The sequence below is a fragment of the Theobroma cacao genome, chromosome 2 (assembly GCF_053813885.1).
Source record: "Theobroma cacao isolate CCN51 chromosome 2, ASM5381388v1, whole genome shotgun sequence".
Classification (NCBI taxonomy): domain Eukaryota; kingdom Viridiplantae; phylum Streptophyta; class Magnoliopsida; order Malvales; family Malvaceae; genus Theobroma; species Theobroma cacao.
Window position 1 is genome coordinate 8,570,972 of NC_142640.1, and position 110,677 is coordinate 8,681,648.

A 110,677-nucleotide genomic window follows, 5' to 3' on the forward strand; every position below is an offset into this window, starting at 1 on the left:
GGATGGAACTTGTATGAAAGAGTAAACTGAACTGTCTGGTTGAGAAATGAAAAGTAAGATACACAAGATATCCATATGGAAGAGAAAACCTTCAAGTCCAATGGTCGGGTCGTTGGAACTAGTTGGCAAACAATAGAGGTCGAAAACAACTGAACATGGGACTTGAGGGTTTTCTCTTCCATATGGACATCTTGTGTATCTTACTTTTCATTCCCAACCAGACAGTTTAGTTTGCTTTTTCATACAAGTTCCATCCACTTTCAAAGCAACTATTGATATATTCATAAGCTATCGATACTCATGCAGGTCCAGAACAACTGAACGTTTATTGAAACAGAAGGATGGGAAGAAGACGAAGAAGAAGCTGTCGGAAGTGAGGAGAAAGTGCTGGGAAAAATTTGATATTTATCTTATAGTTGACTACAGGTCCCTTTATGTACAAAAATGCCATTGCGTAGTTGGATCATAAAATTCCAATTAGAGTACTTAGCCCATTTGTTGGATCATCAAATTCATTGTACTCTTTCATAATTTGTTTTTCTTTGTAAACCATTAAATAAAGCACAAAATATTTAATAATATTTACGTGATTGATTTTGGCATCCTGCTTCATATTTTTGCCTAGAAAATGGTGTATAATAATAGTAATAGTTATTCTTAATATTGATCGTTGTAATCAAAAAACATAAAGGGTATAAGACAGCTTCCAATCGTTTCTTTCATATTGTAGTTTTCCCGTTGAGTTATGGTTTGATATTGTCGATGATAATTGGCTTACCCTTATTTGAAGAACATGACACAAAATAGGTGAGTCACGCGATGCAAGCGCAACTAGTCACGCAATCCCATATCATCTAGTCACGCGATTCAATAAGAATTCGTAACGTCACTCCATATATACTACTCACGCGAATCGATATCAACTAGTAACGCAATTCCATAATAGCCAGTCATGCAAATCAATTTTTCTACTCACGCGATTTTATAATAAATATTCACGCCATTCCATAATAACTAGTAACACAACCCACATATATTACTCACGTAAGTCAATATAAACTAGTGACGCGATTCCACAAAAAAGTCATGTCACGCGCTTTCATATTAACTAGTAACGACACTCCATATTTATTACTAACCAAAGTAAATATCAAACACTCACGCGATTTTAAATCTTAACAGTTCACGTGATCCATATTTACTACTCACACGATTCCAAGTAGATTAGTGACGTGATTCCATACTAACAACTGACGTGATTCAAAATTTAGTACTCGCGTGACTCCATAACAAATACTCTCACGAATCAATATCAACTGGTGACGCGATTCCATCCACACCATTCACGCAATTCAATAGCAACTGCTTACAACCCTATGTCACGCAATGCAATTCAACATGTCATATAGGCTATAAAGTAAATAAGCAAAAGGGGGCTGGCATATGCAAACGAATGAACGCTGTCATGTAAATTGTGTAAAATACTAACAGACTTTATGATATGAATAAGAAAAAAATAATGTTGTTCTTATTGGACCCGTATGCGTATCACATGAATGAATACAAAGAATAATATGTAAATGATACAACAAAGAATAATATGAAAATGATATAGAATAATGTTAATGTTAATTACAAAATGAAAAAGAATAAACAAATTCAAAAATTTAACAACTTGAGCTATTGGCAAAAATCTCAAGGGCAAACTTTGTTCGAATGCCCTCTATGGCGTTTGCCTTCAGTGTCTGATCCTCCGAGCCGATCAACCACTGTAACGAGGCTATAACCCAATCCCCATAACTGTGTGAATTTTGCTGTATCGGGGTCTTCTCATTTAACCTGTATTTCATCCGCGTCAAACCTCATTTTTGACGACCTGAGCTGACAAAGTACCCTGCCCGGTGGCATATAATGGGAAACAATGATGTTAGTGGACTCATCTGCTTATCACGCAAGCCAAAATTCAGTGCTTCTTTTTGACCGTACGATGAGTCCACTAACATCATAGTCCATTTCAGAAAGTTAACGTGCACTACCACCTAGTGGCCGTTGAAAAAGCACGGTACGAGAATTGCGTCAACCTCATGATATGGCAAACCCCACGAAGGTCTCCCACCCCTTGCATACTCAAGCAGATCGTCTGGCATAACCACCTCACTCGGCTTGAATGTCTTCTCGGTGGGGGAAGGCTGCATTTTTTCACTTAGTTGGAGCAAAATAAGTTGTCAATTACGCTATGCATAATAGTTAGATGCAATTAAGTAACCCTAAATCTCATACATTTGAATAATTATAACTCAGTTAAATATAATATACTTACATAGAATGTGGTGTCAACGATCAATATTCTTTGCTTGTAGTGTTGTGGATGGTGCTCGCACACCCACTTACACAACACACTAATGCATGCATCAATTTGTTGGGTGTCCATCAACTCTGTCGGCATCTCTAATCGTCGAAAAAAATCAGGGCCCTCTTACCCTTCGATGCCCAGAATGTTAACCCTGCAAATTTAAAATAGAGTTATATTAAAATTATAGTATTGCAGACTGTTTAATAAATATCCTAGAATCGTTAACCCTAATATAGTCTACTGTTTTCATTTTACCTGGCTTGGTCATTTTTCAGGAATGACTCATATCTGTCTTTCAAATTGTCATTCGCTTTGCGCTGGACTAATAGCGGGTTAACGTACTGGCTTCGAAGGCATTTGCTAGCCAAGATCACATGTGCATCTTCGAGCTCAGGTCGAGGTGGAGCCTCAGCAGAAGGTTCGATCTCACCATAAGGGGGGGCCTCTGCTAGAGTTGGGACAGGAGCAGGACGTGGGGAAGTTGTAGTTCCACTACTCGCAAGATGAGGTACCTCTTCGACCTCATACGGAGAAGGTGGAGCCTAGGGAGAAGGTATGGGCTTAAAATGCTGGGCTGCCTCTACCGGAGATGGAATACCCGCAGGATGATGTTCAATCGGGTTACCAGGAGGTGACCTTCGTCCCTAAACGATTAAAAAAAACAAACACATTAGAACAGTGTATACATTGTACATGTTATAACTCACGCGATGAATAACATAAAACCTCATACCTCAAAATGGTCGATCAGTCGACAGACAATCCGATCCTCCAGCCCTTGCAGTGAGTGCTAGATATGCTCATGCAGTGACTACGTCTACATTTGCATCGCCCGCTAGATCTCCAACTACATTGACTGCATCTGCATCGCCCACTGGATCTCCAACTGTATTGACTACATCTGCATTTGCATATTCGTCTGTAATGACTAAAGGTCTTTCTTCCACTGTGTCTGTATCTTTTGCAGCTTTCGCTTAATGTTCGTAGTCATTTACGAGCGTAACGCCCGGTTATGCGACTCAACATGGGGGACAGCACCTGAAGCAAGAGGAGGGGTAGCAGCAGAAGCAGGAGGAGCAGCAGCAAGAGAAGCACCATGAATAGTTACAGGAAGAAAATGAGGTGCCTCAGCAGCACCGAAATCGGAATGGACCTCTTCATTCGTGATGCGTCTCCGCTTAACGGCTCCTCGTACTAGACTTTTCTCATTTGCGGTCCATTATTTTCCTCCTTTGTTGGGGACCTAATTCTGGGCAACCCTCCAACTTCCATAATAAAATGTATTGCTGCCCTTCGGAGATATTGACCTCAATGTCTACCCAGTTTGCGATCAACATCTCTTTTGCCGTTGGCTCTAACGTCTTCATTGCCCACAACTACACCAAAACATACATTGCCAGTAGGTATAACCCTCGCTACCTTATGACAATAAAAATAAAATTTAATCAAATAAAAAAAATATGGTTTCTTTACTCACCTTGCCCTCTCTCTCAAAACTTGTAATATTGACGTGGAACCTTGTAGGCCTCTTGTCACAATGTCATTTAAGCATTCTTGGCCAAACCTATCTGGACTACCGCTGCCTTCCGAACAAACTTCTAATTACAGGTATTGCTTCCAACGCCCAAAACTGCACATCAATTGTGTAACATTTTTAGTCACCTCATAAATTCTTATGCGAAAACAATAATGACAATGATAAACATTAGGCTATGGCAGACTACTTGAAAAGCCCATATCAATCCGTATAGGTGGTAGCGCTTCTTATCTACTTTGCTTACAGTAGGAGGTTCGAAACCCCTCAGCAAGTAATCCACGGTCAGACTCCAAACGTATGTGCCCCATGGGAATGCATTCCACTCGTCGATGTTCTCAACTAGAGACAACAACCATGGAACGATATATCGTCTGTAGTCTTGACCGAATAAAACGTTAGTCTCGATCAAGACGAGGGCCATCTTGCTCGCGTCTCCCTTTTGCTGAAACTGCCCTCCCTTGAACGTGTCTAAAACTTATTGGATCTTCACCTCATTCCCAAGTCTCCAATATCGTAGGTAAATTCCTCCAAAGAGGGCCTCGTAGGGATTGACAATGAAGGCCGATAGAGGACCAAACTTTAGTCTTGTCACCAGACAGAACTCCCTCTTTGAAAAGCAGGCCTTCATTTTCCCTATTGCGAACCATAACTCTGCCTCTGTGGCGTCAGGTTCGTTGATTCTGTGCAGCATTAGATTGTACACGAGACTGGCACAAAATGAACTCTTGTTTGCTTCGACGTCCATCATGTGCCCGAAGCATGTTCTCTTAAAGCTTTCCAGCTCATTCACTTGACACAGCATCTGACGTATCACGTGCAGATGCGACCACTTACAGTGGATGTTAATGCCTACATTGAACCCCCACCGGTGCCTCGGCACAAGAGCAAGTACTCCGCGTTTTCCTACTCTGTTCCTGTGCTGGCCATCTGCAACATAAAACAGATAACATTCCCATTTTAATCATGTCAATACCATCATTGTAGATTAACAAAAAAACTACAGGAATTTCTTAGAAATAGCCCTCCTCATAAGCTCACTCAAAAAATAACCCTAACAATATTTTTAACTGTTTTTAGACAACCCTGAAACAGAATAATTAATCCAAGTGTGGAGCATGGATTATTAAGTAAATCAACATATACACATTAAAACATTACAGTTGACCCAAAATAATACAGAATGAACCCATGCAGATAAATTTCATGCAGTTATGACACTCGTGCAATTTCCTACAACAATAGTCACGCAATGCCTAATCAATTAGTCACACAATTACTAACAATAAATCACACAATGATTTATAAACAAGTCACGCAATTCTAAGAACAACTAATCGAATCACGCACACACAAACTGATGCTATGCCTGAACAATATTCGCGCAATAACATTGAAACCAGTCACGCAATGACTTAAAAACCAGTCACGCAAAGTTAAACCTTTTTGCAATCACGCAAACCCTACGTGACCCCATGCCAAAATCCACTGACACAAAAGGTGCCAACCACATAAGCACGCCCCCACTCATGCAATATCTAACAAAGGGTCATAACAAAGGGTCACCTTTCTACCCCAACAACACCAACAATACCACCTTCATGTTTATATTCAAAAATTTCAAACAACAACAATATCAATATGAACAAGTAATATGTATAGGTTTATGCTCAAAAACCTTAACCCTAAACATGAACAATAACCGTCCTGTCAAAAACCTCCACATGGTTCAAAATGAAATAAAAAATTCATAAAAAAATTTTATACCTTTCTCAGAGTTATGTCAACTTCTTCACACTGCTCAATATGTGAACTACCTTTATCAGAATAATAACCACTCCAAAAGGCTCCTACCACTGCCAAAATGCTCAGAAGTTGAACTGTCAAGGAATGCTTTTGACAGACTTGCTTCTGCGGATATGTAAGGTCTCTCGATGAAAACCGAAGAGTTGTGGTCCATATAAAGGACATACTTGACCCGTTAATAGGTTTTTGGTTTAGGCGCGGAGCCTAGCGAATGGGTCAGTTTCATTAAGGACAATTTTGTCTAATTTTTTTTTCTCTTGGCTAAAAACAGATAAAATTATACGGAGGACAATTTTCAAAAACACCTTATGCCTGAGGCCCATTTAAGAAAAGTTTTTTTTTTCTTATCATTTTCCATTAATCTGCCTCCTTCTATGAGTTTGAGAGGATTTACACGTACAATATGAGAAAACAATTTTGATACATTGTAGTCGCATAAAATATCAATTTCTGTGAATTTTCAGGGCAAACATACCTTGCTTCAATAAAATTGTTGTTTGGTATAAAAAAACAGCAAAAAGTATATAATCAATAGAAAAAAAGGCAAAAATTAAACAAAAAAAACTCTTGAAATTTTTATTTCTCAGTCCTTTGATGGTAACAGTATCCAGGGACGACGCCATTATAAACAATATTTTCTACTTATTGATGGTAACAATACTATATCTACTAAAGTAACACTGCTGTTTATCAGGAAAAGATAAACTCTACTTTTTCAAAGCAACATCTGGGGCAAGGAAGTAGAGTGCCTAAGTTAAACAAGAAAAACTTCGACCCTGGGAGCTAGCTGGCAATGAAGCATCAAAGATGACGAGAAAATCTACTGAGATGACGCAAACAAGCCAAAAGCTGGATTGATAGTGGTAAAACCTCCGTCCACTGCAAGATTGTGCCCACTCACATACTTGGACTCGTCAGAACCCAGGTACAGTGCAGCCTCAGCCACATCTACTTGTTGAAGAACGACCCCTTTCAGGTTAGAATAAACACGAGGGCGTTCATCTCCATCCAGCTTGAAGAAATTCATAGCCGTCCGTGTTGCAATGAAGTAGGAAGATAAGCAGTTCACTCGAATCCCAAACCTCCCGAGCTCTGCTGCCACGTTCTTGGTGAGTCCTAAAATGGCATGCTTTGAACTTGTGTATGCATGAGAAGCAACCCCACCGACACTAGATGAAACGCTACCCAGTGAAATTATGCTGCCTTTTCTTGCAGGAATCATTACTCGAGCCGCATGCTTAGTTCCCAAGAAAACGCCTGTCAAGTTAACGCTAATGACACGCTCAAAATCAGCCACATTATTCTCTACGATGCTTGGTTTGGCGTCGTCAATGACGGCAGCATTGTTTACCATTATATCAAGCTTTCCATGTAAGGAAATTACGGTGTTAACTGCAATTTCGACATCAGATTCTTTGACTATGTCGCAATGCACGAAGGATGCAACTGCAAGACCAATATCTTTGCATACGGATTGGCCTAATTCATCTTGAATGTCAGCAATGATAACTTTAGCTCCGTGCTCGCAAAAGAGTCTTGCAATGCACTCACCAATGCCGCTAGCACCTCCTGTGATCAATGCCACCTTGCCTTCTAGCCTAAGAACAATTCTCAATAAAAAAAAAAACCATGTAATTATCAATAAAACTAGCATTATTAATTAAAATTTTTAAAAAAACTAACACTATTAATAGAAATAAGTTACAATTTTATGTGTTAAGGAAATACTTAAATATTGAATTAATAGTTAAAACCTGTAAGTTCAACTCAAAAACATTGGATTGAGAGTGAGATGTTCTATGTGTGGTGTTGAATCTGACTACTGCATGACCTCCCAGGCTTTCCTATGGATTTATTTTATTTCTCACTTGAAAAGCTGTGCATGATTTGGTGTCAAGCATGCTATGCTTCTGGTGACTCTTCGGTTGTTTCTGTGTCGCATGTTTGTTCTGTTCCTGTGACTCACGGGTTGATGCTGTGTTGCATACTTGTGGTGGTGACGTTGCTTTATACTTCCTGATGATATTGTGCTATTCTGTGTAAATATTTTCCGGTGTAAGACGCTGTTTTCCATTAGGCGCATTTGTACGGACAGAACCTCGTTGGGTTACTGTCTGTTTGGTCTCTTAGGCCACACCCTTGGCTTTTGCCAAAGTATCGTATTAATTTTGTGATAATAAAATATCAGATTTGATTAAAAAAATAATATAAAATATATTTAGCCTTGGAAAGAAAAATAAGGGTTCAGATCCGATTTATTATTTTTTGTTATTAATGTCTAATATATTCTTTATTGATGACATTAGTGTTTTTGATAAATAATTAGAAATTTATGAACTATTTGAACAAGTTAATGATTACTATAAGTTTACTGAATAATATTATTAATAAAAAAAAGAAATAGATAAACTGAATATGACGGTTGATACAATAACAAAGATACCTCCTTTTTAACTAAAACTTAATATAGATATGTAAAAAATAACAATAAATGTGGGAACACAAATTGATTGATCAGTAATATATATGAGCTAATGAAATATATATACCTTCTTGCAGCAGGTGGAAGTAGGGAAGCACATGCCATTTTTGACCTTCTGGCTGGAGATTTGTTAATCTCTTTAGATTTCTAGGCAAATTATATTGTATGTCCTCCCTCTCCAGAGAGAAGCCCAACATCCTTTTATATAGAGATAGTTAACCGTGTAACAGATAAAAAGTTGATGGAATGCATCCAACATAGAGTTTCTTAATTAATTACCAACGCTAATCCTAAATCAAAATTTTATATTAATTACTTGCAGCATACCAACATTAATAATATTACGGTTAAAACAAACAAACGAAACAAACGTGAATAGTGTTTGATAATAAAAAACTATAAACAAGCTTTAATTATTAAGAAAAGACATTTAACTAATTAATTATTAAGTCATGTTATAAACAGGAATTCATGCACTATTCATAATTTATAAAAAGCATGTGAGCTCCTTTATCATCACAGTACAATGCATTTAATCAGTCATACCAACATTAATAATATTACGGTTAAAACAAACAAACAAAACAAACGTGAATAGTGTTTGATAATAAAAAACTATAAACAAGCTTTAATTATTAAGAAAAGACAATTACCTAATTAATTATTAAGTCATGTTATAAACAGGAATTCATTCACTATTAATAACATTAATAATATTACGGTTAAAACAAACAAACAAAACAAACGTGAATAGTGTTTGATAATAAAAAACTATAAACAAGCTTTAATTATTAAGAAAAGACATTTAACTAATTAATTATTAAGTCATGTTATAAACAGGAATTTATTCACTATTAATAATTTATAAAACGCATGTGAGCTCCTTTATCATCACTGTACAATGCATTTAATCATTCATACCAACATTAATAATATTAGGGTTAAAACAAACAAACAAAACAAATGTGAATAGTGTTTGATAATAAAAAACTATAAACAAGCTTTAATTATTAAGAAAAGACAATTACCTAATTAATTATTAAGTCATGTTATAAACAGGAATTCATTCACTATTAATAACATTAATAATATTACGGTTAAAACAAACAAACAAAACAAACGTGGATGGTGTTTGATCATAAAAAAGAAACAAACAAACAACATTAACGGTATTGTTATAATCTTTAGATTTCTAGGCAAATTATATTGTATGTCGTCTATCTCCAGAGAGAAGCCCAACATCCTTTTATATAGAGACAGTTAACCATGTAACAGATACAAACTGCATCCAACATAGAGTTTTTTAATTAATTACCAACGCTTATCCTAAATCAAAATTTTATATTAATTACTTGCAGCATTGACTTTAAATAAAAAAAAAAAATCCTACGTCCAGCATTTTCAAAATTGGTGGCCAACTTAATTAGGGGTGTATAAATATTTACTTTGCTGATGTGTTAAGTGAATGATGTGTGGAACTATGTATGCGTACGAAACTGCAACAATAAGGTTCTTTTTGAAAATTTTCAACTGAAACTAATAGTTTTTATACAATTGCACCATTCAAATTCACACAGCCAAAGAACAAATTTACTGAACTGGAAAAACAAAAATGGGAAAATTTTCCGTCACGTTTATCTGATCTGGACAATGCTAAGTGACCAGCTTTTGAATCTTGTTCATCACCATAGGATTCTTCATAAATTCTGTTTGATTTAAAAACAGCATTTTTTAAATTTGAGATTTAAAAACAGCTTTTGATATATATATATATATATATATATATATATATATATTCATATGACTTTTCAAAAAAAAAACACAAATAAAACAAATGTGGATACTGTTTGGTTAAAAAAGAAACAAAGAAATAAAATGTGTGTGCTGGAGTTTTCTCCTTCTTATTCTTAATGGGTTAATTTGGTTTAGTTTTTTTTATTCTATCTTTTAAAATTTTATATTACGTGGGTTGGTCGGAGGGATCTATTAAGATAATTAGACAAACTATTTAGTTAGAGTTTTTTTATATATAATATTTAAAAAAACTATAAACTATTCAAAAAAATTTACATAAGTATTTATATTTTTATTACATTTTAATGAAATATTTATATTTTTATTTTGAGTCAAATAAATTTTATAATTTTATTTTGAATCAAATAAATCTTTGTATTTTTTTTTGAATTAAACAAGCTCTTAAGACTAATTATTGATTTAGCGAAAATATCATTTATCATTTTATATCGCGTGGTGCTTAAGTAATAGACTAATGTATCATAATTGATGATTATATAACATGTCAATATATCATAATTGATTATAAAGTAATATATTAATTTACTATGATAATATAATCGTATGACATATTATTACTATGAAAAAAAATTTAGAAAAAAGGAGAATGGTTTTGGCAATGACTGTCATCTCTAAAACTATAATCCAAGCTAAGATTGAGGAATTTAGGAGAAATTTTAATATTAAAGGATATTTATTTATTTCAAAATGATAAAAAAATAAATTTGAAATAAACATGTAAAATAAGTTTAACATAAATAAATAAATGAGTAAAAAAAATTCTCCGATAAAGAAATTTCAAGAATGTTATCAAGGATAATTTTCTTAAAAATTTTTGGGTGAGAAATTTTTCTTGAATTCTACCATAAGTATGAGAGTATTCAAGAGACATTTCAATATCAAGAGATTTTTATTTATTTGAAGAAACATATAAATATAAATATAAATTAAATAAATAAGATAAGTCAAGGACTGAATAAAAATTCTCTGAGTATGAAATTTCGATAAGGTTAAAAGTAATAACTTCGAGAAAATTTCTAGGTGAGAAATTCTTTTGAATTCTACTATAAGTATTGGAGTATTCAAAAGACATTTCAATATCAAAGGATTTTTCTTTGTTGTAAAAATGATAAAATAAAATAATAAAATATAAAAAAAATAAAACTAGATATCGAATTTAAAATTGATTTATTAAGGCTAAAAGGATAACATATAATTAATTAGGTACCATGTTAAGTGGACATTGTGAAGGTACTAACACCTTCTTCACACGTAGCTATACTTCCGAACCTAGCTTGTTTCATAGACAAGAACCTATCCTCTTAAATGAACTTAAGTCAAGCTTAGGATTTCATTAAAAAGTATAGATTCATCTAAGTAACCAATCACACCTAAACAGAAAAAAAATTGGTGGTGACTCTTCTTTCAAGTCAAACGGTTGAGTTTATAAACTTACACATTATGACAGCTTGGTGACTCCACTGGGGAATTTGTAAGTTAAGCTTATAATTAATTATGTGATATCCTAAAGCCTTAACTAATTCGATATTCTGTTTTATTTTCCTTAGTTTTGATTTTGGTCACTTTGTTTGTGCATATACTTGTTGTTTTGAGATTTGTATGTCCCTTTGCACACACTAAACTTTTTCATGCAAGCAGGAGTCCTATACCCAGGCTCTATCCTATTAAGAGGAAGTAGAGTACTACTCTCGTGAGGTGATAACCTCTGTGTGGGAATGCAAAACACTTCCACTCAAATTGAATCTTTTTCATTGGTAGCTTGTAATAAGTGAAGATTTAGGCGCTTTACTAGTCTAGAGGGGATGTCAGTAAGGAACAATTTAAGAACCTTTAGCTTTGTGTGAAACCTTTCCCAACATATAGTAAGCTATAAGAAGCCAAATCTAAGTAGAGCCTTACCAACCCATTGCATAGAAGAGCAAACAAAGTTTGGTATACATGATAAATACCTTGAAATGCATTCATTCACCATTATTCATAAACAGATGCATATTCATTTTGTGTTTGTAAATAGATCAATAATTGTAAAAAATGCAATCATCATTTTATGGCGTAAGCACATTCTAATCCATGTTTATGGCAATAAGAAGGTTAAAGAACAGTTCAACCACTGAAAACCCCGAGGGAGCCTATTCATTATTTGTATCAAACCAAGTCTTAGAATAAGATCATGGTGTCGTAATGTGCGGGTCCGAGAGCCCGACCACTAGACGTGGGATAATTTAAGGAGTCGCCACCAATCCTTTTTTACGTAGGTGTGATTGGCCACTTAATAAATTTGTTCTATTCAACGAAATTCTAAATTAATTTTAGGTTCGTCGAAAGAACGATAACTGATCTACGTATTTTATTTAAAGTTAGGTTCGAGAGTATGGTTATGCACAAGGAAGGATTAGCACCCTATGACGCCCGTTCCACGAACAGTACCATTTAATCATATATTATCCTAACCCATTAATTTTATTTTTATGTTTCTTTAATTTTATTTATTTAATTAATCTTTTATTCTATTAACAAGTTAAAATGTTTTATTTGGTTTTACAGGTTTGACGTACACGTGATGCAATCATGAAATGCATGACAAAAAATCTGAGTAATGCCAAACGAAACCTTTATTGAGGATAGTTTTCGAATCTGCCCATCACATTGGTGTGATTCAAAAATATTCCATCACTTAGGGAATTATTAGAAAAACTCGCTTTTTCAAGTTTAATGAGTAAATCCCATTATCGAGGTAGTCATTTGCAAGTAAAAATGATATTTTTTGTGAATGCAAACCTATTACGAGCGGAAGCCTTTTTATTAAAGATATTCTCCGAGCCCTTCCCATCATTCTAGTGGGACTCAGAGGTATTTTTCACTTATGAAATTTTTTTGAAGAAACTCACCTTCGCAAGTTCTCTCGAAAAGTCCCATCATTAGGGTAGTTGGTTGCAAGCAAAAATGATATTTTTTTGTGAATGCAAACCTATTAGAGCGGAAGCCTTTTTATTAAAGAAATTCTTCGAGCCTTCCTATCGTACTGGTGGGACTTGGAGGTATCTTTTCACCTAGAAAATTTTTCAAAGAAACTCACCTTCGCAAGCTCTCTCGGACAGTCCCATCATCGGGGCTTATACTCGTATACAAAATATATCTATATGCCATGACATTTAACAATGTAACAATGGTACGTGATGCACTCATAATTTTAATGTTTGTTCTTTATTTTATTATTTCTCTGTGTGAGCATATTTACCATGAATAAATATTTTATATTTACTTATTGTTCCATTTTTTATTTCGTTATGTATTTTGTTATGTAAGTACTTATTTAGTTTACTATATGAATTTTCCAAAATCATGTTTTTTAGACCAAGTATTATTATTATTTTTTTATTTCATAATTATTGTTTATTTATATGTATTTTATCTATTCTTTTTTGTATTATTATTATGATTACCAAATTTATTGTTACCATTAATTCCTTATTTCTTTTGTTTGTATATTTTGATTATTTGGTAATTAAGTAAATATAGACTTTTTATTTATTTAAAATTAAGAATATCGGAATCCCGAATTAAGACCCTTCTATCGTAACTGGTGGAAGTCTTAATCAAAATCCCTAACCTAAAAAAATTCATTCAAAATTGTGACTTCTCGCGTTTCGAATGAACATCTCATCATCGACAACTCATATGGTTAGATATTCTCTCAATTAGTAATATTATGTATATTTTTATATTTAATAATTTCGTATTGAATCCCATTCTTTTATTTAGTTATTTTTTTATATGTACACCTATATATATTTAAATATTCCATTTCTACTACCTACCTAACCAATTTTCATTCATGATTAAATATATTTTATTTTATCTTATGTTTTCTTTCATTTGTAAAAGTCTATTTCTTTATAATTAGGCATTTTACCATTTTTTCTATTTAAATCTCTCTTCACTAAACATTTATTTATTATTTATTTTTTTAGTTTACGTTACTAATCCTATAACCGTGAATATACTTTTTATGTAAACATTTATTTTCTACTTATACATATATGGATAAATTCTACTTATCTAATCCTAATTTTCTTTAACTAAAAAACTCATTTATATAATTTTTTATGACTAACCATATTGCCTATTTTATTTTTAAAAAATATTATTTATATATTATTATTTGTATGGTTTTCTGTTTATTATAATTTCTTAAATATAATTTCTCTTATTTATTATTTTATAAATATATTTATAACCTTGTAAAACTATATTAAATACTAATAAAATTAATACTAACAATAACATGCATGCCCAAATAGCCAAAGATCTAAAACTTACCCAAAATTGTAAGCCCAATGAAGTTCAAAGGAACTCAATCCACAAGAGCCCATAAGCTTTTCTTCTCTTCCTCATCCTTTCTTTTTTTTTTGGCCGGCTTTCCTACTCTTTTTTTTTTCTTTCATTTCCTTCTTTCTCTTTCTTTTTTTCTCCTTTTCCTTCTCTTCCTCTCCTTTTGGTCGGCATCTTCCCTTCTCTCTTTCCTTGGCTTTCCTTTCTTTCCCTCTTTTTTTTTCTTTTTTCTCTTCCTTTCTTTCTCTCTCTCTATTTTTCTTTTCCTTTCTTCTCCCTCTTCTCGACTTTCCTTTCTCCCCCTCTTTCTTTTTCTTTTTTTTTTCTATTCTTTCCATCTCTCTTTCTTCCTCATTAGCGTCTTTTCTACCTTTAGCCGGCTTTGTCACCAGCCTCCCCTTTTGATTCAGACCCAACCCATCAAAAATAAAATCTGCTCCGCTCCTCTCTCATTACCCAAACCCATTGGCTTTTTCTCTTTTTTTTAATGCCTTTTTTTGTTGTGATTTTTTTTATTGTGACTAGGATAGTTGGCTGATAGAATTTAGGATTTTTTTTTCTGATTTGCAGGTTTTTGTTGTTTGAAGAAAATGAGAATTTTTTGTTGTTGTTGGATTTGGTTTTTTTTTTTGTTTCAAAATCCTCCCCTCTTGTTTGTTTGAGAACCCCTTTTTAAAAGCTAGATTGTCTAAATTCTTGGACAATCCAAATGTGAAATCATGGTCTTCTGACCATGATTTCACAAGGTCTGGCACTAGGAGGGTTGGTAGCCGGAGATGACCCATTCTCCCCAAATCTAACTACCTCTCAGGGGCATTAAATACATTGCAATGATTGACTGGAGAGAGAAGCTGAGCATACGCTCAATCCTTTCCCTTCTCTGTTCTTTTTTTATTATTATTATTATATTATATTATTATTTATTTTTATTTTTGGTTGATTTTTTTGGAAATAGGTGTCTACACATGGCAAATGAAAAGTTGAGTCAAATAAAAATGGTTGAGAAAACTCAAGAAGTGATAATGGAAGAGATGGTAAGATTGATGGAAAATATGACCACTATAAAGGGAAAAGGTAAACTAAAGAACCTTTTGCTTTAAGTGATGACAAAAGGGAGCCTTAGATGCATGTTCCTCAGGGCTACCAATTGAGGCATACCAATTCCAACCACTTATGGATCAAACATCAACCTAAGGACACATTGTGCCAGCTTTAAGTGTCAATGCTTGTAACCTAATCCCTATGTCTTATTTGGACAATCCTAAAGATCAGAAAAAGTTAAAAGGAGTTTTAGGGACACAAAAAAAGTATGACCATTTGGAGGAACATCTTAGAACTATTGAAGGTTTGGATAGTTATACTATCATTAATGCTGCAGAGTTATGTCTAGTGCTTGGTGTGGTGATCCCACCTAAATTTAAGATCCTAGATTTTGAAAAGTATGATGGGACAAATGTCTAATGGTTCACATCATTATGTATTGTCGATGAATGACTACTTATACAAAAAAAATGATTAACTCTTGGTTCATTACTTCTAAAATAATTTTACAGGGTCTGTAGTTGGATGGTATGTCAAATTGGACAGAAATAGAATCCAATCTTGGAAGGATCTCGCTAGAGCTTTTATATCTCAATATAGGCACGTCATAGTCATAGCCACAGATAGATTTTCTTTGCAGAGCATGAAAAACAAAATCACAGAAAGTTTTAAAGAGTATGCTCAAGGAAGGAGAAATATGGCTGTGCAAGTCCAACCACCTTTCAATAACAAGAAGACAACGATCTTGTTTATCAATATTTTGCATACTCCATACTATGAAAGGCTAATTGGCAATGCCACCAAAATTTCACCGACACGGTGATTTCATGAGAAATTATGAAAGTGCTATCAAGTAAAGCCATTCATTCTGAACTTTTTGTACACATGTTGGGTAATGAACAATTGAAGAATGGTTAGGAGATTGCATTGGTAAATCTAGGACCCCCTAGCTTGAAGTAGAATAATTAGAGGGTCATGGAGTTATTTGTCACTCTTGAGTCTCTTGCAAAGTAATTGACTTAACTCCTTAATGCTTATGCTTAAGAGTTTAGGGAAAGTTTTTCTGAACAATGGGCTTTAATTCCATATCATTTAAATAAAAATGACACATATGATGCATTCTCATAATTGTTCTTCCATTGTCATTTCTTTATTTACATATCTCTTCAATTTAAGTTGTCATATCCCTACATCCCTCTAATTTTACCTATCTCCAAGTTTCCAAGTATTGAATATGAGGCTAGTATTTATAAAAATTCTGGATTTGATTTTGAAAAAAATACATGTGTTGATGAGCATGATAACAAAAAGAATATTGATAATTGTCTCTTGTCTCATGATTTGCTAAGGTTGGTCGAGCAAAAAGAAAACAAATATAACCTTACAATGAATTGAAAAATGTAAGGAAGGAAAAAAGAGAAAGAGAGAGAGAAAAGAACAAAAAAAAAAAACGATGGAAAAAAGAAAAAAATCATCCTTTGTTTCATATTTATCTCCTCTAGAGTTTGCTTTTCGATGGAAGTAATCATGTTTGAGATGAGAAATGACCATCTTTCATTTTTTCTTCATAAATGAGAAATTATCAATTTTTTACCCTTTTAAGCTTATTGAATTTTTTTTTATAATATACCTTATCTAAAGATTACCTTCTATATTATGAGGCAATTACAAAAGAAAACCTTCAAGAGGCATGAATCTAATCTTACTTCAAGGACAAAGAAAGAATGCCTTTTATTAAAAGGGTAAAAGTGGAGTAATTTGAGTTCTACAAAAACAAAAAATCTTGAACTCAACCCATCAAAATAGGAAGATGTGACATAAAAAAAAAGAAAGAAATAAGATGGATTGATGAAAGCAAACTAAGATTGCACTGAAATGGACCTTGATGAAAGCAAATTGCACTCCAACCAAGCTATGGTGCCAACACAAAGCTATAATCCAAACAAGCAACCAAACTATGGTGTCAATTGATTATTATTTTCTTATTATGATTTAAACGGTATCATTTAATACCTTCACTATATAAACCCAAAATAAAACACTAACTCCATTGTTACACAAGCTTTTCTCTCTCTAATGCACAACACCTTTTCTCTCTTCTTTCCCCTTCATCAAATGGAAACCCTTGAATTTTTCCAAAACTAATCTCTTTCTCTCACCACTAAAAGCAAAGTTTTCTGCTTACTGAAAGCTTTTCTTTCTCTATTTTTCCCTTTCCCAGATTTTTGGCTAGTATTTATGGCCATTTTTGTTTTAATCTTAACTTGGATTGGGATTTTCTTTTTCAAAAATTGAATTTGAAAATGGGTAGATTAGGATTGCTTTCATTCAAACTTTTTTTTCTTTTCTTTTATCTTTATTATTATCTTTTTTTAATTTTTTTAATATTTTACTTATCTTTATTTTTGTTAGTGAGACACCTTGGACAAAATAGGGTGTCTACAAAGACTATCTAACCATCTTTTACTAATCTTTTTTTCATCTTCCATCTTCTAGTATCCAACCATTTCTTTTTTTGAAGGGCTCAAGAAATTGTTGAGAAGGTGCAATGCTGACTAGAATTTAAGGGTAATGAGAACGATGGAGATCAACGAGAATTAGAGGAGAAAAAGACTCCCAAACTAGTGTTTTGTCTACAATCTTTCTATGGTTTTTCATGGTTAGATGATGCTAAAGGAAAGGTTGTTGGTATATTTTGTGTTTGGTGTCAATGATCCAACGATGTATGTATTTATAGGGCTTCAAAGGGATTGTAAGGGACGAATATGGTGTTTGTGAAAGAATATTTGTCACTAGATATATATCTCATCAGGTTTGATATGGGGCAACTTGTAAGGTACATCGAGTGTTTGTTAGGTGTTACAAACAACTGTAAATATCTAACCCTTTGATTATTAATAAAATGAATTGGTTTATCAAAAAATAAAAAGTATATAATCAATAAAAAAACTCTCAAAATTTTCATTTTGTAGTCCTTTGACCCTTGTAAATAGTCTAATATCCAAGGAAGACCCATTATAAACAATACTTTTTACTTTTTGATGCTAACAATACTATATTAACTAAAATAACAAAGAATAAGGAACAATTTATCTAATAAGGGTAAATTATTATAGAGAAAATTGTGAGAAATAACCTTCTTTACAAGCCTAATTTAAAAATAGTCCTCATAATAATGTCAACTATTTTTACCCAATTTTTGGCATGACTTGATAACAATGCCCTTTAAACAATTTCAAACAAAGTAAATGGTCCCGTTTATCCTTATCTCAGCATCTAGAAAAAAAATTCTAAAATTATTATTTATCTAGCCATCTAGTTCTCTCTTGGCATCCCATTTCTGTCACTTACAAAATGCTATTTATCTTACCATCTGGCTCTCAATTCGCCGTCCCAAAGAGCAGAGATGACATCAAGGTCTGTGTTTTGGGTTGTTGGGTTTATTGGTTTATATTCACAGAATAAAGTCCTAAAGTCGAGGGGTTAAAATTGATTAAACATGTATGTAAATTAGAGATCTATGTGACCTTGGCAACTTAAACCTGGCTACTGAAAGTAAGCAAATCAATTAGTTATTAAGCATTACGTTATTGGTTTTTAAGCGTTGAGTCATTAGTTTCTAGGCATAGGAGAAATAAAGGTTTTTAGGCATTGCGTTACTGGTTTATAGGCATTACGAGATTGGTATTTAAGCATTATGTCACTAGTTTGTCAGCATTGCAAGACTGGTATTTAGGCATTACGTGACTTAGGCATTTCGAGACAATCTTTTAGGCATTACGAGACTAAGTAGTAGGTATTGCGTGATTGGTTTTTAGGCATTGTGTGACTGAGTTGTAGGGATTGTGGGACTGATTTTTAGGCATTATGTGACTGGGTTGTAGGGATTGATTTTTAATGTGTGGGGAATTGATTTTATGGGTCCATTCATTACATCATTCAATAATGAATACATTTTGATTGCTGTTGATTATGTCTCTAAATGGGTTGAAGCTGTTGCATTGCCAAGGAACGACTCTAAAGTAGTGATAAACTTCTTGCAAAGGAATATCTTCACACATTTTTGGTACATTTAGAGCCATAATTAGTGATGAAGGATTTCACTTCTGCAACAAAAATTTTGAGGCATTCTTGGCCAAACATGGAGTAAAACACAAAATAGTTACTACTTATCATTCTCAAACAAGTGGCCAAGCTAAAGTTTCAAATCGAGAGATTAAAAGAATTTAGGAGAAGATTGTATGTCCTTCCAAAAAAGATTGGTCCAAAAAGTTGGATAATACTTTATGGGCTTATAGAATAACATGTAAAACTCCAATTAGGATGTCTCCTTATAGATTGGTGTTTGGAAAAGCTTGTCATTTTCCCATCGAGGTTGAACACAAGGCATATTGGGTAATTAAGAAACTTAATTTTAATCTTCAAGCAGCCAGAGAAAAATGTCTTTTGCAACTCAATGAGATGGATGAATTTCGTCAAGAAGCAATGAGAGTGCAAGAATCTACAAAGAAAAGACAAAATGATGGCATGACAAAAAAATCATAAGGAGAAGTATTGAGCCTGGCCAACATGTTCTCCTATACAATTCTTGTTTAAGATTATATCTTGGAAAGTTGAAATCTTGTTGATCTGGACTTTTCACTGTGATGAAAGTATATCCCCATGGAGCAGTGGAGGTAATTGATGATAAATCAACCTTCAAGGTGAATGGGCAACGATTAAAGCATTATTAGGTGGCGATTTCGATTGTCAAAGGTCCTCAATCACGCTTATCGATGCAATTTAAATCAGAGAAAGTCAAACCAAAGATAATAAATCAAGTGATTCTTGGGAGGCAACTCAAGCATTCTAACTTACATTTTTATTTTCTTTTAATTATTTATTTACTTAATTATTAAATTATTAACACTTTATTTTTATTTTGCAGGTACATATATAAAAAAAATCAAAAAATAAAAAATTTTAAGGAAAAGGGGTAGGCCGCGACTTCCCCAAGAGGAGGCTACGGCCCAACAAGACCCAACAACGTAGGCCGCGATGCCCCTAAAGGGTTGGTCGCGACCCCGTTAAAAAAAAAAAAAACCCATTAAGGCCTCGTTGCTCCGAAAACAAGACCTCTGCCTCGTGGCTTTTTATAACATGAACCATGGCTCCCACGAAGGGTAGGCCATGACCCCCACTATTATGGGCTGCCATTGAAGGGTAACCCACTACCCAGAAACCACCCCCCATTTATTAACCCCCTCTCTATTGGGGGCTACCAACAATGGACAACCCACAACACATACATGCCCCTTATATGAACCCCTCCCCCTTTACTTTAGCGCCCCTACCCTTCTTCCCTTAGTGCAATTTTCTACACTTTTCACATTTCTTTCCCACCAATTCTTCTCCGTCTCTCCTCTACTCATCCCCCTACCCTTATTTCCCTTTCATCTTTCTTTCTCCATACCTATTACCCACATCAATCTCTTCCTTTCACACTTATTTTGGAACAAATTTGCTCTAACTTTTAAGTAAGTTTCCATATTTTTTCTCATATTTATATATTTATATCTATTTTTTTATTTTTAAGAAATATTGTTGACTTATTTTCCATTATTTATTTTGTTGGAAATTTGTGATGAGTATTGATGATTCTTGAGACAATGTGCTTAGTTATTTTATGTGTATGGTAGATTGTTTAGATTTGTGCTTCACATTTATAGGGTATGTTGAAATTGGGAATATGGGTGAGTTTCTTGATTTTCAATTATTTTTTCCTATGCGTAGTAGTTTAGAAATATTATAATTGTTGGATTTTTACTTGATACTACAAGCATTATTTTATTATGATGAGAAGACATATGGGCTAATATCGTTGGTGGTCTATTGTGTTTTGTTGGTATTTTTCTTTTTTTTTGGTTGAGAATTAATTATAGGAAATTTGTGAATGGCACCCAAACGATTAAGACAAAATTCTAATGGTTTGTTTGATTATACTAGATTTGTGTCAGCTAATGCTATGGCTAGACACCAATTCTTTTGCTAACAAAATTACAATACTTGAACGAGAATTGAATCAAGGGTTGATTACACACATTGACCTTCAACCAATGATTGAGAGCCACTACTAACAAAAATTTTGTGCCTTGCTAGCAGCTGCGAGTATCCCTCTAGTAAGAGAATTTTACGCTAACGTTGTTGAAGCTATTAGTGATTTTCTTTCTATGCGAGGTAATTAGTTCCATTCTAGAGCCATGTCATCAATAAATTTTATGAAGCTCCTAATATTGACAACGATGGCTATGGGCAATTTTTGTCTGAGCATGAAGATTGGGATGATATCATTCATATACTTTGTGAGGTGGGTGCTCAATGGTAATTTTTTAATAATGAACCTGTTTCATTCAAAAGGAATGTGATGAAACCAACTTCTAAAATATGGTTGTATTTTGTGGCTTCCAAATTACTTGCTACCACACGTACCAGTAACGTCACAAAAGATTGAGCCATTCTTATTCATTCCATCATGATTGGATGCACAATTGATATTGGTCGCGTAATTTACAAAGCCATGACTCACACTGCACAATCAAAGTATGAAGGCTTGTGGTTCCTTTCTTTGATTACAGCTTTGTGCAAACAAGCTGGTGTAACTTGGGATGCTAGTGGGAAGTTGCTGCACCCTAAACATCTAATTGATCTCAATCTTATCCTTAGACAACCTCAAACTTCTACTAAGGGTAGTTTTTCTTTTACACACCATCCACGCCCCCTTTCGACCAAGACACCAACAATTGTCAATGACTTAAAAAATTGAAAACCTAGAGCACTTAGTTTCATCATGGGTTACTTTCATCTTGGGATGTTTCAGAGAGTTTGGCTTGGTGGCTTAAATGTAGAGAGTTAAGAGGTCCTCATGTTAACTTTTTCTTGAAGTACATATGTTTCACCCTCCTACCTTGTTCTTATGTACCTTTTCACATACGCCTTCTTCTTTTATACATGTTCATATACTCTTTTTTCTCTAAACTTGTTCTCATATAGCTTTTTTCATCTACCTTTTCTCTAATACCTTCTACTTGAGAACAAGGCTTATCGCATCAAATTACTTCAACGGTCACTCATATTATATGCCATAAAATCACCACTTTAATGTCCATATAATGTGTTACATTAACAGTTATTCCCATTAAAGTTCTTCATAATAATGACATTCATTAGGCGTATTAAAGCCTATTCTTTAGTAACCACCTTTTTTGGCACTATATATAGAGCCTCACAATTCATTTATGGGGGTTTCTCTTTTGGCTCAGAGCTAACACATTCTTCTTTAGAGCTTCTCTTTTTAATTATCTTCTACTTCATAATTCTCTTTCACCTGCCACAATACTTAGAACTACAGGAACTACTCCGATTTTTCTCTTTACCTCATCTGGCACATCTTTTTACTAGTTTGCAATGCTTCTTCTTCTTATTAGAAGAACCCCTTTTACATTTTGGTGACTCTACTAGGGATGAGTGATTGCATTAGGAAAAAGCTTACTAGAAAAAAGAAACTATCTTACAGGAAAAGATGAACAGTTCCACCATCACTTGTTGAATGTAGAGGCTTGCGTAGAATATTCCACAAGAAGATGTAAGCAGGAGAATTACTGATTAAGAATAATAGGGTCCACAACAACTCGCTTCTCACTCATGTATGATATTTTTATGATTTTGACTTTTCATTTCTTTATAAATTGCAATTTGACATTAAAAAAAATCAAATTCAGCTGCTAGCATTATCGCTTATATTTTGACTATAATTATATTATATTATTGATCGCAAGCTTTATCGCTCATTCTTTAATCATAGATCATCACTCTTACTTCAATCACAAGCTTTACTTCTCATTCTTTGACCATAATTTATCATTCATATTCCAACCACTAGCTTTATCGCTTATAATTTTTCTGTAATGATGTTACACTATTGGCCACAAGCTTTATCGCTCAATTTTTGGTCTTAGCTTATTACTCACAAATTGGCCACAACTTTCACTTTTATTTATTTAAAAGGGTGAATTAATCTCCTTCACTTCAGGTTAGAGTTAATCTCCTTAATGTAAAGTTGGGAGTTCCCCTTTGACCGCATACAATGTGAAATGTGAATAAGTACGCAACAAGCGTTTAACATTATTATTATTGCAAAAAGAAAAAGAAATACGATATACCAATAGCAAAGCACTAGCTCAAATGAGCTTTCAAAAGACTAGTTAATTACATATTCCATAAAAAAGAGCTATTATTGATAAAGATATCTAATTGTTCTCGTACTTCAGCTTCACGCTTTCTCAGTGAAGCTATCTTTGTTACAATATCTTCTAACTCTTTTTCTAAAGAATATTTGTTGAGAAAAGCATGGCTTTAGATCTACAATTATTGAGGCATTCAAGTTTGGTGAGTATTTATTAACAGAGCATGAGAAATCATTAAAGCTTTACCCAACACCTTCATCATTAAACAAATGACATCCACGTTTTTTAAAAAAGAGGTACTCCAAAATTCTCCCTTTATACTGAAAATATGTTCCAAGTATTCCACGTACTTTGATTAAATTTGAAAACTATGGAAGTCAATTTTCCTGCCACTCTATTCAATACATGCTATTTAAGCACCCAAAACACTATTGCCATCTTTGTGTGCTGGCACTAGGGAGAAAATTACGGTGTTAACTACAATTTCGACATCAGATTCTCTGACTATGTTGCAATGCACGATGGATGCAATTGCAAGACCAATATCTTTGCATAAGGATTGGCCTAATTCACCTTGAATGTTAGCAATGATAACTTTAGCTCTGTGCTTGCAAAAGAGTCTTGTGATGCACTCCCCAATACCGCTAGCACCTCCTGTGATCAATGCCACCTGGCCTTCTAGCCTTAGAACAATTCTCAATAAAAAAAAAGACCATGTAATTGTCGATAATCAGTAACTAGCATTATTAATAGAACTAAGTTACAATTTTATGTGTCTGGCTGCATGCGTACAATTTCTTAGAGATAAAATATTGATTGACAATTGTTGCAGAAATACTTAAAAATATTTCATTAATGGTTACAATTAATTAGTTATAAAATATTTTTAAACCTTAGGATCTCTTGTATCATTTTCTGTTATTATTATCTAATTTATTGTTTATTGATGATATTTGTGTTTTTGAGAATTAGTTAAGAAATTATAAACTACCTCAGTAAGCGTACGATTATTATAAATCTATTAAATAATATTATGAGAAAATTATGAAAGATAACTTTTCTCACAAATTCAATTCAAAAATATCTTTTATTATAATTTTAATTATTTTTAATCAATTTTTAACATAATTTAATAACAACATTTTTTAAAATAATTTTAGATAAATTAAAAAAAATTAATTTTTTTTATCCTACCATCTATATAAAAGTTTTAAAATTAAATCTCTATTTGTCTCACCGTTCATTTCTTTCTCAGTATCTTAAAAGAGCAGAGGTGATATCATGATATATGTGTCTTAGGGTCTTGGATGCAGAGGTTGCCCATACACTAGCTGTTTCAGCTGCCGCTCGTGGTTCGGTTCCTAGGGAGAAGAGGCCTGATCCACCGATTTTGGGATTAGAAGTTTGAGGAAGGAAGTTCTCAAACCCTATAGGTCTTTCTGCTGGCTTTGATAAAAATGCAGAAGCTGTTGAAGGCTTACTTGGTATGGGTTTTGGCTTTGTGGAAGTTGGTTCGGTAACCCCTGTTCCACAGTAGGGTAACCCAATGCCACGCATCTTTAGATTGCGACAAGAAGGGTGAGAATGCCTAATCTCCCTTTCTACAATTTTTTTAATTATGATCTTGCTTGTTTGGTGGCATTGGATTGGAGCAGGCAATAATTTAATGTGGTTTTTCTGAGAGATTTGATTGCTTGAACTCATGTTGTTTGGAGTTTAAGATTTTCTATTTTATCTAACTCGATTTATTCGTCAGTGCTATCATCAATCGGTGTGGGTTCAACAGTGAAGGAATTGTTGCTGTTGCAAGGCGATTGGGTGCCCAGCATGGTAAGAGGAAGTTGGAGACTTCAAGCTCTTCATCACCCTCCAGTGATGAAGCCAACCATGGGGGCAAAGCTGGTCCTGGAATTCTAGGGTTCAATCTTGGAAAGAATAAGACAAGTGATGCTGCTGCTGCTGATTATGTTCAAGGAGTTCACACATTATCCCAGTATGCCGATTACTTGGTAGTTCTATATTCTTTATTTTGGTTAATTCATTCCTCTCCATGTTTTTTATGAGTACAAAATCTTCACACAAGATAAATGATAGAATTGGTAACTTGTATTATCTAAAAATGTTGCTTAGCATGACTTGCTCCCTTGAAATTTCCTATGCTTACCTCTTTAAGGAGGGAGGTGGATACATATTTTTCAAAATATTAATATGTTTTCTGATATAACCTCGCGGGGGGGAGGGGGTTTGTAATATTACTACAAGAAGTTTTCCTTGAGTTTTTCTTTGTTTAAAACAGCCGTACAATTCAATTGTTTAAATGCCATAATATTGACCTCCTTTTGCACTACTTTCTAAGGTTATTAATGTTTCGTCACCAAACACTCCTAGATTGCGTATGCTTCAGGGAAGGAAACAGTTGAAGGATCTTGTTAAGAAGGTATAGATCTCTGGCTCTGAACTTAATCTTCCTTTTCTGATATATTACAGCAGAAGTTTGATCTTCTCAACTTTGCTTTGCATTTTCGTCAAAGGTTCAAGCTGCTCGTGATGAAATGCAATGGGGAGAGGAGGGTCCTCCTCCATTGCTTGTTAAAATTGCTCCAGACTTGTCTAAAGAAGACTAGAGGATATAGCAGCCGTATGTCCTATTTGCATTTAGATACTACTTCATCGCTTGCCTATATAATGTTCTTATTCTTCTTTTTCTTTGATCTTAGGTTGCTCTTGCCCTCCGCTTGGATGGATTGGTAATTTTCTTCCCCTTTAAAATTTTCTATATTTCTTGTCCATGTCTTGTGCGATTAGACTTTTCTCACTTGATGGTGCATTTCAGTCATATCTCTAACTCATATGCTTTTATAGTTTGTATTCATATATGACCTTTTTGTTTTTTCACTAACATTTTGGACAAATGGAACAAGTTTTACTCTAGTCCTTACATTAATCTGTAAAGAAAGTTGCATTTTCTTAAAGAATAATATTCCCAATGAATTATTTCTTCTAAATGCAATGAAAGAGCATTGCTCAGTAGTAGTCTAAATGTTAATAATGGTGTGATTTAAGAAGCTGTGATGTCATAGTTTCTTTTTTGTTTACTTCATTTTTTCTATATAAGGTTCAGAGTGAATAGTATCAGTGTGCATTAATTTTTTGTTTCTCTTCCTTTTAGTGTTCTTCCCTGACATGCTACTTTCTCTGTTTTCTAGATTATATCAAACACAACCATTTCAAGACCAGATCCCATAAATAAAAATCCAGTCTCTGCAGAATCTGGTGGCTTAAGCTTGAAGCCTCTCTTTAATTTGTCAACCAATGTCTTAATTTGCCTAGAGAAGGATGGTTTCAAGTCTATCCATGATGCTGTTGGTGCTGATTGCAGATAGTATTAATACAATCGATCAAATTATGTTGCATGTTATTTATCTCTAGAGAGAAGTCCAACATCCCTTTATAGAGTTAGTTAACCATTTAGACTGCTAACATATAGAGTTCTGAATTAATTACCAACATTAACCTTAAAAATGAAATACTGCGTCTAGCATTTTCTACCATGTATGGCAACTCAATTGGGAGTTGTGCTGACGTGACTTGTGAGATGATTTGTGGAACCATACATGCATAGCATCAGCAAAAGATGCAGAGCGGATGCTTTACAATTAGAGCAACGTAATACAAATATAAGGTGATTCACGCTGCTGTCTGCATCTAGACTGTATGCATCAACTGACTAATCAATAAGATAGGAAATGCATGTATCAGTACAACACTTAGAATATGAAAATTACTGTATAATTTTTCTCATTGTCTCTTGTAAACCTATTGTTACATATGATTTTTGGTATGATGAATCTTTAATTTGATGCTACACGAGTAAAGAAGATGAAGAAAATTTCAAAGATAAGACGACTTTATGATTGTGTTTAACTTATCAACAAGAAGAATAAAGCAAAATAAGGTTTGGGTTCTCCTTAGTCTTAGCCTTAGTACATAAGAAAGGAAAAACTCGGGTTTTAATTTTAACAATCCAGGCCAGGCCATGGTTGTATCCAGAGTTTTTATATTTTCATCATTTTAATTTAACTTTGTTCAATTAAACCCATTTCTATTTTTGTTGTATTAACAAATTGTTAAGATAAACAAGCTTTACATCATCAATTATTTACATGTCAACCGGTCAACCAAAAACAAAGAAAACATGTTTAACAAAAAAATAATAATAATAAAAGAAAACAAACAAAGAAAAGGAAAACGTGAACGGTGTTCGGCCAAAAAAAAAAAAAAAAGAAACAAACAAAGAAAGCCAACCAAGTTATCAAGGCTATGGAGGATAGAAAACTTGAAAACGATTATAATAACTAACAATCCACGCCATGGTTGTATCCAAGGTTTTTATATTTTCACCATTTTAATTTTGTTTAATTAAACTCATTTCAACTTTTACTGTATTAACAAATCGTTAAGATAAACAAGCTCTACATCATCAATTGTTTACATGTCAGCTGATCAACAATTCTTTTGATCCGTTTTGACTCTCTTTAACAAAACAAATATTTAAGTATTACTATAAGCAAGCTTTAATTGCCTGAATTATAGCTTAACTACATGAACAAGCTATAGAAAGGAATCCATTCACCATTAATAATCTTACCAAACACGTCAACTACTTTCTCATCAATATCCATTGCTTTAAGTTGTTCGTACATCAACTACTTTCTCATCAATATCCATTGCTTTTAATTGTTCGTTCTCACATGAAAAAAAAAACAAAACGTGTTTGGGTAAAAAAAAAAAAAGAAACAAACAAAGAAAACGAGAATGGTGTTTGGCCAATTAAAAAAACAAATAATGAAAACGTGAATATTGTTTAGAAAAAATAAACCGAAAAACAAAATACAAAGAAAGTCAATCAAGTCATCAAGGCCACGAAAGATAGAAAACTTGGAAAGGATTGTAATCAATAACAATCATATTTCCACGAAGGATAGAAAACTTGGAAATGTATATTCTAACAAGGGTATGTTGTCTATTTTAATAAAAAGTTCTCATAAAGTAATGGAGCTTTTGGCTTTAATGGTCCTATCTTCTATTTCTAAACATCTGTGTGATTTAGTGTCTTGAAATGGTCATATCTTTTAACTTATAAGTTTGATATGCATTCTTTTTTTCCAAGGAAAGATCCTATTAATAGGTTGTGGTGGTATTAGCAGGTAAAGTCAGGATACTGAATGATCATTACCTTCATCTTATTATATAGATGATGTCACTATTATCATAATCGTCATCACCATTGCTGCTATTGTTATTATTTTCATCTCCACCATTAATTTGATTTATGCATTCAATATAGTGGTGAGGATGCATGCAATAAAATAAGGGCTGGAGTAACTCTTGTTCAGCTTTATACTGCATTTGCATATGGAGGCCCTGCCTTAATTCCTCAAATGAAGGTATTCTCCTTTAATTTTATGAGTTCTATATTTATTTATTTTCTTTCTCCTTTACATCCTAAAGGGTATAAAACATTATACACTGACAAAAAATGTGTCGTCTTCTCTGATGGCATATCTGTCACCAGTTTGTTATTTGGAACTGCAACTTTTTTGGGACTTGGTGAAATATCATAATCTTGTAAATGCTCATGTCTTTATCCTAGTTCAGGTTTCATCAGTGTCATTTTAAGAAAGAAGTTAAGGATATTTCTTGAGTCCTGGATTTTGCATTCAATTTGTATGCTTTTGGGGTATCTTTCGACTTTTGGAGGGCTGATGTTGGGTTGGGATCATTAAGTTGTCGGGAATGGCCAATTGCTCAAATGGATGAATTATTGTTTTTGTTAAATATTTTGTTTGGCTTATTGTGATTGTGCTGTTTTTGCAGGCTGAACTTGCTGAGTGCCTAGAGAGGGATGGTTTCAAGTCTGTCCATGAAGCTGTTGGTGCTGATTGCATATGGTATTAGTACTTACCTTGCACCAAGAACTTCCTCACAAAATAGCTGTATTGTAATCTTTTGTCCTGTGCTTATCCTACATTATCACTTTTGCTTGGCTCTAATTTTTTTTAGAGGAAATTGTGGGAAATGACCTTCATAGTAAGGTCACTTCAAAAATGATTGTCTCTATAATTTTAACTATTTCTAGCCATTTTTTGGCATGACTTAACAAGAATACCTTTTAATCCAATTAATCCAAATGAAAGCGCGTCTCAGTTTCTTTTTTTCTGCTCTCCCGTCATTCAGCTTAAAATTTCAAAATTAAATCTCGATTTAGATTTAGCTATCCCTCCATCCAGCTCTCCAAAGCCATCGAGGTCTATATCGACAACCAACTTTCTCATGATCCTAAAGTGCAGAGATGACATCAAGGTATTTGTTATGGGTTCTTGCATTTATTTAGGGTTATTCATAGAAGGAAAAAGTTGATGGATAAATTATATGAGTTTGGAAACTTAAATCTGGGTGGGGGTAGCAAAATCAATCAGTTTATAGGCGATGCGTGAATATTTGTTAGGCATTGAGTCATTGGATATTAGGGTGTGTGACTGGATTTTAGGAATCGTTACCTATTTATTTGGCATTAGGTGCTTGAATATTTGTTGAGCATTGCGTGGGTTCTTTATAGGCATTACGTGACTGAATATTTGTTAGAGGTGCGTGACAAGCGTTACGTGACTGAATATTTGTTGAGCATTGCGTGACCTATTTGTAGGCATTGCGTGACTTTAGCTACTTAATGCTGAAGGTGATTCTCTACTGATTATCTTCAATAACCTAATAAGCTCTAATGTAATTAATGAAGTTTATATTTAATTTCAGACTTGTATAGTAGCAATAGTATTAGATTTTGGTTGGTCTACCATAATGCCTAAATTAAAAAAAAAAAAGAGAAAAGAGGAAACGATAACGAATTTCTTGGAAAAGAGAAAAGATATAACATTAAAATCCTTTTTCATTAGTGAAAAAGAGAGAAAATCTTTAAGCTGCTTTTTATTAAGAATTTCTTGAAAAATGATGTTTGGCCTAGCTTTCACTTTTAAGAGGTAGCTAAGATGAAAGGGCAGGCTAAACAGGTACTTAATAACCAATTCAGCCCCCCTTCATTGCATTGATATGGCTGTAGAAAACGAAGAGTCAGCTTTCATACCTATAAATAAAGGGAACCATTAACCATTTGAATCAAATTCAATTATCTTAATCAATCTCAGATAATTGAAAAATGACCTCCAAAGATCTAAGAGTCGAGAAGGGGAAAGAGGCAACCTCTAAAGAGGAGGAGGTGCCTTTGAGTGTGAGGGACCAGTTGCACATATTCTTGAGTGTGAGGGACTAGTTGCACATATTCTAGCAGGAGATGCAAGTCCTCATCGACAACCTGATGCAAAGGACTTTTGACCTAGAAGTTGCCATCTTGAGCAACGAAAAGATTCTTGTCGAGATAGAGTTCAAAGTAGATGAACTTATGAAGAAATGAACTACGGTTCATTTTTTTTGTATCATTTTCTTGTATTTTCGGAGGGGTCTTTTTAATAAAATTTGAATAAAATTTATAGCAATTTTTATTTTCATTGAGCACATATTTTGTTGAGTTATTTTCTTCGTTTAAGTTATATTATACTGAAAAACTTCGTGAGTGGATGTTAGGCATTGGGTGACCTATTATTAGGTATTAGGAGAGTGGGTTATACGCGGTGCGTGAATTGTGCAATACATATCTTCTATTGAGACATTGCATGAGTAGTTTGTATGTATATGGAATAGAGTACCTATGGTGACATGTTGTTATGTATTGCGTGACGTTGGGCCAGTACGTGATTGTTTAAGTTAGCATAACGTGAGTGGATATTAGGCATCGATTGAATTATTATTAGGTATTGCGAGACTAGTGGTGCGCAATTCACCTCTTGTTTAGAGGCTTATTATTCATTGAGTGACTTATTCTTAGTTGTGGCGAGCCTGACGGTGTGTGACTGACTTGTGCAATTCATGTGTTGTTTTGAAGTTTTTGTTCAATAGTTTTTTAGGCAGTGCGTGACTGGTTTTTATATATTGCGTTACCTGTTGTAGCGAGAGTGGTGGCACGTGACTTGTGCAATTCATATGTTGTTTTGAGGGTTTTGTTCAGTAGTTTTTTAGGCTTGCGTGACTGGTTTTTATATATTGCGTTACCTATTGTAGCGAAAGTGGTGGCTTGTGACTTGTGCAATTCATGTATTGTTTTGATGCTTTTGTTCAGTAGTTTTTTAGGCTTGCGTGACTGGTTTTTATATATTGCGTTACCTGTTGTAGCGTGAGTGGTGGCACGTGACTTGTGCAATTCATGTGTTGTTTAAAGGCTTTTGTTCAGTAGTTTTTTAGGGTTGTGAGATTGTTTTTTATATATTGTGTGACCTGTTGTTATGTATTACGAGAGTGGTGGCACGTGACTTGTGTAATTCATATGTTGTTTTGAGGTTTTTGTTCAGTAGTTTTTTAGGATTGCGTTACTGGTTTTTATATATTATGTGACTTGTTGTTATATATTGCGAGAGCGGTGGCGCATGACTTGTGCAATTCGCCTCTTGTTTAAGGGCATTTGTTCACTAGTTATTAGGCATTGCATTAATATGTATTAGACATTGCGACACTTAATTTCTGTAAAATTTTTGCGGTTGGCCAAATGTGACTTAGGCATTGCATAAGTAGTTTCTATGCATTGAGGGGCTATTTTTGATAAATTGACTGATCGTGATACTTATTTTCTATTAAATTTCAGCGACCTGCCAAATGTGAAGCTTATGATTACATACGGTGGTCATTGGGTCGATGACACTTACAAGGGTGGTGAGACACGAGTGAGGGGTGTTGGGAGTGATTTGTCATTTTCGAGACTAGTGAAGCTGGTTAAAGAGGTTGTTGGGTCAACTCACATAATAATGAAATCGAGCTACATACATCGTTCAGCCATGCCTCAGGGGTTTCGTGCGCAGTTATCAGGGATGATGAAGATGTAGCGAGTATTTTGTGAGATGAAAGGACAGTTGTTGTGTTTGTGACAATTAAGGCAGGAAATGCAAACAATATTTCACATGAGCATGGTATCCAGCATAGTAATCAACAAGAACATAATGTTAATTATTTTGACATACCACACCATGCATTTCCTAACAAACAACCATGGCAATCACGTTTAATGTATCCTCATGAATTTCAGCAGCCCGACGCACACATGAGGTGTCTGCAAATGATGTCTGCACAATTTCGACCGGAATGTGCATAGAACGAAATACTCGGTACTTTGTAACAAACACAACTATCGCTCGAAAATGCATTGGGTCCATTGTCATTAGCAAACGACACTGTGATGGTTGTGAGTGATGACGATGCATCGATCAGATTGAAGATGATGTTGAAGAGGACGACACGACGGATCGGAACAATGAGTTGTGTTATGACTGTGAAGATGATTTTGTTTGCAAACATAAAGACCGTTCAGAGGACAACAGGGTTGAGCAGACCGACATTCCTGATTGCAATTATGCAGATGGCGGTACAGGTCATACCATAACTGTTGTGTTAGAAGAGGTTGAGTTGGACGACCATGGTAGAACCGTTGAATTAGAAGATGTTGAGGGTGCGGACCCTATTTACGATAACACCATCGCACTTGAGAACGACATTTGTTCGCCTGATGACACTGATCAAGAGAGGGTAAATACAGGGGGATCTCGTTAATGGATTATTCTCGGGCTAGATATGATATCTTTCCAAACAGTTGGGAGTGAGGAATCCAAATCAATGGACGATTACTTATATCGCGAAAAAGTGTTTTTATCGAAGGCTGAATTGAAACGAACTTTGAGCATGTTGGCACTAAAAGAGCATTTTGAGTTTAGAGTTAAAAAGTCATGTCACGTTCATTTTGAGGTTGGTTGTAAAGATAAGACATGCAAGTTTGCTTTGCAAGCAACGAAGTTGCCTGAGGGAGAATATTGACAACTTCCAACATTGCAGAAGGTACACACGTGTACTGTCGATGGTTTGCACTGTAGGTACCGAACTGCGAGCGCGAGGGTAATTGGTGAGCTTATCTCCAGCAGGGTGCAAGGAAATTGTGTAACCTCATTGAGACTAAAGGAAATAATAGAAGAGATGAATCGCAAGTGGGGATTGCAATGCCTATATGGTAAGGCCTGGCAAGCGAAGGAGTACGTAGAGAGTCTTATGTTCAGTCTGCAGGAAGAGTCATTCCAACTATTTCCCTCCTATTTTCATATGTTGGAATGTGAAAATCCAGGTACTATCATGTTTGTCGCTACTGATGGGGAACAATGATTCAAATATTGTTTCTGGGCATTTGAGTCATGTATTCGAGGGTTCAGTGCTGTAATGCGGCTTGTAGTCACTATCGATGCCACACATTTGAAAGGCAGATTCAAGGGTATTCTGTTTGTGGCGATATGCAAATATGCGAATGAGCAGATATATCCACTTGCATTTGGCATTGGCCATGTCGAAGACGAAGAGTCTTGATCGTGGTTTCTTAACCAATAGCATCGTGCAATTGGTTGTCTGAAAATTCAATGTTCATTTCTGATCAGCATCTTGGCATTAAGAATGCAGTTGAGAAAATGTACAAGGACGCTCATCACTGTCTATGCAATTACCACTTAGAGTAAAACGTTAAAACAGGTTCAAGCGCGAAGATGTTGTAGCGATTTTCACCATGGCCGCCAACTGTTATAGGGTCACCGATTTTGACAAACATATGAATCAGCTGAAACAGCTTTGCAAACTTGCTTATGAAAGCCTTATGAGATTAGGCCCTGAGATGGGCGCGTGCACGGTCACCAGTAAGGTGATACAAGCTAATGACATCCAACACTGCGGAGTGTATTAACTCTTACCTAAGGCATACAAGAAAAATGCTAATAACGGTGTTGATCGAGTACATCAGAGGCATGTTTCAACGTTAGTTCTATGACTGGCACAATAAGGCATTGAATTTGACCACACCCCTTAGCCCTCGGGCTACCGATCTTTTGAACAGACAATTCAATGAAGTATGTCACTTTTCCATACAAGCAATCGATCGGGTGGAGTTTCAAGTTATAGGCGGGAGTAAAGACAGAGTCGTGAACCTCTCCACCAAGTAGTGTTCATGCGGTGAGTTCCAATCCGATCTACTCCCCTGCACGCATGCCATGGTGGCAATAAGGTATGAGTAATCATGTTTTGTTATATTGTGCATGATGAATTGAATTTTTACATTGTTCACCAACTGTGATTTCATTATCTTGGCAGTAAGTGCAAACGTGCAGCTATTGAATTATGCTCGGACTATTACAAGACTTGATCTTGGGCAGAGGGATATACAGTTCCCATTCGCCCGATTTGGCATCTTAGTGAGTGGGACATCCCCGATGACGTTCAACAAATTATCGTTTTGCCACCAAGTTGGCAAGGTCAAGCGGGAAGACCTAAGAGGAAAAGGAATCCATCAGTTGGGGAAGGCAGCGGACAACGTAGATGTTCACAATGCAAGAGCTATGGTCATAATAGAAAAAATTATCAGACTTTGTTTGCATCTCAATCGACAAAAAGGGAAACATCATTTGCTCAGTCGACGGCTCGACGACATCGACCCAAGGCATGTGCAATTTACAAACAACCCGAGCACACGCGAAATCGCTATCCAATGCGGACTACAAACTCTAATAACGTTATAGGTGTCGTACCTGAAGATAGTGGCCCTTCAAACGTCAGTTATTAGGGATTGTTTCGAAGTGGCCATTGATATTTGCATTGAATAATACTATTTCAACTTAAGTTTGACAAAGTTTGAATGAAAAGTAAGATACACAATATGTCCATATGGAAGAGAAAGACCTTATGCTAGTTATGGAGGTTTGAAAAAGTGTACCAAAGCATGAGAATTGAAGTTACTTTGAGAAAGTTATTGATGTTTCAAGGGATGGCTTCCATGCAATATGGAAAACGTTTATTGAGGAAGAAGGAAAGGAAGAAGAAGAAGAAGAAGTTGCTAGAAGTGAGGAGAAAGTGCTGAAAAAAAAATAGATATTAATCTTGTAATTGACTACAGTTTTCATTATTTACGAAAATACCATTGCATAGTTGGATCATCAAATTCCAATTACAGTACTTAGCCCATTTGTCGAATCATCAAAGTCAGATTAACGAATACAAGAAGAAGATAAAAAAAAAAAGAAAGAAAAAGAAGAATGGGAGATTTCAACCCATAATTTAAGATGATGAAAAAGTAGAGCTAGAAGAAGGAAGAGCAACTTTAGCAAAATGGAAAAGAAGCAGCAGACCCTCAACCCCAAAAACGATGCTTTGCTTCGAATTGTGAGTAATTTTTTTAAAATATGATGGGTAAAAATGTCCTTAAAGACATTGCAGAGTGTAATGTAATGTGATTGCATTGGTTTTGGACTGCAATCACATTACATCCATTGGCTGCAATGTGATTACATTGCAATTTTCCATTGCAGTGGTCTGTTACAAAACAAACACTGTAATATAATTTAATTAGGCACATTGCAGGGAATGTGACTTTACATCCCTTATACCAAACGCACCCTTAATGTCGACTATTGTAATCAGAAAACATAAAGGGCATAAGATAACTTCCAACTGTTTTTTTCATATTCCAGTCTTCCCAATATCTATTGATAGCTGCCTTTTCATCTTCCAACCGTTCCAAACTTAGTTTAACGATAAAAGGAAGTTGAACCACTAAAGCTGAACCATCCTACACTATCTTAAGCAATGGCCGCATCTTCGAGCAGACCCAATGTCCATGACAATGGCGACCAAAGTATGGGTGATGATGAATACTCTAGCCTACAATCAAGGAAGAAATGGAAACTAGATCTTTAATTGCCTGTCGCACCAATTGGTTTTTCAATTGAACCAAGTAATGATCCATGCTCTCCCTTACGGTTTAGAAACATCTCACATGGTGGTAGGTATTGGGTAATAGAGAATGCCATGATATTGTAAGGGAAAGTGGTAGATTAGGAAAGCTTAAAGGAAAACATATACCTTGAGGGTGACATATCTTCGTTTTTCGACATGGGTAAACTTGAGGGTCTAAATACCTTTTCATATTTTGATTATAGCTCGACTCTTGTTAGGGAATTTTACTCCAGCATTCACCGGAGTGAAAATGAATTTGAAAATCCTAGAGATTTTGACCTATTTGTTTTGAACGTGTTTTTGGGAGGAATAGAGTTTACAGTGACTCCCTTTGATATTAGGAAGCTTTTGAAAACGAATATATAGACATGGACAATACAGACCTCCACCATCATATGACGCGTCTCGTATGTGGGCCCAAGTGACAGGCAGAAGAGAACCATACACCACAGAGTCATATTCTGTTCGTCATTTGAATTCTGTACTAGATAGGTTGGTACATAATTTTTTGGCATCCACATTACAGGGAAGGATCAGTCATTTAAGACATGTTAGCGCTAAGGATTTGTGGATGATGGAAAAAATTAAAAGGCAGTTTGGCATGAATATTGCAAAATATATGATCATGAGAATAAGACAAGTTGCCATACGGGAAGAGACGACCCTTCCATACGAGAACATCATATCGGCTCTAGTTAAGAAAAAATGGATATGGAGCAATAAGTATCTAGCTGATTGGACCAGTCACAGGCCTTATAATCTCTCGTTTCCATGGCTTGTGAAAAGGGGATATGACTTTAGTCTTGATGAGCCATTAAACTCTGTCGAAGGTAACCCAGTTCATCCTGCCTATGATACTCCATTCAAACAACTGTCTAGAGTTCTTGTTTCCAATGATGTGATGTATAATATGCTTATGAGGATTGATGAGAAACTCAGTAATCAAATTGCTAGAATACAGGCATTAGAATTGAGGATACAGAATGTTGAGAATCTTCTAATACAAAGAATAGATACAGTTGTTCGGGCAGTAAAAGTGAGGTAGAATTGACTGTCCTCAAATGAGTTTCTCCGACATTAACCTCAGAGAAAAAAGAAGTCAGTTGTCATTGGTTCTGGCTGAGTCAACCATACTAGATGAACATTCATATTTGAGAGTTGTGGGTTAACTGGATTATGGATACTGTAGTTTGTATTACATAATTCACTTATGGTATTTTGTTTTCTTTAACTCGATATTTTGTTATGATGGTGCTTGGGGTTGAGTTATGGTTTGATATTGTTCGTGGTAATTGGCTTACCCTTATTCGAAGAACATGACATAAAATAGGTGAGTCACGCAATGCAAGATCAACTAGTCACGCAATGCAAGATCAACTAGTCATGCGATCCCATATCATCGAGTCACGCAATTCAATAAGAATTCGTAACACCACTCCATATATACTACTCACGCGGCTTCATATCAACTAGTAATGTAATTCCATAATATCCAATCACGCGACTCTATTTTTCTACTCACGTGATTTTATAATAAATACTCACACCATTCCATAATAACTAGTAACACCACTCAATATATATTACTCATGCGAGTCAATATCAACTAGTCACGCGATTCTACAAAAAAGTCATGTCACGCGCTTCCATATTAACTAGTAACGTCATTCCATATTTACTACTAACGGGAGTCAATATCAAATACTCACGCGATTCTAAATCTTAACAGTTCACGCGAACCATATTTACTACTCACACGATTCCAAATGGATTAGTGACGCGATTCCATATTAACAACTAACGTGATTCAAAATTTAGTACTCCCGTGACTCCATAACAAATACTCCTGTGAATCAATATCAACTGGTGACGCGATTCCATCCATACCATTCACGCCATTCAATAGCAACTTCTTACAACCCTATGTCACGTAATGCAATTCAACATGTCATATAGGCTATAAAGTAAAGAAGCAAAGGGGGGTTAGCATATGCAAACGAATGATGTTTGGCCTAGCTTTTGCTTTTAAGAGGTAGATAAGATGAAAGGGATGGTCGAACTAGTACTTAATAACCAATTCAGCCCCCCTTCATTGCATTGATATGGGTGTAGAAAACGAAAAGTCAGCATTCATGCCTATAAATAAAAGGAACCATTAACCATTTGAATCAAATTCAATCATCTTAATCAATATCAGATAATTGGAAAAATGACCTCTAGAGATTCAAGAGTCGAGAAGGGGAAAGAGGCAGCCTCTGAAGATGATGAGGTGCCTTTGAGTTTGAGGGACTAGTTGCACATATTCTAGCAAAAAAGCAAATCTAAAACACAAAATGTCTCTCTAAAAGTGGATGGAACTTGTATGAAAGAGTAAACTGAACTGTCTGGTTGAGAAATGAAAAGTAAGATACACAAGATATCCATATGGAAGAGAAAACCTTCAAGTCCAATGGTCGGGTCGTTGGAACTAGTTGGCAAACAATAGAGGTCGAAAACAACTGAACATGGGACTTGAGGGTTTTCTCTTCCATATGGACATCTTGTGTATCTTACTTTTCATTCCCAACCAGACAGTTTAGTTTGCTTTTTCATACAAGTTCCATCCACTTTCAAAGCAACTATTGATATATTCATAAGCTATCGATACTCATGCAGGTCCAGAACAACTGAACGTTTATTGAAACAGAAGGATGGGAAGAAGACGAAGAAGAAGCTGTCGGAAGTGAGGAGAAAGTGCTGGGAAAAATTTGATATTTATCTTATAGTTGACTACAGGTCCCTTTATGTACAAAAATGCCATTGCGTAGTTGGATCATAAAATTCCAATTAGAGTACTTAGCCCATTTGTTGGATCATCAAATTCATTGTACTCTTTCATAATTTGTTTTTCTTTGTAAACCATTAAATAAAGCACAAAATATTTAATAATATTTACGTGATTGATTTTGGCATCCTGCTTCATATTTTTGCCTAGAAAATGGTGTATAATAATAGTAATAGTTATTCTTAATATTGATCGTTGTAATCAAAAAACATAAAGGGTATAAGACAGCTTCCAATCGTTTCTTTCATATTGTAGTTTTCCCGTTGAGTTATGGTTTGATATTGTCGATGATAATTGGCTTACCCTTATTTGAAGAACATGACACAAAATAGGTGAGTCACGCGATGCAAGCGCAACTAGTCACGCAATCCCATATCATCTAGTCACGCGATTCAATAAGAATTCGTAACGTCACTCCATATATACTACTCACGCGAATCGATATCAACTAGTAACGCAATTCCATAATAGCCAGTCATGCAAATCAATTTTTCTACTCACGCGATTTTATAATAAATATTCACGCCATTCCATAATAACTAGTAACACAACCCACATATATTACTCACGTAAGTCAATATAAACTAGTGACGCGATTCCACAAAAAAGTCATGTCACGCGCTTTCATATTAACTAGTAACGACACTCCATATTTATTACTAACCAAAGTAAATATCAAACACTCACGCGATTTTAAATCTTAACAGTTCACGTGATCCATATTTACTACTCACACGATTCCAAGTAGATTAGTGACGTGATTCCATACTAACAACTGACGTGATTCAAAATTTAGTACTCGCGTGACTCCATAACAAATACTCTCACGAATCAATATCAACTGGTGACGCGATTCCATCCACACCATTCACGCAATTCAATAGCAACTGCTTACAACCCTATGTCACGCAATGCAATTCAACATGTCATATAGGCTATAAAGTAAATAAGCAAAAGGGGGCTGGCATATGCAAACGAATGAACGCTGTCATGTAAATTGTGTAAAATACTAACAGACTTTATGATATGAATAAGAAAAAAATAATGTTGTTCTTATTGGACCCGTATGCGTATCACATGAATGAATACAAAGAATAATATGTAAATGATACAACAAAGAATAATATGAAAATGATATAGAATAATGTTAATGTTAATTACAAAATGAAAAAGAATAAACAAATTCAAAAATTTAACAACTTGAGCTATTGGCAAAAATCTCAAGGGCAAACTTTGTTCGAATGCCCTCTATGGCGTTTGCCTTCAGTGTCTGATCCTCCGAGCCGATCAACCACTGCAACGAGGCTATAACCCAATCCCCATAACTGTGTGAATTTTGCTGTATCGGGGTCTTCTCATTTAACCTGTATTTCATCCGCATCAAACCTCATTTTTGACGACCTGAGCTGACAAAGTACCCTGCCCGGTGGCATATAATGGGAAACAATGATGTTAGTGGACTCATCTGCTTATCACGCAAGCCAAAATTCAGTGCTTCTTTTTGACCGTACGATGAGTCCACTAACATCATAGTCCATTTCAGAAAGTTAACGTGCACTACCACCTAGTGGCCGTTGAAAAAGCATGGCACGAGAATTGCGTTAACCTCATGATATGGCAAACCCCACGAAGGTCTCCCACCCCTTGCATACTCAAGCAAATCGTTTGGCATAACCACCTCACTCGGCTTGAATGTCTTCTCGGTGGGGGAAGGCTGCATTTTTTCACTTAGTTGGAGCAAAATAAGTTGTCAATTACGCTATGCATAATAGTTAGATGCAATTAAGTAACCCTAAATCTCATACATTTGAATAATTATAACTCAGTTAAATATAATATACTTACATAGAATGTGGTGTCAACGATCAATATTCTTTGCTTGTAGTGTTGTGGATGGTGCTCGCACACCCACTTACACAACACACTAATGCATGCATCAATTTGTTGGGTGTCCATCAACTCTGTCGGCATCTCTAATCGTCGAAAAAAATCAGGGCCCTCTTACCCTTCGATGCCCAGAATGTTAACCCTGTAAATTTAAAATAGAGTTATATTAAAATTATAGTATTGCAGACTGTTTAATAAATATCCTAGAATCGTTAACCCTAATATAGTCTACTGTTTTCATTTTACCTGGCTTGGTCATTTTTCAGGAATGACTCATATCTGTCTTTCAAATTGTCATTCGCTTTGCGCTGGACTAATAGCGGGTTAACGTACTGGCTTCGAAGGCATTTGCTAGCCAAGATCACATGTGCATCTTCGAGCTCAGGTCGAGGTGGAGCCTCAGCAGAAGGTTCGATCTCACCATAAGGGGGGGCCTCTGCTAGAGTTGGGACAGGAGCAGGACGTGGGGAAGTTGTAGTTCCACTACTCGCAAGATGAGGTACCTCTTCAACCTCATACGGAGAAGGTGGAGCCTAGGGAGAAGGTATGGGCTTAAAATGCTGGGCTGCCTCTACCGGAGATGGAATACCCGCAAGATGATGTTCAATCGGGTTACCAGGAGGTGACCTTCGTCCCTAAACGATTAAAAAAAACAAACACATTAGAACAGTGTATACATTGTACATGTTATAACTCACGCGATGAATAACATAAAACCTCATACCTCAAAATGGTCGATCAGTCGACAGACAATCCGATCCTCCAGCCCTTGCAGTGAGTGCTAGATATGCTCATGCAGTGACTACGTCTACATTTGCATCGCCCGCTAGATCTCCAACTACATTGACTGCATCTGCATCGCCCACTGGATCTCCAACTGTATTGACTACATCTGCATCTGCATATTCGTCTGTAATGACTAAAGGTCTTTCTTCCACTGTGTCTGTATCTTTTGCAGCTTTCGCTTAATGTTCGTAGTCATTTACGAGCGTAACGCCCGGTTATGCGACTCAACATGGGGGACAGCACCTGAAGCAAGAGGAGGGGTAGCAGCAGAAGCAGGAGGAGCAGCAGCAAGAGAAGCACCATGAATAGTTACAAGAAGAAAATGAGGTGCCTCAGCAGCACCGAAATCGGAATGGACCTCTTCATTCGCGATGCGTCTCCGCTTAACGGCTCCTCGTACTAGACTTTTCCCATTTGCGGTCCATTATTTTCCTCCTTTGTTGGGGACCTAATTCTGGGCAACCCTCCAACTTCCATAATAAAATGTATTGCTGCCCCTCGGAGATATTGACCTCAATGTCGACCCAGTTTGCGATCAACATCTCTTTTGCCGTTGGCTCTAACGTCTTCATTGCCCACAACTACACCAAAACATACATTGCCAGTAGGTATAACCCTCGCTACCCTATGACAATAAAAATAAAATTTAATCAAATAAAAAAAATATGGTTTCTTTACTCACCTTGCCCTCTCTCTCAAAACTTGTAATATTGACGTGGAACCTTGTAGGCCTCTTGTCACAATGTCATTTAAGCATTCTTGGCCAAACCTATCTGGACTACCGCTGCCTTCCGAACAAACTTCTAATTACAGGTATTGCTTCCAACGCCCAAAACTGCACATCAATTGTGTAACATTTTTAGTCACCTCATAAATTCTTATGCGAAAACAATAATGACAATGATAAACATTAGGCTATGGCAGACTACTTGAAAAGCCCATATCAATCCGTATAGGTGGTAGCGCTTCTTATCTACTTTGCTTACAGTAGGAGGTTCGAAACCCCTCAGCAAGTAATCCACGGTCAGACTCCAAACGTATGTGCCCCATGGGAATGCATTCCACTCGTCGATGTTCTCAACTAGAGACAACAACCATGGAACGATAGATCGTCTGTAGTCTTGACCGAATAAAACGTTAGTCTCGATCAAGACGAGGGCCATCTTGCTCGCGTCTCCCTTTTGCTGAAACTGCCCTCCCTTGAACGTGTCTAAAACTTATTGGATCTTCACCTCCTTCCCAAGTCTCCAATATCGTAGGTAAATTCCTCCAAAGAGGGCCTCGTAGGGATTGACAATGAAGGCCGATAGAGGACCAAACTTTAGTCTTGTCACCAGACAGAACTCCCTCTTTGAAAAACAGGCCTTCATTTTCCCTATTGCGAACCATAACTCTGCCTCTGTGGCGTCAGGTTCGTTGATTCTGTGCAGCATTAGATTGTACACGAGACTGGCACAAAATGAACTCTTGTTTGCTTCGACGTCCATCATGTGCCCGAAGCATGTTCTCTTAAAGCTTTCCAGCTCATTCACTTGACACAGCATCTGACGTATCACGTGCAGATGCGACCACTTACAGTGGATGTTAATGCCTACATTGAACCCCCACCGGTGCCTCGGCACAAGAGCAAGTACTCCGCGTTTTCCTACTCTGTTCCTGTGCTGGCCATCTGCAACATAAAACAGATAACATTCCCATTTTAATCATGTCAATACCATCATTGTAGATTAACAAAAAAACTACAGGAATTTCTTAGAAATAGCCCTCCTCATAAGCTCACTCAAAAAATAACCCTAACAATATTTTTAACTGTTTTTAGACAACCCTGAAACAGAATAATTAATCCAAGTGTGGAGCATGGATTATTAAGTAAATCAACATATACACATTAAAACATTACAGTTGACCCAAAATAATACAGAATGAACCCATGCAGATAAATTTCATGCAGTTATGACACTCGTGCAATTTCCTACAACAATAGTCACGCAATGCCTAATCAATTAGTCACACAATTACTAACAATAAATCACACAATGATTTATAAACAAGTCACGCAATTCTAAGAACAACTAATCGAATCACGCACACACAAACTGATGCTATGCCTGAACAATATTCGCGCAATAACATTGAAACCAGTCACGCAATGGCCTAGAAACCAGTCACGCAATGACTTAAAAACCAGTCACGCAAAGTTAAACCTTTTTGCAATCACGCAAACCCTACGTGACCCCATGCCAAAATCCACTGACACAAAAGGTGCCAACCACATAAGCACGCCCCCACTCATGCAATATCTAACAAAGGGTCATAACAAAGGGTCACCTTTCTACCCCAACAACACCAACAATACCACCTTCATGTTTATATTCAAAAATTTCAAACAACAACAATATCAATATGAACAAGTAATATGTATAGGTTTATGCTCAAAAACCTTAACCCTAAACATGAACAATAACCGTCCTGTCAAAAACCTCCACATGGTTCAAAATGAAATAAAAAATTCATAAAAAAATTTTATACCTTTCTCAGAGTTATGTCAACTTCTTCACACTGCTCAATATGTGAACTACCTTTATCAGAATAATAACCACTCCAAAAGGCTCCTACCACTGCCAAAATGCTCAGAAGTTGAACTGTCAAGGAATGCTTTTGACAGACTTGCTTCTGCGGATATGTAAGGTCTCTCGATGAAAACCGAAGAGTTGTGGTCCATATAAAGGACATACTTGACCAGTTAATAGGTTTTTGGTTTAGGCGCGGAGCCTAGCGAATGGGTCAGTTTCATTAAGGACAATTTTGTCTAATTTTTTTTTCTCTTGGCTAAAAACAGATAAAATTATACGGAGGACAATTTTCAAAAACACCTTATGCCTGAGGCCCATTTAAGAAAAGTTTTTTTTTTCTTATCATTTTCCATTAATCTGCCTCCTTCTATGAGTTTGAGAGGATTTACACGTACAATATGAGAAAACAATTTTGATACATTGTAGTCGCATAAAATATCAATTTCTGTGAATTTTCAGGGCAAACATACCTTGCTTCAATAAAATTGTTGTTTGGTATAAAAAAACAGCAAAAAGTATATAATCAATAGAAAAAAAGGCAAAAATTAAACAAAAAAAACTCTTGAAATTTTTATTTCTCAGTCCTTTGATGGTAACAGTATCCAGGGACGACGCCATTATAAACAATATTTTCTACTTATTGATGGTAACAATACTATATCTACTAAAGTAACACTGCTGTTTATCAGGAAAAGATAAACTCTACTTTTTCAAAGCAACATCTGGGGCAAGGAAGTAGAGTGCCTAAGTTAAACAAGAAAAACTTCGACCCTGGGAGCTAGCTGGCAATGAAGCATCAAAGATGACGAGAAAATCTACTGAGATGACGCAAACAAGCCAAAAGCTGGATTGATAGTGGTAAAACCTCCGTCCACTGCAAGATTGTGCCCACTCACATACTTGGACTCGTCAGAACCCAGGTACAGTGCAGCCTCAGCCACATCTACTTGTTGAAGAACGACCCCTTTCAGGTTAGAATAAACACGAGGGCGTTCATCTCCATCCAGCTTGAAGAAATTCATAGCCGTCCGTGTTGCAATGAAGTAGGAAGATAAGCAGTTCACTCGAATCCCAAACCTCCCGAGCTCTGCTGCCACGTTCTTGGTGAGTCCTAAAATGGCATGCTTTGAACTTGTGTATGCATGAGAAGCAACCCCACCGACACTAGATGAAACGCTACCCAGTGAAATTATGCTGCCTTTTCTTGCAGGAATCATTACTCGAGCCGCATGCTTAGTTCCCAAGAAAACGCCTGTCAAGTTAACGCTAATGACACGCTCAAAATCAGCCACATTATTCTCTACGATGCTTGGTTTGGCGTCGTCAATGACGGCAGCATTGTTTACCATTATATCAAGCTTTCCATGTAAGGAAATTACGGTGTTAACTGCAATTTCGACATCAGATTCTTTGACTATGTCGCAATGCACGAAGGATGCAACTGCAAGACCAATATCTTTGCATACGGATTGGCCTAATTCATCTTGAATGTCAGCAATGATAACTTTAGCTCCGTGCTCGCAAAAGAGTCTTGCAATGCACTCACCAATGCCGCTAGCACCTCCTGTGATCAATGCCACCTTGCCTTCTAGCCTAAGAACAATTCTTAATAAAAAAAAAAACCATGTAATTATCAATAAAACTAGCATTATTAATTAAAATTTTTAAAAAAACTAACACTATTAATAGAAATAAGTTACAATTTTATGTGTTAAGGAAATACTTAAATATTGAATTAATAGTTAAAACCTGTAAGTTCAACTCAAAAACATTGGATTGAGAGTGAGATGTTCTATGTGTGGTGTTGAATCTGACTACTGCATGACCTCCCAGGCTTTCCTATGGATTTATTTTATTTCTCACTTGAAAAGCTGTGCATGATTTGGTGTCAAGCATGCTATGCTTCTGGTGACTCTTCGGTTGTTTCTGTGTCGCATGTTTGTTCTGTTCCTGTGACTCACGGGTTGATGCTGTGTTGCATACTTGTGGTGGTGACGTTGCTTTATACTTCCTGATGATATTGTGCTATTCTGTGTAAATATTTTCCGGTGTAAGACGCTGTTTTCCATTAGGCGCATTTGTACGGACAGAACCTCGTTGGGTTACTGTCTGTTTGGTCTCTTAGGCCACACCCTTGGCTTTTGCCAAAGTATCGTATTAATTTTGTGATAATAAAATATCAGATTTGATTAAAAAAATAATATAAAATATATTTTAGCCTTGGAAAGAAAAATAAGGGTTCAGATCCGATTTATTATTTTTTGTTATTAATGTCTAATATATTCTTTATTGATGACATTAGTGTTTTTGATAAATAATTAGAAATTTATGAACTATTTGAACAAGTTAATGATTACTATAAGTTTACTGAATAATATTATTAATAAAAAAAAGAAATAGATAAACTGAATATGACGGTTGATACAATAACAAAGATACCTCCTTTTTAACTAAAACTTAATATAGATATGTAAAAAATAACAATAAATGTGGGAACACAAATTGATTGATCAGTAATATATATGAGCTAATGAAATATATATACCTTCTTGCAGCAGGTGGAAGTAGGGAAGCACATGCCATTTTGACCTTCTGGCTGGAGATTTGTTAATCTCTTTAGATTTCTAGGCAAATTATATTGTATGTCCTCCCTCTCCAGAGAGAAGCCCAACATCCTTTTATATAGAGATAGTTAACCGTGTAACAGATAAAAAGTTGATGGAATGCATCCAACATAGAGTTTCTTAATTAATTACCAACGCTAATCCTAAATCAAAATTTTATATTAATTACTTGCAGCATACCAACATTAATAATATTACGGTTAAAACAAACAAACGAAACAAACGTGAATAGTGTTTGATAATAAAAAACTATAAACAAGCTTTAATTATTAAGAAAAGACATTTAACTAATTAATTATTAAGTCATGTTATAAACAGGAATTCATGCACTATTCATAATTTATAAAAAGCATGTGAGCTCCTTTATCATCACAGTACAATGCATTTAATCAGTCATACCAACATTAATAATATTACGGTTAAAACAAACAAACAAAACAAACGTGAATAGTGTTTGATAATAAAAAACTATAAACAAGCTTTAATTATTAAGAAAAGACAATTACCTAATTAATTATTAAGTCATGTTATAAACAGGAATTCATTCACTATTAATAACATTAATAATATTACGGTTAAAACAAACAAACAAAACAAACGTGAATAGTGTTTGATAATAAAAAACTATAAACAAGCTTTAATTATTAAGAAAAGACATTTAACTAATTAATTATTAAGTCATGTTATAAACAGGAATTTATTCACTATTAATAATTTATAAAACGCATGTGAGCTCCTTTATCATCACTGTACAATGCATTTAATCATTCATACCAACATTAATAATATTAGGGTTAAAACAAACAAACAAAACAAATGTGAATAGTGTTTGATAATAAAAAACTATAAACAAGCTTTAATTATTAAGAAAAGACAATTACCTAATTAATTATTAAGTCATGTTATAAACAGGAATTCATTCACTATTAATAACATTAATAATATTACGGTTAAAACAAACAAACAAAACAAACGTGGATGGTGTTTGATCATAAAAAAGAAACAAACAAACAACATTAACGGTATTGTTATAATCTTTAGATTTCTAGGCAAATTATATTGTATGTCGTCTATCTCCAGAGAGAAGCCCAACATCCTTTTATATAGAGACAGTTAACCATGTAACAGATACAAACTGCATCCAACATAGAGTTTTTTAATTAATTACCAACGCTTATCCTAAATCAAAATTTTATATTAATTACTTGCAGCATTGACTTTAAATAAAAAAAAAAAATCCTACGTCCAGCATTTTCAAAATTGGTGGCCAACTTAATTAGGGGTGTATAAATATTTACTTTGCTGATGTGTAAAGTGAATGATGTGTGGAACTATGTATGCGTACGAAACTGCAACAATAAGGTTCTTTTTGAAAATTTTCAACTGAAACTAATAGTTTTTATACAATTGCACCATTCAAATTCACACAGCCAAAGAACAAATTTACTGAACTGGAAAAACAAAAATGGGAAAATTTTCCGTCACGTTTATCTGATCTGGACAATGCTAAGTGACCAGCTTTTGAATCTTGTTCATCACCATAGGATTCTTCATAAATTCTGTTTGATTTAAAAACAGCATTTTTTAAATTTGAGATTTAAAAACAGCTTTTGATATATATATATATATATATATATATATATATATATATATATATATATATATTCATATGACTTTTCAAAAAAAAAACACAAATAAAACAAATGTGGATACTGTTTGGTTAAAAAAGAAACAAAGAAATAAAATGTGTGTGCTGGAGTTTTCTCCTTCTTATTCTTAATGGGTTAATTTGGTTTAGTTTTTTTTATTCTATCTTTTAAAATTTTATATTACGTGGGTTGGTCGGAGGGATCTATTAAGATAATTAGACAAACTATTTAGTTAGAGTTTTTTTATATATAATATTTAAAAAAACTATAAACTATTCAAAAAAATTTACATAAGTATTTATATTTTTATTACATTTTAATGAAATATTTATATTTTTATTTTGAGTCAAATAAATTTTATAATTTTATTTTGAATCAAATAAATCTTTGTATTTTTTTTTGAATTAAACAAGCTCTTAAGACTAATTATTGATTTAGCGAAAATATCATTTATCATTTTATATCGCGTGGTGCTTAAGTAATAGACTAATGTATCATAATTGATGATTATATAACATGTCAATATATCATAATTGATTATAAAGTAATATATTAATTTACTATGATAATATAATCGTATGACATATTATTGAAAGTTATTTTTGAAATAAGTTTATGAGGTTGGTTATTTTTTATAATTTTTTCACAAATAATTGTTTCAAATAATATTAGTAATGCATTCAAATATTTGATTCAATAAATAATGTGTGTGTATATACATATATTAAAAAAATTATATTCAAATTCCATTTCCAAAAAAAAAATTAATATCCTTTTTAATATTTTCCTTTAATTGGACTTGACAACGAAGAGACAAAGGAAGCCATAGACTTGGTACTTCAAAATTCACGACAACAAAGTAGGCAACAACAAAATCGTGACTAGCACATCCCACTTGCAGAGATGACGTGGCAAATTAAAATATTATAACCAAATTAATCAACGATTAATATTTTGGGCTTGGGAATCTATTCTCAAGCTTTGAGTACTCTATATATATGGAATACCTGCTTGATCTGTTGTCTACCCTTTCTAAGTTGGAAATTAGAACACAAAAAATCATCATGGCCCTCGCTTTCACCTTGGAAAGAGAGCACAATCAGGTTACAATATGCTTGTTCTTTTTCCTTTCTCACATTTTCTTTCTATTTATCTATGATTTTTAATTAGCCTTTTAACATCATTTCTTTTCGGTGGTGCCATAAACCCTTTTAAAAATGGGCAATAAACTAATAACTGACGAGCTAAGTTTGTATCCTTAACATTAAATATCCTCCAATATGTTTTATTTCTTATGATTCTTCTAAATTAAATGGTTAATAAATTAAGTAAACTCAAACATTTAGTTTATTAATTAGTACATGATTTCTCTGTCTAAAGAGTTGAGAGTTTGAATCCCCCTTCTCCATGTATATATTTTCAAACTGGTTTAACGACTTCAAAATTCAACAAATTTCAGTATTGCTATCTGCAGGTACTATTCGAGGGAGATTCATCAGCCAAGAAAGTGATTTTGAACAGACCAAAGAAGCTAAATGTTCTCAGTTATGAAATGGTAAGTTCGACTTAATTACTTATTATATATAATATCCACTAAATTTTTATACTATTCATTTGATAAAAATATCAAAATGTTAAAAAATCTAAATCAGCATTAAACTTTTTGTTCTTTTTTACATGCAATTTCAAAGTAAAATGAAACTTATATATGCTTGGCATTATTGTTGAACTCTAATTTGCAGATCTGTCAAATGCTAACCAACTTCCAAGCATATGAGCAAGATTCTACAACAAATTTCGTGATTTTGAAGGTAGTTAATCGTCAGAATCCAAAAACATATGAAAAATGATCTTTTAATTTGTTTTAGACTAGTCAATGGGTTGCTTCACTTTCCAGGAATCCAAGCAATTCTTTCTTTTATATGGATAGATTAATACTTGGTAAACTTACAATGTTTCTCTAAATATTCGACATTCTTTCCTTATGATTGATTAATAACGATCATTGTAAACAACTTTCACCATATTTTTCACTGAGAAATTTACTTTATGAAGCCTTTTGGTCCACTTTATACCACCACCACTTCATTAATAAAGTAATATTCTACACACCATAGTCCATTTCACCTACGCTAATTAATTTCCTTTCATTCTTATATTAATAAAGCCATATTAATATTCATGGATACATTAATATTATTACTATTGACCAAAAGTTTCTCTTGCAGAGCAATGGAAGAGCATTTTGCGCCGGGGGTGATGTTGTGGCCATACTTAGTGCTATGATAATAGGTTAGTGTCTTCCTTATTCGAAAATTTTTTCTACTTTTAGTGCACTTTAATCATTTTCTGTTTTAATATATTGAGCTAGTGGCTGCTTTGGCCTTTCACTAATAAAACAACAAATTGTTTATTAAACAGAATTAAATCTATAATTATAGATTTTTACTTCATTCTTTTTATTCTCTTTTTAACTTATTTATAATAAATATATTCATATTATCACTTATGTCTTGTTCATACATAATTTAAGATTCTAGATGATCAATGAATGATCAGGTCATTGGAGTTTTGGAGCAAATTTTTACCAAAAGCAATATCCTTTAGATTACTTACTTGCAACATATAAGAAGCCCTTGGTAAGTTGGATTTAGGACTACTCTTTTAATTCTCTCATAATCCCTCTAACTCTTCTGATTAATTCTTTTAATTCTGATTACTGAAGATTTCCCTTATCAACGGTGTTGTTATGGGAGGTGGTGCTGGCTTATCTATGCATGCAAAGTTTAGAATTGTTACGGAGAATGCTGTAAGTTTTCTTCTTTTTGTTTTATATGTATGTATATTGAACTAGTTTGAGAAAGAAATAAATTAACATTAATCTATGTAAATCCCAACTTTGAACAGGTGTTTGCCATGCCGGAAGCGTCAATAGGCCTTTTCCCCGATGTTGGAGCGTCCTATTTTCTTTCTAGACTTCCAGGCTATTTCGGTAATAGATTCTTTCCCGACCCGAACACATAACTGAATAAAGCTCTAAGAATGTAACAAATTAATTTGGAAAACTCTTCAGATGGGCATGAACCTAATACAGGAGAAATATTAAAATTTTTGTTCAATTGATGTCAAATATTGAAGGAGAATATTTGGGACTAACTGGAGCAAGGTTGGATGGAATGGAAATGCTTGCATGTGGACTTGCAACTCATTTCGTTTTGTCCAAGGTAAATTTTATTGAACGGATTTACATTTTCTTTTCGCAATGGTATGCATAAAATTTTCATAAATAAAAAACATGATATGTTTTACATGTGTTAGGACCTAGTTTTGCTCGAAAATGAGCTTGATAAAGTGGGAACGTCAGACACAACAGAGATTGCCAGACAAATTGAGAGATTCTCATGTGCAGCACCTATTAAACGAGAGAGTGCTTATGCAAGGTTATATGATAATTGTTGATAATTCCTTCTTCTGTCGTAACCCTTCTATATTTGATTCTTATCCTACCTTTGAGTTGCGTTAATAAATCAGATTGGACACTATAAACAAATGTTTCTCGAAGAATACGGTTGAAGACATATTATTAGCGCTTGTAAGTGTATCTTAACACCTTATTTTTACAAATATATATATATATATTAAACAATTATATTACAAAAATAAAATAATTTTTGTATGCAGGAGAAGGAAATGAAATATAAAGCAGAAAAGTGGATAATCAAGGCAATAAAGTCTATGGAAGCTGCTAGTCCCACTAGCCTTAAAATCTTTTTGAGATCAGTATGTTATTGTTCATATTCTAAATAGTGAAAAATCACTTAATTTGCTGTTATTGTTCATATTTTATTCAAATAGTAATAATAAAGAGGTTTGAAATTGATAATATATTTTTTTTAAATCTTTGATCAGATCAGGAAAGGGCGAGAACAAACACTTGAACAATGTCTTAGTTTTGAGTATATAGTCGTATGTAACATTCTACGAGGATCTATTAGCAAAGATTTTTGGGAGGTAAGGACGAAGGATTGATGATGCCTTGGTTAATTTCAAGATTAAATTTATTACTAAATTGATGATGCTTGCAGGGTGGAAGAGCGAAGCTAATTGAAAAAGACAATAAACCCAAGGTACTCTTGCCATTATGTGAAGATCTATTTGCAATGATTTTTTAACACTTAATTGAATACAATTGCAACTATACATTCAATTCATTTCTGAAATCCTACTTTCGTTGGAACATATAAAATATTCCAAGACAAGACAATAGAGGGAAAACGGGTATCAGTACATGGAACTTTAGATGTTAATAACAGAGTTGTGCAAGCCCTCTCTTTCTTGAAGAAATGTCTGAAATAAAGTATACTTGACACAAACCAAAGAATGATTTCCTGCTGCTTTTCTGATACTAGGTGTTTCAGTTTCAAGTAATAAACAATCAACATATATTCTAAGATTTTTTTTTGTTTTTGAAATAAAAAATCATGATTGTCAAAGTTTCACCTCAAGCATCTTCCTACAGAATAGCAAATTGATTAGTACAAATTTGTTAGATTTTTCTGAAGCAAAGTTTGCAAGATATTACAGGACAAACAGTGTCGTATTTCATAAGTAAGACTTAATGGGTTGGGTTAGATTCTAAGCACAATGATGTTCATCACCTTTCAGTAATAAAATGCTGCTATTCAAAAAAGAAAAAGATTCTAAGCACAATGCTTACTCCATTCATTTGATTTTTGTTTCTTTTTGAATATATATGACAGTGGGCGCCTTCAAATTTGCAGTCAGTTAGCGAAGAAACAGTAAATCGCTATTTTACTGAGGTTGATGATCCTCACTGGGAAATTCTACGTCTTCCTGATCGACCCAACTTGGTTGATGCTCTGAAATCCAAGATGTGAGCAATTTGGCTGACAGACCACAAACAAAGATTTGGAGTATTGCAACATCTTTTAGTTTAATTCCACAACTTTGTACCTGTACAAGTAGATTTTAGTAGGAAACATCTGCAACATATGTAGTGCCTCGTATGGAAGACCAAAGTGAACAAGCAAGGAATAAAAGTCAGCTCCAGCCTTTGCCCAGCAGGTACTGGGTAGTGAGCTCCTTTTGACTGTGTACTCGTAGGTTGCTCCTGTCCGATCTTGCCATGTCAAGAAAAGGGACCCCACCCTTGTGGAAACCTTCCAAACCTTTCTATTTTTAAAATAAATTTTATGGTGAAACTGTGCTAGAACAGAGAATCTGTTCTTAATTCTAAGCCATTTGTTTGCTTCAGAATCTGAAGTTGATCTGGTAAGGTAAGTCTTCTCTCTTTTGGTCATCCATTTCCTTTTTGCGATCGAATATGAATTGATCGTTATGCCCACCATACAAGTTTATTCCTTTGTTATCATTTACATTTTCCGTGTAATATATTGCTTTTTGCATTTCTTTATAATTCCTCTGTTAGATTTCTCATAAAAGACCAGAAAAGTAAAGCGAAGCTATAATCTGGAATTCTGGATATCATTTTCTTGTTCCAGTTTTCTCAATCTCGACGTATATTTTGTTGTCCTTTAGTATCTGATATATAGAAAGAAAACAAGGATTATTTTCGTGCTGAAATCTTGATTCGACCTTTTTTCGTCACCTGGATGGAACCTCACGAAGCATGATTCTTTAGAAAGCTTATATTAATGCTAAAATATTCTGAACAGAATGTATGCCTTTTTGATGGCAGGAGAAAATGTCCTTTCTTCTTGAATTCTTGAAATGCGCTCTGTGTTGTGAAGACGAGCACGTTGATGGTAGTTGTGAGGATGAGTGCAGTGATGTTAGTGACAATGAAACCTCCTTCAGCAATATTTATAGTACAACTAGGATTTATAACACATTTTCTAGCTGGGTCTCCACTCCTAGTTCCTCCATAGACGAATCATCTTCAGTAACCAGAACTCGCAATTACCCACAGCATTACTTAAATTCATCTCTCAGTTCATCGCTCTTGAACCCAACCAGAAAAGAGTCAACATGGCAGTCCAGGCCAAGTGATGTACCTGTTGAATACAGGGTAGTTCTAGGTTCAGAGACAAATAATCCTAGTTCAATTGGATCATTGTATCTTAAGTCTGTGGACAGAATTTATCAAGTGCCTCAGAATCCTAGGAGTTCTGGTACATACAACATTCATTCATCTCCAACTCCCACGAAACCACCTCAGTCTTCAACTAAGCTGATTCTCGCTCCTTGTAGTCCATCGCCATCATCCCTTAAACCCCCAACATCTTCTCCTAAACCCCCCGCATCTTCAAAACCATCTCCATCATCTCCTAAACCTCCAACGCCTTCTAAACCGTCTATGTGGTCTCCCAAACCCTCTTCATCATCTTCTAAACCAAGTTCATCCTCCTCCATGCCATCTTCATCTTCTTCTAACCCCCTTCCATCCCTTAAGCCAACTCTATCCCCTGTACCTTCTTATTTTATCGACCAGCAAGGGAAAGGAAAGTATACTTGGGCTGATCCAAAGGATACATTACCTATTTACAAGATTCCCAAGGACATTGAGGACTTAATCAAGAGAGATATTGTGCCTGAAGTTCTGGTTAAAGCCTTGTCTCCTTCAACTTACCAGGATTATTTTGCAGCTCTTCTCTATGCTGAGGACTACTACATAGAGGTAAAGAAAACAATTGCCTTTCATGAAAAGTTCAATAATCCAATTCTAACTTTTCTATTTGTCTCTTTCTTTTAACCTTAGAGACTTCATCAAAATTTGTTTTGTGTAATTTATGTCACTGATTTATTCATGTTGAATGTTTTGGTGTGGGATTTAGCTGGGCTGAATCTACTTATAAGACTATTGTCCTTAATTAAGCTATGATCTATGATAAACAAGTACTCAACATAACAAGTAATGATTGAAAGCTTGCAATGGGCTTCTTGTAGCTTGAGTTGTAACCAGTCTTTTGACTAATTTAGAATTGCCAACCTTAAACTCCAATCTTTTTGTATCAGAGCAACTAGTGAGGACTGAAAAGTAGTATTACCATGAGACGCCAGAGTTGTGAAGTGTGAATGAAAAAAAAAATACAAAGCAGTAAAACTATCTCCACAAACTATCCAAGTTGAATGCATTAGAGTTTAGTATGAGGGCTCATAGGCATATTGATTGATTGGGCTAAATATTCTGAAAATTACTTGTTAGGCGCTTTACTTAATGTAAAACAATTCTTCCAAAAGGGTAATGACCACGCAAAAAAAAAAAACAAAATTTAGAAAAAAGAAGAATGGTTTTGGCAATGACTGTCATCTGTAAAACTCTGAACATTGCTCACAGATAAAACTTGCTTTAGGTTACAGTCCTTGGCTAGAGCTGATAGAAAGTAAATCAAATTATTAGAATTGCTTTGTTTAATGAGAATTGTTTTTGCCAAAAGAACTATGTTAAAACAAAAATAGTTGAATTTGTTTCTCTTGTATATAATGCAAGGATATCACCTTATAAGGTTGGTTTCCTAGTTTTGTTGCTTAATTTTCTCCTCCACAGGACCCTACTGGACCACTTTTATCGGATATAGGATGTACATTGGGCTGTACACTACCAATAGATCCCAAAGAGACTAATTTGAATAATACATGAATAATAAGTGCAAAATGCTATTGCACCTCAATCTTTAACTTTTGCACTTCAGAACTTTCTTATGTATGACATAGTTTCATGCTTCTCTGTATGAAGTGATGGAAACATTTTCTGTTCAGTCTCATGGAACAGTGTTTTTGCATCACAATTCAAGATTTTCAAGAAACTAATGAAATGAATGCTTTTGTCTGAAACAGAAATGGAGCAATTTTGAGTTGATGAATGTGTCTCTGGAGTTGCATCCAGCGTCAATCTATCAGAAGTCAGGCCAGAATAAGTATTCAAATGCAAGTAATGAGATGGATAATAAAACTTTTGTAGTATTTAAGGTTGATTCTCTTTCTAAGAAGCGGCCATTTCTTCTGTCAAGGGACTTTGTCTTTGCACAACCTTCCGGCAAAAAAATTGAGCCATTTCAGGTTTTGCCTCCTATTCTTGCATTATTCTGTACCATAATATATCTGACTTTGATAGATTAAGAACTATTTGATTCCAGTTCAAAAACCAAGTACTAATCGTTAAGCTTCCAAATTACCTATTGTTCTTTTAATGTCTGGATTAATCAATGTTTAGCAGAATGCATTGGGATAAGCATCTCACATACAATGGCATGATGCATATGGACTCAAGCCGACAGTGTGTTTACTACTAAATTTTGCACCTTAGCTAACTTGTCTATCAAGTCATAATTGGGGGAACCTTGGCATCTTGCCTTTGTTGCATAGTCTAGATATTGATAATATTCAGGTGGATGTCTTCATGAACAAGAGCATCATGCTATGCAACCCAATTTCTTTTGCACCTTTCTGAGAAATCCTAATGACAATATAATTTTACGTTCATCTTTTATATTGATGATGTGCTGGTGAAGTCAATCTTTTCTGCTTCATTTAACCAATGATTATGCTTGGTTGATTCCGTCACATATGCGAAGCTCCACATAGAACTGAGAAAGACCAACCCTTGTCTTTCTTCTGTATTAATGTTCTTAAGTGCTTGCAGGGTGTTATATATCGGGTGGTGAAGAGCACAACTATACTAGTTGAATTTGAAGTGAAATTTCATTCTCAGCATGATCCAACCTGCAGATATAACATTAGGTTCTCGTTCAACAGAGTCTGCTTAAAAAGGGCTCACCAAGCAATTGCAGCTGCATCTACACCTGCTCCCTTATTCCAAAAGTTCCTCTTCCCTAATTCTGTCTCCCAAAATCTCATGCCTACCTCAACATCTTTTCATCTTTATAACCACAAACTTGGTCAGAATGAAAAGTCAGCAGTTCGTCGTATTTTGAATTTTCGAGGCCCTCCACCTTTTCTAGTAAAGGGCCCTCTCTGCGCAACTTGCAATGATGGTTCTAAATCCTTTTCAAAGCAACTTTCAAGAACTGGACTGGTTATTAAAGAAGCAGTGCTCCAAATTTATCAACGCCATCAAGGGTCTAAAATTCTTGTCTGTGCACCTATTAATAGCACATGTGACATGATAATGAGAAGCTTGAATTTGGAAATTCCAGTGTCAGATATGTTCAGAGCCAATGCTGCATTCCGGGAGAGGGAGGGGGTACCTATTGACATCCTCCCCTCTTGTCTTTATGAAGAAGAAACTGATTGTTTTACTTGTCCTTCACTTACGGAGCTAAGGAACTTCCGAGTGATATTGTCAACTTTCATTAGTAGCTATCGCCTGTATGATGCAGGCATAACTGCTGGACATTTTAGCTATATCTTTTTGGTGGATGCTTCGTCAGCTACTGAGCCAGAGACAATGGTGGCTTTGGCTAACTTGGCTGACGAGTGTACAACCGTTATAGTTACTGGTGCACCCGGAAATCGTTCAACCTGTGTCCGCTCAGATATTGCTAGGCAGAAGGGATTGAGAAGATCGTACTTTGAAAGACTTTGTGAGTTGGGTCCGTACAAAAACGATAATCCAATGTTCACAGCGCAGCTGGCAAAATCAGTCTCCTGAACATTTCCAGGCAGCTCTTTCACAAGTGGCTACTTAATACAGTGAGTGCATAGTGAATTATCTCATGTAAATTGATACCTTCTTTACTCTTTAACATTTGATGTTAACTTAGATATAGAAATTTTGCAAGCAAGTGATGTTGGTTTGGGGTTAAATAAATTAGTTTTTTGCCATGAAACTTTTGGAATGAAACAATGGTTTGAGCTGCGCCTCTCTCAAATTCAAAATTGCCTCTCCCTCTTAGCAAATATTACAATACAACAGAATACCCACTTCTTGCTTACTCTTTTACATGGCACACAAACGACCTGTCTAATACCAGCAACCTCCATCGTGAAGCATGGTGATAACATTGATAACAGAACAATGAAAAATTCATCCCTCATTCAGAATAAAACATGAATGACAGATGAGTAACCATAATATTTAAGTCAAAAAGTTCATAAATTTGCTGCCTAACCTAATGAGCCCAAAAAAGAAGCAAGACTACACATATTTCCCTCTGTATTTTGGCTTTGATTCTTTACTGACTTTCAAATCACCCGATTCAACATCTGCTGGACTGAAAACGGAAGAGTGAAGATTACCATTTTCTAACCACTTGGTATGATTCTCCTTGAACTCCAAATGTTTTATCCTAGCTGCCAAAGCAAGTTCCTCAGTGTATGAGGATGTCTTTACCATGGAGAGTAAAACTCGACCGTATCGTGAGCTGAGTATCTGTTCAGAAGTGGCAACCAACTTGAAACATGGATGCTCTGGGAAATGGTCTTCTACAGAATCATCTTCTCTCAACACAGGATAGAAGAAAACAAGTCTGCCACCCATTACAAGCATCCTAGCAGCAAGGTCGAGCAAATCATGCACACACTCAAGTAAGCTATAAGGTGCAGTTGATGGTATGTGGTCTGCCCTTTTGTCATCAGGAACAGTGTAAGGGCCCACAACCCCCTTAAGCAATTTTCGGCCACCAGACTTGCGTCCACCCGCCCGAACTCCATATGGAGGATCACAAATTATTGCATCAAACACCTATGTAAAAGCAAGAAAGAAGACTTAAAAATCATAACTGACTCATTATGATGACTATAGAAAATTAAGCAAAGATACCAGCTACATGCAATGTATGTGTGTGTATTTCAATCAAATCAATACCGTGAGGACAGAGATAAGGAATCATAACAGTAAAACAAATTTAGAAGAAGAAAAAAAGCTAATCAAAGACGACCTACCAAATTCAAAACAATTAAAAACACACTAACATATTCAACAGGAAGCAATTTTACAAGAAATTACCTCCTTCAATCCATGACGCCAAGGAGGAAGATTGTTATCTGCCCTCAACAAAGCAATTGGCATTGGCAATCCATACTACAAAAAATGCAGGAGCAAATAAGCATATAATCTCATGAAGATCTATTGCAGGTAGATGAATGAAAAAAATAACAAAAATTGCTGATATGTTGCACATTCACCTGCTTGAAGTTGCTCCAGACATTACAGTCAGGGCCACGCCCGTCGCGCACTACTCTGATGTCAATATCTGCACCCTGAACAAATTCAAGCTGTTGTCATTACACAAAAGTTACTGCACATAGGTTGCTCATACGATTTCCAAGAGAAGACCATCAGGTAAAGAATAATTCAGAATATAGCAAGAAAATACAAAACCATTGTCATTGCTCCAAAGTGAGCTGCAGAAACAAGAATGCTCCCCGTGCCAACAAAAGGGTCATATACAAGTTTCCCAGGTGCAGCCTGTGCTTGATTGGCCATTAAGAAAGCCATTTCTGCATCCATTGCTGTTGGGCCCAGATAAGTTCGGCTTTTCAATTGGTAAGTGGGTATAAGCTTCCTGTCTGCTCCACCAACTTCCCTACCAAAAAATATCCGCCTTTGTACAACCGGTGGAAGCCCATTATTAGTTGCATTGTCATCAGTTTCCATGAGCCAGAAATTGTGATCTGGATTCTTTAAATTAACTCGACCCTGCAATTATGTTGATTAGGATTTGCCATTAGCAGAAATAATAATTAATAAAGAACCAACAGAAACTAATTTGCCTAATTTTGCAAAACAAGCTTGTCCAATTCTCCTTCTTTTTATTTCCAACAATAATCTTTTTCCTATTCTTACACGCCCCAATTATGACTTTACTGATCCAAATACAATCAAACTTCATGATCAATAAAATCAAATTCAGAAACAAACCTTGAAAGGTATATATGAGAGTCCCCAAATTCGTTCTTTCTGTTCATGAAGACTCATAACCTTCCCAAAGCTATCAACAGTAATCTTAAACGTACTTTCAGACTCCAAATATGGCAACTTTCGTTCATCCGGATAGCTAGTCACAGCCTCCTTAAGTTCCTCAAAGCTACTTCCTTCTCCCCAAAGTTCATAAATTCCCTTCACGAGTATACCTAGAATGTCCGAAAAAGAATGTCTCAAATTTCAAAAATGGAAACACCATTTTATTAGTGAAAGGGGAAGAAAAGGGAAGAAAGGAACTAGAACTTACTTCGGTTTGCGATGTTCCTGGCGACATCTTCGGAAGGTAAATTGACGAAATGGAAAGGGGAGTCAGGGTGGTGGTGTTTGGGAAGCCGCCATTCTAAAACCCTGTTCCGGGTTGCGAAATCTGGGCTCTGTTTGTCTTCAAAAGCTCCAAACAGGTCAGCCAGAGACTCAACTTCCGGTTTCCTGTAATCCAGCAATCTGTGGTAAAATACACATAGGTACCACATGGGGTTTTTTTTTTTTTGTTATGGGATTTGGAAAAAGTTTTGCCTAAGGACAAGGAGGACGAAGAAGGAAAGGAGAAGTGGAGCAGAGAGCAAGATTGATTGAAACCCAAAACCCTCTTTCTTTTCCATAAGAAACGATATCGTTTACAAGTTTTTAGTTGGACACGTGAGAGAGGCATGGGAAAACCTCGAACCAACCGGAATGAAACAAATTTCCCTTCGCCTTTGGCTTTGGCTTTTAGGAGTTAAGACACCTTATTACGTTTGCGGTCTTAGCAATATTAGCTTGATTTAAATAGTACGTTTGCTATCCGACATTTCTTGCGAAATGAAACAATGTGGAATAAAAAAATTATTATTTTAATATTTGATTGGAAGAAATAATTTTAAAAATAAATAACGAATAAATTATAAATGATAAATATATTTTTTATTATAATATATAATTATTTTATTTTTAACTACTTATTTAATAATTAAATTTTTAAATATTTTTTATAATTTAATATTAAAATTTTAATTTAATTTTAAAATATAAAATATTAATTTTTAGCTTTTATTTTTTTTCTTTTTTTTTATTGTTGTATTTTTATTTTTTTTATTTTTTTTTTCTTATCGATTGGCTATTGGAGATGTGGTCTGCATAATGGAGTTTCAATCCGATGCTCCTTACGACTAGATATGGTGGGAAAACGCCAATCAGCGCTTCCAGTAGCTAGCATCGACGTCGCCGAATGCCATTGCCCTCTGTTGAGAGACTCTAGAGAGAAGGAGAGAGATAGAAGATGGCTAGAGATAAAGAAAATGTGAAATGAAGAAAAGCTAAGTTATATATGATGTAGTTTTTTAATTAATTTAAGGACAATTTCATTCAACAAAATTTTTGACCTATTCTTCCACTATTAGAATAGCTATTATCGAGGTTTTCCTTGGTAATAGCTATTCAAAATTTTTCAAGAATAACCATTATTCGGAATAACTATTTTTATGAAACAACCAAGTTATTAGAAGGGGCTTAAGAATAGGGAAATGATTATTCCATTCTCTAAAACACGTTGTTTAAGTTATTGGGAAAAGCTCTTTTTTCTTTTTTCTTTTTTAAAGTGTTTTTGAGCATCAAATGATTAAATTTTTATTTTCATTTTTTTTAGATATAAATTTATCTTTTAATTATTTAAATATTTTAGATTTAAAAATAAAATCAATCCTTCATATCTGGAACAGGAACAAACAAAGCAATTGAGGCAGCATCAAATCCTCTTTTCCAGAGATCCCCTTTCCCTTTCCCCATATCTGCAATTCTTCATATCTTGGGGAAGGTCCCGTGTACAAATGAAAATCCACGATTATCACAATTTTCTAATTCCTTGGATTCAATTCGATTATATTGTGTATTCTTCACAGTTTAAACCTCGGGCATTTCTCCCATAAAAGTTAAAAGACCGAATGAAAAAGATCCCAACTCAAAAACAACAGAAACCAATCCTTTCAGGAGCATTAAGTCATCGACTCAACTCTGTCAGGATGATCGACAAGCTTATCTATATCATTAAGGACCATATCACTTGTGCCATGAATAATCACCAGCAAACAGAGTCGATCCAAACAGCAATTTTTAGTATTCTCTGCTTCCAGCAAAGAGACAATAGCATGGCCAGGCCCCCTTCTGTAATTACAGTATCTAAAGCCCTAGTTACAACCCAGGTATCAGTGGTATTCTATACCCAGCAGCAAGGTAAAGTGTAACAGACCCATATTTTAACTCAAAAAACATATCTAATAAATGGAAGAAAACCTATTTTTATATAATTGATACCCATTTCATCTTTTACATGTGAGATCCGTGACATTTTATCTCACTCAATTGTGTAACGCTCTCTGTAGAGACGCTTACATTAATCCAAATCTACCTAGATCTTTGTATCCATTATAGAAATCTCGTGCAACGTCCTCTATAAAGGAGAAGGACTCTTACATTAATCCGAATCTACCTTGACCTTTGTATCTCTTAAGGAAACCCCATCAATGAAGATTTGGATTGCTCTAATCCTAGATATCAATCAGATACGAGGAAATCAAACAACATACACTCTGCACCTCTAAATTTTTAATGGTTCGGGTTTAGGGTTTAGGGTTTAGGGTTAAATATACTCATTGAGTCCCATCTCTTCAAAGTCTCGGTTCTAAATTGTATATCATATGATCCTTGTCTAAAGTTGGTTGGATTATTAGACAAGCAATTGATAGAGAGAAGGGGAATTAGCTACCACAATCTTCCCTATGATCCCTTTTTTTTTTTTTTTCTGAGAAAACAGTGACTACAACAACATGACTTCTCCAATTTAACAGAACAAAACATTCAGAAATTAATTATAAATACAAATTGTTAGAAATAGAAAAGTATGCACCTCTAAATAACAACATTAATCTCTGTAAATTCTGAATGGAAATTCTTGTCAAGCTAAAATGGTGGAAAAATCATCATCCCTACCTGCCACCTAAAACAAGCCCAGCAAGAAGATAAAGTTGACATCACCAGCAATGCAGTACTAAGCAGTCCTTTCCCAGCAATCTTTAGAACTAATAAAAATAAGATACTGAGGATCACAGAATTCCTAATTTGAAGGAGATAATTGCTTCAATTTTGCTTGTAAAATTACACCAGCTTCATCTGCTAGAGTTTTCTTCTTAGATGCAACCTACATGTTCGATTAAACAGTTCCATGACCAAAAAAAAAAGGAAAAGAGAATTAATCATTAGCAATTAACAAAAATCCGAACAAAAAAACCATGTTACAATAGTAAGAACAAAGAAAACCTAATCTTGTATACTAAAAGCTGAGCAGCAGCTTAAACCTAATCTTGTATACTAAAAGATGAGCAGCAGCTTAAAAAATCAAATAGATAGCTGAGCAAAATGAAAAGGAAATTCATCCCAGCCAGGTCAATTAAGCTTGAGTTCATTAATTATACTATATATGCTTTACCCCAAGAGAACAGCATGAGTGTCATCCCGCAATGAGAAATTACAAACACATATCCAGGCACATGTATGACATGGGACTAAAGCAGGAGAGAGAGTGACCCTTCCTTTTCCAAAGTCAGGTTTTCCATCTAACATTATAAATTCCACAAGCTGTTAAAGCAATCAAATCTAAGGAACAAGTACCCATCAACTTAAACCATTACAATCAATAAGACTCTTACAGTTTTATACTTCTCCACAAAAGAAAATGGGTTAAATGGCAATCAAAATCTCTTTTCTTTTTTAGTATGACAAGGATACCTCAACAAGTTGATCGAAATTGGACTTCAGTAAGTTGATCTTACGCTCGCAATAATCTTTTCCTTCAGCCATCGTTTTCTGGAAAACAATTGCAACATAAAACAATCAAAGACAAAATTAGATCATAGTGCAGCAAGCTCAAGCATTGAAAGCAGTAAAATCAGGGACAAATTCGTCAAATCAAGAAAAAATAGAGACCTCAACGAAGTATCCGGTGCCAATATCAACGAGAACTTTGTCGGCATCGTCGAGGGTCCCCGGAACATAGAGCGAAGCAGTGAGAGGAACCAACATTTTCTTCCCTATTTTTTGAGAAAAAATTTATTATATTATATTATATAAAAGAAAAAAAATTAATGATGGTTGAGGGATGGACCTTGGGGGCGGAGGGAAAGGTCGTGGAGAGAGGTCGAGGCAATCTCGAGGCGAGCGGTGGCGGTGCGGATGTTGTTAAGGCTGTCTTGTAACAGATTGACATCAACATCGGCTTGTTCTTTCACTGCTTTGAGCTGCTCCAAGCTCATCTTCTCCATGTCCCCCATTCTCATCACTTGCTGTCCTCCTCTTGATGACGCCATTCTTTGCTTTTCTTTCTGCCGACCCTCCCCACTCTTTCTCTCTCTCCCTATAATAAAACCCCCTTTTTGGTCCATACAGACTTCCCTGAATTAAATCCCAACAGTTGGCTCAGCATCGAAAGCCCCTATAGCTCAGTGGTAGAGCGTCAGTCTTGTAAACTGAAGGTCTGTAGTTCGATCCTGCATGGGGGCAATGTGACTGTTTATTTTGTTTTTATAATGGCATACTATAACATAGAAACGAGAAGTAGCTTTCCGGTTATCGTTAAGGCCACTCAGTTAGGCCGTCTCTCTTATCTGTTGATGGGCCCTAAACTCCTAACTATTAAATTAAATAAATATGAAAAATCCCCCATTGCATGTGCTCTCCTTCAATTTTGCTAAATGAGCCCACGAGAATGTGCAGGTGTCCCAACTACTCTGGCCCAAGCCCATGAATGAGAGGAAAACGGCGGTAGAAGGAAATTTGGCTGTCTCAAATCCAAAATGCAATTAAGATTGGGATGCTCCAAACATAATAAGACTATCCCAACTTTTTCAACAAGGCATTTAATCCCAAGGGACCCCATCAATTATTGGGTCCTGACTCTTTTGTTTTGCAATAATTAATAGGGAACAAGGTACAAATATTTTGTGGAAATGATGGATGGTTTTTCTACTCGTTTATCTCTCACTAATTGTTTTTTTTCCTCTTTCTGCCAAGACTTGAGAAACCCTTTCGCCTGCATCTCCACTGCCATATCCAACTTTCTTTTCCTGGAAACTGCAAACTCCTTACCATCTACCTTTAGTAAACACAAGCGGCCACCATCTTCCAAGCTCTTTTGACAAGAAGTCTATTTCAAATCATTAGATGGCCAGTTCTCGGGAACTGAAAACTCTGCAATTGCCTCAATGAGAATGCTTGTTGCAGCACTTGATGCTCGTACGCAGCAGTACTACTGCTAATTAATTGGCATGCCAGTAAAAGCTCATAGATGCACATACTAAGCATGCCAAATTGTACAATTACCCAAACATTTACCCACAAGGAATTTCTTTCCTGCTGTATGTGTTTGTTACCGCCCCTCAAGGCACCAGAAAGAAGAGGAATCATGAAATTATTATTCAAGCATATGCAATGAAGGTTCGTAATTCTCAGAAATTCAGTTATGTTGCACCAAGCAGCAATATATGGCGCGGCAAAGTCATTAAAATCCAAGTCACACAAGAAATATAATGTACTAGTTAGTGCCAAATAGTTCCCAAGGACAAAATCTAGAATCATAGCTAGTTTTAAAGTTGTATCCTTTCTATCATCAGAATCAAATAAACCAATTCTAGTTTCTAATAATGTTCCAAAATTTGTAATGATTGCATTGATGAAGTTTCGACACCCTGTAGATATTACACAGTGATCAAACTTCTAGCAATAATTTTTGTTAGTTACAGCCAGCAAGAAAAGACTGGCATAAAAGTTGTCATGCCAATTATTATACCTCTGACCCAAACTAGCAAATCAGCAGATAGGACATTCACCATTGAACAAACAAGAGTGAGAGCAAGTTATGGAAGAACATATAAATCAAACACAACTCAAACATTGCATAGCAGAAATGGAAATAGTTAGTAGCAGAACTAAATGCATTATTACATAGAGAATGATGGTAATGGTGGCACACAAAGGAAAGATTGGGCAACAGAAAGTAAAATTGAGAAAAACAGATGGGTCTTTTATTCACACAACAGGCACCCAAAACAATCCACTTAAATACATGAAGGACACATTATTTGCACGCTGATAAATCTAAAGAAATGGCTAAGAATACAGCTAAATTTTTCCAAAACAGAGGCCTTACAGAAAAGGAACCAGAGCCTTTATCTTTCACACAGCAGTCTCCTTTGAGATCATGTGATGAACATAGACACTGAAAGCAGAAGAAAGAGGGCCAGATCAACCCACGTCCATGGCATATCATGAGCTACGCATTTAAGAACCAGTACAAGTTTTCCTGCTCTGCTAGGCTTTACAGGTAGCAGCAAAGAAACTAACGATTCTCAAACACCATTAGCAATAAAGGGAATTCCAACATATTTAGGGAGACCATACATCCACAGCATCAAGCCAAGCATAGTATTATCCAGAGCAAATTCCCCGGCTTTCAGCATCCTGGTCACCCCAATTTTCAAACCCAATTATCTGTAAATCGATCACAATCCACAACCAAGATTCAACCCACTTTGCACGTTCACCATTGCTATATCATGACCTATGGACGAACTCGCCAATGCAAAAAAGCAATGAATTCTTCAAATCCAGGTTTACAACCTTTTTCAACATGGGAAATGAACCTCCACGGTTTCTTCAAATCAGAAAGAAATCAGCAACTCCTTGCACAAAATCAGAGAGCACTAGCATTCCATTTTCTCAAAAAAAATCATTAAGCAAACTTGACTAATCACAAAAGAAATCCCCAATTCTGGAAATCCCCAAATGCAGCATGCGGCCAGTCGCAAAATCTCAGTCACCAAAGCCCTAATTCTTGACTCCCCTCTCCTCCTCCAACATAAACCCTCAGAATCCTAAATAATTGTGAACGCTGTAAAACCCTAATTAATCATGAAATAAAAGTGCTACAGAAAAAAAAAAAAAACCCTAATTTGAATCCATTCATCATCCGTACTCCAAACTCCCCAATTGTCCCCCCTCAAAACCCTACTTCCCTAACCCTAAAATTCCAACTAAAAATCATCTTCCACATCCACACACACAAAAACAACAACCATACACAAATATTTATAGAATCTATATATTCATATAAATATATATACTCCCAACAATAACAAGAGTAAAACGGTCCACCCAAATTCAACGCGGATCCTCGTCTCTCCGACCCGAACCCCCCGGAGCACCCGACAACGAAGCTAACAAATTCAGGTGGCCAGGAAGATAATTCCCAACCCTCGCCGCCGACGCTTCTCCCATCGCTTGCTGTTGCTGAACGAACAACGCAGCGGCAGCTGGTTGCTGAGCCGCCGCTGCCGCAGCAGCAGCCGTCTGTACCACCATCTCCGGTGGAGGCGGAGGCGCGAAGCTCCATACTTGACCAAAGTCGGGCCTTGCAGGAACAGCCCAGAACCCACCCGTACCCGCGGGTCCCACAATGGACCCCACGCCTGGTCCCAACGAGACCACTCCGGAATCGTCCTTTCCGGCGTTATCATCGTCGGCCCTTACGCGTTTCCCTAGTATAAAAGGGGTGGGACCCAGCAGAGGCTTATGATCCAAAGAAGAAGACGAAGTCGTCGACGATAAAGAAGTTGAATTAGCTCCGCTGCGGACGGAGACAGACACGGTCGAGAAGCTAGCGGGAGTTGTCCCCGTCCCGGTGGCGGCTATGATGGAAGGCTCAGCTTGGCGTAACAGCCATTCAATAGTCTGACCATCGGATTTGTGACCCAACTCCCGAGTCAACTGGAAAACACGAGCCGCACAAATGATAGGCATCCTGATTCTTCGGCCACGACCATCGACTTTGCTGTGACGATCTTTGGAAGGAGGTTTTTTGACGACGAGGGAACCGTTTCCTGGCGCTTGTTGTCTCTGAGGGTCCATTATGGCTCCGTTTGTAGCACCACCCTCTGAATTTGACATGGGTTAGGGAAAATAAAAATACCAAAACAACACTCTTACTGAAACCTACCTTCCCTTTCGTTAGCTTTTCTTTTTTGGCGCTTCAAACCCAAAAAAGATTGTCTCTGCTGTTTCGGGTTATTGGAGATTAAAAGACAGAAGGGAAAAAAAATGAAGAATTGTGAAAGAGGAAGAAATAGAATTTTTACACAGAGGGGAGAGAGAGAGAGTGAAAGGAGAGGTTTGGGAGGGAGCAGAGTGCTAATCATTGAGCGGCAGGAGCTGGTGGAGACAGGAGGGAGGGCACATGGGTGGTGGGTCCCACGGTACACATCCCCCACAGCTCACGCCCCCGCTTTTGAGCTCCTCCTTTCTTTCCCATTTTCTGTGTTTCCATCCCCACGCGCCTCCCATCCATCCCCAAGAGGAATTTAAGTGGGGGTAGTCAGGGAAGAGGGGCCCGCTTTCTTTTCCGTACTTTTGAATTGAAGGTTCCAGCTACGTGCAGTAAGTTGATTATCCATTTATCTTTAGCCACGTCATTGATTAAGGTGATTACAATCGTCCCCCTAGATTTCATGGGGTCTGTTTGGTGATTGATTCTAACCCAAAGTTTTTCCTCTTTTTTTTTTTTTTCGTACTTGATTTGATTCTAACACAAAGTTTCAATATCGCCCTTTCGCAATAATACAAACAATTACTCACAGTTGAACTAATTAAATGTTTACTTAATAGTACTATTTTATTTTCTTCTTTTTTTTTTGAATTTTGGGTGCAATATTTCTACTCAGGTCGTATGACTATCCTTGTCAAAGATAAAGCAAGCGAAGTCTTGCTGTCTTTCCAACCATACTATGTATATCTTTGTTGATAAATCTGTTGGATGTATTGGGAGAATTGGGATTGGGGATTCAGTGTTAAACCTATTTAGTGTGTATGTGTTGTCTTCCCTCTCGTGGCTTTGCAGGAAACAGCAATCATAAGTTGGTTGTGGTTGTGGCTGTGGATGTACTTTAAGACAACCAAAATATTGATTTGATGCAAATGCTATTTTCATTGGATGATGGATTTGTTATGACAAACAGCAACATTATCCTCCTCTCCTAACTATACCGCTACTATAATCATCCACGCAAATCATTATTATCCTACAGCCTACGTTAAATTCATTACCCTTTTAATTTAATAGATTTTAATATCCAAAAAAACCTAAGAAAGTGAATATATATATATATATATATATATGTATGTATGTATGAATGAATGTATGAATGAATGGTAAAATAACATTGAAACATCTTTAGATAAAAAAAAAATAAAGAAAGGGGAATATTCAATTTGGAAATAACAGAAAGACAAGACTTTATGAAAAAGAAAATTCTAAACTTTTTTAAGAGATTCTAGACATATATTTCAAAGAATCGCTCTTCAACTTAATCATAATTGGCCAATGCGACGCTCATCATTTAGGTCCAAATTATTAAATTTAAGATCAAAAGAAAAATATCTAGACTTACATTTAATGTCACGCTGCATAAAAGGAATGATAAAAATCTCATATCATTAGGGACAAATTTAGGATGAGGTAGTAAGGCACTTGCCCTTATTGACATCCTAACATCTCTTTGATTATGTTACAAAAATACTTACAAACTTTCAGCTCTTATTGGGATTCATAAAAAATTAAAATATTTATATTATGTCATTACAAATATTTAAAATATAATTATTATAAAAAAAAAGTTATTTACTTTTCAAATTAATAGTTTGTATAATATGTAAATAAAAATAAAATACAGATTTTATAATTAATTTGTTAATTGATATGAGATCCAATATAACTCTCAAGAATTACAAAACAACCAAAAATAAAATATATTTATAAGTCATAAAATTATCTTTTATCTCACCCCTAATTTTTTCCCCCTAAAAAGTTGTAAAGCACAACAAAAGAAAATGAAGAACCAGTAAAGAAAAATGACAGATATAAATAATTTTATGAAAGAAATGTCAAGAAGCAAAGGGTGGTGCCACTTTTTTCTTTCAAAACTCGAAATATTCAAGTAATTACTTTCTTTAGACTTTGATAGCTTATGATTATGATAGCGTCTTTATTTATAATCTGAAATTTTGAATATTGGTAAAATAATTTGGTGTACGTAGAAAAATATTTTGAAAAAATATTATTAATTTTAAAAGGAGATTCTTTAATGAATGACTATTTAGTTAATATATAAAGAATACATTTGTAATTTTGATGGTTAAAAATTTATACAATACTATCAAACTTTAAGGTCATGTTTGTTATTTTGTTAGGAATGTGATTGCTGGTTATATAATTGTTGGAGAGATAACTTTATAGCATTTAATATAATATTGAAAAGTGATGGTTGTAAGGAATGTAATTGTTGGGATGATTACATTGTAAGGATTATATTGTAATGTTTACTTTGAAAACACTCTACTAGCAATGTAGTGTAAATTTACAAAATTATCTTTGTGTATGAAATATAAAGTTGAATAAACTTATTTTTTATTTAATGCAAATTTTTAACTTTTCAACTTTATCCTTTTAAAATAATAAATAATAAAATGACAAAATGATATAATATCTAAATATATAAAACTATTAAATATTATATTTTTAATAAATAAATATTCATTAAAATATGTGAATAACTAAATATGCTTTCTGATTCCACAGGATGGAAAGCACATATTCATGGTCCATAGTCAAAACCCAGTTCAAGTTTTCTCTTGATGTGCCTTCTCAAGCCTAACCAAAAGAGAGAAAAAATAAAAAAAGATAGCTAGGAATTAAAAGAGTACCGCAAACAAAGAACTAAAAAAGGAAACCCAATTTTTACTATCAGACCCTTTGGAGAAAATAGGGAAAAGGGAGAGAAAAAGATAGATGAAGGAGGTGGCATGGAGTCCACGGGACAAAATTTCACGATTTGAATGTGATTTATGAGGTTCAGATACTAGGCCCATGTTTATCTCCCACTCTAAACTTAGACATTTTTATCATTTGATGGGCAAAAAATTTATTTTGTGTACTGAATTTGTAATTTGTAATATTTCAATGATAAAATACTACCGAAATGTGTAAGTAAGTAACTAGGCTTTCCAGCGGCAAGAAAGAATAAGAAAAAGAAAAGAAAAAAAAACAAAAGAAAGGGTCTACAGCAGAGGTGAGGACAATTTGCAATGACAATCTCTCAACTATTTTGCAATGACTTTATAATGGGGAAAACTTTTCCATGTCGAAATTGCAAACCAAACATTGTAAAAACTTTACAATCATTTAAATTGCAGAGAGTGTAGAGAACTTACACCATACCAAATGCCTCCGAAAAATCTGTAAAGAACATTTGTAATGAATTATTTTTACATAAAAACAAAGCAATTTTTGTTACACTTGAGTTTATTTGTATTTATAATTATCATATACTTAATATAATATCATATAGGAGGATTTGAATCTGTATGAATATGCGAAAATATTTAAGGCCTACACCATTTGTTTTGGTGTAAGAAGTTACTTATAATATGTGTCATAAAAATCACATTAAAGATATTTAATTTTTTTTATGAAATTAACATTTACAATTTAGAAGTGTTAAAATTTATAATTAGGTACTTGACTCAATATAATAAGAATATGTATTAAATGATTTAAAGAGTGTGTTTTAAGGTTATCTTTTTTAAAAAAAATTAATTATATCAATAAAATTGTGTGATCATATGTTAATAAGACATTAGGTTTATTTTTATTTTTTAAAAAAAAGACATTAGGTTTATGTTAGTAATAAAGTCTTTAATACAGACAAGAGAATAAAATCTCTAATTTATATATAGGAGTTAGTGTCAGAAATCCTAAATCAGTAAAAAAATAAAAGAGATCTTGGTTTATAAATAATGGTCTTTCTTTTATAGGAACAAAACAAAAAAGGATACAGTCTAATCATTATTGGGAAGCGCACTCCTATAACATCATTCATCAATAGGTCCTAAGCTCCAATAGGAGGAGAACCAAAACTAATAAATTCCTCACCCAAAGAAAAACCTTTATTAGCCATAAAATCTACCAAGGCATTGCCCTCTTGAAAGACATGACGAATAACAACTTCCCATTCACAATGAAGGAGACCCTGAGTAGCTTGAATCAAGTCCAAGTTGAAACATTGATGAACAAGAGCAGAAGTAATGGCATACCCAGCAAGTTTTCTGTCAGTTTGAAGATCAATCTTGTGATGTCCTAGGTCCCATGCAAGACAGAATCCCTGATATATACGCCACGCATTTCCCAAGGCAAAATGCAAATCGACCTTGCCATTTACTTGCAAAGTTTCAAAGAACGTCACCTACTATCGTAGGTTCTATAAATCAATGATAGAAATCGTTTGAATTCAAAAGAAATCCACCCTGACGGAGCAGTGGACCAACTAATGAGAACTTTTTCTCTTCAGTTTGGAGAGATACCCACACACCCAAGGTTTTTTTGAACAAGAATGTCCACATTTATCGATTAAGCAACATCTATAAGAGGGCGTGTTCTCCCATCCAAATATCAGTTCAAAAATGTGTCAAGTGACCATCGTTAATGGCCGAACAAATATTCTTCTTAAAACTATTTCAAAGGCGACTAAGAGATGCTCAAAGCGTAGAAGAACTTGTAAGATATATATATTTGGGAACTATAAAGGAACATCACTTAATAGGCATGCCTTGTATGTTGGAAGTTTAAATCTATGACAAGTGATATCAGAATTTATTTAATTTTTCATTAATATGAATCTCATGAAAAATATTAGAGTCGAGGAAGACTCGGATCAAGATAAGTTTTTTTCTTCTATGAGTGAAAAAGTCAAACAACGAGAACGTTGTATAATTGGATGGATGAGAGTAACACATATCTCACATTTATAAGAGATGCAATATATCTTGAATTTTTAAATAAAATTTTTTTTCACCTAATAGGTATATTTTTTAAATTGAAAGTATAAGTCATAACATTAAAACCATCTCCAAAAAATTTTCTTTAATAAAGAAAGAAAAAAGACAAGTTTGATTCTTAATTATTAAAAAATTATAGTTATAAGTTGATGGTATTAAAAACAGTTTTAAGAAGAGAAAAGAAAAGGTGAGAGGGTGGGGGCAATAAGTGGATTCATTGCAACTAACACCTAATGCCCAACTGAAACCGGTGATAATAATTGAAGGGAATTTTTAGGCTTTTCAAATTTAAATCGTAATGCCGTCATCAATCTTTTAACGACATTTTGTTTTTGGCTTTGCAAACAATTGACGGTTAGGGGTTAACCGCTGTAATTCTGTAATCCAAACGGGGCGCAGTCAATGATTTTCCGGGATTAACGAACAAATCCAAAAACCAAAAAGTGGCGTAATGCCATTCGTCCAGGAATCGAAAGAATTATATATATATATATATATATTGGAGCAACGTGATGCGCGCGGAAGCGTGATGTGCATGGGGGTGTGAAGGCGCGTGAACAGGTAAATGGCTTTAATGAAGTGAGTCAGTAAGTTAGTCAGTCGTTGCAAATTGACATCTAGCCAGCTGTTTATTTACGTAATTTGCCACTTTTCCCAAGTTTAACAACAATGAGGCCCCTGTTTTTAGCGACAATGATTTGTGGGAGTATGTCTTGCCGTCGGTTGAGGCCCTCCGAGTTGTAGAATTTACGTATCCAACGGATAAGGTAGCCACTTGCATTTTATTATTGTAGGGCATGTTTCAGGTTGCCAATACACACACACTGACACTGAATCACTGGATCACTTGTCTACTAAGGACCATATTGTCTTTTCGTCACATGTTCCATTATTTGTCTTTTTTATTTTTTATTTTTTTTTAAAAAAAAACATTTTTCCTCTTTGATTTTTTATGGGCAATTGCTCCGAAGAATCCAAACGAAATCCGTCCGAAAGAAGAAAATTTTGTTTGGCTTTCTCAAATTTGATGAAGTAATGATATGCTGAAGCCATGAAAGAAATAATTACTCCTTGACTAATATCAGTAATCGTGAGTCGGAAAAGGAACAGTACTGCCCTGGACAGCACTTTATTACTCATATATTACACGGCAGAACCTACAGCATGGGTGTTGGTTGAATGGGGACTAAGCTTCGGGAAGGAAAAAGAACATCCCTACCTACCAAATTACCTGATAGGTAGCTGACAAAGCTTTTAAGATGGCAAAAGGGTGGTCAACTCAATCCTACCCTTTCTCATCGTACAACGTTCTAAAACCAACTGCATGTAAAAATGACACCGAAATTCGACCTCTTCCTAAACCATTTTCCTAAACTGTTCAATTAAAAGACAAAATGCCGTGCTTTGTGTCTTTAAGCATATGACTTGGACATCATTTTTACTTGGTTGTCCGGGAATGGAGTTACGTCCCTAGACTTAATTAAGTTTACATAGAATACAACCTCTTCCATGCAATGATTGTGACATGCTTAACATCTGGGATCCCTTGCATGCTTCTCACCTACTGCCTACAGCTTCCTATTTTATGGCATGGATATTGTAATACTCATAAATTTTGTTTCAAATTGGTCATAGTTGGGGCCTATGAAGATCCACTCACATGAACAGACACAGGCACACTTGCTCTTTGACCTCCCCCACCCACAACCCCCCAAAACCTAAACCAAAAAAAAAGAAATGCTAAGATTGGGTTTCTTCCGTTTAATCCAATAAAAACTAATGGTTGGGAGTCAAAATTGGGGACCCATTTTTCCTGAGTAGAATTTAAGCACACCATTTTAGCAGCAAACACTCTTTAGATTACCTCGTCAAGTTACATGGGCCTGATGTGGGCGGCACATGGAAAAAAAAAAAATAGTTAGTTAAGCTAAGGTCATGACCTTTTTCAATTAACTAATCATAAAAACTTTAGCTAGGAAGCTCCACCCATTACTTATCGGCGTAAATGATATCATTTCCTGATTGATTAAATACCAATTATCAGTAAATGTTGGCGGAGGTAAAATACTTTTTTATTCCTTTTTTTGACTCTTACACCCAAAATTTTTTTTTCAATGAGTAGATCTTTTGAGATCCGTATAACGCGTTTTTGACGGCAAAACTAATATATAATAAAATTTAATTAGCACACGAGGGGCATATATTCCCTATCCTAATTACGCGTTTAAGGTATTGCTTTCATTAATTAATCTTCAATTATTTGGATTAATATATGGCTTATATATTTTTCCCCCTAACCACTACAGTATATAATAATAGTGATAATTAGCCCAAATGGCAATGGACAATCGTGCCAAAGATTTGCTGTACTTTTATCACAAATTGATTACATCTATTTCTTTAAATGTTAATCATGGAACATTCCATAGTGAGCCCATTATACTAGTTGATCATGATCTTATTATTATACAGTGGCAATTCCAATTATTTTAGTCCCATTAAGAGCCCAAAACCTTAATTAAATGTATAATTCTATCCTTGCACAACGGTTCATGGTATCCCTGCCATGTTCCTCGGTTGATATGGTTTTCTTTTTGTCGAAATGGTTATTCTTTCTTTACTTTTATGTGGTTTTGCTCTGTTTGTTAAGCACGAATAGAGTGTTGCAGGCTAAAAGACAAAAGCGAAGGAACATACAAAAAACAACACATAGGAAGCAAACAGCTTGGAATCTAGATGAAGGGCCATGGCCAGAGTCAAATTTTCACCACTAGTTTTTGAGAACCCAGGTGAACCAAAATAGCTGCAAATATAATATGTATATACACACACTGAGGAGATGATTCATTGGAAAGATCAAAAGAAACTTAAAAACAACTTTTTCTTTTTCTTTTTACGCCTAAATTATCCAGGAAAGGTGCAGATTTATTGTAGTACATGGCTCAAAAACTCTCTCCAAAACTTGCAGTACTTTTGTCAGGGAAAGTGTGGTCCTCCTAATAAAGTGCAATTATCCTAATAAAAAGGCTGCCCGTGCAATCAAAAGCACGTTTAACACCAGGTTTACATTCATTTGTTGCGTTACCAACAAACTCAAATTGTGATCCCTGATCTTGAAATACAGTAGCAAAAGCTCTTGAGAGAAAACTGAACAGAATATCACCTCCTAGAATTTACCGTACATTGAGCACAACATCATTGACATCAATCAAAGCTCTCATTCTATATGAAAGATTAAAAAGAGAAAAGCATGAAATTTTGCCAAGTGGAAAAGTTGAGCCTTTTATATTTTCAAATCCCAGAGCTTAAGCTTTTCTGATTAGTTTATTTGATGTTAGCTGAAGAGAGAAGCCCCTTTTGGCAGCATTGTCTTGAAAAGTTGTACACTTGTCTACTATGGCATTGACTGTTTTCATGGAATATACATCTGAGGTGAGAGACTCTTTTTATGATTAGATTCCTTATTATTTCTTCTCTTTATAGTTATTTTAATTAGGGGCTGCTCATGCTTGTTCTCTTATGATAAAGAGGATTTTGCCTTTTCCTCATTGTTGGACCTTACATTTTATTTATCATTCATAAATCACAAATTAAGAAATGTTTTCCCATAAAAATGAAGCACAAGGTTATTGGTTAGACTCTAAATTGAGCAAATTCACAAGCTCCATGTTTTCTTAGCAATGAAGTCTTACTTTGTTTTCAAAAAAGAAAAAAAGAGTAGTTGATTTAAACAAATATAAACTTGTATGTTATAAAACTCAAATTGGGACCAAAATCCGAATGAAATTGACAGTGAGAGTGCCTTGTTGTGTAGTACCAGCTGTTTATATAAGCATTTAAAAATAAATGACTTAGATTCCCTTTCTTTTCGTTACTTAGAACTTACTAAAGAAACAAAAGCAATAAATGGGAACTCTAAGGAAAGACCCTGAAATGAGCTAAATAAGGGAAAGAGAGCTAAGCGAAGCAATTTTTTTCTAGGAAGGGTGAAACAGTGATTTTGCTCCAAACTGTGTGTCGAAAAGTGCAGAAGCTGATATAAAAACAGGCCCACATGGGTGATTCTATCATTACTCTGCCAAAAAAGAAACAAGTGTAAATGGGCGATATGGAAATATAATAAGTTGGTGATGGAATAGGAGACATAGTAGCAGCCACAAAATCATCAACATGTCAAACAGCTGGAGCCCATCTCACCTGTTTTTGGAGCCATTAATGAAAAGGACTTTGCCATTGGCAGGGTATATCAATTCTCTCATCAACTTTTTCTCCTTCAACAAATTTCAAAATACTTGATGCAATTGGATATGCTTATGTAAAACACCAATGGCAGGATGACACATCACTTGTATACAACTATGCCCTAATCATTTGCCCAGACTGTGCTCTGCGGAAAAAGAAAATTGTTTTTTTTTTTATAGATTGGGTAAAAGTAACGCTGAATCCCTTGATACTCTAAATTGGGATTTGAGAGGATTTTTTCTTTACTTGGGTGCTGGTATCAATAGGGTCAAAAACCTCCTAGTACAGACACCAGGATTTGAACCCTAGGCTATAGGGCTACCTGGTCAGTGGCCTGATGACATAAATCAGGTAATTCTGCCTCACTGTAGGGAGAGAAATGCAAGGGGTTCTACTGGATTATGGCTACCCCCTAAAGAAACAGACAAATCATTGTAATTATCCTTGGAACACTCAATATTCGCTAACGTGGGAACTCCGGTGATTCTTCCCATCTCCCTTCTGAAACACTAGTAAACACCCAAATATAAGATGGGCTCATTTTCAAGATTTTGCTAGGCCGTAGGGTAGCAGCCCCAACCCGACATGGGCTCGATCTGGAAAGCAACTCTACTATGTTAGTATTCGGCCGGGGACAAAGTGATTTAAGTTTCACATACAAATAACTTGGTATTCAAATATTAAGAAGCATACTCGTCAATGTTTTGGACTGAGAGAGAGAGAGAGAGAGAGAGAGAGAGAGAGCTTCCCATGTCCAATTGAAACAGCATTACGTTTCACCATTCATAACCCAAAACAATTCTCTTCATCTTCCTTGCATGGACCGAGAGAGAAAGGAAGCAGGCAAAATAATGTTAGTACAGTGAGTTTCAGGTCATATCTCCTAGTCTAGCACTAAAATTGAACTATCTGTGAACTATTCGGTAGTCTCAGCAACAAAGAATGGGCAGGTCAACACTCGCTTGGAAGAACATTGAAAAAGTGATAAACCTCATCTTCATCAATTACACCAACCTCTGTTGAGCAGACAGAACAGCAGACTGGCTTGAATGTTTCTCCACCAGCATCAACTGCTTCATTCTCACTACATTCTCTTCTTCTCTTGCCTTTTTTTGGTTTTACCTTTTCTTGTCTGACTTGGTCATTTTCAATCTTGCAGTTAACAACAAAAATTGCCCTGTATTGGGTCACATATTTTTCATGCCTGCAAGACCCCAGTTAAGCATAGTTATGTCAAGCACAAACGCACATCTTGATCCCAGCACAAACTGCTCAATAATGCCACAAGAAACAATAGAGTCTGTGCATCCCAGTTCATTTGACATTTAATTCTTATATCAACAAAACTACTCTATACTTAAAAGTGCAAAAAGTTTCTTACTTACCAAGACAAAGTCAAAAAAGCAGTACCTCTTAAATACAGAAAACTGGTTTTCTTTCAAAGAGGCATATTTAAATTATTAATCACAAGTACTAGCAGAGAAAATGGCGTTGCACTTTCATGCTGGAACATGCATCTCCAGTGTATGACATGGAATGTATTTGCTTTCCTTCTGTTTGAAAAAAGAATCACAACTATATGCAAAGAAGAATGGACTTGAACTCATGTCTTAATTCCCATAAGTTGTTACCCAAAAGTTAGTTTTAGTGCTTTTTCTATGCATATCTTATTTATAAATAATATGTGGTAACTTAACAGAACACCATCAGGACACGCATGCCAAATCTCAACCTAACTTGACATCTTCGTAAAAAGTACATTCATTTCGCAAGAATTTTATTCACAACTGTTTAAATGAAATGTCTGATTCAGAAAACTTACACAGATGAAACATTGAAACATATCAAATTGACTCGAAGGGGAACATGCATGACTTACCTACACATAACATTAAAAGACTAATGTTTGGTCTAGTCTCATGCCTGATTTTCCTTCAACCTACAAATTGCAATGATGGATAGATCCAATGCACATACCTCTGACACTCAAGGCAGAGGGTGGTAAAACAAGCAGGACAGCTAAGCACAGCATCAGAAATACGGCCTTTCCTTTTATTCTGAACCCATAATTCATCTTTATCATCAAGGTCTGGGTCATAGAATTCTGGTTTGATGGAATAGTCTATTTCATCATCGTCAGAAACTGAAAATGCACACAGCATGACCCACAATTCCCATCAGATTATATAAGAGGACACAAGACTTGAATATGCAAATGAAAGACAGTTTCAAAACCACCCAAATTCATCATGTATTTTGTAAAAGAAAATTTATTTCTTCTTTTCTGGAAAACAAAGCTCAAAAGATTAGCTGGTTCGTGCTATTGTCAATTCTCACACAGCCAAATAAGACGGTGAGCTGAGCAGACAATGAATTAAACAAAAAAAAAAAAGAAAGACAGCATGCTGACCATACTTTGGAACTTTTTAGGTTTTAATTACTTCGGAAGACCAGACATGAAATTTAGAGGTAAACAAAAAAGAAAAAAAATGGTGCTGACAGGAAATATTGTCTTTCACAACCAGTTATTAATTTTGTTAAAAGGGATTAAATTATTAGCTGATAAATGATAACCCAGATAAAAATTCAATAAGGAAGATCAATTTCTTCTTTGGAAACTAGTAAACAAAAATCAAGAATATATATATATATATATATAAATAAGTAATACGATTAAAGACAGTAAAGGGAATAAGAAAAAAATTACTGGTTTGCTGGGAATTGGTCGGGGAATCCATTTTTTCTGTTTTGGTGTCTTCTTCCACCTGCACTACTTCTACTTGCTTATTGGCTTTCGTTCCTTCCATGGTTCGTCCCTTGGGTTTTCTTCACAGTTCACAGCGCCTAAGAAGGATGCCAACTGCCAGGGCCCAAGGGTTAGATTTGGCCTTCTTCTATACTATTCTAATTGCCTTGGATTTGTTTCTAGGACACGGTGAGCACTGAGCTCTAAAACTTCTACCGTTTGAATGAAGGTTACAAATCATGTTCAACTTCAACATCTTATTTATTCATACTCAACAATCTAAGAGTCGAATCTCCTTTTTCTCAATAATAATAACACAAAAAATAAAATATCACATTTTTTAAATTTTAATCCAAATTTCAAATGGATCTATTTATTTTTTAAATGGACACTTTATTTCAAAATTACAAACACCAAATATTATAAAAAAATAAAATATTCTTTTTTTATTAATTTTAAAAAATATTATTATATTCTTTTAAAGAATAGGGGTGCCTCCTCAAGGGAGGGGAGCCCCAAATCGGGCTCCCCATATGGGGAGTTCTTTTTATTTGAATTAATAAAAAATCAATAAAATTATATAATAGTAATTTTAAAAATTAATTAAGTATACAATCATCTTTTATCTTTGTCACGTTATCAAATTGACGAAAACCCTAACCACTGGACCTAGGTGACTTATGAAAAATATTTTTTTGAGATGAAGTTTTTATTTTAAAAATTAATAAATTTCCGTATAATTTAAATCAAAATTTAAGAGGTGAAGATATTTTATATATAAAAAAAAATCTCAATCTCTTAAGTTTTAATTGTAATTCTAAGTAGGTTTATTAATTTTTGAAATGGACACTTTGTCCCAAAAATACAAACACCATTAACAGAGATTAAAAAAAAATTAAAATATATATTTTTATTAATTTTAAAAATTATTGTTATATTTTCAAAAAAATAAAAAAATACCAATTGGTGGTCTCTAGAGAGCTTTCTTTTAATTAATAAAAAATTAATAAAATTATATAATAGTAATTTTAAAAATTAATCAAAGATAAAATTATCTTTTGCTCTTATCACGTCATCAAATTGACGAAAACATTAATGATTGACTAACAACTGGTCCTTAGTGTCTAACGAAAATAATTTTTATAAGACGAAGTGTCTATTTTGAAAACTAATAAATTTCTATATAATTTCAATTAAAACTTAAAAAAACAAATATATTTTATCTAAATTTATTAAATGGGCCAATGGGTCATGGAATGCATGACGGAAAATAAAGTATTAGGTAAGAATTAGATTTTGCAAGTCTAATTTGGATAATTGGCAAGTCCAATCAAATAATTGAGTTTTCAAAGCTCTAAGATACAAACAATATAAACATTATGAATGTAAATTATTGCATATATCATAATCATGTCAAGTTGATCTTCCATTTTAACAATACATGATGATAATCAAGCCAAGTTAATACTTATAAGTTAAATTTGATTGATACTTTTGCTTTTTTCTATTTGTCTTTAATTTTCTATTCATTTTTTTCCTCTTTATTTATTTTACTCAGCCCCTAAATAATCGTCTAACACCATAAGTGATTCCCCCTTCCCACTTCCAGAAAAAAGGATTAGAGTTTAGCCTAACTGGCTTCATTCTTATATATGAGGCAGAAAAGTAAATACTAGTAGGAACAAATCTTCAATGAGCAACTCTCCTAATGAACTGCATTATAGCATCAGAGCTTATACCGAAATCAAAAGCAGTAGACTAGTATTACTATAATTCATTCTAAATGCAGCAATTGGGAAACTGTCTACTCCTTGAATGTCAATCACATACCTTCCTCAGGTTAGTGAAACCCTTCCAACACTGGATAGCTCTACAACACCACAGAAACAAGATAAAAACATTTACCTGTCTACATTACTTCTCTGGTGGTTCAATGATGTTTCCCGACCCATAAACAACCTTATTGTTTATTTTCATATAATAATATATTGCTGATATTAGAAGAGAATTGAGACAAAACTAAAGAATCTATACAACAATGTATGAAACAGTAAATGATGCTGTCATAGACAAACAGAGCTGTAAAAAATTCAGATGTACATATAATACCAAATAGCAAAACTAAGACTTTCTTAAAATTAACCACACTAATCTTAATCTCCATGTTTACACATAACTCTGCTTTCCAACTTTGAAGCGGCTGTTCTATCACCATATCCCATGAATGAAATGCTGATATTTTGCTGCATTTCAAGCTGCCAAAATCAAATCCAAGTTAGGATGTCATTCTACAAATAAGACTCAAGAAAAAGTACATTCAAATTGACCACAACATTGCAAGCAGGGTATATACATCTGCACCACAAAAATTGAATGAAAGTACTACTGCACCACGCAAACATATGTGCCACCAAAAGAAGGTACCTTCAATTTCTAATACATCACAATATACTTCAAAGTCAAGAAACCAACAAGTTCTGTATCTGTGGTTTTTTCCCAACTCCAATGGTTAAAGCATCAAAACCACCCTTTTATCTTTCCACCTTTCCATCCAGCATAGCCATAATTCACGAGCAATCAAGTATGCAGGCCTTGGCGATTAACATTACGTCTTTTAGCAGAATAAAATTGCTTTTTGTAGACTGAATTTGCTAAATACCAGTGTTCTTTGACCAGTACAGATCAAAACAAGTATAGCTTCAGACAGTTTTGTTGCTAGTAATATGGAATGATTGCAGCAATCGGTCTTCATAGAAAAACAGATAACAAAATTTTAATCTATTTTGGAATGTGAGATAAACACCTTTTTCGGTTGGTTATAAATTGAATTTAAACCTGTCCCCAGATCCAGCACAGCCTAACATTTTAATTACAAATTAATTCTCTTTGTGGAAAGTATGAAGAAATTAACAAGGTTCAACCTCCTTACAAGGTTACAATTAAGGGAAGAAGCATGCATTGAGAGGTAGATTTATCTAGCAAACATGTATTATCAAAAAATGTCAACACAACCAAGCATACTGTATTCAAATCCTGATTGATTCATTTATCACTATTTCAACATGATTCAGATTAACATTGGCAAGTATGTAATGCAAGAAAAGAAACATGCAGCATTAAAAGTGAAAAATCAAAAGCTGTTTGCCACTAAGATGTCTATGACATTACAGCCAAATATTACCAAAGAAAAAAATTAACAGTCCAAAGAAAAATACAAATGGCTTAAAGGCCCATCAACTAGGACCACAAATTTCTTCAGAAAACAAGACTAAGAAATATCAAATAACACATAACACAACCTGGACATTACAAGACTGTTAAAGCTCGCCTGGAGTTTCTTCCATTGAATATGATGCTAGTGTCATTCGTTCTCATACTAAAAGTATGTACAGAACTTAAGTGTCTAATTTTTATTCCTGACTCTTGCCACCAACCTTTTCTCTCAAGACTTCTTTTCCATGTTTTGCTTTACCTTATGACCCAAATAAAAAGATAGTCTAACTTCTAGTCTTAAGTTGGTAGGAGCACCTCAATCAGTTACCAGAATTCCAGAAGAAAATCACATGGTCCTATAATCTTTCTGAAAACATATCTTGCTTCAGCTACCCATCATTCAATGCCCCTGTGATTTATACCTTTATTAAGCTCGAAGATCTATTATCAACTATAGGTGCAAGCTCCACCTTGGTATTCAACAATTACATATTATTAGTTCCCACCACCTCTACCCTGCAACATATTGAACACCAACCCTTTCAAAGCTAATATCAGTTGGATTCTTTGAAAGATATACCTACTAAAAGCATAAAATGTAAGTAATACATTGTTGACAAAGACTTGTCAGAAAATATAATACTAGTAACTACATAAGTGTGAAACAATAACTTCAGACAACAACCACTTATAATACCCTCCAATACAAACATGGCCATCATCCCACATAAAGAAGAATAAAGAACTAATAGAAGTGCCAAAATGGATATGCACCCTTGACTTAAACCTGCAAAATTGTTAGCCACCATATGCAGGCAGCGTATATTTTTGAAAAGTTAAATTAAAAAACTCATACCCGTCCCTCCCTTTATTATTGTAACTTTATAATTTACATATTGACAGCTAAGCTACAATTTGGTTATATGAAAAAAGGAATGACAAGAAATTTTTGATGCTCAAGCAAGTTCAGAATTCCTCCTTTCCCTCGAACTCTTAAAATAGGGATTAATTATGCCTAGTGAGAAAAATGGTAAGAGTCTTGATCTCCACCTTCATAACTATAGCAACTATACTCTTATTATAGATAATGACCAAGTTGTATGTATACTGAGTGCATAAAACAAAGTATTTCGAATTCTGACTATAGCTGTGTGAGTTTGATTAGTGACATTTTACAATATTTTGATAAAGAAAAGACAGATATGGTTTGGGAGGCATCATAGTTTCCATCACATCAACTATAAATGCAACGGAATAATCTAAAAATCCTTGCAGGAATAACATTTCACGGTATGGGACTTTCAAGAAAACAATGCATATGATTGATTACTTTGACTAATATTTTCCTATCAAATTCACATAAATTACACATGTAATTAGTTGACCAAATACTGCCAGGTCCTAAGAGTCTAAAAGAGCATCATCACATGGATGAAAATTCAATATTCAGTCATGCCTAGCAGGCATTCTCATTCTCTTCTCCACATTCCCGCATGACTTTGCCATGCCCAACAATGGACCAAAGGCCTGTAACCAAAAATATCCAAAACTCAGATGACCAGCTTTATTATATTAGCTGGTAAACTAATTTGATCACCATTGAACACCACACATGATACACAAGAAATTGAACCATAATCCCAATTTTCAAAAAAAAAAAAAAAAAATTGAAGGATAACACAAAGACAGCCCCAGAAAAAGGGGGGAAGAATAACAATACATATTATTGTTATACAAGGCTAAAACATACTCACATTTCTCAATCCAAATCTTCTTGCCGGGTCTCCGCATTATCACCTGATCCTGAACCTGACCCACGAGCCCGAAATGGCCAAGGCAGCGATATCCTAAAACTCCTCTCGACCGTCCTATTATCCCCTGCAGACCGCTGCCCACTATCACCTCCACCACTACCCTCACCATCATTACCTCCACCGGTCCCCTGCGCCCCACGAACCCTCCTCTCATAATCAGGATCATCCGTAGGCAACTCGTGACGACACACCGGGCATGAATTATGCAATTCCAGCCACGGCAATATGCAATCTTTATGATAAAGATGCTTACAGGGCATCTGCTTCGCTTGAGTCCCTTCCTCGAACTCGTCCATGCAAACTGCGCACTGGTTGAACTCCGAATTCAAGTGATTCTTCGTTATCTTCACCGAAGGTAGCGAGTCAATGGCTGATTTCGATGCCGGTGGGGTCCCGTACCGGTTAGGGTCGTTTTCGGCCAGCTGTTGGATCAGTTGCTCGAGGCCTGGTCCGATGAAATAATCCCCGATGTTAGCCGGAAGCCGAAAGCCCGGCTCGGATGGATTGTTCTGGATCACGAACTCGATGTGGGCGCCGCTTGAACGGAGATCGTTTAGATGATTTTGGATAAAGGCAAATGGATCGAAAGCGAAAGGGTCGCCTCGGGCTGACCGGGTAGACCCGAATAGGCTAGGGTTATGAACGTCAATAGAAGCAGGGGACGATGAAGATGTCGTTGTGGAAGAAGACGAGGAAGGGAAAAGGAGCGGGAGGAGGGAAGAGAATGGATCCGATAACGATAAATAGGGCTCGGAGAATGGATTCAGGTTTGGATTCGGGCTCTGGAAGGCGGAGCCTTGATTAGGGTTAGGGTTTTCGTATTCTTCGAGGAACCCCTCGTTGCATATGGGACAAGAAGGGTCAGAGGAAGGGGAGATTGTTACGTTGACGGTACGATTGCATTGGTAGCAAAAGAAAGGCTTACTGGTTACGCCGACGGTGTTACCGCCGCAGTTGACGTTCCCGTCGAACGACATGTTTAACGTTTGGGATTGTTTCAACGGGAGAACCGGACAGAGAAATGAAATTTGATTTGAGCGTTTGGTTTTTTTTCTTTTAAGAAATATATCTTATGGAGAGAGATTTTCAATTTAATTTTTTTAGAGGCTTCTAGAAGGTCTATCGACTTTAATTAAGTAATTTCTTTTAAGATAATTAAAGGGCTTTCAGTTTTGTAGTTGCGTTTAATCTTGTACTTCCCTAGTTGAGCCAGATTTAATTGATCTTTTTGTTACTTAGAGAATTATGGTAACCTTCATCATGACAGCTTTAAGGTGGCATTTGATATCAAGAAAGTGATCAAATTTTTTAGGGATTTAATTAGTGAGAAATGCTTTGTTCTGTTTGGTAGGTCAAGTTGATGAGAATGTAACTCTATTTTGGATATAAAATTGTCATTAGGGGTGAGCAAAACCAATTCAGACAAATTACTCACCCAAATTAAATATAATTTAGATAAAATAGTTCGGTTTGGTTAATCCATTGGATTAATTGGTCTAATTGATTTTTTGATCGGTTCTTAGTTTTAAAATTTTTGGACCAGTCCACCTAAAAAATAAAACTTGTTATATATATATTAATATATATAATATTTTTATATATATTAAGAAGAATTGATAGTAAACTTAATTAATAATATATTTAAAATATATTAGAGTATTATATATACATATACGAATAATAATCATGGTAATTTAATATTAATTATATATATTTATTTATACATTTGTATTAATATGAAATTATAAGTTATATATTTTAAATGATATAACTTATATGTTAATATTATAATATATGATAGTAAATATCTTACACATTAATATTTTATAATTATTATACTTTAGTAATATTTCGTAATATAAAATGTTATAAATATATATAATTGTATAAATATATTATATATACATATATTTAATTTATATATAAACATTACTATAAATTATAATAAACTTTATTTAATGATTACATTTAATAACTTTATTAGTTATCACCTTAGATTTTATAATATATTGTTTATAATTAATTATTATTTATACATATTTTGATATAAAACATTATAGCATATAAGTTATGTCATTAATTTCATATATATATATATATATAATAAAGTCATATATTATATATACATATAATTAATTTATACATAAGCATTACTATAACTTATAATAGATTTAATTTATATGATTACACTTAATAATTTTATTAGTTATCACTTTAGATTTTATAACATATTGTTTATAATTAGTTATTATTTATACAAACATTGATATAAAACATTTTAACATATAATTTCTATAATTAATTATATATATATATAATAAAGTAATATATTATATATACATGTATTTAATTTATACATAAGCATTACTATAACTTATAATAAACTTTATTTATATGATTACACTTAATAAGTTTATTAGCTATCACCTTAGATTTTATAAGATATTGTTTATAATTAATTATTATTTATACAAACTTTGATATAAAACATTATAACATATAAGTTATATAATTAATTTCATATATATAATTATGGATGAAGTTTATAAGTTTTAATAGTATAATTTGTAAAAAAAAAAAAAGTGATAAAATTTTGGTCCATTCGTCCAAAACCGGACCAAATTAATCAATTCTATGTTTGGTCAGTTTGATCTTTTTTTTTTTTATATTTGGTCAGTTTTGGTCAGTTTTTTTAAAATAATTGATCTATTTGGTCTTTAAGCATGGTGGATCAAACCACCAAATCCACCTATTTGCTCACTCTTAATTGTCATAGTGGGAGGGAAGGGAAGGTGATTTTTTCTTCGACATAAGGGAAAGTAAAATGAGATCAAAAAGAAAAAAATATCACCTTGCGTTGAACTATTTGGGGAGGATAGAGGGGCAAGATTTGACCTACCTAGTCATCGACATTCACAAGGTCAGATCTAGCTTGTCGTTCATTGATTTGAATCTAGTGATGGGTGTAAGAAAGAAGGAAAAAAAAAGAAAAAGAACAAGTGCTCTTCATTTCGATGACGATTGCCTGGAGAAACAAAAGAAAAAAAAAGAAAAAGTATTAGTATGAGTTGTAATTATTAATTTTAGAAATATTTTGAAGAGAATATTTTTCTATTTTTTTTACTTTGTTTGTATTTCAAAAAAGTCTAGGGTAAGAATATTTTTGTCACAGTCCAAATTCTCGGGCCATGACCGGTGCATGGGCCCAAAGGGGCATAGCCCACTAAGCCCAAGCAAGCATTTTTATGCAATTTTGATTATCATTCCTATCCATCATCTTTAAAATAAAGTGCTGTAACTCTCAAAAGTAAATGTTCCAATAATATTTTATAACAACTGAATATTCATATTTATATTATATCAAAGTACTATCATCATCAATCCAACATATACACACTTCATTTATAATATGACTCTTAGTAGTTTACATTACATATTCATGTTCACAAGTAATAGACTCAAGATTATCAGCGGAGTGACTCTGGGTGAAGATACAGTTACTGAGATGCCATAGTACCTACCAAGAAGACGAGCATATGTGTGCAACTCAATCTAGGTCCAAACTGCCTCCAAATTTGAAAACATGAATTTTAAAAACGTGAGTACGAAACTCAGTGAGTGAACATAAGAAAGGGAACAAGCAATCAATAAGAAGAATTTGAAAATCATGATGCATTTCAAACTAAAAACCCCTCATTTCAAACTTTGATTAATAACCTCATAGTGTTGCAACAACCCATGATCAGTCCATGAAGTTAAATAGGTGAAAAATATATCAAAAACCGAATAGGATAGCATGCAGGACAGAATGTTTCTCGCTGCAGCGAAGTTTATTCTCGCTGCAGTGAGAAACAGTATCAATTTACATATGTTCCAGTTTTTCTATCATATCTCCCGCTACAGAAGTTCAATTGACCTGATTTTTAGACCATTAGAAAGCTAAGAGGTAGGGCTACAACTTTTATGTTTACCACTTTTTCCAGTTCGGATGGAAAGATGGTCAAAATCTTCATCAAAGTAAAAGCACTATACTAGAATCCGAGAGTTTCTCGCTGCAACAAGTTTTCGGCTGCCAAAACAGAAGGTTTCCTGCTGCAGTGAGAAGTAAGGCACCTAAGTGTAAAATGGACCTCCTTTGCACTAAAAATCCATTTGGTGCTGCAATAAAGATCAATTTGCAAGAAAATGAGAAATTCTCAAGATTCATCATATCAAATTTCACATGCATTACAATCATATACCATATTCATGAACTTTTATTTCACAATCATATATATACATATATACATAAGTAAACACCAATACCACTATCATCTCACCCAACTCATGTGCATAAATAGTTGATGTTGTGTGATAATTATAACCGTGCGTGTGCACGATGTGGGGGGATGCACATGCCGGTGATGGTGGTGGTGAGGGAGATGGATGATAATAGTGCCTGTGTGCACGATGTGGGGGGATGTACACGATGACACTGATTATACACGATGTGGGGGGATGCACACGATGACTCCGGCTATGTGCACGATGTATTCCAAAAATTTCCTTTTGTCTCTTCTTGTCTCCTTGGCACCCAAAATACCTTATTATGCCTCAATTGACTTCCGAATCACTTTTTATCCTGCAAATTCTTCTCCTATAAATATATTTTTATTTTATTATTATTTTCTTGTATACGAAATATTTTATCCCAAACTATTCTTTAGGCCTACTTGGACCTTTATAACATTAGAAAACTACTTTTAAGGGCTCACCAAGAGAAATGATGAAATTATCCCTAATCCGCATTATCTCGTCTACTTCTAGTTATGTGCCTATGGAGATTGAGATTTTACAGGTTCACTTCTGAATTACCCTTTTTAACTCAGTAATCAATCTCAATTGGCATCCGTAAACTTTATCAGCTACCGTATCAAAATACGGGTTACTACAATTTTCTTATTTGTATTTTATTTATTTGCACATTAAGTAGGTTTAGGTTTAATTTTCTATTATAATTACTTTTTGTGCACATCAAGTAAGTTTAGGTTTAGTTGGCTATTATAAATAACCCTTTATGTAGTTTTTATTTTTTTATCAAGCAGTTTAGGGTTTTTGCTTAGATTTGAATATTTTCTACACAGTATCAGAGCAGTTCTAATCTGCAAAGAACTCTCTAACACGAATATTGCAATTGATGCTGCTAAGTTGTGTGCATTTCAAGGAATTGCCTTTAGAGCTCACAATAAACGTAAGGATTCAATTAATTGTGGCAATGTTGTTGAAATCATAGAACATATTGCTTTTTATAGTAAAGAAGTAGTTTCAATTGTCTTGGATAATGCCCCCCAAAATGCCTCTTATATATCTCTTATGATTTGAAAAGGAGATTTTGGCCCTTTATGCAAGCAAAATCCAAAGTTTCATTTGGGAAGAAATTGGTGATTCAAAATTTTGTATTCTTGTAGATGAATCATGAGATGATGGAAACAGAGAGCAAATAGCTATTGTCTTAAGATTTGTTGATAAGTAAGGCTTTATTCGAGAGAGGTTCTTTAATTTGACTCATGTTGAGGAAACTAAAGCTTCTATTCAAAAATTTGTAATGTGCTTGCTTTTCATAATCTTAGCATCCAAAATATACAAGGGCAAGGATATGATGGAACAAGTAATATATGAGGTGAATTGAATGGATTGTGAACATTATTTTTGAAAGAGTGCCCATTTGCTTATTACATTCATTGTTTTGCTCATTGACTACTATTTATATTGATAGAGACATGCAAAAATGTTATTCCTATTTAGCATTTTTTCTCTTATCTGGCTTTAATTATTAATGTTGTTGATTCATTTACAAAAAGAAAGAATCATTTGTAAATTGCTCATGCAATTGAGATTGTAGAGTTGGTTTCTACTGATGAGCTTGACACTGGAAAAGGAAAAAAAATCAAGTTGGCTCATTAAAAAGGGCAAGTGATACACGATGGGGCTCTCATTTAAAGTCTTGTCAAAGCTTACTTGATTTATGGAATCTGACTGTTGTTCAATTTTCTACCCATGCAAATATACGTATCTTAAATATAATATAGTGATTAGTAAAGTGTCGATCCCACAAAAAATTAAATTAATTCTTACTGTTAACTACTAAAATTAACACACTCTAACTTTATCTAAACAATTAAAATTAAATTAAAACTAATAAACTAAAAACTAAAACTAATCTAAAATATATCAACATAATTATTTTATTAACTTCTAGTGATTACCAAACCTAAGATTATGATATTCCTCAATACTTTATCTGAATATTGTTTCTTTCTTTTAACTTAGTTTAATGGATTAAGTTCCTAACCTAGAGTCTTAAATTATTTACAAGTCTTTATCGAGTTTCTCATAAAAATACCTCTCCCAATTAATTTACTATATGTTGATGCAAATTATATGAAGAAAGATTCATTAAGATTGTGCTCTAATTTTGGCTACATATGGCTTATAGGTGTATGTCTACCCTATATGCAAATCAAATAATCTAATCAACTAAGTGTATTCGATCATACGCTATTTTATTCAAAGTCTACCTAAATCTCCTTTATCAAGGTTTAATCTAGGTTTTCAATTCAATCTAATTGGTGATCAAGCAATTAGAAAGCATTAAGAACATAATAAAATAAACAACTTAAATCCATCAAATGTAAGTAAAAGAGAGATAAATAATTCAGACTACATATTAAGTTCAATCATAATTTTAGATAAAAAGTTTAGTTCCCTATCAAGTTACACATCATCATTAAATAAAATTAAACATTAAAAACAAAACCAAGAAAATAAGAGAATAACAAAAATATAGAAAAACTCAAGAATTGTATTCTTGATCTCCAAATCTCCTTGAATCCTGCAAATTCTTCTTACCTTCAATGACTTTGTAGCTTGACTCTCCGCTATCAATCTGGTGTTTCCTTTTCTCCCTAAAAATCCTCAAAAAGGTTATTTTTATAGGGATTTGAAGTTAGGCCAAATTAGGTGAAGAAAGAAGTCAATTTCAGTTGAGATTTCCTTATCAAACTATGTGGGCTACAGCCTACTACCTCCAAAGTCACTGCCTGGACCATTTAAATTGCAAAAATCATAATTGTTCAAGGACTGCTGCAGTACATCAACTTTGACAAGATTTTTGACCACCTTCTAGGCCGAACTGGTCGAAGTGGTAAATATAAAAGTATATCTTTTTCTCTTATCTTTCCAATGGTTTAAGAATTATCTCATTTGGAGATCTGTAAAGAGTGTTATAGTCGAAATACCAAAACATATGCAATGGAAGTCTGCACCTTGAAATTGCACTTCTTCTTCCACTAAAATTCTTCTTTCATCAAACACCTACAAAAGCACAAATAAATCAATAACAACTTATCTTAACCACATTAATACCAAATTAAGCATAAAATTAACTAAGATTAGATTGACTCACCTAAATTAACTAATTTAAAATAATTAAATAGAATCTACTAATTTCTATAGATTATTACAAAAACTAAGCTAAATTACTATCAAAATTAAGTCTAAATAACTCTATATTAGAGAGTTATCACCGATTCTCAAAGTTCTACGTGAAATGATTAATGAAGGTGACACCTTATCCTAAAGGGCCTTAACTAATTGAGTTTATGATTTGATGACCACATTTGAATTTGTTTGTATTCTGCATCTTACGATAAAGATTTTGAAAAAGGTAGATAATTTATGGGGACTTCTTTAGTGTAATCACAAGACATTTTTAATGCAATGAATTTAGTAGCTACAACAAAGAAAGTTATTGAAAACTTTAGAGCTAATGGGTGGGATGTTTTGTTTTAAGAAGTCAAGTCTTTTTGTGAGAAACATGAGATAGCAATTCCTGATATGAATGGTACTCGTCAATCAGGTAGAGGTCGAGTAATGAAAGGTAAGAAAATTCTAATGATGCATCATTATCGGATTGATTTATTCATTGGTACTATAGATTCAATGCTATAAGAGATAAATAGTAGATTTAATGAAGATACAATGGAGTTACTTATTCTTAGCTCATTTTTGGATCTTAAAGATGGATTTAAATTATTCAAGATTGATGACATTTGCAAGCTTGCTCAAAAGTTCTATTATAATGACTTCATTCATTTAAAAAAATTGCATATGAAATATGAATTGGATCATTTTGAACTTGATATTAGGCAAGATCCATGTTTGCAAAGTGTTTCAACTCTCTTAGAGCTGTACCAGTTAATTTCAAAGACAAAAAAATTAGTTGTATATCCTTTATTGGATCGTTTAGGTCAGCTTATCTTAACTCTTCTAGTTTCTATAGTAACTACAAAACGTGCATTTTTAGACATGAAAATTGTAAAGACATGAAAATTGTAAAGACAAGGTTACGTAATAAGATGAAAGATGGTTTTCTTGCTACTACACTTATCCTTTACATTAAGAAAGAGATTGTCAAGACTATTGATACGGATTTTGTCATAAATGAATTTGAAAGCATAAAATTATATCGATCACAACTTATGATACTTAATGTAAAAATCAAATGTCAATTTTTCTTTTTAATTTATGTCTATTTATATTGGTAAATCTGAAAACTTATATTTAAATTGTTAATAAAATTTTATGTTATAATTTAATTTTATTTTAAAAGTAATTAATTTTTTACTCCGAATCAAATCATTGACCTGATCCATAACCTTATATAATTACTCTTTAACTACCCCTCATACAAAATTCTAAATCTGCCATTGATCAATGTCTACTGTTGTTGGCTTTGTCTATAGTTTTTGGGTTGGATTCCTTGTGAACTTATTTTATTTTTACCCTTCACTCTTTATCTTTGTTAACTGTGTCAACTATTGGCCATCTCTTGAAACCGGACAAATCTTAACCTTATATTGATAAATCTTCAAAAACCTATAGCTTATTATGACGATTCAAGTCTCAAACTTGTAACAATTTAACGCTTAAAAGTTTTCTTTCTCTTTGAATTATTTTTGTTTGTATGTGTTTAGTGTATTCTCTTTGTCTTAGGGTTAAGGTGTTTTTAGGGTTTGTCTATTAACAAAGCCATATCAACATGATTGTGCCATGTCAACACATAATTAATGCCATGTTAGCAAGAAATGTCACATTAGCTTAATCAAATTGCCATATCTAAATACTTAACGGAGAAATTTAATAATGTTAAAGTTAGGGATTGAAATTAACAAATCGACAAAGTGTAGGGACTTAATTTACACAAATTATATATAGAGACTAAATCTATATTTTTTGTAAAGTATAGACACTAATTGCATAATTTAACAATTTTAAAGCAACAAAAACAAAAGTAAGATATTTTTTTTGTAAAAAAATCTACTTAAAATACTATTCCAAAAAAAAAAAAATCTAATTTTATAGATTTTTTTATTGGAACTTTGTAGGAACTAACTTAAATAATATATGAGAATAAATTTAAATTATAGGACCAAAAGCATACCTTATCTTGTTTTATGAGCCATATAATATCATCAATATATGTAGAAGGAAAACAGGCTAATCATATTAACTGGTTCCATGAGAAGCTCCATATGTGTTTAGTAGTAATGTTTTTCTTGTTAAAAAAAAGAAAAAGAAAAAAGGGTACAATCCACAAGAGTGAGGTGGCAATGAGTCACGTGGTATTCACGTGAAAAGTCTTCAATGTGGCCAGTGGCTACGATTAATCGTTGGGGTCCCAGGCAAGCCGGAAGTAGACGCACTCATTTCTCCATCACAACCACACACACGAAATTCCTTACGCCAAATCTTAGGGGAAAAAAAAAAAAAAAAAAAACAGGCGCAATGCTCTGAAGAAGTCTCTCTCAACATCTCCTTCTCATCTCATCTTACTTAACCAATCCTCAACATGGACACCGTTCTCTCGAGCTCATCGTCTTTGGTGGTCCGGTCAACTCTCCCTCCGGTCCGCTCAGTTTCTTCCCCATCTAAACTCTACTCCGCAACATTCTCTTTCAATCCTTCAATCAACGGCCTTCGAAGAAACCGTCTACCGCTTCTACGGTCGGTTAGTTCCTCTACGGTTCCTAAGTTTTCGATACAGTGCGGTGCCATTAAGGAAATAAAAGAGAGCGAGTTCCAAAGCACGGTGCTGGAATCCAAACGTCCGGTTCTCGTTGAGTTCGTTGCCACTTGGTGTGGGCCCTGCCGCTTAATCTCTCCCGCCATGGAATCAATCGCTCAGGTTCCTTTATGTACTTATCATCCAATTACGTATTTATTCCTTTAATCGAGAACTTAAACCCATTGAATGAGTATGAAGAACTTAAACATGATTTATGTTTTTCTAATCTCTCTTTAAACGGAGGGTATTTTTTTCTTGAATAATTGTTAGGAATATGGAGACAGATTAGTGGTTGTAAAAATAGATCATGATGCAAATCCAAAGCTGATTGAAGAGTACAAAGTTTATGGATTGCCTAGCTTGATTCTGTTCAAGGATGGGCAGGAAGTGCCAGAAAGTAGGAGAGAAGGTGCGATTACAAAGCCCAAGCTTAAAGAGTATCTCGATGCTCTGTTGGAGACAATATCTGTAGCTTAGCAGATATTCTCTCCTGCTTTTATTTTAACTTCCTTTTGTTTTTATTCTATATTTTCGTATTGGTGTTTAAATAATACTTGTATAGTTTTTTGAGCTATAAAAGATGCCTAGAAATTTCATGAGATACAATCTGAGTACAGTTCAGTGTGGATGTGTGGGCTTCTCCACCTGTCTAGATTTATTATATGTTTTTTGGGGGTGGATAATTGTGTTCTGATTACAAATTTATACTAGTATTTGATATTTATATCTGATAAGTTTCTTACAGGTTATCGATGGATCATGTGTCGAAATTAGTACTAGTATTATTTACTATTTAAGATTGAAAAAAACTATTTGGAAGGAGTGGTAATTTGTGGTGTGTAGAGTTATAGAAGGATAGGTTATCAAATATGAGCTTTTGATTAATGGTAATCAGTAGGATTGGTAGGAAAACTTGTTATGGTTGTCCCTAAACGCTCTGTTACAGCCTAATGTTGCAATAACAACTAGTTTTCTGTAAATTCTGTTTAGAGGTGCAGAGCCACCTCCTCTTTTTGGTGGGTGGTGCTCAACTCGAAAGGAAGTTGGGCTGTGATTTTCTTGGTTTTAAGCCACTGGTTGACACTCTGTTATTATAAGTAATCCCTTGTTTTTTTTTTTAGGTGTATCTCACATTCTTCTTTAGTCCATTTTAATAACCTCTTTTTGTGTGTGTAAGAAACTTATAATCTTTAATTGAGTTGTACGATTGTCTGGTCAGGAGATAACGACAGTTTTCAGAAAGACTTAAAGTTTGGTCAAGTTTCGGTGTGTCATAGTAAAGGTGAAAGGGTACAGAGCTTTGTTTTTGTTGTTCTGCTGTTGCTTCATGTTATTTTCCTTTCCTGATGGTCACAACCAGAACCTTAACCTAAATAATTAGCAAAGCACATGTGTTGGATCTTGCTTCAAGCATCCCTTTGCTCAACTTTGCGGTTGGCACCAATGACAGCCTCATCTGGGATGTACTTGGCCCAGAACCAGTGTTGCTTCCATACTTTGTTCATCTCTTCAATCGGGACGTTCTTTGTCTCAGGCAAGAAGAAGTAAATGACGATAGTCATGATTATAACAAAGGCAGCGAAGAAAAAGAAGAGGCCAAACTTCATGTGGCAAAGCATGGAGAGGAAAACTTGAGCAATGATGAAGGTGAAGATCATGTTAACTGCAACGTTGATGGCTTGTCCAGCTGATCGGATCTCTAGAGGGCAAATCTCACTAGGTACCAACCATCCCAATGGCCCCCAGGACCATGCGAATGCTGCTACGTACACACAGATTAAGAAAAGCAGGAAGTTGGCATCAGATTTTGACAAGGTCCCCTCACCATTGAGCCCAAACTTCAAGGCTATCGTGATTCCAACCGCAAACTATAGCAAAATAGAGAAAAAAAAGTCACAATGTCAACAAAAAATTCTACCCAAAAAATAAGAGTCTTGAGGAGCTTATGTATGATGATAAAAGGCATTCAATTACCTGGCTAATAATCATTTGAACGCCACCTTCAAGGAACAAAATCCTTCTTCCGTACCTATCAGCAGAATAAATGGAAACAATTGTGGCGAGGACATTCACAGTGCCAGAGATAACCGCGGACATGAGTGACGCGTCATCACCAAAACCCAAGGTCTTGAAGAGAACAGGTGCATAAAACATGATCACATTAATGCCAGTGAGTTGTTGGAAGAATGGAATGAGAATGCAGAGGACAAGTTGAGGCCTGTATCTTGGTTGGAGAATGTTCCTCCACGGGTGATCCACCTTCTTGGCAGCTTCACTCGCATCAACAAGGTCTTGAAACTCATCATCAACGTTTTGGGTGCCTCGAACTTTTTGCAACATTTGTCTTGCCTTCTCAGAATGGCCTCTCTCAAGAATAGAATTGGGAGTGTCTGGTAGCACGATCGCTCCAAGGGTCATCACTAAGGCAGGAACGACTGCAAGAGCCAGAGAAACTCTCCATCCCCATCCACCTTCGATCTTTGCTGTACCATAGTTAATAAGGCCTGCGACTAGAATTCCAATTGTAATGGCCATTTGGAAACCAATGTTCAAAGCTCCTCTAATCTTTGCTGGTGCCATTTCGGATAGGTAAACTGGAACAGACTGTCGTGGATGAACAAATCATCTATAAGTCCCTTAAGATAGAAAGGAGGTAGGAGGATGAAATAAACAAGTAGCCGGAAGAGCAACAAGTTTTACCTGATTAGCAAATCCAACACCCACACCAAGCAACAAACGGCCAATAATTAGGACTGCAACGTTCATAGCAACACCATTTAAGATGGAACCGACGAGAAAAGCAAGGCCTCCAACGAACATGGAAACTTTTCGGCCAAAGATCCTTGTTACAACTGAAGCAAAGAAGGAAGCTACCAAAGCAGCAAGGTAGAGGGAAGAGGTGAACAATGTGAGCAGCTGGCTATCAAATTTGCAATACTCACTTTCGTGTTTGGCTGCATCATTCTGTTTTGCAAAAACCGAAGGGAAGAACTTTTTCAGAAACGGTTCCATTGAGGTCACCCCTCCTGCAGAGATTTGAAAAAGAATACCAAGTCAGAGTCTTGGAAAAGAAACACAAAATTACATGCTCCACTAATTAAGATGAAAAGATCATAACAAGACAGGCAATCATAGTCTGAACCTGAGATTCCAAGGTCATAACCGAAGAGGAGACCGCCAGTGGCGGCAATCAGACAGGTGCACACCACAAAGGCGGTGACACGACCTTCATAGCTGGCCCCTCCACCTTGTTGAGCAACAAATCCTCCTCCTGCCATCTCTCAATCCACGCAGGTAACTCACTCTGTCCTTTATGCAACTCAAGAAAAGTAGTGTCTAAGGACTTTTGTTTTTCCCTTCCAGGTTTGGTGATATACTGGGGATGTTTTTACGGTGATAGTTGAGGATCTTTCAAAGGAATTTGCCCGCAAAGGTCCCGCATACCACCAAGGAAGAAAAGGAAATGTAACTCTCTGACCTCCCACTGCTAAATCCTAGATGAAATGCCTGGTTTTATATATGTGATCAAGTGGCCTGCTAGGGCCCTAAAAACGTGCTTATTTCTAACAACATTGCTGCAAAAATAGGACATATTTTTCAACATTTAACTGGCTTTCCCTCTTTTATTAAATTCATACCTTTGGAAATGCTATTTTCAGACCCTAGCATTGCGATTACCACTGGATTCTACCTAGTCTCTATCCATAGTCATCATTTTTTTTTTCTTTTGTAGCAATGGAAATCCTTATCCATAAAATCTACCAATTTAAGTGGTTTGCCCGGGGTATATATGGCTAAGATAATTTTGGCTGGTCATGAGAAGAGTTTTGGACTATATAAGGAAACTAATTTAAACTTAGGTCTAAGTGGTGCAAGTCGGAATCCACCAAACGTTATGTTAAGATCTTTTCTGTTGTATTTTAGTTGGTTTGTTTTCCATGTATTTATCATTTCCCCATATATGTATGGATCTTGAAGGTAAGCCTCTAAAGCATCAACTGCTATAGGTTTTGACACATAACACAGTCATCTCCTCTGTTAATGTTGTTATGTTGTCATTGTTGTTTCACTCTTTATTAGTATTTAGCTTTTGCTATATTAATCCAGTAATTAGTTGTCATTCTGATTATTTGTAAATACCAAATCATTTATTCTGTAATATATTAATATCTAATTTGTCTTTGTAAAAAATCAAAAAAAAAAAAAAAGAAAAAGAAAGAAAGAAAAGTTCATCTACTTATGACTTGTGTTGGTATTTTCCATTCCATGGGCAAGTTTTTGGAAATTCAAATAATTATCATCTTTGTTTATTTTGACTCGTTAGTAATTAATTAGTAATTTTCCATCCATCCCAAAATATGATCTCAACTAGCTTTGCATTCACTATATTTGGCACTCATATTCCCATGTATGAACATAAAAGCGTATGGGCCACTTATACCAAGCTAGGTGCTTATTGCTTTATGTGAAGAAGAAGATTAGGAATATATGTATAATAGCATGGAGCCAGCTGTTTAGGCTTAAATTAGGAGAGGTCTCGCATCGCATCCAAATCTTTTGTGTCCTTTTATCCCCATTATTTTTCCTTTTTCATTCCATGAGTAGTGTTGCATTTGCATAGAGATTTGCCAAATTTTATAACCTTACATGGCAAGATAATAAATAATTAGTGAGCAATAGTGAAGCAAGCGATTTGTATGTTATAATGAATATCTTTATGATATGTGATTCATTGAAATTTCATCTTATTATTGGATAACGGAACTTTTAAAACTTTTTTCATATTTAACTATTAGCATTGAAATTTCAATTAGTTTTATTAAGAATTTATTTTTAAAGAGTGCAGGTTTATTAATTTAGAATTTTACGTAACTAGGCACCATAATAATTATATAAAGATTTAATTTAGGGTCGGGTTTATATATATGTAAACATAAAAGAATCCTATTTTTTGGTTTCTCATGACAATTCCTTTTCCCTTTTCAGATCTTAAAAACAAAACCTAGATGTGGGATTTTTAGACCTTTCATTTTTTTTAAGATTTTAGAGAAAAAGGATCGGAAAAGACTTTCAAAAAATTACTCTTATTAAAGAAAATAGGTGAAGGAGATGAATTGAAAAATGATTCTTTTTTGTGATTCAGTATTGATAAATGATGATGACTAGTGATTGGCAATTGACGATAGGCGATTGGTTGTGCTTTGTCATGTGATTATGTCAATTAGTCATGTTATTTGTCATATGAGAAAAAAGGGACAACTCATATTAGGTTTAATGGTTATATTCTCGTTCGGTCAAAAGTGTTTTTTGAACTAAAATAAAAATTAAAAAATTTATTTAAATACAATAAAAATTAAACATTTTAATTGGATAAACGAATTTACAAGAACTTTTTTAGAATTTATGCGAACTGAAAATGGTGATCGGAGAGATGCTCCGACTAAGGGGGTCCAAGAAAGGTGAGGAAGACGCGACAAATTGATATGGTGAGCACAATGGTCGAGAAAAGAGTCAAAACTCGAATAGGAAGATAACGTTTGGGAGGAAGCAGTGAGATAGGATAGGAGGAAGAAATATGGGGTTTTGGGTGGGCATCGTATGCGTGGTAGATATTGTTGTAGAAATACGAGAGATACTTGATTCCGTTGACATTGCGCATGCAGGGATAGATGTGAATGCAACACTTGTTGACATTCCAAGTCGCTCTGATACCTTCAAATGAGTCTTGTATTTCTCCTTAACAAATATATACATACAAGAGAAATTTACATGTGAAAGACAAAGTAGTCCTTCCTAATACATGAAAGTAACAATTACATACATTAGCATTTTAAGCGTACAACAGAGTACTCTCCTTCCTCCCTTCCTTCCTTCCATCCTTGTCTGAGTGCTGACTGGCTGAGACATAGCCATCTCCCCTCTCTCACAGTAAACTACATTGGAAAAAGAAGAAAAAGATGCTAGGGTTCACTAATTTTAAGCTTTTTATGTGCTTAGCGTAGTAAATTTCTTGTTTCTTTGGCTCAAGGAAATAGTTAATGGTTCGGAATTTTGAGTGAGAATGAACCTTCAACTGTACTTTAGTGTTAAGGTACAAAACAAGTACAAGACACAATCAAGCTGCAAACAGATTTGCACAAGGAAGAGGGCAGCCAACGTCACATTCCACTTGCCATTTTCCTTTGCAACCGAAGATGGTTAGGCAAACAGCTTGCCTGAAAGAAATAGTTTTAGAATTAAATCCTTCTTCTCTCTCTTCATTTTTTGCTTAATTTTTTTTGCTTTCGTTGCTTTCCATCCTCTCATTTTGAGCCATTCCAAGCTGAAACCTCAGCCTGTGATATTGTGACAGGGGCCAAAAACCTTAAGCCAAATCCTTCAAACATTAGGTGAGCAATGGCCGTGGCCATGAACAGCATCACTAGGAATGTATTTTCCCCAAAACCAATGTGCCTTCCACGCTCTATTCATCTCCTCGATCGGTACGCTCTTTGTCTCAGGCAAAAAGTAAAATATGAAAATAGTCATTGTAACAACGAATGCAGCGAAGAAGAAGAAAAGGCCGAATTTCATGTGGCAAAGCATGGAGAGAAAAAGTTGAGCAATGATGAAAGTGAAGAACATGTTGACAGAAACATTGATGGCTTGCCCTGCGGATCGGATCTCTAGAGGGCAGATTTCACTTGGTACTAGCCATCCCAAGGGACCCCATGACCATGCAAATGCTGCCACATACGCGCAAATCAAGAAGAGAACAAAGTCAGCGTAGCCTTTTGATAAGGATCCTTCACCATCGGTACCAAATTTCAACCCCAAAATGACACCGACAGCAATCTACAATGGAACAAATAAGTTGATGTTAAAAAGGAAAGGGAACTCAGTTATCGGTTGCTTTAGAATGGAGATTTTGGGACAGAAGTGGGCAAAAAGTTTTAGTAGTCTAGTTACCTGAGACACAACCATTTGGACGCCACCTTCAAGGAACAAAACCCTTCTACCGAACCTGTCAACTGAGAAGACAGAAACAAACGTGGCTAGGACATTGACTCCACCGGTTATAACTGCAGACATGAGAGAGGCGTCATCACCAAATCCAATAGTCTTAAACAGGACGGGGGCATAGAACATAATCACGTTAATGCCAGTGAGCTGCTGGAAAAACGGAATGAGGAAGGTGATGGCAAGTTGAGGCCTGTATCTTCTCTTGGTGATGTTCCTCCAAGGGTGTTTTACTTCCTTTGCAGCCTCACTAGCACTAACAAGATCTTCGAACTCCTCATCCACATTGTTAGTGCCACGAATTTTTTGCAGCATTTTTTTGGCCCTATCAGTGTGGCCTCTGTCAATGAGGGAATTGGGAGTGTCTGGCAAGAAAAATGACCCAACAGTCATTATTGTTGCAGGGACAGCTGCAAGGCCCAAGGAAAGTCTCCAACCCCATCCACCCTTGATCTTGTTCGAGCCATAATTCACTAGATTTGCAATTAGAATCCCAATTGTAATTGCCATCTGAAAGCCAATGTTGAGTGCTCCTCTAAGCTTTGCAGGTGCCATTTCTGATAGATAAACGGGAACGGACTGCCATAAATAAACACAGTCATGCTTGAGTCTTCTGATGAGAAGTTAGACAGGAAGATGTAAAAAAAGGTGAAAGGAATAGCAAAAGTTTACCTGATTAGCAAATCCAACGCCTACACCAAGAAGCACACGTCCAACGATAAGCATTTCAATATTCCTAGCAGCACCATTAATGATAGCGCCAAGGAAAAAAATAAAACCTCCTAATAACATGGACAATCTTCGACCAAATTTCCTCGTCATTGCAGAGGCAAAGAAGGAAGCTACCAAAGCAGCAAGATAAAGGGAAGAGGTAAACAGTGTCAGAAGCTGGCTGTCGAATTTGCACCAATTATTCTCATGACCAGTTTTATTTTTCTGGTTCTTATAAACTGATGGGAAGAACAACTTGAGAAATTCTTCCATTGAGGTCACCCCTCCTGCAGAAATTATGGAATTGCAATCAAAAGAATGTTATTACTTAATAGGTCATCATCCTATACCATCTAAACAGCTCCAAAATTCTTGGTAGATTTGACTACATCAACAAAGAGGTTTATGTTTTTTTACCTGAAATTCCAAGGTCATAACCAAAGATGAGACCACCTGTGGCCGCTACCATGCAAGTCACTAAAACAAAGAAAGTGACTCTAGCCTCATAATGTTTCACTCCAGTATCATCAATATAAACACCCCCAGCCATCTCTAGCAGAACTAATGTGAATCTTTAGACCTATCCTAGAAAATCAAACAAGTGATTAAACAGCGAGTTTTGTCGAACTATTTACAAGGTTTATTTTTTGCATGCGGATCCTTTAAGTTTACGACCTTGTGCATTTTTTCTTTCTGTTTTTTTAATCCCTACTTTATAGTATCTGGATAACTAGTAGAACTCAGCTTTATATATATATATTTTGAATAACTTCCCATCCACTGATTTCTTTTTCTGTTATGCCTTTTTTTGGAAATTTGAATGTTCTGAGACTGGTTTTGGCATACCGTTAGTCTTGACCGCATTTTAGTTCGCTAGGCCATTTTGGAAACTTTGGACTTGGTAACGTGCCTAAATAGCAACACACAGTGGAAACTTGCATTTCTTTTTTCCTTCTGAGCTAAAGAAACTAGAAACTGAAAGCTTACAAGGTAGGGAGTAATAACTTGATAAAGAATTTGTAAGAAGAAAAATTAAGGAAAAGTGAGAAGATCCAAGGGAAAGAGACTAACCCGTTTAAGGAACTGAGCTGAATTATCAGCTGATCAATGATAAAATATGCTTGTTGATTTTGCTAATGTTGCTCTCCAGCTGCATAATCAGACATAATTAAAGAAATATTACAGTAGTAGTTTTGGGTCAAAATTGGATTCCATTTCTAATACCATGAGCCCCATTAAAACTGTTAATTAGAATACGGTTGTTTGAATTTTATTGGGCTAAACTGCGGCCATACAATGACTAGATTAGATCTGGTTAAATGGTTATTTGTTTCTTCCATAGGTAACACTTGTTGCTTTCTTTGTACATAAAACTTAGGTTTAGCATATTATCATATATGATTCTATATATGGTTTCTAGTTCTAGAAACTTGTAGTATTTTTCGGTATATCACTATTAGCTTCAATGGAATATCAACTTAGATTAATTATGTAGTACTAAAGATTAGGATTCTCATCCAGTTCTATATTCCTCCTTTTGGAGAAGCACAGCCTCCCCTGTCATGGCCTACCTCTTAAGTTCATTCAAGAGACAAGTAGAAACATAATCGAAGAAGCATCACATTATCAGACTGCTTGGTTAGCAAGAATATTAATTATTCACTTTACACTATCAAATCTGTGGATTCTTTTAGCTCTTAGCTATCTCGATTAGAGGCAGGTAAAATACCAAAATTTTACTCATGCAAGTGGATACCTAAGGGATCAATGGACATATGATCATGAATACATTACTACTTGATTTAGTAGGTGCTTATAGTTTACCTATAAGATCAGGCTCAAGCAGCCACGTGAAAATTATAAAGGACAACCAGACTTATTCTCTAATCTTATCAGAATCTGTCATATCCAACTGATCAGAGGTTATGCTTCTGAGGCTATATAAACAAGTCCTTTCTGCCCTAAATTTTTCAGACTCAGGAGTTAGCAGAAGCAAGCGATAGATACAAAATATAACAAGGCAACTCGCATTCACTCTCCCTCAAGGGCTTCACAACATGTCGTACGTGCAGGCTTAATGTCCCTGCAATAACGACTGAGTGGTGGGTGAAGTCCTTGTGGGAGAGTACATGAGATCTGTCTTGCTCTTTGTCGAAATAAATTCCAAACAGCAAAAGCTTCTCAATTCAGACAGAGCTATGGTTTTCTCTTTTTCTTTCTTTTAATGAAAATGTTAAGCTTCCATCCTTAAAACCTTACACCGCTGTGTTTCTCTTTTCATGGGTGAAAATCATTGCTTATAGGGTTCGAAACGAGTCAATAACTGCTTAGATAATGTTTGATGCATCTTTTTTCCAGACTCCAGTACTTGAAAACGCAAAGTTTTTTAGAAATAAATAGTACTGCTATGAAGCTTGCAGTCACAAAGAAAGGTTTGGCAGAAAATTCAAGTGATCAAACCCATACAGGATGTCATACCCAAATTTAGACTTTAATGTTTTAGGCTCTGGATCCTTATCAATATTTTTGTTTTTGCATATAACTAATTCAAAATACTTCTAGGTAGTTGATGTTATTTTCTATTTCTAAGCCCAGCTGATATATCTTTATCCATAAATTAATATTTACTGTCCTGTGCAAAGGCTCATCCAGCTATATATAGCTTTAATTTGCTATCACCATTACTAACACTACAAAGGGAAAAACGGAACGATAGAATTAAAAAACAGTGGATAATGTCATCAAAGGCCTGACTGTAATATAGAAATATAGTTGAGCCCTATATTTGTAATGAATTCATCAAGAAATCCTCCGCCTGTACAGGCCTAAGAGGCATTTGCTAACCTTTATAATCCGAGGTTCATTTCAGATCAGAGACATCAATATTCTGAAGAAGAAAAAACTTTTAAGACTAAATCGTCAAAATTTGAAGATGGCTGGAGGAGGTTTTGTTGCTCAAGGCAGGGGAAGTAATATGAAGGCCGTGTCACCGCCTTCGTGGTGATCACTTGTATGGTTGCTGCAATGGGAGGTCTCCTCTTCGGATATGATATTGGAATCTCAGGAGGCGTGACTTCAATGGAATCGTTTCTGAAGAAGTTCTTCCCATCAGTTTTAGAAAAACAGAAAGATGAGGCCGCTCATGAAAGCGAGTATTGCAAATTTGATAGCCAGCTACTAACATTGTTCACCTCATCACTCTACTTTGCCGCTTTGGTAGCCTCCTTTTTTGCTGCTGCGGTGACAAGGACCTTTGGTCGGAAACCTTCCATGTTTATTGGGGGCCTTGTTTTCCTTATTGGCTCAATCCTTAATGGTGTTGCCATGAATGTTGGATTGTTGATCATTGGCCGCTTGTTGCTTGGTGTGGGTGTTGGATTTGCTAACCAGGTAAATATTTGCTACTATTAATTTCGCCTTCTTTAATGGAACATATGATTTCGATCTGTCTCAAAAAATTAACTTGTCTTATTTATCCATGGCAGTCTGTTCCAGTTTATCTATCAGAAATGGCACCAGCAAAGATTAGAGGAGCTTTGAACATTGGTTTCCAAATGGCCGCTACCATTGGGATTCTGGCAGCTGGTCTTATTAACTATGGCACAGCAAAGATCGAGGGTGGATGGGGATGGAGACTTTCTTTAGCTCTTGCAGCTATTCCTGCGATAATGATGGTTATCGGAGCTGTCCTCTTGCCTGACACTGCAGTGGCAAAACGAATGTTACAAAGGGTTCGTGGCACTCAGGATGTTGATGACGAATTCCAAGACCTCGTTGATGCCAGCGAAGCTGCAAAGAAAGTGGAACACCCCTGGAGGAACATCCTAGAGAAAAGATATAGGCCCCAACTCGCTCTTTGCACTCTTATCCCGTTCTTCCAGCAGCTTACTGGCATCAATGTTATCATGTTTTATGCGCCTGTTCTCTTCAAGACCTTAGGCTTCGGTGATGACGCGTCACTTATGTCCGCAGTTATAACCGGTTTAGTGAATGTGCTTGCCACGGTTGTTTCCATCTTCTCGGTCGATAGGTTTGGAAGAAGGGTTTTATTGCTTGAAGGCGGCGCCCAAATGATTATTAGCCAGGTAGCTAGCTTTATTTACCTTACCATTCAATGGCCAACACACTTTTAATTTTCTTTCTGTATAGAATTTGCGATTGAAATTGATGTTTGCATTTTTATGATTGCCACAGGTTGCAGTTGGAATCATGGTAGCCTTGAAGTTTGGGGTCAATGGTGAGGGGACTTTGTCGAAAACCGATGCCAATTTGCTGGTGTTCTTAATCTGTGTGTACGTTGCAGCATTTGCATGGTCTTGGGGGCCATCGGGGTGGCTGGTACCTACTGAGATCTGCCCTCTAGAAATCAGATCAGCTGGACAAGCAATTAATGTCTCAGTTAACATGCTCTTCACCTTCTTCATTGCTCAAACTTTCCTCTCCTTGCTTTGCCACATGAAGTTTGGCCTCTTCTTTTTCTTCGCTGTCTTTGTTATAACCATGACTGTCTTCATTCACTTGTTCTTGCCTGAGACGAAGAACGTCCCAATTGAAGAGATGAACAGAGTTTGTTAGAAGCATTGGTTCTGGGGAAAGTACATCCCCGATGAAGCCGCCATTGGCAATCAAGCTTCGAGAGACGAGGCTGTTTGCTGAGCAAAAATATAGCACAATTGAAACCCAAAGGAAAAGTGAGCAAGCACGGAGATCCACTTCAACAAGAACAGGCACATTTGATTAGCCCTCTGGTTTTAGAATTTGTTTCTTTACGAACTGAGACAATAGCGATTTGTATTGACTTCAACTCTTCAGGCCAAGAAATAATTAATGGGTTACCCTAGATTGTCTGTTTGCTCTTCTTCCCTAATAATATAGAGGGGGCAACTCATATAAATAAAAAGGTAAAAAGATCTAGGTAGTCCCTTTCCTATTTTGTTTAATTTAATCTTTCTACTCAAAATCGAAGTAATTTAATCTTTTGATTTTGAAAATTTTTTCAATTTCGTTCTTCTCCCTAACGACATCCATTTTTATCATTAAAGGTGATGACGTCAACGTTAACGTGACAAACTTTGCCGACTTGGCAATGTATGTGTGATTGACTGAATGACGTGGCACTGCCACGCGGTAGACAGAAGGGTAAAAATTTTCCTACCCAAAAAACCAGAGGGACTAAAGTGGAAAAAAATTTAAAATACAGGGACTAATATGAATAAAAATTCAATGTATGAGGACGAAATTGAACGAAAATTTAGAGATTAAATTGAGCCCAAAAAATTATAATTAACTCACTTTTCAGATTATTAAGTGTTTTTCTTGTTACTATCATTTCAATAATAAATATATTAGACTAAAAACAAACGTAAGTGGAGTCATATATTAGCTTTATGATCATTTCTTTCAAAGGTAATTTGAGAAATAATTTTTTTTAAAAGGTAAAAATCTAAATTCCATTTAAGCAAAGATTACAATGTTGTTTCAAGCCTACACCAAGATGGTTAGACTTTTAGCACAAAAAACACCTTGCTAGTCACAACCACACCTCAAAAATCAAAATCAATCACAGGGCCCTTTAGAAAAAAACCAACTCCCCTATACACAACAAATTATACAAAATTGGTGGAGACTAACAAAATATCTGTAACTCAATCTCAAGAAAAAGTGAATATCAACAAAATGAAAACCAAGAGGAACCATCATGCAAAATCAACGATCCAATCTTTCCAACATTTTGAAGCCCAGGTAACACTACAAATCATAAAAAGCTTTTATAAAAAAGAACTGTTCTAGCTCATAGGAGCTCCAAAGACCACTAACCATAACAAGAATAGTACCTACAAGCAAGCCTAAAATGAAGGAAATCACTCCCATTAACAGCACCTTCTTAAGGAAATTATATAAATATAATTATAATTATAATATGAAAAGAGAGACAGCAAGAACATCAATCTTTTTAGGAAAGAAAGGCAACTTTATATATATATATATATATATGCAAAACAGTGTACAAAAACCTTTACAAGAGGATTGTAAGCTAACAGTAGTTTGACCAAAATCAAATAGAGCCCTTGTACAATATATGCCAACCAAAATCAGCTAAAGCCCTTGTACAATATATGACAATTACCAAAGAAAGCCAGTTATTATAGACAAAATCAAGGCAGCAACATTTACACAACATTTAAGTACCTAGTAACAAAAACAAGTATACCATTTAATTGTAACAAGACAGCATATAAACCACAGCAAATTCTCAAGCATTCTTAATGCTTTCTTGAGTGGGCAAATCAGCAACCAAATTCGATCTACTGGGTTGCTCCTGGTGTGCAATTTCTGTGGCAATATGAACAAAATCAATGTTAGAATTGCAAAAATAATGCTAAAGCAATATGATCATATTGCAAGTCATAATTTTTCTAACCAATAGCAGCCTACTGGATATGAATGACCTTGAATCCCCATGGCCAGTTGCAACAACTAATTGATTTGGCCTTCTAGCCTATTGAAAGAAGCATGCACACTGGTTCATCAAATAACCAAGCAGCAAAATCATAAAACAACAAGACATGAACAAAGATTAAATTGTCACTCACATTTATAATAGAAATCTGTTGTGGAGGAGCTGTAGGTGCTGAAGTAGATTGGGTTTGGAGTCTATAGGCTGCTGTCCCCTTCCCTTTAGGGCTTGCATGCTTCAATTTTCGTCTTAGGACAACAACATATTTTGAAATAAAACCCTTCGTAGTTGCAGCAACAGATTGGTTTCTTTTAGTAACCCTCATTTTTTTCCTCTTCTTGATAGCCGTAGATGTAGTGGACCTAGCAACACCTTCACTTGCACTACTAGGAAGTTGACTTGCACCAATAGCAGCTTCACTTGGTGCACCAGTAGCAGCTTCACTCGCTCTACTAGCAGAAGATTTACTTTTTTGACTTTGATTTTTTTATGTGTTTGTTTGACTCTAGACATAAAAATTAAAAAAAAGTAAGTAACCAGTAATATAAATAATAACTAAATCAAGTAACAAGATACATAATAGATAACACTTACATGTCACATAAGACAATTTGACCTATTGTGTCCTTCTTGATGACAAATCAAGCATTTCATTATCCTTCCGACCCTTGACATTGTTTTCTTTGGCCCTTCACCTTTTTCTCTTTACCTTTCCTTTTTTGATCGTCTAGCAGATCTCTTTACATATGGAGGTAAGACAACCTCCACATTT

At 35.0% G+C, this 110,677-nt stretch overlaps 13 protein-coding genes, 1 long non-coding RNA gene, 1 other non-coding gene and 1 pseudogene across 18 annotated transcripts; 7 read left to right on the forward strand and 9 right to left on the reverse strand.

Annotated features, from left to right (window-relative positions):
- Positions 1-6,245: 6,245 nt before the first annotated feature.
- Positions 6,246-8,280, reverse strand: LOC148763989 (secoisolariciresinol dehydrogenase-like). The gene is made up of 2 exons (XM_088803388.1): positions 8,243-8,280; positions 6,246-7,291 (listed from the first exon to the last, which is right to left on the reverse strand). Exons 1-2 carry the CDS (start codon positions 8,278-8,280, stop codon positions 6,514-6,516), a joined length of 816 nt encoding a protein of 271 aa, XP_088659514.1. The 3' UTR covers positions 6,246-6,513.
- A 16,565-nt stretch (positions 8,281-24,845) lies between these two features.
- On the forward strand, positions 24,846-27,386 carry LOC148763990 (dihydroorotate dehydrogenase (quinone), mitochondrial-like; annotated as a pseudogene).
- A 1,197-nt stretch (positions 27,387-28,583) lies between these two features.
- Positions 28,584-29,693, forward strand: LOC148763991 (uncharacterized). The gene is made up of 2 exons (XR_016024552.1): positions 28,584-29,032; positions 29,463-29,693. It is a non-coding gene; the product is annotated as an uncharacterized LOC148763991 (long non-coding RNA).
- Positions 29,694-45,117: 15,424 nt separating this feature from the next.
- Positions 45,118-47,249, reverse strand: LOC148763992 (secoisolariciresinol dehydrogenase-like). The gene is made up of 2 exons (XM_088803386.1): positions 47,116-47,249; positions 45,118-46,163 (listed from the first exon to the last, which is right to left on the reverse strand). The coding sequence occupies exons 1-2, from the start codon at positions 47,151-47,153 to the stop codon at positions 45,386-45,388; spliced, it is 816 nt and encodes a 271-aa protein (XP_088659512.1). The 5' UTR covers positions 47,154-47,249; the 3' UTR covers positions 45,118-45,385.
- Positions 47,250-49,857: 2,608 nt separating this feature from the next.
- Positions 49,858-53,960, forward strand: LOC148763993 (putative 3-hydroxyisobutyryl-CoA hydrolase 3). 2 transcript variants are annotated; one of them, XM_088803382.1, is made up of 14 exons: positions 49,858-49,946; positions 50,318-50,398; positions 50,586-50,654; positions 51,072-51,135; positions 51,403-51,482; positions 51,569-51,652; positions 51,751-51,835; positions 51,982-52,067; positions 52,162-52,283; positions 52,375-52,435; positions 52,525-52,623; positions 52,753-52,854; positions 52,929-52,970; positions 53,604-53,960. In XM_088803382.1, the coding sequence occupies exons 1-14, from the start codon at positions 49,908-49,910 to the stop codon at positions 53,739-53,741; spliced, it is 1,152 nt and encodes a 383-aa protein (XP_088659508.1). In that variant the 5' UTR covers positions 49,858-49,907; the 3' UTR covers positions 53,742-53,960. The 2 variants fall into 2 exon arrangements, with proteins under 2 accessions (XP_088659508.1, XP_088659509.1); XM_088803383.1 differs by having other exon boundaries at positions 53,625-53,960.
- Positions 53,961-54,002: 42 nt separating this feature from the next.
- Positions 54,003-58,662, forward strand: LOC18608469 (putative RNA helicase SDE3). Of its 2 annotated transcripts, none has more exons than XM_007043188.3 (4): positions 54,003-54,140; positions 54,563-55,501; positions 56,662-56,883; positions 57,467-58,662. In XM_007043188.3, the coding sequence occupies exons 2-4, from the start codon at positions 54,569-54,571 to the stop codon at positions 58,433-58,435; spliced, it is 2,124 nt and encodes a 707-aa protein (XP_007043250.2). In that variant the 5' UTR covers positions 54,003-54,140; positions 54,563-54,568; the 3' UTR covers positions 58,436-58,662. The 2 variants fall into 2 exon arrangements, with proteins under 2 accessions (XP_007043250.2, XP_088659501.1); XM_088803375.1 differs by having other exon boundaries at positions 54,086-54,135.
- On the reverse strand, positions 58,634-61,376 carry TRM11 (tRNA modification 11 protein). Its single transcript, XM_007043189.3, has 6 exons — positions 60,957-61,376; positions 60,647-60,858; positions 60,107-60,424; positions 59,911-59,985; positions 59,732-59,806; positions 58,634-59,467 (listed from the first exon to the last, which is right to left on the reverse strand). The coding sequence occupies exons 1-6, from the start codon at positions 61,180-61,182 to the stop codon at positions 58,922-58,924; spliced, it is 1,452 nt and encodes a 483-aa protein (XP_007043251.1). The 5' UTR covers positions 61,183-61,376; the 3' UTR covers positions 58,634-58,921.
- A 2,065-nt stretch (positions 61,377-63,441) lies between these two features.
- Positions 63,442-65,094, reverse strand: PFD5 (prefoldin 5). Its single transcript, XM_007043190.3, has 4 exons — positions 64,845-65,094; positions 64,667-64,770; positions 64,469-64,546; positions 63,442-63,881 (listed from the first exon to the last, which is right to left on the reverse strand). The coding sequence occupies exons 1-4, from the start codon at positions 65,044-65,046 to the stop codon at positions 63,798-63,800; spliced, it is 468 nt and encodes a 155-aa protein (XP_007043252.1). The 5' UTR covers positions 65,047-65,094; the 3' UTR covers positions 63,442-63,797.
- Positions 65,095-65,167: 73 nt separating this feature from the next.
- Positions 65,168-65,239, forward strand: TRNAT-UGU (transfer RNA threonine (anticodon UGU)). The gene has a single exon. It is a non-coding gene; the product is annotated as a tRNA-Thr (tRNA).
- A 1,498-nt stretch (positions 65,240-66,737) lies between these two features.
- On the reverse strand, positions 66,738-69,026 carry LOC18608472 (TCP family transcription factor). Its single transcript, XM_007043191.3, has one exon. It carries the CDS (start codon positions 68,678-68,680, stop codon positions 67,895-67,897), a length of 786 nt encoding a protein of 261 aa, XP_007043253.2. The 5' UTR covers positions 68,681-69,026; the 3' UTR covers positions 66,738-67,894.
- Positions 69,027-78,503: 9,477 nt separating this feature from the next.
- On the reverse strand, positions 78,504-80,852 carry LOC18608473 (E2F-associated phosphoprotein). The gene is made up of 3 exons (XM_018115820.2): positions 80,568-80,852; positions 79,838-80,003; positions 78,504-79,064 (listed from the first exon to the last, which is right to left on the reverse strand). Exons 1-3 carry the CDS (start codon positions 80,665-80,667, stop codon positions 78,812-78,814), a joined length of 519 nt encoding a protein of 172 aa, XP_017971309.1. The 5' UTR covers positions 80,668-80,852; the 3' UTR covers positions 78,504-78,811.
- Positions 80,853-82,601: 1,749 nt separating this feature from the next.
- LOC18608474 (RING/U-box superfamily protein) lies at positions 82,602-86,702 on the reverse strand. Of its 2 annotated transcripts, none has more exons than XM_007043193.3 (2): positions 85,574-86,701; positions 82,602-82,861 (listed from the first exon to the last, which is right to left on the reverse strand). In XM_007043193.3, the coding sequence occupies exon 1, from the start codon at positions 86,608-86,610 to the stop codon at positions 85,579-85,581; it is 1,032 nt and encodes a 343-aa protein (XP_007043255.1). In that variant the 5' UTR covers positions 86,611-86,701; the 3' UTR covers positions 82,602-82,861; positions 85,574-85,578. The 2 variants fall into 2 exon arrangements, with proteins under 2 accessions (XP_007043255.1, XP_017971288.1); XM_018115799.2 differs by lacking the exon at positions 82,602-82,861 and adding an exon at positions 85,119-85,346 and having other exon boundaries at positions 85,574-86,702.
- An 8,690-nt stretch (positions 86,703-95,392) lies between these two features.
- Positions 95,393-96,344, forward strand: THX (thioredoxin X). The gene is made up of 2 exons (XM_007043194.3): positions 95,393-95,858; positions 96,009-96,344. The coding sequence occupies exons 1-2, from the start codon at positions 95,523-95,525 to the stop codon at positions 96,213-96,215; spliced, it is 543 nt and encodes a 180-aa protein (XP_007043256.1). The 5' UTR covers positions 95,393-95,522; the 3' UTR covers positions 96,216-96,344.
- A 670-nt stretch (positions 96,345-97,014) lies between these two features.
- Positions 97,015-99,016, reverse strand: LOC18608476 (Major facilitator superfamily protein). The gene is made up of 4 exons (XM_018115769.2): positions 98,881-99,016; positions 98,439-98,764; positions 97,713-98,342; positions 97,015-97,606 (listed from the first exon to the last, which is right to left on the reverse strand). The coding sequence occupies exons 1-4, from the start codon at positions 99,014-99,016 to the stop codon at positions 97,145-97,147; spliced, it is 1,554 nt and encodes a 517-aa protein (XP_017971258.1). The 3' UTR covers positions 97,015-97,144.
- A 3,100-nt stretch (positions 99,017-102,116) lies between these two features.
- LOC18608477 (sugar transport protein 4-like) lies at positions 102,117-103,998 on the reverse strand. Its single transcript, XM_018114875.1, has 4 exons — positions 103,866-103,998; positions 103,410-103,735; positions 102,687-103,316; positions 102,117-102,572 (listed from the first exon to the last, which is right to left on the reverse strand). The coding sequence occupies exons 1-4, from the start codon at positions 103,996-103,998 to the stop codon at positions 102,117-102,119; spliced, it is 1,545 nt and encodes a 514-aa protein (XP_017970364.1).
- A 2,382-nt stretch (positions 103,999-106,380) lies between these two features.
- LOC18608478 (sugar transport protein 11-like) lies at positions 106,381-108,388 on the forward strand. Its single transcript, XM_007043198.3, is given in 4 exon segments — positions 106,381-106,419; positions 106,422-106,838; positions 106,934-107,533; positions 107,643-108,388. Coding segments are annotated over 4 exon segments (1,437 nt in total). The 3' UTR covers positions 108,024-108,388.
- Positions 108,389-110,677: the final 2,289 nt, after the last annotated feature.

What these genes read in the sequence shown, in the direction of transcription:
- PFD5 (XM_007043190.3), bottom strand. Translation starts at nt 65,046, where the DNA reads ATGGCGTCATCAAGAGGAGGACAGCAAGTGATGAGAATGGGGGACATG. An exon ending in GCACCGGATACTTCGTTGAG is followed by an intron (nt 64,547 to 64,666) that starts GTCTCTATTTTT and finishes ATTGTTTTCCAG; the next exon opens with AAAACGATGGCTGAAGGAAA. An exon ending in ATTTCGATCAACTTGTTGAG is followed by an intron (nt 63,882 to 64,468) that starts GTATCCTTGTCA and finishes TCGAACATGTAG; the next exon opens with GTTGCATCTAAGAAGAAAAC.
- LOC148763993 (XM_088803382.1), top strand. Translation starts at nt 49,908, where the DNA reads ATGGCCCTCGCTTTCACCTTGGAAAGAGAGCACAATCAG. An exon ending in TGGAAAGAGAGCACAATCAG is followed by an intron (nt 49,947 to 50,317) that starts GTTACAATATGC and finishes TGCTATCTGCAG; the next exon opens with GTACTATTCGAGGGAGATTC. An exon ending in CAACATATAAGAAGCCCTTG is followed by an intron (nt 51,483 to 51,568) that starts GTAAGTTGGATT and finishes TGATTACTGAAG; the next exon opens with ATTTCCCTTATCAACGGTGT.
- LOC148763989 (XM_088803388.1), bottom strand. Translation starts at nt 8,280, where the DNA reads ATGGCATGTGCTTCCCTACTTCCACCTGCTGCAAGAAG. An exon ending in CTTCCACCTGCTGCAAGAAG is followed by an intron (nt 7,292 to 8,242) that starts GTATATATATTT and finishes AATTGTTCTTAG; the next exon opens with GCTAGAAGGCAAGGTGGCAT.
- LOC18608469 (XM_007043188.3), top strand. Translation starts at nt 54,569, where the DNA reads ATGTCCTTTCTTCTTGAATTCTTGAAATGCGCTCTGTGTTGTGAAGAC. An exon ending in CTGAGGACTACTACATAGAG is followed by an intron (nt 55,502 to 56,661) that starts GTAAAGAAAACA and finishes TGTCTGAAACAG; the next exon opens with AAATGGAGCAATTTTGAGTT. An exon ending in AAAAAATTGAGCCATTTCAG is followed by an intron (nt 56,884 to 57,466) that starts GTTTTGCCTCCT and finishes AAGTGCTTGCAG; the next exon opens with GGTGTTATATATCGGGTGGT.
- LOC18608473 (XM_018115820.2), bottom strand. Translation starts at nt 80,667, where the DNA reads ATGGAAGGAACGAAAGCCAATAAGCAAGTAGAAGTAGTGCAGGTGGAA. An exon ending in GACCAATTCCCAGCAAACCA is followed by an intron (nt 80,004 to 80,567) that starts GTAATTTTTTTC and finishes GTGCATTTTCAG; the next exon opens with TTTCTGACGATGATGAAATA. An exon ending in CTCTGCCTTGAGTGTCAGAG is followed by an intron (nt 79,065 to 79,837) that starts GTATGTGCATTG and finishes GGGGTCTTGCAG; the next exon opens with GCATGAAAAATATGTGACCC.
- LOC148763992 (XM_088803386.1), bottom strand. Translation starts at nt 47,153, where the DNA reads ATGGCATGTGCTTCCCTACTTCCACCTGCTGCAAGAAG. An exon ending in CTTCCACCTGCTGCAAGAAG is followed by an intron (nt 46,164 to 47,115) that starts GTATATATATTT and finishes AATTGTTCTTAG; the next exon opens with GCTAGAAGGCAAGGTGGCAT.
- LOC18608472 (XM_007043191.3), bottom strand. Translation starts at nt 68,680, where the DNA reads ATGTCAAATTCAGAGGGTGGTGCTACAAACGGAGCCATAATGGACCCT.
- THX (XM_007043194.3), top strand. Translation starts at nt 95,523, where the DNA reads ATGGACACCGTTCTCTCGAGCTCATCGTCTTTGGTGGTCCGGTCAACT. An exon ending in CCATGGAATCAATCGCTCAG is followed by an intron (nt 95,859 to 96,008) that starts GTTCCTTTATGT and finishes AATAATTGTTAG; the next exon opens with GAATATGGAGACAGATTAGT.
- LOC18608476 (XM_018115769.2), bottom strand. Translation starts at nt 99,016, where the DNA reads ATGGCAGGAGGAGGATTTGTTGCTCAACAAGGTGGAGGGGCCAGCTAT. An exon ending in TTATGACCTTGGAATCTCAG is followed by an intron (nt 98,765 to 98,880) that starts GTTCAGACTATG and finishes AAATCTCTGCAG; the next exon opens with GAGGGGTGACCTCAATGGAA. An exon ending in TTCAAATGATTATTAGCCAG is followed by an intron (nt 97,607 to 97,712) that starts GTAATTGAATGC and finishes ATTTTGCTATAG; the next exon opens with TTTGCGGTTGGAATCACGAT.
- LOC18608477 (XM_018114875.1), bottom strand. Translation starts at nt 103,998, where the DNA reads ATGGCTGGGGGTGTTTATATTGATGATACTGGAGTGAAACATTATGAG. An exon ending in TTATGACCTTGGAATTTCAG is followed by an intron (nt 103,736 to 103,865) that starts GTAAAAAAACAT and finishes TAATTTCTGCAG; the next exon opens with GAGGGGTGACCTCAATGGAA. An exon ending in TCCAAATGGTTGTGTCTCAG is followed by an intron (nt 102,573 to 102,686) that starts GTAACTAGACTA and finishes GTTCCATTGTAG; the next exon opens with ATTGCTGTCGGTGTCATTTT.
- LOC18608474 (XM_007043193.3), bottom strand. Translation starts at nt 86,610, where the DNA reads ATGTCGTTCGACGGGAACGTCAACTGCGGCGGTAACACCGTCGGCGTA.
- TRM11 (XM_007043189.3), bottom strand. Translation starts at nt 61,182, where the DNA reads ATGTGGTACCTATGTGTATTTTACCACAGATTGCTGGATTACAGGAAA. An exon ending in CAGGAACATCGCAAACCGAA is followed by an intron (nt 60,859 to 60,956) that starts GTAAGTTCTAGT and finishes CGGACATTCTAG; the next exon opens with GTATACTCGTGAAGGGAATT. An exon ending in TCTGGAGCAACTTCAAGCAG is followed by an intron (nt 59,807 to 59,910) that starts GTGAATGTGCAA and finishes CATTTTTTGTAG; the next exon opens with TATGGATTGCCAATGCCAAT.